The 108,517-nt window shown below is 44.9% G+C and overlaps 2 protein-coding genes across 2 annotated transcripts; both read left to right on the forward strand.

Moving 5' to 3' along the window:
* Nucleotides 1–12,520: 12,520 nt before the first annotated feature.
* LOC143933643 (uncharacterized) lies at nt 12,521–43,794 on the forward strand. The gene is made up of 7 exons (XM_077456595.1): nt 12,521–12,771; nt 17,571–17,924; nt 25,039–25,176; nt 29,724–29,803; nt 31,570–31,599; nt 34,019–34,083; nt 42,725–43,794. The coding sequence occupies exons 1-6, from the start codon at nt 12,726–12,728 to the stop codon at nt 34,076–34,078; spliced, it is 708 nt and encodes a 235-aa protein (XP_077312721.1). The 5' UTR covers nt 12,521–12,725; the 3' UTR covers nt 34,079–34,083; nt 42,725–43,794.
* A 6,230-nt stretch (nt 43,795–50,024) lies between these two features.
* LOC143933120 (cell adhesion molecule CEACAM6-like) lies at nt 50,025–97,047 on the forward strand. Its single transcript, XM_077456059.1, has 10 exons — nt 50,025–50,212; nt 52,599–52,934; nt 56,422–56,694; nt 58,896–59,150; nt 79,191–79,344; nt 83,543–83,577; nt 83,715–83,785; nt 89,492–89,521; nt 89,657–89,721; nt 95,959–97,047. The coding sequence occupies exons 1-9, from the start codon at nt 50,167–50,169 to the stop codon at nt 89,699–89,701; spliced, it is 1,245 nt and encodes a 414-aa protein (XP_077312185.1). The 5' UTR covers nt 50,025–50,166; the 3' UTR covers nt 89,702–89,721; nt 95,959–97,047.
* The last annotated feature ends 11,470 nt before the right edge of the window (nt 97,048–108,517 follow it).

A 108,517-nucleotide genomic window follows, 5' to 3' on the forward strand; every position in this document is an offset into this window, starting at 1 on the left:
CTCTCTCTCAGCACTGGTGTCAGCGTGCTCTGCCTCAGTGCTGGTGTCAGCGTGCTCTCAGTGCTGGTGTCAGCGTGCTCTCAGCGCTGGTGTCAGTGTGCTCTCAGCGCTGGTGTCAGTGTGCTCTCAGCGCTGGTGTCAGTGTGCTCTCAGCGCTGGTGTCAGTGTGCTCTCAGCGCTGGTGTCAGTGTGCTCTCAGCGCTGGTGTCAGTGTGCTCTCAGCGCTGGTGTCAGTGTGCTCTCAGCGCTGGTGCCAGTGTGCTCTCAGCGCTGGTGTCAGTGTGCTCTATCTCAGCACTGGTGTCAGTGTGCTCTATCTCAGCACTGGTGTCAGTGTGCTCTGTCTCAGCACTGGTGTCAGTGTGCTCTGTCTCAGCCCTGGTGTCAGTGTGCTCTGTCTCAGCCCTGGTGTCAGTGTGCTCTATCTCAGCCCTGGTGTCAGTGTGCTCTCAGCGCTGGTGTCAGTGTGCTCTCAGCGCTGGTGTCAGTGTGCTCTCAGCGCTGGTGTCAGTGTGCTCTCAGCGCTGGTGTCAGTGTGCTCAGCGTTGGTGTCAGTGTGCTCTCAGCGCTGGTGTCAGTGTGCTCAGCGTTGGTGTCAGTGTGCTCAGTGCTGGTGTCAGTGTGCTCTCTCTCAGCGCTGGTGTCAGCGTGCTCTCTCTCAGCACTGGTGTCAGTGTGCTCTCAGCGCTGGTGTCAGTGTGCTCTCAGCACTGGTGTCAGTGTGCTCTCAGCGCTGGTGTCAGTGTGCTCAGCGCTGGTGTCAGTGTGCTCAGCGTTGGTGTCAGTGTGCTCAGTACTGGTGTCAGTGTGCTCTCAGCGCTGGTGTCAGTGTGCTCTCAGCGCTGGTGTCAGTGTGCTCTCAGCGCTGGTGTCAGCGTGCTCTCTCTCAGCACTGGTGTCAGTGTGCTCTCAGCGCTGGTGTCAGTGTGCTCTCAGCACTGGTGTCAGTGTGCTCTCAGCGCTGGTGTCAGTGTGCTCAGCGTTGGTGTCAGTGTGCTCAGTACTGGTGTCAGTGTGCTCTCAGCGCTGGTGTCAGTGTGCTCTCAGCGCTGGTGTCAGTGTGCTCAGCGTTGGTGTCAGTGTGCTCAGTACTGGTGTCAGTGTGCTCTATCGCAGTACTGGTGTCAGCGTGCTCTCTCTCAGCGCTGGTGTCAGTGTGCTCTCAGCGCTGGTGTCAGTGTGCTCAGCGTTGGTGTCAGTGTGCTCAGTACTGGTGTCAGTGTGCTCTATCGCAGTACTGGTGTCAGCGTGCTCTCTCTCAGCACTGGTGTCAGTGTGCTCTCAGCACTGGTGTCAGTGTGCTCTCAGCGCTGGTGTCAGTGTGCTCAGCGTTGGTGTCAGTGTGCTCAGTGCTGGTGTCAGTGTGCTCTCTCTCAGCGCTGGTGTCAGTGTGCTCTGTCTCAGCCCTGGTGTCAGTGTGCTCTCAGCCCTGGTGTCAGTGTGCTCTCAGCGCTGGTGTCAGTGTGCTCTCAGCGCTGGTGTCAGTGTGCTCAGCGTTGGTGTCAGTGTGCTCAGTGCTGGTGTCAGTGTGCTCTATCGCAGTACTGGTGTCAGCGTGCTCTCTCTCAGCGCTGGTGTCAGTGTGCTCTCTCTCAGCGCTGGTGTCAGTGTGCTCTGAGCGCTGGTGTCAGTGTGCTCTCAGCGTTGGTGTCAGTGTACTCAGCGTTGGTGTCAGTGTGCTCTATCTCAGACCTGGTGTCAGTGTGCTCTATCTCAGCGCTGGTGTCAGTGTGCTCTGTGTCAGCCCTGGTGTCAGTGTGCTCTGTGTCAGAACTGGTGTCAGTGTGCTCTGTGTCAGAACTGGTGTCAGCGTACTCTACCTCAGCAATGGTGTCAGTGTGCTCTCTCAGCCCTGGTGTCAGTGTGCTCTCAGTGCTGGTGTCAGTGTGCTCTCAGCGCTGGTGTCAGTGTGCTCTCAGCGCTGGTGTCAGTGTGCTCTCAGCGCTGGTGTCAGTGTGCTCTCAGCGCTGGTGTCAGTGTGCTCTCAGCGCTGGTGCCAGTGTGCTCTCAGCGTTGGTGTCAGTGTGCTCTATCTCAGCACTGGTGTCAGTGTGCTCTATCTCAGCACTGGTGTCAGTGTGCTCTGTCTCAGCACTGGTGTCAGTGTGCTCTGTCTCAGCCCTGGTGTCAGTGTGCTCTGTCTCAGCCCTGGTGTCAGTGTGCTCTCAGCGCTGGTGTCAGTGTGCTCTCAGCGCTGGTGTCAGTGTGCTCTCAGCGCTGGTGTCAGTGTGCTCTCAGCGCTGGTGTCAGTGTGCTCTCAGCGCTGGTGTCAGTGTGCTCTCAGCGCTGGTGCCAGTGTGCTCTATCTCAGCACTGGTGTCAGTGTGCTCTGTCTCAGCACTGGTGTCAGTGTGCTCTGTCTCAGCACTGGTGTCAGTGTGCTCTGTCTCAGCCCTGGTGTCAGTGTGCTCTGTCTCAGCCCTGGTGTCAGTGTGCTCTGCCTCAGCCCTGGTGTCAGTGTGCTCTGCCTCAGTGCTGGTGTCAGTGTGCTCTCAGCGCTGGTGTCAGTGTGCTCTCAGCGCTGGTGTCAGTGTGCTCTCAGCGCTGGTGTCAGTGTGCTCTCAGCGCTGGTGTCAGTGTGCTCTCAGCGCTGGTGCCAGTGTGCTCTCAGCGCTGGTGTCAGTGTGCTCTCAGCGCTGGTGTCAGTGTGCTCTCAGCGCTGGTGCCAGTGTGCTCTCAGCGCTGGTGTCAGTGTGCTCTCAGCACTGGTGTCAGCGTGCTCTCTCTCAGCGCTGGTGTCAGCGTGCTCTCTCTCAGCACTGGTGTCAGTGTGCTCTCAGCACTGGTGTCAGTGTGCTCTCAGCGCTGGTGTCAGTGTGCTCAGCGTTGGTGTCAGTGTGCTCAGTACTGGTGTCAGTGTGCTCTCAGCGCTGGTGTCAGTGTGCTCTCAGCGCTGGTGTCAGTGTGCTCAGCGTTGGTGTCAGTGTGCTCAGTACTGGTGTCAGTGTGCTCTATCGCAGTACTGGTGTCAGCGTGCTCTCTCTCAGCGCTGGTGTCAGCGTGCTCTCTCTCAGCACTGGTGTCAGTGTGCTCTCAGCACTGGTGTCAGTGTGCTCTCAGCGCTGGTGTCAGTGTGCTCAGCGTTGGTGTCAGTGTGCTCAGTACTGGTGTCAGTGTGCTCTATCGCAGTACTGGTGTCAGCGTGCTCTCTCTCAGCGCTGGTGTCAGCGTGCTCTCTCTCAGCACTGGTGTCAGTGTGCTCTCAGCACTGGTGTCAGTGTGCTCTCAGCACTGGTGTCAGTGTGCTCAGCGTTGGTGTCAGTGTGCTCAGTACTGGTGTCAGTGTGCTCTATCGCAGTACTGGTGTCAGTGTGCTCTATCGCAGTACTGGTGTCAGCGTGCTCTCTCTCAGCGCTGGTGTCAGCGTGCTCTCTCTCAGCACTGGTGTCAGTGTGCTCTCAGCACTGGTGTCAGTGTGCTCTCAGCGCTGGTGTCAGTGTGCTCAGCGTTGGTGTCAGTGTGCTCAGTACTGGTGTCAGTGTGCTCTATCGCAGTACTGGTGTCAGCGTGCTCTCTCTCAGCGCTGGTGTCAGCGTGCTCTCTCTCAGCACTGGTGTCAGCGTGCTCTGCCTCAGTGCTGGTGTCAGTGTGCTCTCAGTGCTGGTGTCAGTGTGCTCTCAGCGCTGGTGTCAGTGTGCTCTCAGCGCTGGTGTCAGTGTGCTCTCAGCGCTGGTGTCAGTGTGCTCTCAGCGCTGGTGTCAGTGTGCTCTCAGCGCTGGTGTCAGTGTGCTCTCAGCGCTGGTGCCAGTGTGCTCTCAGCGTTGGTGTCAGTGTGCTCTATCTCAGCACTGGTGTCAGTGTGCTCTATCTCAGCACTGGTGTCAGTGTGCTCTGTCTCAGCACTGGTGTCAGTGTGCTCTGTCTCAGCCCTGGTGTCAGTGTGCTCTGTCTCAGCCCTGGTGTCAGTGTGCTCTATCTCAGCCCTGGTGTCAGTGTGCTCTCAGCGCTGGTGTCAGTGTGCTCTCAGCGCTGGTGTCAGTGTGCTCTCAGCGCTGGTGTCAGTGTGCTCAGCGTTGGTGTCAGTGTGCTCTCAGCGCTGGTGTCAGTGTGCTCAGCGTTGGTGTCAGTGTGCTCAGTGCTGGTGTCAGTGTGCTCTATCGCAGTACTGGTGTCAGCGTGCTCTCTCTCAGCGCTGGTGTCAGCGTGCTCTCTCTCAGCACTGGTGTCAGTGTGCTCTCAGCGCTGGTGTCAGTGTGCTCAGCGTTGGTGTCAGTGTGCTCAGCGTTGGTGTCAGTGTGCTCAGTACTGGTGTCAGTGTGCTCTCAGCGCTGGTGTCAGTGTGCTCTCAGCGCTGGTGTCAGTGTGCTCAGCGTTGGTGTCAGTGTGCTCAGTACTGGTGTCAGTGTGCTCTCAGCGCTGGTGTCAGTGTGCTCTCAGCGCTGGTGTCAGTGTGCTCAGCGCTGGTGTCAGTGTGCTCTCAGCACTGGTGTCAGTGTGCTCTCAGCGCTGGTGTCAGTGTGCTCAGCGTTGGTGTCAGTGTGCTCAGTACTGGTGTCAGTGTGCTCTCAGCGCTGGTGTCAGTGTGCTCTCAGCGCTGGTGTCAGTGTGCTCAGCGTTGGTGTCAGTGTGCTCTCAGCACTGGTGTCAGTGTGCTCTCAGCGCTGGTGTCAGTGTGCTCAGCGTTGGTGTCAGTGTGCTCAGTACTGGTGTCAGTGTGCTCTCAGCGCTGGTGTCAGTGTGCTCTCAGCGCTGGTGTCAGTGTGCTCAGCGTTGGTGTCAGTGTGCTCAGTACTGGTGTCAGTGTGCTCTATTGCAGTACTGGTGTCAGCGTGCTCTCTCTCAGCGCTGGTGTCAGCGTGCTCTCAGCACTGGTGTCAGTGTGCTCTCAGCACTGGTGTCAGTGTGCTCTCAGCGCTGGTGTCAGTGTGCTCAGCGTTGGTGTCAGTGTGCTCAGTACTGGTGTCAGTGTGCTCTATCGCAGTACTGGTGTCAGCGTGCTCTCTCTCAGCGCTGGTGTCAGCGTGCTCTCTCTCAGCACTGGTGTCAGTGTGCTCTCAGCACTGGTGTCAGTGTGCTCTCAGCGCTGGTGTCAGTGTGCTCAGCGTTGGTGTCAGTGTGCTCAGTACTGGTGTCAGTGTGCTCTATCGCAGTACTGGTGTCAGCGTGCTCTCTCTCAGCACTGGTGTCAGCGTGCTCTCTCTCAGCGCTGGTGTCAGTGTGCTCTCAGCACTGGTGTCAGTGTGCTCTCAGCGCTGGTGTCAGTGTGCTCAGCGTTGGTGTCAGTGTGCTCAGTACTGGTGTCAGTGTGCTCTATCGCAGTACTGGTGTCAGTGTGCTCTATCGCAGTACTGGTGTCAGTGTGCTCTCAGCGCTGGTGTCAGTGTGCTCAGCGTTGGTGTCAGTGTGCTCTCAGCGCTGGTGTCAGTGTGCTCAGCGTTGGTGTCAGTGTGCTCAGTGCTGGTGTCAGTGTGCTCTCTCGCAGCGCTGGTGTCAGCGTGCTCTCTCTCAGCGCTGGTGTCAGCGTGCTCTCTCTCAGCGCTGGTGTCAGCGTGCTCTCTCTCAGCACTGGTGTCAGTGTGCTCTCAGCGCTGGTGTCAGTGTGCTCAGCGTTGGTGTCAGTGTGCTCAGCGTTGGTGTCAGTGTGCTCAGTACTGGTGTCAGTGTGCTCTCAGCGCTGGTGTCAGTGTGCTCTCAGCGCTGGTGTCAGTGTGCTCAGCGTTGGTGTCAGTGTGCTCAGTACTGGTGTCAGTGTGCTCTCAGCGCTGGTGTCAGTGTGCTCTCAGCGCTGGTGTCAGTGTGCTCTCAGCGCTGGTGTCAGTGTGCTCTCAGCACTGGTGTCAGTGTGCTCTCAGCGCTGGTGTCAGTGTGCTCAGCGTTGGTGTCAGTGTGCTCAGTACTGGTGTCAGTGTGCTCTCAGCGCTGGTGTCAGTGTGCTCTCAGCGCTGGTGTCAGTGTGCTCAGTACTGGTGTCAGTGTGCTCTATCGCAGTACTGGTGTCAGCGTGCTCTCTCTCAGCGCTGGTGTCGGCGTGCTCTCTCTCAGCACTGGTGTCAGTGTGCTCTCAGCACTGGTGTCAGTGTGCTCTCAGCGCTGGTGTCAGTGTGCTCAGCGTTGGTGTCAGTGTGCTCAGTACTGGTGTCAGTGTGCTCTATCGCAGTACTGGTGTCAGTGTGCTCTATCGCAGTACTGGTGTCAGCGTGCTCTCTCTCAGCGCTGGTGTCAGTGTGCTCTCAGCGCTGGTGTCAGTGTGCTCAGCGCTGGTGTCAGTGTGCTCTCAGCACTGGTGTCAGTGTGCTCTCAGCGCTGGTGTCAGTGTGCTCAGCGTTGGTGTCAGTGTGCTCAGTACTGGTGTCAGTGTGCTCTCAGCGCTGGTGTCAGTGTGCTCTCAGCACTGGTGTCAGCGTGCTCTCTCTCAGCGCTGGTGTCAGCGTGCTCTCTCTCAGCACTGGTGTCAGTGTGCTCTCAGCGTTGGTGTCAGTGTACTCAGCGTTGGTGTCAGTGTGCTCTATCTCAGACCTGGTGTCAGTGTGCTCTATCTCAGCGCTGGTGTCAGTGTGCTCTGTGTCAGCCCTGGTGTCAGTGTGCTCTGTGTCAGAACTGGTGTCAGTGTGCTCTGTGTCAGAACTGGTGTCAGCGTACTCTACCTCAGCAATGGTGTCAGTGTGCTCTCTCAGCCCTGGTGTCAGTGTGCTCTCAGTGCTGGTGTCAGTGTGCTCTCAGCGCTGGTGTCAGTGTGCTCTCAGCGCTGGTGTCAGTGTGCTCTCAGCGCTGGTGTCAGTGTGCTCTCAGCGCTGGTGTCAGTGTGCTCTCAGCGCTGGTGCCAGTGTGCTCTCAGCGTTGGTGTCAGTGTGCTCTATCTCAGCACTGGTGTCAGTGTGCTCTGTCTCAGCACTGGTGTCAGTGTGCTCTGTCTCAGCACTGGTGTCAGTGTGCTCTGTCTCAGCCCTGGTGTCAGTGTGCTCTGTCTCAGCCCTGGTGTCAGTGTGCTCTCAGCGCTGGTGTCAGTGTGCTCTCAGCGCTGGTGTCAGTGTGCTCTCAGCGCTGGTGTCAGTGTGCTCTCAGCGCTGGTGTCAGTGTGCTCAGCGTTGGTGTCAGTGTGCTCTCAGCGCTGGTGTCAGTGTGCTCAGCGTTGGTGTCAGTGTGCTCAGTGCTGGTGTCAGTGTGCTCTATCGCAGTACTGGTGTCAGCGTGCTCTCTCTCAGCGCTGGTGTCAGCGTGCTCTCTCTCAGCGCTGGTGTCAGTGTGCTCTCAGCACTGGTGTCAGTGTGCTCTCAGCGCTGGTGTCAGTGTGCTCAGCGTTGGTGTCAGTGTGCTCAGTACTGGTGTCAGTGTGCTCTATCGCAGTACTGGTGTCAGTGTGCTCTATCGCAGTACTGGTGTCAGCGTGCTCTCTCTCAGCGCTGGTGTCAGCGTGCTCTCTCTCAGCCCTGGTGTCAGTGTGCTCTCTCTCAGCACTGGTGTCAGCGTGCTCTCTCTCAGCCCTGGTGTCAGTGTGCTCTGCCTCAGTGCTGGTGTCAGTGTGCTCTCAGTGCTGGTGTCAGTGTGCTCTCAGTGCTGGTGTCAGTGTGCTCTCAGCGCTGGTGTCAGTGTGCTCTCAGCGCTGGTGTCAGTGTGCTCTCAGCGCTGGTGTCAGTGTGCTCTCAGCGCTGGTGTCAGTGTGCTCTCAGCGCTGGTGTCAGTGTGCTCTCAGCGCTGGTGCCAGTGTGCTCTCAGCGTTGGTGTCAGTGTGCTCTATCTCAGCACTGGTGTCAGTGTGCTCTGTCTCAGCACTGGTGTCAGTGTGCTCTGTCTCAGCACTGGTGTCAGTGTGCTCTGTCTCAGCCCTGGTGTCAGTGTGCTCTGTCTCAGCCCTGGTGTCAGTGTGCTCTGCCTCAGCCCTGGTGTCAGTGTGCTCTGCCTCAGTGCTGGTGTCAGTGTGCTCTCAGCGCTGGTGTCAGTGTGCTCTCAGCGCTGGTGTCAGTGTGCTCTCAGCGCTGGTGTCAGTGTGCTCTCAGCGCTGGTGTCAGTGTGCTCTCAGCGCTGGTGCCAGTGTGCTCTCAGCGCTGGTGTCAGTGTGCTCTCAGCGCTGGTGTCAGTGTGCTCTCAGCGCTGGTGCCAGTGTGCTCTCAGCGCTGGTGTCAGTGTGCTCTCAGCACTGGTGTCAGCGTGCTCTCTCTCAGCGCTGGTGTCAGCGTGCTCTCTCTCAGCACTGGTGTCAGTGTGCTCTCAGCGCTGGTGTCAGTGTGCTCTCAGCACTGGTGTCAGTGTGCTCTCAGCGCTGGTGTCAGTGTGCTCAGCGTTGGTGTCAGTGTGCTCAGTACTGGTGTCAGTGTGCTCTCAGCGCTGGTGTCAGTGTGCTCTCAGCGCTGGTGTCAGTGTGCTCAGCGTTGGTGTCAGTGTGCTCAGTACTGGTGTCAGTGTGCTCTATCGCAGTACTGGTGTCAGCGTGCTCTCTCTCAGCGCTGGTGTCAGCGTGCTCTCTCTCAGCACTGGTGTCAGTGTGCTCTCAGCACTGGTGTCAGTGTGCTCTCAGCGCTGGTGTCAGTGTGCTCAGCGTTGGTGTCAGTGTGCTCAGTACTGGTGTCAGTGTGCTCTATCGCAGTACTGGTGTCAGCGTGCTCTCTCTCAGCGCTGGTGTCAGCGTGCTCTCTCTCAGCACTGGTGTCAGTGTGCTCTCAGCACTGGTGTCAGTGTGCTCTCAGCACTGGTGTCAGTGTGCTCAGCGTTGGTGTCAGTGTGCTCAGTACTGGTGTCAGTGTGCTCTATCGCAGTACTGGTGTCAGTGTGCTCTATCGCAGTACTGGTGTCAGCGTGCTCTCTCTCAGCGCTGGTGTCAGCGTGCTCTCTCTCAGCACTGGTGTCAGCGTGCTCTGCCTCAGTGCTGGTGTCAGTGTGCTCTCAGTGCTGGTGTCAGTGTGCTCTCAGCGCTGGTGTCAGTGTGCTCTCAGCGCTGGTGTCAGTGTGCTCTCAGCGCTGGTGTCAGTGTGCTCTCAGCGCTGGTGTCAGTGTGCTCTCAGCGCTGGTGTCAGTGTGCTCTCAGCGCTGGTGCCAGTGTGCTCTCAGCGTTGGTGTCAGTGTGCTCTATCTCAGCACTGGTGTCAGTGTGCTCTATCTCAGCACTGGTGTCAGTGTGCTCTGTCTCAGCACTGGTGTCAGTGTGCTCTGTCTCAGCCCTGGTGTCAGTGTGCTCTGTCTCAGCCCTGGTGTCAGTGTGCTCTATCTCAGCCCTGGTGTCAGTGTGCTCTCAGCGCTGGTGTCAGTGTGCTCTCAGCGCTGGTGTCAGTGTGCTCTCAGCGCTGGTGTCAGTGTGCTCAGCGTTGGTGTCAGTGTGCTCTCAGCGCTGGTGTCAGTGTGCTCAGCGTTGGTGTCAGTGTGCTCAGTGCTGGTGTCAGTGTGCTCTATCGCAGTACTGGTGTCAGCGTGCTCTCTCTCAGCGCTGGTGTCAGCGTGCTCTCTCTCAGCGCTGGTGTCAGCGTGCTCTCTCTCAGCACTGGTGTCAGTGTGCTCTCAGCGCTGGTGTCAGTGTGCTCAGCGTTGGTGTCTGTGTGCTCAGCGTTGGTGTCAGTGTGCTCAGTACTGGTGTCAGTGTGCTCTCAGCGCTGGTGTCAGTGTGCTCTCAGCGCTGGTGTCAGTGTGCTCAGCGTTGGTGTCAGTGTGCTCAGTACTGGTGTCAGTGTGCTCTCAGCGCTGGTGTCAGTGTGCTCTCAGCGCTGGTGTCAGTGTGCTCAGCGCTGGTGTCAGTGTGCTCTCAGCACTGGTGTCAGTGTGCTCTCAGCGCTGGTGTCAGTGTGCTCAGCGTTGGTGTCAGTGTGCTCAGTACTGGTGTCAGTGTGCTCTCAGCGCTGGTGTCAGTGTGCTCTCAGCGCTGGTGTCAGTGTGCTCAGCGTTGGTGTCAGTGTGCTCTCAGCACTGGTGTCAGTGTGCTCTCAGCGCTGGTGTCAGTGTGCTCAGCGTTGGTGTCAGTGTGCTCAGTACTGGTGTCAGTGTGCTCTATCGCAGTACTGGTGTCAGCGTGCTCTCTCTCAGCGCTGGTGTCAGCGTGCTCTCTCTCAGCACTGGTGTCAGTGTGCTCTCAGCACTGGTGTCAGTGTGCTCTCAGCGCTGGTGTCAGTGTGCTCAGCGTTGGTGTCAGTGTGCTCAGTACTGGTGTCAGTGTGCTCTATCGCAGTACTGGTGTCAGTGTGCTCTATCGCAGTACTGGTGTCAGTGTGCTCTCAGCGCTGGTGTCAGTGTGCTCAGCGTTGGTGTCAGTGTGCTCTCAGCGCTGGTGTCAGTGTGCTCAGCGTTGGTGTCAGTGTGCTCAGTGCTGGTGTCAGTGTGCTCTATCGCAGTACTGGTGTCAGCGTGCTCTCTCTCAGCGCTGGTGTCAGCGTGCTCTCTCTCAGCACTGGTGTCAGTGTGCTCTCAGCGCTGGTGTCAGTGTGCTCAGCGTTGGTGTCAGTGTGCTCAGCGTTGGTGTCAGTGTGCTCAGTACTGGTGTCAGTGTGCTCTATCGCAGTACTGGTGTCAGCGTGCTCTCTCTCAGCGCTGGTGTCAGCGTGCTCTCTCTCAGCACTGGTGTCAGTGTGCTCTCAGCACTGGTGTCAGTGTGCTCTCAGCGCTGGTGTCAGTGTGCTCAGCGTTGGTGTCAGTGTGCTCAGTACTGGTGTCAGTGTGCTCTATCGCAGTACTGGTGTCAGTGTGCTCTATCGCAGTACTGGTGTCAGTGTGCTCTCAGCGCTGGTGTCAGTGTGCTCAGCGTTGGTGTCAGTGTGCTCTCAGAGCTGGTGTCAGTGTGCTCAGCGTTGGTGTCAGTGTGCTCAGTGCTGGTGTCAGTGTGCTCTATCGCAGTACTGGTGTCAGCGTGCTCTCTCTCAGCGCTGGTGTCAGCGTGCTCTCTCTCAGCACTGGTGTCAGTGTGCTCTCAGCGCTGGTGTCAGTGTGCTCAGCGTTGGTGTCAGTGTGCTCAGCGTTGGTGTCAGTGTGCTCAGTACTGGTGTCAGTGTGCTCTCAGCGCTGGTGTCAGTGTGCTCTCAGCGCTGGTGTCAGTGTGCTCAGCGTTGGTGTCAGTGTGCTCAGTACTGGTGTCAGTGTGCTCTCAGCGCTGGTGTCAGTGTGCTCTCAGCGCTGGTGTCAGTGTGCTCTCAGCGCTGGTGTCAGTGTGCTCTCAGCACTGGTGTCAGTGTGCTCTCAGCGCTGGTGTCAGTGTGCTCAGCGTTGGTGTCAGTGTGCTCAGTACTGGTGTCAGTGTGCTCTCAGCGCTGGTGTCAGTGTGCTCTCAGCGCTGGTGTCAGTGTGCTCAGCGTTGGTGTCAGTGTGCTCAGTACTGGTGTCAGTGTGCTCTATCGCAGTACTGGTGTCAGCGTGCTCTCTCTCAGCGCTGGTGTCGGCGTGCTCTCTCTCAGCACTGGTGTCAGTGTGCTCTCAGCACTGGTGTCAGTGTGCTCTCAGCGCTGGTGTCAGTGTGCTCAGCGTTGGTGTCAGTGTGCTCAGTACTGGTGTCAGTGTGCTCTATCGCAGTACTGGTGTCAGTGTGCTCTATCGCAGTACTGGTGTCAGCGTGCTCTCTCTCAGCGCTGGTGTCAGTGTGCTCTCAGCGCTGGTGTCAGTGTGCTCAGCGCTGGTGTCAGTGTGCTCTCAGCACTGGTGTCAGTGTGCTCTCAGCGCTGGTGTCAGTGTGCTCAGCGTTGGTGTCAGTGTGCTCAGTACTGGTGTCAGTGTGCTCTCAGCGCTGGTGTCAGTGTGCTCTCAGCACTGGTGTCAGCGTGCTCTCTCTCAGCGCTGGTGTCAGCGTGCTCTCTCTCAGCACTGGTGTCAGCGTGCTCTCTCTCAGTACTGGTGTCAGCGTGCTCTCTCTCAGCACTGGTGTCAGCGTGCTCTCTCTCAGCGCTGGTGTCAGCGTGCTCTCTCTCAGCGCTGGTGTCAGCGTGCTCTCTCTCAGCGCTGGTGTCAGCGTGCTCTCTCTCAGCGCTGGTGTCAGCGTGCTCTCTCTCAGCACTGGTGTCAGCGTGCTCTCTCTCAGTACTGGTGTCAGCGTGCTCTCTCTCAGCACTGGTGTCAGCGTGCTCTCTCTCAGCGCTGGTGTCAGCGTGCTCTCTCTCAGCGCTGGTGTCAGCGTGCTCTCAGCGCTGGTGTGATTGAGCACATTGACACCAGTACTCTTAATATATGCAATTCATTTTTTTTCTTGAATAATTTTTTTCCCCCCATTATAGATGTGAATGGGGCCTCATGTCTAGGTTGTGCCTAAGGCCTCACAAAGCCTAGAGCCGTCTTTGCAGGGCGGTCCCTGCATAGTGTGCGGAGACCGCCCTGTCCGCCGCCGGCTCAGCGGGGACAACGGAGCGATCCCTGCTGAGCGAGCGGATCATCACGGGGCGGATCATTACTGATCCGCCCCGTGTGAAAGGGGCCTTTCTCTTATTGCTTAATTCATATATTGCTCTGCTCAGTACAAGGAGCCAGCGCTACAATAATAATAACTGAAACAGCTGAAGTTAGAAGCTGATTGGCTACCATATACAGCTGCACTTGATTTTGCAGTCTCCAGTTTTAGTAAATCAACTGGTGGAGGCGTCAGTTCCTCTTTTCTCTACATTAGAAGGCAGACATATATTGCTCTGCTCAGTACAAAGACAGCCACACAGACAGAAGAGCAAGACATAAAATAAATATACGTAATTGGAAATTTACAGATCCAGTAAACTCCAGGATTTCAAAAAAGAAATAACGGAGGTCTGAGAAATCTGAGAATCATTTAGATCAAGAAGGTGACAGGATCAGAGGGAAGGAAACGTTTATATATTAAAACTTGTGGACGGGAGAGAATGATCTTCAAACAACACCAGTTTGGCCCTTGGGTTGCTGTGTCAGGTAAGACAACCAATAGACACTGAGAATGGAAGGAGATGTGCACATTCTTCATTGCATTGCTGCAGTGCTGATACCACTTGTAATTGTCTTATTAAAGTAGTTGTAAACCACTTTGCACGGGAGTGACGTCATTGCGGCGAATGACAGCATGTGCATGTGCCGCCACTCTGATCTGAGGTACTGAATGGGGAGGGAGGTCTACACTGAAGGGGGTGTCTGCACTGATGGGGGGGTGTCTGCACTAATGGGGGGGTTGCACTGGGGGGGTGTCTGCACTAAAGGGAGTGTCTGCACTGAGGGGGGTCTGCACTGAAGGGGGGTTTGTACTGAGGGGGGAGTCTGCACTGAAGGGGTGTCTGCACTGAAGGGGTGTCTGCACTGAAGGGGGGATTGCATTGAAGGGGGTGTCTGCACTCATGGGGGGTTACACTGGGGGGGGGGGGTCTGCACGTGTCTGCACTGAAGGGAGTGTCTGCACTAAGGGGGGTTGCACTGAAGGGGGGGGTGCTGCACTGAAGAGGGGGTCTGCACTGAGGGGGGGTCTGCACTGAGGGGGGGTCTGCACTGAGGGGGGTCTGCACTAAAGGGGGTTTGCACTAAAGGGAGGGTTTGTACTGAGGGGGGGTTTGTACTGAGGGGAGAGTCTGCACTGAAGGGGGGGTGTCTGCACTGAGGGGGGATTGCACTGAGGGGGGTCGGCACTGAAGGAGGTGTCTGCACTGAAGGGGGTCTGCAACGTGAGGGGAGTGTCTGCACTGAGGGGGGGTCTGTGTAACATGCAGGGGGTCCAGTGCTGTGGGGGTCTGTATAATGTAAAGGGGTCCAGAGATGCAGGGGGCTATGTAATATAAAGGGGTCTAGAGGTGCAGGGGGATGTGTAATGTAAAGGGGTCAAGGGGTGAAGTTTAGGAGAGGGGGTACACAGTAGTAACAAAGAGATATTGGAGGATGCAGAGTTATACAAGGGGCACAGTGGTTTTATTTTAATTTTAACATGGGGAGGGGGTGCCAGATCTTGGATCCGCCCCGGGTGCCAAATGCTCTGGGTACGCCCCTGTATGGCAGCTAGCTGCTGCCATAACCCCGGTATTTAGCGTTAAACTACTGATTTACCGGAATGTAGTTTTGCATGAAGTGGTTAAACTGGCCGCTCTGTATGTAGCTTCTGAAAGGCTGTGCAAGGAGCCCCGTATCTCCGGAACCATAGGTCCTAGGAGCCCCAGTGACCAGTGGTGGGGTAGGACTTCGGCTACCTACCTCCCAATTATTTTTTCAAATTTTTTTTTATGTTCATAGCTCTGCCTCACCTGACTGCAGGTCCCTGGTAGTGCTGGATCACATATATAATAAGCGATCCAGTGCAAAAGAGCCGCTTTGCCGCTGTACTCCTGGTTGGCAAGCGGATATAAGAAAAGACTTGTGTCCAATTCACTGGAAAGCTATACCATCCGACTGTTCGACCTTATTGCTTTTAATCCATAAAATATTGTATGCCCATATTTGCAGATTTGGTTACGCAGATTTTGCTATGTAAGTAATGGGAACCATATTACTACTGCTGTTTTGTCCTATTGATCTGCATTACTTGTTTGTTTGCCTTTTTTTCCTCTAATACCCTGTCATTTGTGTCTTTCACTAGAACCCCGTTTCACATAATTTATACTTACCCCAGATGAAGGAGTGTATAATCCCTCCGAAACACGTAGGATAACGAGTATTGGGTCACACCTCTTTACGTATGGGTGCCAAACTCTGCAATATTAACATTGTTTTGTTATTTTTAATTGTTTTGCACTATTTTGTGTTTACTTTTTGTGATTATGTATATATAGATTTTGTATTCATAAAAATATAGTTTTGTACATCATCGTATAGTAGTATGTGCCTTTAACCAGTTGAGACCCGCGCTATAGCCGAATGACGGCTACAGCGCGGATCTCCTTTGCCGGGACGACGTCTATTGATGTCGTCCCGTGCACGAGCGGCCTGCGCGCCCCCTGAGGGGCGCGCACGGCGCGCTCTGTGATCGGCGAGTCTATGAGGCTCGCCTGATCACCAATCCGAGCAAGGGGTCGATCCCGACCCCTTATCACGTGATCAGCTGTCAGCCAATGACAGCTGATCATGTGATATATAACAGAGCCGGTAATCGGCTATTATTCCTCCTCCGCTGACAGCGCGAGGAGAAAAAAAAAGAGCCAATCACCGGCGGCCGTGATCGGGACATTAGTCCCGATCACGGCCAGCCCTGCCAGTGCCCACCTGCCCCCTCATCACTAAACATAATTAAAAAATAAGTGCCCCCCGTCAGTGCCACCCAGCAGTGCCCACAGTGCCACCCAGCAGTGCCCACAATCTGCCTCAACAAAGGTGCTGCACTCCAGTGCCACGTATCCGTGCCCAGCAGTGCCGCCCATCAGTGCCCATCAGTGCCCAGCAGTGCCGCCCATCAGTGCCCAGCAGTGCCACCTATCAGAGCCACCTATCAGTGCCACCTATCAGTGCCCATCAGTCCCATCTATCAGTGCCACCCATCTGTGCCACCTTATCTGTGCCCATCTTTGCCCATCAGTGCCGCCTTATCTGTGCCCATCGGTGCCGCCTTATCTGTGCCTATTAGTGCCGCCTTAACTATGCCCACCAGTGCCCACCAATGCAGCCTATCAGTGCCCACCAATGCAGCCTATCAGTGCCCACCAGTGCAGCCTATCAGTGCCGCTTCATCAGCGCACTTCAATGAAGGAGAAAAATGACCCGTTTGCAAAATTTTATAACAAACTATTAAACATGATTTTTTTTTTTTTTTTTTTTGCATCTTTTTTTGTTTGTTTAGCAAAAAATAAAACTCCGAGCTGTAACTAAATACCACCAAAAGAAAGCTCTATTTGTGGGAAAAAATGATAAAAATTTAATTTGGGTACAGTGTTGTATGCCCGCGCAATTGTCATTCAAAGTGCATCAGCGCTGAAAGCTGAAAATTGGTTTGGGACTGAGGGGGGTTTAAGTGCCCAGTAAGCAAGTGGTTAAAGTCCACCTATAGGGATTTCCTCTTTTTTGCAATTATACCCACTGTTATACCTACTGGGATAAAACTACATTATACCAGCTGTTATACCCACTGGGATTAAACTACACTATACCCGCTGTTATACCCACTGGGATTAAACTACATTATACCTGCTGTTATACCCACTGGGATAAAATGACATTATACCTGCTGTTATACCCACTGGGATTAAACTACATTATACCCGCTGTTATACCCACTGGGATAAAACGACATTATACCCACTGTTATACCCACTGAGTTAAAACTACATTATACCCACTGGGTTAAAACTATATGATACCCGTTGTTATACCCACTGGGATAAAACTACATTATACCAGCTGTTATACCCACTGGGATTAAACTACATTATACCCGCTGTTATACCCACTGGGATAAAACGACATTATACCAGTTGTTATACCCACTGTGTTAAAACTACATGATACCCGTTGTTATACCCACTGGGATAAAACTACATTATACCCGCTGTTATACCCACTGGGATAAAACGACATTATACCCACTGTTATACCCACTGAGTTAAAACTACATTATACCCACTGGGTTAAAACTATATGATACCCGTTGTTATACCCACTGGGATAAAATGGCATTATACCCGTTGTTATACCCACTGGGATAAAACAACATTTTACCCACTGTTATACCCACTTGGATTCAACTATATTATCCCTGCTGTTACACCCACTGGGATAAAACTACATTATACCAGTTGTTATACCCACTGTGTTAAAACTACATGATACCCGTTGTTATACCCACTGGGATAAAACTACATTATACCCGCTGTTATACCCACTGGGATTAAACAACATTATAGCCGCTGTTATACCCACTGAGATTAAACTACATTATACCCGCTGTTATACCCACTGGGATAAAACGACATTATACCAGTTGTTATACCCACTGTGTTAAAACTACATGATACCCGTTGTTATACCCACTGGGATTAAACAACATTATAGCCGCTGTTATACCCACTGAGATTAAACTACATTATACCTGCTGTTATACTCAATGGGATAAAAACCAATAGCGTGTACCAGGCTTTACATCTTAGATTTTCACACCACAATTTCTGCAGTGCAAATGTGTTTCTGCATGCATTTTTGATGCGTTCTGGTGCATTTTCCCTTTTTTTTCTTCATCTCAGTTGAAGACATGTAATTTCCAGTGCATTTTCCCCCATTCCAGATGAATTCCATACAGAAAAAAAATGCAACATGTTCTACTTTTGCTAACTGCACTGGAATGCACTGCGCTGATGTGAACTAGGGCCATTTGAATCCATGTTTAACACTGTCCATGCATTTTTTATGCAGAATAAAAACGCACTGCACTGCATCTGGTGTGAACCGGCCCTTAGCTCAGAAAATGGGTATTTTTATTTTTTCAGATTTGGCTCCCATTGATTTCAGTAGGGTTTGGGTTTTGCATCCAAAGTTGTTTGAACTTTTCTGAACTCGGCTCAAACCGAACCCAGGGCAGTGCAGCTCATTGCTACTGTTCACCAGGATCTTCATTTTTTTATTTTATTTTCACATGTTCACATTTCTATTTTCTAATGTGTTATAAATGACAGCTCAAGCTTGGTCGACCAATCAGAACAGTACAGATATAATCCTCTTTTTCCCATGTGAGCTGTGAATGAACTGATTACACTATAATTTTATATTGCTTTATATTTGAAACATACGATCGCTGATCTTTTTATCTCTTGCAGTTCTCCTCGGTGTGTTGGTGGATGTGTCCGGTGGAATGATGAGTATTCAGCTGATCCCTCAGATTCCAGTCTTCGGAGGATCTGTCACTATGAGTGTTACTGGGATTACTGGGAGACTTCGTTATTTTATTTGGTATAAAGGATTAAATGCAAGCAATGATAATACAATCCTTACATATATTCCTGGTGATAATCCCACACTGTCTCCTGGACCTCTGTACAATAGTAGGATGACACTTCTCCCCGATGGATCTCTACAGATCTCCAACCTAAATAGAACAGATGAGGGACATTACACAGTGAGGATACAAGCAGATCAGCAAAGTAATATAATGGTATACTTGAAAATCTATGGTGAGTAATGTATCTGAAAATTGTCAGAAAGATTTACCTGAAATGTATTTATTTATTTTTCACTGTATTTATATTAATGTAAAATGAGTACATGGTGGAGAACTAAAATGTAATTTAAGGGAAAAATGTGGATAGAGCGGTGAGGGGGTTAGAACCTCTGTCAGGATTTCATTGCAGTCTGCGTCCCCCACGCAGATTGTTTAAACCTGCAGTTGTGTTTGTGTGTGTGGGGGGCATTAAAAAAACATGGTTAAACCACCATTTTAGCACCCACCCCAACCACCCCCTCTTAGACCCCTTTCACACCACACCGCACCTTGCGTCGGCGGTAAAACGCCGCTATTTTTAGCGGTGTTTTACCGCCGGATTTGCGGCGGATTTCAGCCGCTAGCGGGGCGCTTTTACCCCCCGCTAGAAGCCGCGAAAGGGTTAAAACCGCCGGCACTACGCCGCAATAGCGGCGTTTTGCCGCCGGCATTACATCGCTGCCCCATTGATTTCAATGGGCAGCAGCGGTGGAGGAGCGGTAAACACACCGCTCCTTCACCGCTCCAAAGATGCTGCTGGCAGGACTTTTTTCTGACGTCCTGCCAGCGCACCGCTGTAGTGTGAAAGCCCTCGGGGTTTTCACACTACACACAATGGTGCAGCTTCTTTAGGGCGTTTTGCAGGCGCTATTTCTAACGCTATAGCGCCTGCAAAACGCCCTGGTGTGAAAGGGGTCTTAAAGCGGGACTGTACTGGGGAAAAAAATATTAAAAGCCAGCAGCTATAAATACTACAGCTGCTGACTTTTAATAAATGGACACTCACCTGTCCCGGGGTCCAGCGATGCCGAGGCCGATCGATCACTCGGCTCTCGGCTGCTGCCACCACCATTCTAGGTGAGGGAATCGGGAAGTGAAGCGAATCGGCTTCACTTCCCGGTTCCCTACTGCGCATGCGCGAGTCACGCAGCGCAATAGGAATTGTCCGCGCTGTCTCTGGGACCCGTGTGTGTCCCAGCAGACAGCGCGGCAGGACAGGAAGAGGCATAGACTCCCACGGGAGTCTATGCCCGGAAGTGGGTGTAAATACCTGTCTTTGACAGGTATCTCCACCCCCCTTCCCCCTGAAAGGTGCCAATTGTGACACCGGAGGGGGGAGGGATCCGATCAGCGGAGGTTCCACTTTAGGGTGGAACCCCGCTTTATTAAGTTGCAAAGGCAACAGACAGGAGTGTTCACGTGCTGTAATTATATTACTTTACTGCAGGGCTTTTTTTCAGCAGGAACGCGGGTTCCAGCACATCCAGCACTGAATGTATGTAATGCCATGGGGTCTAGGACAGCCCTCAAAAATTCCACTCGCCCCCCCCCCCCCCCGCAACTTGAGAGTGGATTGGGACTGGTGAGAGGAGCTGCCTGGGAGCAGGGGGGCGAGCACCGCCGATCACAGAGGGGAAGAGAGGAGAGCCGCCGGCTGGATGATCAGAGCAGGGAACATCACAGCTTTCATTTCAATAGCTATGTGTTCCCCCGCTGTGCCCCCTATCACTACAAACTGAGCTTTCAACTTTCTTTAAATTGAATGACACACAGGATGTCAGACCACTTTCAATTTGGGAAGCTCATAAATTCTATATCGGGGATCTCTGATCAGACTTGGGTGTAGGCTCAAAAAAAGGACACCTTGAAAAACTGAACCCATTACTAACGCATATACACCGTATCGAAACTCAACATAAGAAATCACAAGTAAAACAATCAATGATAGAACTGGCAAATTTATGGGAACAGGTCAACTCTCTGATATCAAAGTCAAAATGAAGATGCTATACAGTAGGCGTCTACATTATGAATTTGGTAATGAAGCAGGTAGACTTCTCGCACGTTCTATACAGGCCATATCCACACAGACCCTTATTCAAGTTATTGCGCATACAGAGAATCAAAAAGCTACTAAGGCTACATTCACACCTGAGCGTTTTGTAGCTTGAAGCCTGAAGCTACAAAATGCTAGAGGGGAAAAAATCCATTATTCTCAATGGAGATGGTTCACATCTCCACTCCATGTCGCCTGAAGCCGAACGCCTGAAGCTCAAACAAGTTGCGGACCCTTTAGAACTGGTAAATTTATGGGAACAGGTCAACTCTCTGATATCTAGTCAAAATGAAGATGCTATACAGTAGACCTCTGCATTATGAACTAAAATGGTGGGGAACTAAAACGTAACAGCCCTCAAAAATTCCACTCGCCCCCCCCCCCGTCGCATTTTGCGAGTAGATTGGGGCTGGCGAGAAGGGCTGCCTGGGAGCAGGGGGGGGGGGCGAGCCCCGCCGATCACAGAGGGGAAGAGAGGAGAGCCGCCGGCTGGATGATCAGAGCAGGGAACATCACAGCTTTCATTTCAATAGCTAGGTAATGAAGCAGGTAGACTTCTCGCACGTTCTATACAGGCCACATCCAGGCAGACCCTTATTCAGGTTATTGGGCATACAGAGAATCAAAAAGCTACTAAGGCTGCATTCACACCTGAGCGTTTTGTAGCCTGAAGCCTTAAGCTACAAAACGCTAGAGGGGAATAAATCCATTATTCTCAATGGAGATGGTCTACACTTACTCCCCTGGATATCCCCGAACCATTGGCTACAGGAGACCCTCACACACCCTCTCATTCACCTCTCCCTTGTGGCCTTTGGGAGAGCGACAAAAACCGGACTGTCTGTTTTGGTGCCGTGACCGCTGACTTCCTTAAGAGGAAACCCTGCCTTTCCCCCGGGGGAATCCCGCTCCTTTCTGCTTCAAGAATGTCCACATGAGGATGTCCTAGTTCTCCACTTCTTCTCAAAGGGAGCCCCTCTTACCTTCGAGACCCTGGTTAACACCTCTAAAACTGCCTCATTCCCCCCTTGGTCGTTCAGACAAATCCATCATTTTCTATTGACCCATGCTCACCAGTCCTGTTGGACCAGGCAACTCACCCAGTTTGAATCCCTTTGCCACTGTAAAACAACACAGAGACACTTGATATCCACCCTGTACGCGCTCCTTACATCGGCACCAGCTTCAGCTCCTGCCCCCTCACAGACGGCCTGGGATAGGGACATCTAAACGCCCTTCTCTACAGAACAATGGGACACGGTCTATGAATATGCCCATAAATGCTCCCTGAATGTTCCCATTCAGGAGAATGCCCACAAAATAGCCACTAGATGGTATAGAACCCCATAGCGGCTCCACACATTTTCCCCCTCCATTCCCAACACATGCTGGAGATGTGGAAATCATGAAGGCACCATGCTCCACATATGGTGGGACTGTGAGAGCATTCAACCCTTCTGGAGGGAAGTCAGAGAAATCATTTCACACATTACGACATATACCCTGGACTACACCCCCGAGCAATTTCTCTTACATCGCACATCCTTATCAAAGAAGGCCTACTACAAATCATTGGCTATGCATATGGTGAATGCTGCCAGACTATGCATCTCAATCCACTGGTGCTCCGCACACACCCCAACGATTGGAGAATGGTTCAGGAAAATTTCTAAAATCAAAGAAATGGAAGAGTTGATTCACATTTCGCAGGAAAGAACACCCAAATTCTCATTCACCTGGGCATGTTGGATTCACTTCACGACTACTGAACGATACCGTCAGCTTAAGGCTAGGTTCACACTATTGCGATGCGGGAACGCCGCGAATCCGCGGCGTTTTCCCGCATCGCTCACCTCCCGCCGGCAGTTCACACTGCCCTATGCGGACGGCTGGGGGTGTCAATGTTATGTTAATGACACCCCCAGATCCGTCGGCATATCGCAGTGCGATCTGCCGACTCGCACAGGAATCGGATCGCATGGTGTGAACCCCCATGCGATCCGATTCCGTTGCGGACCCAAAAAAGGGTCCTGTGCGAGTTTGCTGCGGGACAGCTGCGAGTTCAGCCATACTATCTGTATGGCTGAACTCGCAGTGCTACGGAGATCGGATGTGATTTGCTGTGCGAATCACATCCGGATCTCCCCCCGCAGCAGTGTGAACCCAGCCTTAGGCTAGGTTCACACTATTGCGATGCGGGAACGCCGCGAATCCGCGGCGTTTTCCCGCATCGCTCACCTCCCGCCGGCAGTTCACACTGCCCTATGCGGACGGCTGGGAGTGTCAATGATATGTTAATGACACCCCCAGATCCGTCGGCATATCGCAGTGCGATCTGCCGACTCGCACAGGAATCGGATCGCATGGTGTGAACCCCCATGCGATCCGATTCCGTTGCGGACCCAAAAAAGGGTCCTGTGCGAGTTTGCTGCGGGACAGCTGCGAGTTCAGCCATACTATCTGTATGGCTGAACTCGCAGTGCTACGGAGATCGGATGTGATTTGCTGTGCGAATCACATCCGGATCTCCCCCCGCAGCAGTGTGAACCCAGCCTAAAGGTGAAGCCTGACACTTGCATGCAGAACCTAACCGTAGAGTTACCCCGAATGGCGGAACCTGGTGGGGAGCGAGCCCAGCGGGGAGATGGCTTTCGAAAAGCCTCTCCGAACCCTCCTATTCTTGACCCCCCCCTCCTCCCTCCCTTCCTAAATACCTCTCTCTCTTCATCCTCCTCCTTCCTCATCCTGTTAGTTTACCCGACGATCTCCCGCAATAAACAGATCTCATGAAGGCCCTGCCCATTTTCCCTCGAGGATACCTCTTGTAAGATATCGGAACTGTTACCAACCGCTCCAACACCTTCTCTCCTAAGCCAGACCTCACGGCCTGGGGGGGGTAAAATGAACAATAAACCTCCACCCCAAATCTAGTATTTTATGTTTGCTTGGTTGTGTTGCTGGTTCTTGAATTTAATTTACTGTACATAAGATGTATCCTGTGTGTCTTTTGCATGTAAACCCTGCTTGTTGAGTAACCTACCATATATGTTGATGTAAAATGTTCTCCGCTTCTATATACTTAATATAATCTTAACTGCTAGAATAACCGTTGCACGTTGTTGGAATCAACCTGGCATGACACTTAAAGAGGAAGTAAACCCTGATGAGTTTACTCCCTCTTTCATTCCCTGCAAAGGCAAAGCATAATGGACTACTATGCATTGCATCATTGTTGGGGGAGCCCTTGGCTGCCCGCTGAAGTTCGGCCACCTTCGGTGCTGGTCGCATGCTGGCTGCTCGTTACTGCCACTTGAAAACACAGAAGCACTGCTACACTCTGCACCCACCTCAGCCTCTGCACTTACCTCACCCCTGCACTCTGCACCCGCCTCAACCCTGCACTCTGCACCCGCCTCAACCCTGCACTCTGCACCTACCTCACCCCTGCACTCTGCACCTACCTCACCCCTGCACTCTGCACCTACCTCACCCCTGTACTCTGCACTTACCTCACCCCTGCACCTACCTCACCCTTGCACTCTGCACCTACAGTACCTCGCCCCTGCACTCTGCATCTACCTCACCCCTGCACTCTGCATCTACCTCCCCCTGCTCTGTGCATCTAGCTCACCCCTGCACTGTGCACCTAGCACACCCCTATACTCTGCACCTAGCGCACCCCTGAACCTAGCGCACCCCTGCACTCTGCACTTAGTGCACCCCTGCACTTCAAACCTACCTCACCCCTGCACTATTCACCTAGCGCACCCCTGCACATAAGACACACCTTAACTCTGCACTCTGTACACAGCTCACCCCTGAACCCTGCACTTTGTTTGAAGCACACCCCTCAACCCTGCATGTAGCATACCCCTCGACCTCACACTCTGCACATAGCGCTCTACACATAGCGCACCCCTCAACCTTGCACTCTACACCTAGCAGCACCCCAACCCTGCACTCTGTAAATGGCTCACCCCTGCACTCTGTACCTAGCGTACCCCTGAACTCTACATTCTGTACATAGTACACCCTTCAACTCTGTATGTAGCACACCTTTTAATGGTGCACGCTCTATGTAGTGCACCCCTTAACCCTGCACTCTGTACATAGCGCACCCCTCAATGCTAGTGCAGTTTGGCCACACCCACAATTTGCAGAGGTTATGATGTGCAGTATCCTCTAGCAACCAATCAGTGAGCAATAATGATTTTCAGTAACCTCCCGAAAACCAATTAGTGAGCAGTAATGATGTTTTGTAACCTCTAGCGACCAATAGGCAAGTGGAAATGATGTGCTGTAACCTCTAGCAACTAATCAGTGAGCAGGAATGATGTGCTGTAACCTCTGCCAGCCAATCATAATCGCTGCCTGATCTGCTGCAGTAAACACATTTTTAGTCTAGCTGGGGGGGGGGGGGGGGGGGCAATGCAATGTTTGCCCAGGGTCCAATCAATATCGAAGACGTCCCTGAGCACCTGCATAGATAAAACCAAAAATAAATGTGCCATGCTTATATATTCTCCCAAAGTGTCAAACAAACTTAACAAAACTATGCATGCCATAAATAATATGAACCCAAATGCTTTTAAATATGTACTGTATATGACTATGAAGCAGATCATATGTGTTAATGTTCGTTGAAACATGAATCTTCTACTTGTGAATCTTAATCCATCTTCACTTTTAACCTGCTGTGCAAAATACAATGGTCATTGTGTGACCCTCACCAACCCCTGTGAGCACACTCTCATCTTAGTCAATGAACCTTTAAGTGATAATATGTATATACTATATATACTGTGTATACTGTGTGTGTGTGTGTGTGTGTATATATATATATATATATATAGTGGAAGACTATCTTTGTTGCAGATATTTTTTATCACTTCTTGCCTGGTAAAACCATTGTCAGCCAGACAGGAAGTGAGGTTAGATTTCTCTAACAAATTCCTAATTTGCGGTTAAAACTTTAAAGCCCCGTACACACTATCAGATTGTCCGCTGAGTTTTTCCTTCAGATTTACCAAAACCATGTAGTAGAAGGGCCTGCCTGATTGCATACACATTGAAACTCCTAAGGTTTGACCTCATATTATATGGTATTGGTAAATCTGAAGGAAAAACTCAGCAGACAATCTGATAGTGTGTATGGGGCTTTACACTAACAATTATGCAAAGTGGAATATTTAGCGCACAGGGTAAGATACTCATTTCATTTAAATGTTTGCGCTTCCTGTTTATCCCGCAGCTCCAATAGTGTATGAGACTACGTGTCCCTCTGGCAATGGACTTGATGGTGGGAAAATTGCTGTAATTGTCATTGGAACAGTTATCGGGATATTCATCCTTGAAGCCATTGTGTACTTTGTTATAAAGAAAATGAAAAGTATGTATTCACATATATTATAGTATTCTTGTTCCTATGTTAGCTAAAAGCTCCTCATAGTGTGTCAGTTAAGTGCAAATCTCTAGTTATGTCACCAATAACTGTGGCAAAGGAGCTGTTGAAGTTGTGACCTTAAATTTGGCCAAATACCAGTAGAATATTGTTTGAAAACATTTTGTTAATTTGATATTCTAATAGATCAAATTGACAATCGTAGTGACAAGAAAATTTGAAGAAGCAGGATGGCAATTTCTTTTCTTAACCACTAGAGATCCGCGCTATAGCCTAATGACGGCTACAGCCTGGACCTATTGACATCGTCCCGTGCGCGAGTGGCCTGCGCGCCCCCCGAGGGGCGCACGCGGCGCGCTCTGTGATCAGCGAGTCTATGAGACTCGCCTGATCATGGATCGGAGCAAGGGGTCGATCCCGACTCCTTACCACATGATCAGCTGTCAGCCAATGACAGCTGATCATGTGACACAACAGAGCCGGTCAAACGGCTATTTTTCCTCCTCGCGCTGACAGCGCGAGGAGAAAAAAAAAGCTGATCACTGGCGGCCGTGATCGGGACATCAGTCCCAATCACGGCCAGCTTATCAGTGCCCACCTGCCCCCTGCCAGTGCCACCCAAAAAATAAAAAAGTGCCCCCCATCAGTGCCACCCATCAGTGCCCATAGTGCCACCCATCAGTGCCCACAGTGCCACCCATCAGTGCCCACAATCTGCCTCAACAACAGTGCTGCACCCCAGTGCCACATATCCATGCCCATCAGTGTCATCTACCAGTGCCCAGCAGAGCCACCTATCAGAGCCACCTATCAGTGCCACCTATCAGTGCCCATCAGCCCCATCTATCAGTGGTACCTATCAGTGCTCCTTAGTGCCACCCATCCATGCCACCCATCCGTGCCACCCATCAGTGCCACCTATCAGTGCCATCTTATCTGTGCCCATCTTTGCCCATCAGTGCCACCTTATCTGTGCCCATCAGTACTGCCTTATCTGTGCCTATCCGTGCCACCTTAACTGTGCCTATTAGTGCCTACTTAACTGTGCCTATCAGTGCCCACCAGTGCAGCCTATCAGTGCCCACCAGTGCCGCCTCATCAGCGCATTTAAATGAAGGAGAAAAATTACCTGTTTGCAAAATTTTATAACAAACTAAGAAAAAAAAATTTTTTATTTTTTTTATTTTGCAACTTTTTTGTTTGTTTAGCAAAAAAATAAACTCCCAGCTGTAATTAAATACCACCAAAAGAAAGCTCTATTTGTGGGAAAAAAATAATAAAAATATAATTTGGGTACAGTGTTGTATGACCGCGCAATTGTCATTCAAAGTGCATCAGCGCTGAAAGCTGAAAATTGGTCTGGGCAGGAGGGGGGTTTAAGTGCCCAGTAAGCAAGTGGTTAAGCAACAAATTTCTAACAGTAAATGTAATTTTTCATTCAAGAAATTCAGTTAATTCCAAAACTGATGTTGAAAGCAAACTTAATTTTGAAGTACTTTTGCATGACCACTCTCTGATTGCTAAATGTACCGATGGGATTTTTCATGAAAAAGTTTACAGCTTAAACTTTGCAACCGTGGCTCTTTGGTCCCAAGTGTCAGGTTTTCCTTTATCCTGATACAAAGTATGAGCTTCCAGTAGAAATGACTGCAGATCCTAACCCATTCAAATCCAGAAGTAATCAAAATGTTGGTGACCAGATAAAATTGTATGATATGCAGCAGTTTTCTCAACAATAATTTTTAAAACCGCTTTGCATTCCATAATTATTTTCACACACATGGGATCAGTTTTAGTTTGCTTACTACATAACTTACTTCATATAATTAATACTAATAATACTATTCCAAATATTTTCATTGTTCTCTATTTTTTATTGATGTAAAAATACAGACAGAGGCCTCTTGGTTAAAACATTATCATTATCAGGTGCCATTGGATAATGTAATTATAGTAATTCACAACAATCACAAGTAAAATGTAATATGTCGGAAAAGTTGAATTTTTATCAAAATTTGGGGTATTTTTTTTGTTTATACAGCTAGAAATACACAAACCCAGTGGTGATTAAATATCGCCAAAAGAAAGCTCTATTTGTGTGAAAAAATTATATAAACTTCTTTTGGGTACAGGGTTGCATGACAGAGAGCACAGGAAGTTATCACCTATCAAACTCATACTTGCCAACTGTCCCGAATTTCCCGGGACATTCCCAGGGTTTAGACCTTTTTCCCGGTCTTACCGTTTCCCAGAAAATGTCCCAGGAAATTGCCGTGTTCCTGATTTTCGCTGCCGCTGCTAGAGGCTGCGACCGGTGTTCTGGCAGATAGTGTCCTGCCATCATATAGTGTCCGCCCCGTACTGTGCATGCACAGTACGGAGCAGACGAAACTTCAGAAAATCTCTGAAGTTGAACGGCGCCTGCGCCGCGAGTGGAGGTAGTAGCCCCACCATCCAAGCGGACATAGGGTTGTGAATATTAGAGGGTCCCTCGCGGGCGAGCTTCGCTCGCCACGCTTCGGGCTTGGCCTCGCTGCACTCGGCTCTTTTATATTCCTACTCTATGTCCACTTGGATGGTGGGGATGGAACCTGGACTAACGGCGCAGGCGCCGTTCATCCTCGGCAATTTTCGGAATCTGTGTTGCTGTGTACTGCGCATGCACAGTACACAGCGGACACTATCGGATGGGGGACCTTATATGATGGGACACCGGCACTGGCATGACAGAGAGCACAGGAAGTTATCACCTATCAAACACATACTTGCCAACTGTCCCGAATTTCCCTGGGACATTCCTGGGGTTTAGACCTTTGTCCAGGTCTTACCATTTCCCAGGAAATGTCCCAAGAAATTGCTGTGTTCCCGTTTTTTGCTGCCGCTGCTAGAGGCTGTGGCCGGCACTGGTAAAATGTCTCCCCCAACCGCCATTTTTACTGAAGACCAGCTATCGTGAGGAAGAAAGGAGAGGCAGAACGCAGGAACTATTGGTTCTTCCCTTCGGCTGGTCTTCTGCAATGGTGCGGAGGAAAAATCACCTGCACCCGAAGGGACACCTGATGAAAGGAGGGACTCCGCTGGCTGGGGACAACTGATGTAAGGAGGGACTCCACTGGCTGGGGACACCTGATTTAAAATTATTTGTCTACCTCTGGCATGCAAGGGGATATCTAAGATGAATTAGATGTTTACATAACCACACATGTGTGTGTTACGGGCAAAATGAAAATGGGTCCTTAAGATTTCTACCCAACCCTTGGGATGTGTCCATTAATATATCAAAGGTGTGGTTTCCACTTTTGGTTGACACTTAATGAAAAGCATGATAGCCAAAATGTGTGCTCTACCATTTATTGTGATGACTGCCAAATAAGTTGGATACTTAGAAAGTAGGCAAGACCGGAATTGCTGCTTCTTCTACTGTTGCAATAAAGCAAATATAAAATCTTTAGGGTTTTTTTTTTTTTTTTAGATATCTACAATTAATATCTCATAAAATGTGACCTAATCTTCATCTATGTCAGGGATCGTCAAACTACAGCCCTCCAGCCGTTGCGGAACTACACATCCCATGAGGCTTTGTAAAACTCTGACATCCACAGACATGACCAGGCATGATGGGAATTGTAGTTCCTGAACAACTGGAGGGCCAGAACTTGAAGACCCCTCTTGAAGATCTATGTCATAGAAATCACTGATCGGCCTTAAACTGGACTTCAGCCTGCCCCTTGTCAAACTAGTACCTTGATTGGGGTAGATTTGACCCAGTCACTAAAACCTCATAAAATATTGAATATGTCATACCAAATTTTATTTTCAATTATTTGAAATCTTTAGTAATCTTTAAAGAATTACCCAATGATCCTGCCATATATAGGGTGACAACTGTCTCCTAATTGTGCTCTCGCATTCTCACTTGATCACGATTCCCTGATGAAGACTATGTAGTCGGGGTATCTCATTGTACAGGCATGGTCCACTGCTGTCCCTATCAGGAAGCCAGTCCAGGGCAATGATTTGCGGTCAATACTAGAGCAAATGCATGTAGACAGGAAGTGGCTGAAAGAGACTGAAATAAATCACCAACACTAAGATGCAAAAAATGATAAAAATGTGAACAGAATATTTTATGACCAAAAAAAGGGCAATGTTGTTTATGATACACAGTTCTATGGCAAACTAAATCCCCAAAACCCTCAAATACCAGGAATTCCGTGAATGATCATTTTCACACTTGCTTGTGCTCTCCACCAAGCCATCAAATGGCCGGTATCATAATAGATGAATTGTGAAGCATCGTGGCAACTGGAGATCAAACCGTGGTTAAGATGGCAGCTTCCTTGGTTGTAAAAGGGAGGAGGGTTTAGTTCTGCTTTAAACTTTTGACTGTGCAGCATTCATATTTCCCTTGATGCGTGGCATTACCTACTGGAAGTATTTCTTCCATTTTATATTATTGCATTTTGAAAAATCTTTTATATTATTTATAGTGTATTTTCTATACAGGTAAACCAAGTGGTGTATTTTCTTTACAGGTAAACCAAGTGGTTCAGTATATGAGAATGTAAATGTTTCTCAACCACACAACAATGAAGTGACTTTTGCAGGATCTGGGGTAATATATTCCTTCTTCTTGTTATATATTTATCAAATATTTTATCAAATTAAATTCTAGTAAAGTATAGAAGATTCTTACATTGAATGCCATTTAGGATATAGCTTTTACAAAAGGTTCATCATGTTGTTTTTTATTATTATCTTTTTTTCAAATAGAAAAATATTCCCCTTGTAGAATTGATCCAACATATTGCCAAGCTGTTATGCCAACCGTTCTTTTTTTATTACGTTTAGTTTGAGATAGAGCAGGGAAAGGTTAGAACCCCTTTTGGGTTTTTACCGATATCCAGGGTGCTGTTAGCCCTTGTACACATGGTCAGAGAATCCGTCGGAATGTGTCCTATCGGACCGTGTTGTCGGATAATCCGACTGTGTGTGGTATGCATCAGACTGATTCCGTCGGAATATCCGTCGGACCCAATTTTCCAACTTGTTGGAAATATTTTCCGACCAACTGGTTCGATAGGACATACTCCGATCATGTGTAGAGAATTTTGATTGGACCAAGTGCCACGCATGCTCAGATCAAATTCCTACATCAAAGCTATTGGCTACTAGCCTGAACGTAGTCCCATCCTAACGAAATTACGTCATCACGTTCTGAATGATCGCATTTTTCGACAACTTAGTCCGACCGTGTGTATGCAACAGTTTCGGACAAGATCCGACGGACAAAATCCGACGGACAAAATCTGACGGATTTGGTTGGCAGAATGTCCGACCGTGTGTACAGGGGCTTAGAGGAATTTCCCATCACTTTTTGTCACAGGGACAACATTTTTATCAGATGGAGGTAAAAGAAAAAAAAATTTCAACAGGACACAGGCACTGCAGCATTTGCACTTATAGGTTTCCCTTAGCCCCCCAGCCAACTTCCACAATTATCTGTTGTTCCTGCCAATAAAATTGTCTCATGCAGCTTCTTGTAATAGTGGGGCAACAATGCTGCACTGCTCCTGAATATAAGCAGAGTTGTCACTCTCATCTAGGCTTGTACAAAAGCTGGATGAAAAAAAAAATGTTGCAGGGGACAAATCAGAATGGTCACTTCCCAAGCCTGTAGTGTTTTATTGGGCACCTGACCACACCTAGTGCAACCCACTGCTTTCTGGATTGGCAGCACTTCCTCTGTTATTGAAACCCTCCCACTTTGAGCTGCAGTGTCTTGGAGGGGGAGCAAATGAGACACATATGAAGGTGTTTTTGGCTCATTCAGGGAAGGTAAATTACATATTTGTATTACTTTTTGAGGCTTGTGCATGAAACCGACTTGTTTTAGGTTTTGTAGAGACTGTTAAACAGGAGACTTTAGTTGTACTTTCAGCTCCCCCTTCTGAGCCTATGAGATGGACTGTACTCTCTGGGTGCAATGTATTGTAGAGAACTCAGATTATGATAAACAGTGTTTTTTTTTCTAGCTTAGGAAACTAATTGTATCATAGTGAATAGGATAGGGGACATTCAAATGTCCCCTTTTTTTGGTCATTAGATATGGTACATGCATCCAATATGGTGCAAAACAGACCATGTCCATTAACATGAGGTTTGCGTTTGAAGAAAGTAGATTTTTTTAGGCCCCCCCCCTTCATGAACCACATTATTATTATTTTAGCAACGACAATTTACATGTTGTACATTCACATCAGACCCTGCATTCACGGAGCCTACAATCTAAGGTCCCTATACTAGGGCAAATCTAAGATTTGATCTTGGATTTGGAATACCTTTGTATGATGTAATATATGCATTTTCTTTTATACGTAGGTGAATCCAACACAAGAGTCTAACTATGCGGTAAATATAAATATGTATTCTGATTATAAATATAAATATAATGATTTTGTGGCTGATTTTGTGGCTGATGTCACCAGTGATGGGTGAATCAGCCGGGGTTCGTTTCACCAAAAGGTTCAGCAAATCTTGTTCATAAGTCAGTGAACCAGAATTTAGAGATGAATCCCATGGGGGGGAGGGGGGAATCCTTGTAGTTCTATTCCGACCTTTTGTAGGGTAAAAGGCAAACTACTGTAATAATAAAAAAAAAAAAAAGTACGAGAACATGTATCAATACAAATAAACAAATACAATTTAATATGTTCAATATGCAACACGTTTAACATGTAATGGTAGAGGAGCCCCAAACCTCCTGTTCTGGGTCCCTGGCTGGTGCTATAGGCTCCTCCTCTTCTCTATGTGCCCCCCATTGGAAACTTTTTCTTCTGCATGCTTGCTACTCAAGCTGGGCTGTGTGTGTGTCTATAGACACACACTGTGCAGCTTGGCCCCGCCCCTGCCTGCTGCTGCTGTTGCCTGCAAGAGAGGGTAGAGAGGAGGGAGCCACTGCAGATGGGCACAGCACTGTATCAAGTGAGGACTCAGGTAAGTATAAGGGGGAGGGGGGGTACTACTACTAGGACATTTTTTTTCCTTAATGCTTTGCCATTGTAACAGCTTTAAAGCTTTTCGTGGTGTTATGGAAAAATTCTATTTTTATGAACAATTTAAATGACAATAAATAATTATTTTTATAAATCAATTATTATTAAATTATTAAAAATTAAATGAGTACTGTACTTCAAAGAGCAGCAATCAAAATTAAAGTGCAGTCTTCCAACTGACCCCAATCTATATTATAACTATATATATATATATATATATATATATATATATATATATATATATATATATATATATATATATATATATATATATATATATATATATATATAATTAAAGTGCAGTTTCCCATATATAATTAAAGTGCAGTTTCCCAACTGACCCCAATCCATAATAAATATATATATGACCCCCTATACATTGTAAAGCGCTGCGTAAACTGTTGGCGCTATATAAATCGTGAATAATAATAATAATAATAATAATAATCTTTTCCTATGCATCAGCTTTTCCAGCAGTAGCATCCAAATCAATACACTATGGCTGCTCTGTGCCCCTTTTAAAGTGAGTGCACTGGCCTAGTCAAAAAAGAGAAATGTAGTTATAGAGCAAGTGTAAAAGAAAAACTAAATTTGAAAGCGCCCCATCCCTCTTAAAGTAGAAAAACACAGAAATATTTTTTTTTGGGGGACTTTTTAAGCGCATGCATATACAAAAGGAGAAATATATATAGAAAAATATACATTTTGTTCAATTAAAAAAAATACATAAACAAGGATAAATTGATCAGTAACACATACCACTATACGTGAACATTGTTATCTCTACATGTTTCGTCTGTTGAGGCTTCCTCAGGAAATTATTTTGCAATGAACACTGTAGGTGTGGACTGATCACTACAATAAAAAAAGAGATGTATATCAAAACAAACAATTATACAAAGTAAATACATGTAAAAAAACAACAACAACAAAAAAAAATGAATAGAGTACATAGTTTAATATAGGACGGTGTGCTAACAAACAAAATGCATGCTCTGATCTGGTACCAACCTTAAAAAGATCAGTGATCATTCAAAACTGTGGAAAAGCAAGGCAGGACCATTTAATAGCATCATACAAAGGGATAGCCTGTTTGGGAAGATCTAGGTCAGAAGGTATATGTATATAAAATCAATCAATGTTCAATAAGATCAAAAAACAAAAAATCTCAACTATAAAAAAGCCTACCTTAAAGAAATTTCAAAATGAAAAAATAGAAACACTTCCAAAAATGCAAGTTTGTAGACGCTATAACTTGTGCGCAAACCAATCATTATATGCTTTTTGGGATTTTTTTTTAACAAAATATGTAGCAGAATACATATTGGCTTAAATTGATGAAGAAATTTGATTCATTTACATTTCTTTATTGTATATGTTTTATAGCAAAAAGTAAAAAATTATGTTTTTTTTTTTTTTTTCAAAATTGTCAGTCTTTTTTTGTTTGTAGCACAAAAAATAAAAACTGCAGATATGATCAATTACTACTAAAAGAAAGCACTATTTGTATGAAAAAAGGACATCAATTTTATTTAAGGACAGCGTCACATGATGCGTAATTGTCACTCAAAAAATGACCTGGTCATTATGGGGGTAAAACCTTCCAGGGCTGAAGTGGTTAAAAAGGAATATATAACAACAGGATTTTTTTTTATTTTTTATTTTTTTTATTTTTAGCAACAGAATAGTCATATTGAAAGCTGAGGCTACAAGTAGTCCTATTCCTGTGATTATATCCCAAACCATGCTAACTTTTTTTTTTTTTCTACATACAGCAATTGTCACATAAGAACAGATATATATACAGCACCATAGAGCCTGCTACTGGAAAATAGGGAAGGTAACAACACATGTACTGTATGTATATCTTTTAATCTGTCAAATTATTGCATGTCAACCACTTCACCACTTCCTATGGTCTTTTTCCCATTTACAACATTAAAATGTTTGTTACCCCAACACTTCATATTCCTGATATATGCCTGCTGTGCCATGTACTTGTATGAGAAATTATCTCTTTGTATGCTTCCTTTGCATGAAATCCCTGCTGCTAGTCCCTCTGCTTTCCTATTAAAAACTGACCATGCTGGGAACTCAACCTACTCTCCTCCGATGATCAGGCTTGTCCTGACCCCCCCCCCCCCCCCCACACGCACATCCATTCACTGGGAAGCTCAGTGTGCTGCTAGTTTTCCTCCCACCAGCTTATATGCAGCTGAGAACAGAGGCAATGTGATCACTTATAAAAAAAAAAGGAAAAAAGGGTATGTATCATTTTTTTATATGTAATGTTTACACAAATGTTTTGCCTTTCATTTCAATTTCAAACGGAATGAGTTGTTATACAAGGTGGTTGTTTACAATTCCTTTTAAATCCCAAAGCATTCTTTTAATTTTGCATATGTTTCCTTGTGATGACTAGTTCTTGACATCTACCCTAATATATTATGTAGCAGGCATGTTGTAATGAAATTTCTCCTGTTGGCCACAATATGGAGCCTGAGAGATGCTGATTGGTCCTTCCAGAAAAACTCAGACACAGAGCATATTCGGAAAATAAGTTTCAGGAAGTGTTGAGGGGACAGAAGAGAGGGAAGTATTGAGGTAAAAGAGAGAGAGAGAGTGCTGACAGGAGACAGAGAAGAGGAGATTGCTTAAAAGAGAGGGAGATGCCAAGGCTAAAATAGCCCTCTGCTGGGACACAGTGACACTTAACAGTGAGGAGAGCTGGAGTGTGTGAGGGGAAGGAACTGAGGTGCCAGAGTGAGGGGAGAGACGCACGCTGACACCAGGAGTCTGTGAGGAGAATAAGGAGAGAGGTCTGAAGAGAAAAGGGAGGGAGGAGAAAGTGTGGTGAGGTGACAGGTGTGAGGAAAACCACTGAGAGAGAGAGAGACTCTGGCAACATCAGAGGGGGAGACTGCCAGGAGAGTGTTGCCTGGAAATGGAGGAGTGAGGACGCCTGAGGGGAGCCAGGAGCAGAGACAGCCACGTGATTCACTACTATTTAGTTCAGGGCCCCTACTTAGCAGCCCAGCACCACTTAGCTCAGCAGAGACGACTCACGCCTTTCAGGGATCGAGATACACATCCGGGTAATGGGTCCGCCGCTGCCTGGTCACCTTGCAAGTTTCGCTACCAGTCATCTCGATCGGCCATCAGCAAGAGATCCAATGCCTTACAACATCGCTAGGAGCATCAGGAGCCTAAACCAGCACCTGGGACCATTGTTGTGTCATTGCACAGAGGACTGGTGAGTGGGTGAAAACCCAGCATGCTTCTTGACACCATACTGACACTGCATGCAGACACCAATTTCCTATTTTTGGTGTCACGGGATGCTTGTTTGGAGCTGCCATCTCTATAGTTTGCCCTTTTAAATCTCTACCTAATGGAACATTCTAGAGGATTACTAATCCATGCAAGCTTGTTTAAACCTTCTTTTAAAACAAGGGCCCCACCGTTTGCTAGCAAAAGACACTAGTATTCTTCACCTCAGGACCTGCAACATTACAGAACTGTGATTACTGTACTTGTGTAACCCTTTTCTTTTCATTGTGTGTTTGCCTCTCAAATGTGTTTGCGGCCCAGAAGGAACTGAGAAGTTGACAAGTCTTCTCTCCTCTCTCTCAGCGCCTGTGTTAAGGGCATATAGATTACTGCCCTTTCTATACCTGCAGTTACTAAATATTGAAGGTTGTCTTTTCTAATGTATTAGTTATTTGTAGCAAGGTTTAACAGTGTTGTAAGTTTCCATATGCTTTAACCGTGCTAATAGATTCAACTTGTTGTGTGTCTATTTTTGGTGATAATCCACAGCCAGGATAATGGTATTTACCACATGTGTCCTTAAATGTGTTTGCAGTAATTTTATTTAACCAGGTGTGTCAGAGGGGCTGAGGTCATTCTTGGAGTTGAGGCGGAGATCAGAGAATCCAAATTCACCAAGAGGCTCCTACGAGGTAGCGCATGAAGATAAAAAAACTTCTTCCTTTAGAATCCCTTTAAAGCAGGCATGTCCAAAGTCCGGCCCGCGGGCCAATTGCGGCCCGCGGTCCGGTTTTGAACGGCCCGCCTGGTCTTTCTCAATTTATTGTGCTGCGGGATCAGGGCTGTCAGATCAGCCGATCCCCGGCACTGTGAGAAGCTCCGTGAGCTTCAAAAGTGAAAGTAAAGTGCAGAGGATTGTGCTGTGCTCTCTGCTTCCCCTTACAGTGCAGTACCCGGCTGAATGAGAAAGCTGAAAAGGTACTGTACTACAAGCTAGATTAGTGTTAAAAAGGCCTTTATTCGTGTGTGTATGTATGTGTATGCATGTGTCTGTATTTGTGTGCATGTATGTCTGTATGTGTGTGTGTATGTGCACATGTGTCTGTATGTATGTGTGTGTGCACATGTGTCTGTATGTATGTGTGTGTGCACATGTGTCTGTATGTGTGTGTGCACGTGTCTGTATGTATGTGTGTGTGCACATGTGTCTGTATGTATGTGTGTGTGCACATGTGTCTGTATGTATGTGTGTGTGCACATGTGTCTGTATGTATGTGTGTGTGCACATGTGTCTGTATGTATGTGTGTGTGCACATGTGTATGTATGTATGTGTGTGTGCACATGTGTCTGTATGTGTGTGTGCACGTGTCTGTATGTATGTGTGTGTGCACATGTGTCTGTATGTATGTGTGTGTGCACATGTGTCTGTATGTATGTGTGTGTGCACATGTGTGTGTGTGTGTGTGTGCACATGTGTCTGTGTGTGTGTGTGTGCACATGTGTCTGTATGTGTGTGTGCACATGTGTCTGTATGTGTGTGTGCACATGTGTCTGTATGTATGTGTGTGTGCACATGTGTCTGTATGTATGTGTGTGTGCACATGTGTCTGTATGTATGTGTGTGTGCACATGTGTCTGTATGTATGTCTGTATGTGTGTGCACATGTGTCTGTATGTATGTCTGTGTGTGTATGTGTGTGTCTGTATATATGTCTGTATGTACGTGTGTGTGCACATGTGTCTGTATGTCTGTATGTGTGTGCATGTGTGTCTGTATGTATTTCTGTATGTGTCTGTAAGTATGTGTATGTATGTCTGTATGTGTGTGTGTGCACATGTGTCTGTATGTATGTCTGTATGTGTGTGCATATATGTCTGTATGTGTGTGCGGCGTGCATTTGTCTGTATGTGTGCCTGCATTTGTGTGCTTGTGTCTGTGTGTATGTTACTTTTAATCCGGACCCCCCTCCCCCCATTCTTATACCATCAAAACTGCTTTTGTAGGGCTTGTGTGTGATATTAGCCAGGACTGCTGCTCCTCTGAAAAGCAATCCATGCACAGATCTCTTTTCAGAGGCATTTGAATGGCGGTAAAGAGGCATTATGTTGCCTCCTCACCACCTGTTTTAAGCCCGTAAATGCAACATCTGTGTGGCTGTGTACTGTGTGTAGGGCAGCCCATTAATTTCAATGGACTTCCCTACTCACAAAAATGCTGGGAAAGAAGTTCCCGAGCTTTTTTTTTTTTTTTTCTTTATTGCACTGCACCAAAAGCACCCTACATTTTCCAATGTGTGGGGTACCATTAAGAATTAACGGTGCCCCCTAAAGTGCAGAGCATTCGTCTGTGTGTTGGGAACGAGTGCGACAAAGGCAAGAGAATTCTTGTGGGGAAGTGTATTAGTGCTCGGATGGACACACTTAGACCGAATTTTCAATGGTTCAAAGAATGTCAGGCAAAATGGTCGGCCCTCACGCATGTTCACTTCATCAAATCCGGCCCACTTTGAAAAAAGTTTGGACACCCCTGCTTTAAAGGAAAAAAAGGCTTCAAAGCTACTTTGTTTTTTCTGATGTGTGATGTTAAATGTAGATCTTAAAACAAATAACAAACATGTTATACTTACCTGCTCTGTGCAGTGGTTTTGCACAGAGCAGCCCAGATCCTCCTCTTCTCCGGTCTCTCGCAGGCACTCCTGGCACCTCTCTCCTGCCGAGTGTCCCTATAGTAAGCAGCTTGTTATGGGGGCACCTGAGCAGGCTCACGCCAAAGCCACTACCCTGTGTGTCCACTCACAAGTGGAGCAAGGCTATGCCCCACCCCCACTCTCTCCTCTTTGCCTCACTTGCTGTGATTGATAGTAGCAGGCAGGGCTGCTGATATAAATCATCGGGCTCCTTCAGCCTACCTGATGGGGCCCCCATCAGCCCCACACCTGGTCCCTCCTTCAGCCCCACCCTGACCCCGCACCTGGCCCCTCCCCAGACCCCACCTTAAAACAAAGTGTATGTTTGTCTTCAAGTGATATCTATCTTTCTCCAGCCAGTTATAAGTTTGGTTATCCAAAAGAAATACTGTGATAATATAAGAGGTGGTCAGACACTGCAGACATGATACAAGAGCAATCAATGCAGCCTCACTGTGTCATCTGCAGCCTCACTGTGCCCAACTGCAGCCTCACTGTGCCCAACTGCAGTCTCACTGTGCCCAACTGCAGTCTCACTGTGCCCATCTGCAGCCACACTGTGCCCATCTGCAGCCTCACTGTGCCCATCTGCAGCCTCATCAGTGCCATCGGCACAGCCTCACTATGCCATCTGCAGTCTTACTGTGCCCATCTGCAGCCTCATCAATGCCTTCAATATAGCCTCACTGTGCCATCTGCAGCCTCACTGTGCCCAAATGAAACCTCACTGTGCCCATCTGCAGCCTCACTGTGCCCATCTGCAGCCTCATCAGTGCCATCAATAAAGCCTCACTGTGCCCAACTGCAGCCTCACTGTGGCCATCTGCAGCCTCACTGTGCCCATCTGCAGTCTCACTGTGCCCATCTGCAGCCTCATCAGTGCCATAAATACAGCCTCACTGTATCCATCTGCAACATCATCAGTACCATCAATACAGCCTCACTGTGCCATCTGCTGCATCACTGTGCCCATCTGCAGCCTCACTGTGCCCATCTGCAGCCTTATCAGTGCCATCAATACAGCCTCACTATTCCCATCTGCAGCCTCATCAGTGCCATCAATGCAGCCTCACTGTGCCCATCTGCAGCCTCACTATGCCCATCTGCAGCCTTGGGCCGCGTACACACGCGCGGACTGTTCGCCCAACCTTGTCCGCTGAACAGTGTTTGGGCGGACAGTCCGCTCGTGTGTGGGGCTTCAGCGGACAGTTTCAGCGGACAGTTGGCCGAACAAGGTCTTACGGAAATTCCGAAAAACTGTCCGCTGAAACAAGGTTTCAGCGGACTGTTCGCTCGTGTGTAGGCTTGTTCGGCCAACTAAGTCTCGCGCATGCTCAGAAAGGATTTCCACGTCGGAAGGTTGCATTGCAGTGTATAGGACGTCGTATTTTTCGTCCCGTCGTACGTGCCGTTCACGTCATCGCGCACGGTTTCAGCAAACTGTTCGTCCGTCGTGTGTGGCCATGTCCGTCCATGCTAAGTTTGAGCGGACTGTTCGCTCAAACTGTTGGACGGACAAAGTTGGGCCAACAGTCCGCGCGTGTGTACGCGGCCTTGCTGTGTCCATCTGTAGCATCAATGTGCCCATCTACAGCCTCATAGGTGCCATCAATACAGCCTCACTGTGCCCATCTGCAGCCTCATCAGTGCCATCAATAAAGCCTCACTGTGCCCAACTGCAGCCTCACTGTGCCCAACTGCAGCCTCACTGTGCCCAACTGCAGCCTCACTGTGTCCATCTGCAGCCTCATCAGTGCCATAAATACAGCCTCACTGTACCCATCTGCAACCTCATCAGTACCATCAATACAGCCTCACTGTGCCATCTGCCACCTCACTGTGCCCATCTGCAGCCTTATCAGTGCCATCAATACAGCCTCACTATGCCCATCTGCAGCCTCATTAGTGCCAGCAATAAAGTCTCACTGTGCCCATCTGCAGCCTCACTGTGCCCATCTGCAGCTTTGCTGTGTACATCTGTAGCATCAATGTGCCTATCTGCAGCCTCATCGGTGCCATCAATACAGCCTCACTGCACCCATCTGCAGCCTCATCAGTGCCATCAATACAGCCTCACTGTGCCACCTGCAGCTTCACTGTGACCAACTTCAGCCTCACTGTGCCCAACTGCAGCCTCATTGTGCCCATCTGTAGCCTCACTGTGCCCATCTGCAGCCTCATCAGTGCCATCAATACAGCCTCACTGTGCCACCTGCAGCTTCACTGTGACCAACTTCAGCCTCACTGTGCCCAACTGCAGCCTCATTGTGCCCATCTGTAGCCTCACTGTGCCCATCTGCAGCCTCATCAGTGCCATCAATACAGCCTCACTGTTCCATCTGCAGCCACACTATGTCATCTGCAGCCTCGCCAGCATCCTGAATACACAGAGCGGGAATCTCCCACTGTGTCATGGAGCTGGGGTCTGAACTGTTCAGCCGTCCACTCACTGTAACAAAGGCCCGCCTTCTAGACCGTGATAGACAGAACACTGGTCCAATTTCCCGACAATGGACCAGTGTTCTGTCTATCATGATTTAGCAGGCGGGGCTTTGTTACAGTGAGTGGACGGCCACCGAACAGTTTAGCCCCAGATGCATAACACAGCAGGAGATTCCCCATGAATGAGTGGAGAGATAAATCACTCTGTCAGGGAACGCCGGCCAGGACTTGAGCTCTGCAAAGCATGCATTTAATACCTACCAGTCCCACTGCTTGTGTTGCTGAACCCTGCTGCTTTGAATGGATAATCTTCCTGTAACATCTTCTGTATTCTACACTTGCCGGATATCCAGCATTCCCCTCTGCTGTCTATGGTTCCTTATTCCAAACCCCAGACACTAGTGATGTAGGAACCACAGAGTGTAGAGGGGGACCAAGCATTTCTGCAGCTTGGGTGGTGGGACAGGTTAGGGGAATTGCTTGCTTTGCATTGGGCTCTTTTAAAATAAGCAACGGAGTTACTTCAAATTCAAGGTAAAGTTTCATTTCCAATTTAGGATAGCTTTTAAAGTATTCAAAGCCACATCTCAACACAATGAGGAAATAAAAAATTGTATGTGTAAATTGTTAATATAGCATTAAAGTAAGATCAAATTGGGGTAGTGCAGACAAAAATAAGCAAAAATTACAGTAACATGGAATTGTGTGATTACTTATAGTGGTATTAAACCACTATAAGTGGGTGCATTTGTTTTCTTTTTTAGTCTTGTTTCCTCTTATTTTCACCTGGTAAGTAAATCAGTTTTTTGTTTTTTTTTCCAACTTCTTTTTACAAACCAAGCTGTCCAGCAAAAATGGCAGTTAGAGGGTCGGGACAAACCCTTTATCACTGACAGGCGTGGTTACCAAGGTCAGCTTTTATTCATTTATGTAAAACATTTATCCCAAAAAAACAAACAAAAAAAAACAGTGCTGTAAATGCTTAAAGTGGTTGTAAAGTCAGAAGGTTTTTTATCTTAATGTATTCTATGCATTAGGATAAAAAAACCTTCTGTGTGCAGCAGCTGCCCTTAGCTCTCCTAATACTTATCTGAGCCTCCTCTAGATCGGGCGATTTCCATGGCAGGATCAGCTTGGTCTTTCAATCCTAGGTGTCCAGAATTGGGTGAAGACCTGATTAAGCACCCAGTGCTCCACTAAAGCTGGCCATACACCTATAGATAATCTGCGGATTTTCTATGGTTAGATGGAAAAAGTGCAACAGATTTCTCCATTTTCGCTAAACTGTGTGGATGGAGGAATCTCCCACTTTTTCCATCTGGCTTCTGGCCATCCGGGACTCTCCTCCTGATTGACTGAGGCATAGCAGTGGCACCATTGGCTTCCGCTGCTGTCAATAAAAGTAAGCCAATCAGTAGATAGAGGGGGCGGGGCTCCGTGTCTGAATGGACACAGGGAGCTGTGACTATGCTTGCTTACTGTGGGGGCACTAAACAGGAGGGAGGGGCCAGGAGAGTCAAAGAGGGACCCGAGAAGAAGAGGATCCGCGCTGCCTGGGCAAAACCACTGTATAGGGCAGGTAAGTATAATATGTTTGTTATTTTTAGAGAAAAAAAAAAAACAAGACTTTACAATCACTTTTAAAAAATGTTAGCTGAAGTTTAGCTTTATTTGTTAGTTAAGTCATTCTAAATGTGCTAATGTATCTAACTCCCTTCCTCCCAGATTGACAATGCTGCTGTCCAAAGTTATCTCCTTTGCTTTTCCATCCTGGAACATGGAGCCACCCTAAGAGAAGTGTTATTGACAGGATCACCAAAAAAGCCTAAAAATATAACTGATATCTACTGTTTTATATTCCATGTGGCATTGCACACAATTATTTGATTGTCACTGAATCCACACAAATATCATCCTGAGCATCCTATGTCACCTTTTTATTGTGGAGATTAGTGAAGAGAAAGGATTCTTTTTTTTTTTCTATATTTTTCATCATTTTTTAATTGATTTAATTATTTATCTTATTTTACTTCTTTGTACTTTTTCTTTATTGTTTACATATTCTTATTATTTGTCTTTAGATTTCCCTCCAGCATTTCACTGATGTAACTTACCTGGAGGTAATGTCAGATCTGCCGTATGTATCCTCATCCATCATGAGAGAGGACAGTGTGTCTATCATGGATCTCTCCAGTCCTCAGACTTTCCTCAGCCTGCAAGATCTCTAACCAAACCTTCCACTAGAGTTGCCACCTTTTCTTCAAGTCAAACCCGGACACTTTAGGGGCGCACAGCATTTTTATTTTTTTATAGTATAAACTACACATATATTTTGCTATTAAATAACATTTCTAATCATAGGAAGTTAATAACAAGAGTCCCCCTTCACATCAGAGTCCACAGAGTTCCCCTTTTACATCTGAACTTGCAGAGTTCCTTTACACTGTAAGGGGGACTCTGCAGACTCTGATGTAAAGGGGGACTCTGGGAACTCTAACATAAGGGATGCTCTGGGAACCCAGATTTAAGGGGGGACATTGAGAACTCTGATGCATGGAGAGGACTCTGATGTAAGGGGAAACACCGTGGCCTCTGGTGTAAAGGGAAACTCTGATGTAAGGGGTGCTCTGAGAACCCTGATTTGCCTTAGTTTATTCACTCAGATGCGGGAGAGAGAAGGGAGAATACTTCAGTCACAGACAGGGATGGATGGTGGGCTCACTCACCCCTTGGCACCTCTCATGGGGGTAAGAGGTACAGATCGAGCCCTCTCTCCTCTCCTGTCTGTGTTTGTGTGTGTGTTTGGGGGGGGGGGGGGGGGTTGTTAGTGCTGGCTTTGGGCAGTGTGAAAGAGTGTAACAAACATTCTAAGCTTAGACAACTGCAGCCAGCAACCCTGCTGGGAGGCCATAGTCCAAACCCAAACTGTCCGGGTGAAACCTGGACAGGTGGCAACCCTACCTTCCACACACTATTCATTGCTCTCTAATCTAACCACCCATGATACTGTATAGGGGTCAATAAACAATGCAGCAAGTGCCCTACTCTGATTAAAATGCTTGTTGTTATATGTTGAAAATGTCAGAGAACAATTAATGATCATTCTATTTTTCTTGTAAAAAATAAAAATAAAAAAAAGAGCCTGATCAATTATTTTTCTTTTTATTGCTCAAGACAAACATAAATGGTGCAGGGTGATTGCTATTGAAGCTGTCCATGACATGGTGGTCATGGTGGTAGGAGTCACTATGTGCAGTGTTTCTGCTTAAAACAGGTAGGGGGGGGGCTGAGAGAGAGAGAGAGAACAGTGAGGCTGAGAGAGAGAGAATAGTGGGGCTGAGAAAGAGGGCACTGAGGGGGGGCCGGGGGCGGCTGACAAAGAGATGGGGCAGAGAGAGAGGGGGACTGAGAGAGAGGGGGACTGAGAGAAAGGGAGGGAGGCTAAGAGAGAGGAAGGCTGAGAGATTGTGTTTGAGAGAGAGGGGGCTCAGAGAGACAGGGGGAGCTGAGAGAGAGAAAGAAGTGGGGCTGAGAGAGGGGGGCAATTGACAGAAATATGGGGCACTGAGAGAGAGGGGGCTCAGAGAGAGCGCTGTGGACAGAGAGGGGAGCTGAGAGGGATATAGAGAGGGAGGGGGCTGAGAGAGGGTGGTTGATAGAGGGAGAGGGATGGCTGACAGAGAGAGGGGGGCTGAGAGACAGAGAGCAGGCTCAGAGAGAGTATGGCTCAGAGAGAGAGGAGTGGGGTTGAGAGAGGGGAAGGGGCTGAGAGATGAGGGACTGAGAGAGAGGGGGCTGAGAGAGAGAGGGTGGAAGAAATTGGGGCCGACAGAGAGGGTGTCAGAGAGAGAGGGTGGCTGAGAGAGAAAGAGGGACTGAGGGAGAAGGGGGTTTAGAGAGGGGGGACTGACAGAAGGGTGGCTGAGGGAGAGAGGGGGAGATAAGAGAGAGGGGGCTGATAGAGAGAGAGGGGGGAGATTAGAGAGAGGGGGAGATGAGAGAGGGGGGGCTGACAGAGAGAGGGTAAGATGAGAGAGGGGGGCTACAGAGAGAGGAGGAGATGAGAGAGAGAGGGGGGAGATGAGATAGAGGGGGCTGACAGAGAGAGAGGGGGAGATGAGAGAGAGGGGGCTACAGAGAGAGGGGGAGATGAGAGAGGGTGTCTGAGAGAGAGGGGGGGGCTGAGAGAGGGTGGTTGAGAGAGAGAGAGGGGGGAGGCTAAGAGAGGGTGGCTGAGAGAGAAAGAGGGACTGCGAGATAAGGGGGCTCAGAGAGGGGGGACTGACAGTCAATGGTGGCTGAGGGAGAGAAGGGGAGATAAGAGAGAGGGGGCTGACAGAGAAAGAGGGGGAGATGAGAGAGAGGGGGACTGACAGAGAAAGGAGGCTGAGAGAGAGGGGGAAGATGAGAGAGAGGGGGCTGACAGAGAGAGAGGGGGAGATGAGAGAGAGGGGGACTGACAGAGAGAGGGGGAGATGAGAGAGAGGGGGGCTACAGAGAGAGGAGGAGAGGAGAGAAAGAGGGTGTCTGAGAGAGAGAGGGTCTCTGAGAGAGGGTGGTTGAGAGAGAGAGAGGGACTGAGAGAGAAGGGGCTCAGAGAGGGGGGGACTGACAGAGAATGGCGGCTGAGGGAGAGAGGGGGGAGATAAGAGGAAGGGGGCTGACAGAGAGAGAGGGTGAGATGAGAGAGGGGGAGATGAGAGAGAGGGGGACTGGCAGAGGAATGGGGCTGAGAGAGAGAGAGGGGGGTTGAGAGAGGGTGGTTGAGAGAGAGAGGGACTGAGAGAGAAGGGGGCTCAGAGAGGGGGGACTGACAGAGAATGGTGGCTGAGAGAGAGAGAGAGAGGGGGGAGATAAGAGAGAGGGGGCTGACAGAGAGAGAGGGTGAGATGAGAGAGGGGGAGATGAGAGAGGGGGAGATGAGAGAGAGGGGGACTGACAGAGAAATGGGGCTGAGAGAGAGAGGGGGTTGAGAGAGGGTGGTTGAGAGAGAGAGAGGGACTGAGAGAGAAGGGGGCTCAGAGGGGGGACTGACAGAGAATGGTGGCTGAGGGAGAGAGGGGGAGATAAGAGAGAGGGGGCTGACAGAGAGAGAGGGTGAGATGAGAGAGAGGGGGACTGACAGAGAAATGGGGCTGAGAGAGAGAGGGGCTGACAGAGAGAGAGGGGGGATGATAGAGAGGGGGAAATGAAATGTTCATGTTTTTGTTATTACTTTGTTTAATTTTCATGTTCTCACTGTACCCACAAACCTCAAAGTTCTTTTTCAAAATATTTTATTTGTAAAACAATTAAATTAAACAGTTTACGTTGACACTTAGGTGGTTACTTTAAATGTAGCATACAGGAAAAGATCCCAAACGGGAGGATGCAATTGGAATATTAGAACCATCACCAGAACACTGTAAGGTTAGTTAAAATCTACTAAAGCTGGCCATACACCTATAGATTATCTGCAGATTTTCTATGGTTAGATGGAAAAAGTGGGAGATTCCTCCATCCACACAGTTTAGCAAACATGGAGAAATCTGTTGCACTTTTTCCATCAAACCATAGAAAATCTGAAGATAATCTATAGGTGTATGGCCACTGGGTGCTTAATCACGTCTTCACCCAATTCTGGACATCTAGGATTGAAAGACCAAGCTGATCCTGTCGCCCATCTCTGCTCTAACAGCACCACCTACAGGTAAAAAAATGGCATTGCACCCATTTCTAAATGACTTTACTGCCACTACAGGCATCCCATTTAAGAAGGTCCCATGACATTATCCATTGTCTCTTTAAATGTACATGGCTTGAACAGGCCATTTAAAAAAGCCCTGTGTGGAGAAAAATGGACAAATTGAAAGGAGAAGTGCTCTGTGTACAGGAGACACACTTTATGTCCAATAAAAAACCTATATGCTCACACTTAGCTTTTCACACATCTTTACTGCTTCAGCCCCCTCCATCCCCTGCGGCGACTGGGTGCAGTGCCCCCTGCGCACCTGCCCATGATCGGCCCTGCAGCCGGGATCTTGGACAGCACTTGCGGGTGTCGGGAGCCGCAGGCAAAATGTGGGTGACTCTCACACCTCGCTTGAGACTTGGGATGTCTGCCTACATGGAGTGAGTCTGACCGTCTTATAGCATTTGGGCACTCCCAGTTTTCTCCTATACAGCTGAAAAATACAGTCAAAAATATAGAAAATATACAGCGCTGTCTCTTTAAATGTTAAGCAACAGCCAGCACAGCAAAAGAACAATTGCAAACAATGTGAAAAATAAATAAAAGTGCAGCGCCAATGTACAATATTAGAATGAACTGAAAAAAAAAAGACAATGCTAATAAAAAAAAAAACCGTAAAGGTACAAGGCACACAGTACATAAAATAATAGTGCAAAAAACCAACCTTGGCCAACCTCCTCTCTCCTTGTGGGGTTTGTGGTCCGGGAGATAGGGGATCACAATAAATATTTAGTGTCAGGGGTGTATTATTATTGACGGCCTCTGCCTTCCTCATTTTCAGCTTCCCTGTTGATACGGTCCCGGTTTGCCTGCAGGTGTTTTGTTGGCGTCCACTTTTCCCCATTAACCAGGGAGCTGCATTTGTATTTTTTAACCGCTGTGCCATATATCTGTGTCTCTTGGCCTTTGTTGGCCTCTTTCTTTCTAGTCTGAACTTCTTCATTGGACATGTGAGTGGTGATGCACATATATTATATATTTTTTTTCTGTAAATACCGATCCAATGTTGTTTAAAATATATATATGTTTTTACATTCTATATTTAGAATTGATTATACATTTTCGATCACCCCTGAAGAAGGAGTGGAGGACACTTCGTAACGCTTAGGATTTATTGAATGTATATGACCAATTGTCACTTGTTCATATCCTGAGTGTATTTATTCTCTGTGACATATCGGCGGTATTATACACCCGAAAGCTATTGTGCACAGATATATTTATTCTTTCTATATATGTATGAATTTTGATTTGTTTCACAGTATTTTTTTATATATTGTCTAAATAAAATTATTTTATTTTTATTATACCATATGTCTGATAATCCATGCCTTTAAAGTTCCACCCTTATGGGGAAAACTGTGTTTTTTAAGAATTTACAGGGGGGCTTAGGGGCGGCCGAGGTCATCTGTGGTGATGATCGGTTGTCCAATATTGGTGTACAAATCAAAAATGGATCAGCGGGGCAAGGGTAAGAAAGTGCAGGTATTTTCAATACCGGGTTCACCCTTGTGCCCAGTGGGGTTGGTTAAGGGATTCCTCGCGGTACATCCAGACGTGGCAGGCTCCTTCTTAGTACACCGAGATGGCAACTCATTATCAAAATTTCAGTTCATTGCAGTTTTTCAAAAATGTTTGGTGGCCCTGTGGTTTGGAGATCAGAAATTTTCATCCTATTCGTTCTGCATTGGAGCTGCTACGGAGGTGGTCAGTTGGAGGTTGGATGAGGAAGCAGTGAAACGCATTGGAAGATGGGAGTCGCGGCGGTTCAAGGCATATGTGAGACCCCACCTGTTGGCAGTTTAGCTGGGTAGTAGGATGCATAGAATATGTGGTCTTTGATATACCTGCTCGGGTGAGCAATTATTGTTATGTGGGTTGTTTTCTTCTCTTTCAGGAGGAACCCAAGGATTAGTCTGATTACTAGGCCACTCATATGCCTTTTGGGGGAAAAGAGGGCAGATGTGCGGCTCAAGGGTAGACAATTGAGCATTTCAAGAAGTGAGGCTTGTATTAGGTGGCTGGGGGTACCCAGGATGCTATGGAGCAGAACTATTCCAGAAGTGCACAGATTTGCGTGTTTGGATAGGCTGCCTGACATTCTAGTTTTTCATGTGGAATGCAATGACTTGGGGCTCAGGTCTATGTTGGATATTGTACGAGATTTCAAGTTTGATTTCTTGCAGCTCCGCATCGCCTTTCCAGATAATAGTGTGGTCATACAATGTAGCACGGGTGACTTGGCGATTAGCTAGGTCAGTGGAGCTGATTAACAAGGCCAGGAAGAGGTCAGTAGATTTGTTGTCTGGAATGGGGGGTTGACAATCAGACATTTGGAGCTTAAAGTTGATACATGGTGTTACCTTCGTGGTGACAAAGTGCACCTCAATGCTGTGGGGGATTGAGATGTGGGCTCTAGGTTTACAGGATGGGATCCAGAGAGCGTCGAGGGTGCGGCGGGGCCCACAAGGGGAAAGGTTTTCCCCTTGTGTGCTGTGGTGGGTTGTTGGTCTTTGCGGGTGAGGGAAGAAACCTCGGAAGAGTTCGGGACTCATCGGTGGTATGGGTCCCATTGGTTGTATTCCAGCTAATGGTGGTTTAGCAGGAATTTGGTTAACGGGTGCACTGCGGTCAGTGTTTGGTTGTCTCCGAGCTAGTATGTCAGCTGGAGGCCTATTTAAGTTAAAGGTACAGCAGTGCCTGATTGGATCATGTGGCAAGCTTGGGGTTTTCCTGCAAAGACCAACGCACGTATGTAACTGATGGGTGGTGGTTTAACGGTTGTTTTTATAAAGTTATGTAAATTTACTTGAGTTGTTAATAAAAAAATGGCTACTACGGACAATATGTACTCCAGCTTGGTGTGGTCTCCATTCATGGGTAAGGCAGGGCCGTCTTTAAGACAGGGCAAAAGGGGCAGCTGCCCTGGGCCCTGTCATTGTTGTGGGGCCCAAAGAAGCTGCCTCATACTTGCCAACTATCCTGGTGTAAATTCCCTTGTCCCGCAAGGTTTTAGTCCTGTGCTGTGTCCCGATATCTGTGTGAAGTTCTGCTACTAATGCTGCCCAGCTCTGCCCTATTGTTGTGTACAGCTGACTCACCTGCCAGACCCTGTGTTTACATGTAAATACAGGCATTCATATGTAAATAGCAGCGTGGCTGGCAGCATTGATATGTATATCATGCCTCCCTGAGGTCATATCCACAATAATCTCTAGCAACCAATCAACAAGCAGAAATCATGTGCTGTAATCTCTAACAACTAATCAGTGAGCTATAATGCGTGCTGTAACTTCTAGCAACCAGTCAGTGAGCGGTAATAATACTGTAACCTCTGGCAACCAATGGCAATAGCTGCCTGATCTGATTCAGTAAACAGATTTTGAGTCTAGCTGCTATTTATTGTATGTCTCAGAGCAGGTAGATAGCAAAACTGCATGGGGGGGGGGGGGCAATAAAACTTTTGCCCAGGATCCAATCAATATTAAAGACAGCCCTGGGGTAAGGGTAAGGTAAAAGCATAGCTGGGGATTGGTCTGGTAGAGAGATGGTTATTATGTAGTATCTGTTATACAATGTCATGTAAAGGACTTCCCATATTGCATCAATCATGTATTGCGATGCCCAGTACACAGAGAGGGACACTGACACTGAAGATCGTATGTTAAACACAACTGGATATTTACAGATCTAGTTAAAATTAAAGGAGTCCAGGGAGCTTAAGGAATCTGAGAATCAGAGCAAGGAGGTGCTGGGATCCGCGTGTTATATAACAACTGTCAACGGGAGAAAATGATCTTCAAACAACACAATTTGGGCTCCTGGACTGCTGTGTCAGGTAAGTCTAGCAACAGACACTCACTGCTGAGAATGTTCTAAGTCTTGATTATTGCTGACATGCTGTTTATTACAATTTACACAGCACTGTACATATATTGCATATTTAAACCAGTCCCCGACCTAAAGCTGACCATACATAGTTCATTTTTCTTTTTTCTTTTTTCGTTAAGCCACATTGTAGTGTTAGGCCGCGTACACACGCGGGGACTGTTCGCCCAACTTTGTCCGCTGAACAGTGTTTCAGCGGACAGTCCGCTCGTGTGTGGGCTTTCAGCGGACAGTTTCAGCGAACAGTCTGCTGAACAAAGTTTTTCGGAAATTCCGAAAAACTGTCCGCTGAAACTTGGTTTCAGCGAACAGTCCCCTCGTGTGTAGGCTTGTTCGTCAAACTAAGTTCCGCGCATGCTCAGAAAGGATTTACACGCCGAAAGTTGTAATGCAGTGTATAGGACGTCGTATTTTCCGTCCCGTCGTACGTGCCGTTCACGTCATCGCGCACGGTTTCAGCAAACTGTTCGTTCGTCGTGTGTGGGCAAGTCCGTACATGCTAATTTTGAGCGGACTGTCCGCTGAAACTGTTTGACGGACAAAGTTGAGCGAACAGTCCCCGCGTGTGTACGCGGCCTTAGGGTGACAGTATGTAAAAAAAAAATGTAAATGTAATATTTTTAACAATGATGTATTTTTTTTCTTTTTTTACTTTTATTTTTAAATTTAACATTTATTTTAACAATACAGTATAATATGTATTTATACTGAGATTAAATTACACAAAGGCGGATTCTGTTTACTAATTAGGTGACTTCTAAGGGCAATTGGCTCCACTGGATTTTAGTTAGGGGTATCGGAGTAAAGGAGGGCTGAATACAAATGCACGCCACATTTTTCACATATTTATTTGTAAAAAAAAAGTTTGAAAACCATTTATCATTTTCCCCCCGCTTCACAATTATGTGCCACTTTGTGTTGGTCTATCACATAAAATCCCAATAAAATACATTTACGTTTGTGGTTGTAACATGACAACATCTGGAAAATTCCAAGTGGTATGAATACTTTTTCAAGGCACTGTACTAGGAGAACAAACCTGAACAATACAATCAACTAGTATCAAATTAGGCAGGCCTTTGTACTATATAGTCTATTGGCTGAGATTGTACAATCAAATTATCTTTTATATTGTTGTCTTATTTTATCTGCTTGAAAGCAAAATAGTATGTGCCCATAGGCGTGCACACAGGGTGTGACAGTTGTGCCTGTGCACACCCTAATCACCCTGTGCTGGGCACATTTCCCCTGCTGCTTGGCTGCAGAGAAAGGGACTGGGAAATATCTATCTTTAGTCCCTTTCTCTGTCTCAAAAGTGAGACATCAGGGGTCTGTTTAGACCCATGATATTTCATCAAAGCCCCCCCCCCAATGGAGCTCCTAAAAAAACTGTAAAAAAAATAAGTACCGTATTTATCGGCGTATAACACGCACATTCATTTTAAGAGGGAGGTTTCAGGAAAAAAAATTATAAATTATATTTTAAATAAGGAACTTTGAAGCAATATAAGGGTCAGTGCCCATCTGCAGCCTCACATGTGCCATCAATGCAGCCTCATCAGTCCACATCAATGCAGCCTCATCAGTCCACATCAATGCAGCCTCACCATTGCCATCAATGCAGCAGCCTCACCATTGCCATCAATGCAGCAGCCTCACCATCCCCATTAATGCAGAAGCCCCACCATTGCCTTCAATGCAGCAGCCTCACCATTGCCATTCGTGCAGCCTGATCGATGCCCATCTGCAGCCTAGAGGGGACAGGGAGGGGAGCAGGACAAGCGCCAACAGATTCCATACTGTGTGAATCTCCTATGTTAGACAGAACAGTCGCCCCACTACCCTGTCCCCTCTGAGGCAGCTAAAAGTGAAGTATTGGCGTATAACACGCACCCTCTATTTGCACCTGATTTTCATGGTGAAAAGTGAGTGTTATACGCCAATAAATACAGTAATACAAAATTGTAAAAAAAAAAACAATTTGTAAATAATTATAAAATTGTAAAAAAGTAATAATAAACAAATATATAAAAAATAAACTACTGACGCCAATCTCTGCCCTTCTGACACCGTCCACTGCTCTACCGACACTGTCCATTGCCCTACTGCCCTATAAATACAGTATATGCACCCATATGAGCTTTGGGGTGAACACTCTAATGCAATAGGCTGCGCACACCTATGTATGTGCCATTCTAACCTACAAATAAATGACAGCTGAAAAATGTTTAGTTCTTTTATGCAGCTCCAGCACTATTTTATTTTGCATTTTAGCATGGGAACAAAGTGGCTTTAAACCAGGATTTTGTTATGATCATTTTTCATTTCTCTTGCAGTTCTCCTCGGTGTGATGGTGGATGTGTCCGGTGGAATTATGAGTATTCAGCTGATCCCTCGGTATTCGGCCATTGGGAGATCTGTCACTCTGAGTGTTACTGGGATTACTGGAACAATTCAGTCTTTTACTTGGTATAAAGCACCAAAAGCGGAAATCTTTACATATTTCCATGATGTGGATATTATTGTACCTCTGCACAATAGTAGGATAACACCTTTCCCCAATGGATCACTACAGATCTCCAATCTAAGTAGAACTGATGAGGGAAATTACACAGTGATGATACAAACAGATACAAATCAAGAAAATATGACTGTATACTTGAAAATCTATGGTGAGTAATACATCAGAACATTTTCAGATTTATCCTAAATGCGCTTTTATTTTCATTTTAATTGGTTCAGGGGACTAGAGCAGATATTGCCTTATTCCCGCATCAGCTCTTCCCTGCTGTTCACGACCTTCAACGTCTGGCCAATCAGAGCGCTCCAGCCAGTCCACCGCCAGGTGATTTTTTTTTTTTTTAAAAGGCCAGTGCATATGTTGCTCGGCATTAAAGAGGAAGTAAACCCTGATGGGTTTACTTCCTCTTTCATTCCCTGAAAAGGTAAAGCATAATGGGCTACTATGCATCGCATAGTAGTCCATTATGTGTCACTTACCTGACACAGGAGCCAGCGAAGTCACCGCTGTCCCCTGTAGTCCGGTGCATCCATCTTCTTGGTGGGTCTCGCTGCTCCGCCGCTGTCATTCAGCGAAGCCGCGATGACGTCACTCCCGCGCATGCGCATGGGAGCCGCCACGTGCGGCATATTCGCCGTTGATGGTGCCATACTCAGTGCGCCTGCACGTCGCTGTCTACAGCGCATGCGCCGTAGACAGCGCCGCGCTCAGTGCGCCTGCACGTCGCTGTCTACAGCGCATGCGCTGTAGACAGCGGTGCCTGTCTTTCGGCAAATATCTCCTAAACCGTGTAGGTTTAGGAGATATTTCTTGGACCTACAGGTAAGCCTTAATCTAGGCTTACCTGTAGGTCAAAGTGTGTTGTAAGGGTTTACAACCACTTTAAGGGGTAAAGTTAGCCATAGACAGATACAAATGTGTCTGGTTTAGCAGAAATAGGACAAATTTTGACCCATCTATGGGCAGGTTGGTTGTACTGAGATAGTTCTATCATTTGACTTCAGCACAACCAGCCAGTTGAAATTTTTTGTATGACTGCTGCCACTGGCTATAGCCAGCAGCAATAATCATTGTATTCTGATGAAGGGGAAACCTCCTGCTGTCAGAATACAACAGCTCAGCCGAAGGGATACCCCCCCCCCCCCCATCAACACTAATGCCCCGTACACACAATCGCACGCAGCAAAAGTCGAATGTGAGCTTTTGGTCCAAAATTCCGACCGTATGTATGCTCCATCGGACTTTTGCTGGCAGAATTTCCGCCAGCAAAAGATTGAGAGCGGGTTCTCTATTTTTCCGACGGAAAAAGTTCAGGCGGGAAATTCCGATCGTCTGCGGCAATTCCAACACGCAAAATTCCTACGCATGTTTGGAAACAATTTGACGCATGCTCGGAAGCATTGAACTTCATTTTCTGCATTTTCTCAACTCGTCGTAGTGTTGTACGTCAACGTGTTCTTGACGGTTGATAGTTCTGTCGGAAAAACCATCCAAGATTTTTCCCATGGAAATTCCGCTGGTGTGTACGGGGCATAACTGTGTTAATGGGAGAATCAAACGGTTTTCTTTCCATGGTGGAAGGAAAGAAAATTGCATTATGTATGGCCATCTTAACTTCATCCTTTCACCAAAAATTAAGAGGTGAACTAACTCCAAATATCCTGGCCACCCCTTCGGACCCTGCTCTACATAGTGGCATTGCTTCCCCTTCCATTAGCAATTGTTTTGAATTAATAACATCCAAGCTGTAGAGGAAATAGCCAGAGAACATTTCATTTTGTCACATTCGCACAGAGTGAATGTACCCACAGTACATTCAACACATTTTAAATACACAGCTTTAAAATATAGTTAATGTAATGCCGCATACACACAACCAGACTGAAAAGAAAAAAATTCCGATCGTGTGTGGGCTTCAGCGGATTTTTTTTTTCAAAAATTCAGACGGACCTAGTAATAGAACATGTTTTAAATCTTTTTGACTGAATCAATTTCTTTCGGGAAAACCGTTCGTCTGTATGCTATTCCGACGGACCAAAAATGACGCAAGGGCAGCTATTGGCTACTGGCTATTGAACTTCCTTTTTTAGTCCCGTCGTACATCATCGCGTTCTAAACTAACGGGCTTTGGTGTGATTGTGTATAGGCAAGTCCGTTTCAGTGGAACTCCGTCGGAACTCGGTCGGAAAGACCGACAGAGTTTATTCTGATGGAAAGTCTGGTGTGTACGCGCCATTAGTTTAATATATTTGCAGATCTATGTGGAAGCCACATTTTTGTGTCAAGTATCGGCACACACACACACCTACACAGGTTGAACTGGATGTGTCTTTATTCAACCTTTACCAACTATATAAGCCCGTTCGTCTGTATGCTGGTACAATGGACCAAACACCACGCAAGGGCAGCTACAGCACCCGCCCGTGAGAATGTTATCGGCTGCTGCATACTGTACGAGAGATAGGCGGCAATGTCCCTTAAGTCTAGTATCGTTTTTAAGGGGAACCCCCCAACGTTGTAAAAACGGTGCGGGGGTCCTCCCAAAGTCTATACCAGACCCTTACCCGAACACAGCCTGGCTGGTTGGGAAAGGGGGTGGGGATGAGCGAGCGCCCCCCCCCCCCCCCCCTGAACCGTACCAGGCCGCATGCCCTAAATATGAGGGGGTGGGTGCTTTGGGGAAGAGGGGCGCCCTGCTGCGATGGCGACAACGAAGGAGAAAGCTGGGCCACTGCTAGCAAAAGAGCAGAAGATAGCTGAGGAGCCCAGCAGAAGAACCGAAAAGTGGGAGAAGAGGCCAGAGAGCGGGAGAAGAAATGGAAAGCGCAGAGAAGTCGGAAGAGACCCCCGAAGTCGGAAGAAGACCCCCGGAGCTGCCTAATAAACGACTTAAAAAACCTGTGTAGTGTGTTTTTTTATTGGCACTTTTTCTTCCAGGTGAATGGGTAGGGGTACGATGTACCCTATACTTATTCACATAGGGTGGGGGGCCGGGATATGGGGGCCCCCTTATTAAGGGGGGCTCCTGGATTCCGATAAGCCCCCCGCCCGCAGACCCCGACAACCAACGGCCCTTGTCCTCATTAACATGGGGACAAGGTGCTTTGGGGTGGGGGGGCCGCAGTCTCGCAGTGCCCACCCCCCATGTTGAGGGTATGCGGCCTGGTACCATTCAGGAGGGGGGGGGCGCTCACTCGTCCCCACCCCCTTTCCTGACCGGCTAAGGGTCTGGTATGGACTTTGGGGGAACACCCACGCCATTTTTTCGGCATAGGGGGTTCCCCTTAAAATCCATACCAGGCGACAGGGCTTGCAAGGTGTCAATCTTGCCGATGAAATCGGCGAGATTGACTTCCCTTTCTAGTCCCGTTGTACCTGAAGTCATGTTCAAAATGAACGGACTTTAGTCCGTGTGTGAGCAAGTCCGTTCATTCTGAAAGTCTGTTGGAACTCCACCGAAAGTCCATCGGGAAGTCCGATTGTGTGTACGGGGCATAAGAGTTGTTAGAAGTCAGAGAGCTGACCATCTTTTAGCCAAAACTTTGAATTTATTTATTTGTTTTTGGTCAACATACCATTTAGTTTGGCTAGAAAGGCCTTCACGTGGTCTAACTGTTCACATTTTCTTCTCTCTACAGACCCAGTTGGTAAACCTACAATCAAAACCTCTACCTCACTTCCGAAAGAAAATATTACAGTCACCCTCACCTGTACCTCTACTAATGCGGAGCACATAGTATGGAGCAGGGACCCTTCTGGGGCCACTCTCCCTTCTAGGGCCACTCTATCTCCAGATAACAGGACTGCCTCCTTCTCCAGGATTAAACGTTGGGACTCAGGAGATTATAAGTGCCAGGCTAGAAACCCTGTCAGTAATAAGTACAGTTATCCCATCAAAATAACCGTAGCGTGTAAGTAGCCAAGACTGTTGTACTAACCCTAAAACAAAAATGTCACTGACTTTAATTAAGCTGGCCTATGAATAGTATAATTCTGGGCCAAAAAGCTGCTTGGGTTTCTTACTGCTATCCATGGCTCTGTTTGAGAGGTTTACCCTCACTTCCTGTACTGCTGACATCATTTTACAAGACAGGAAGTGATGGCAGGTCTTTAAAAGTATAAAATTGTGTGAAACTCGCGCCTTGGTACCGAGGGATAGTACAAGAGGTGCTTAATGCTAGCCGCTTGCTGACCAGCCACCGCAGTTGTACTGCGGCAAGATGGCTTGGCTGCACGAATCGCCGTTATGTTACGTTGCTTCCTTTTTTTGTCCACTAGGGGTGCACGCGTGCCCGCTGCTCGCCCCTGGAGCCGATGCGAGTGCCGGGCTCCCGTGATTGCTCATGACACATCGAGAACCGGGATCTCTATGTGTAAACACAGAGATCCCGGTTCTCTGAGGGGAGAGGAGACTGAACACCGATCTATCTCTTCCCCTAGCAAGTCCCATCCCTGCTTCAGTTAGAACACACACTTGGGAACACAGTTAACCACTTGATTGCCCCCTCGTATTAACCCCTTCACTGCCAGTCACATTCTCTGAGGGGAGAAGAGACTGATCGTGTGTTCATACAAAGTCTGAACACCAATCTATTTCTTCCCCTAGCAAGTCCCATCCTCCCTTTCAGTTAGAACACAAACAAGGGAACAGTTAACCTCTTGATTGCCCCCTAGTATTAACCCCTTCACTGCCAGTGACATTTTTACAGTAATCAGTGCATTTTTATAGCACTGATTGCTGTATAAATGCCAATGGTTCCAAAAATGTGTCAAAATTGTCTGATGCGTCCGCCATAATGTCGCAGTCATGATAAAAATCGCTGATCGCTGCCATTACTAGTAAAAATTTTTTTTATAAAAATGCTATAAATCTATCCCCTATTTTGTAGACGCTATAATGTTTGCGTGAACCAATCAATATACGCTTATTGCAATTTGTATTACCAAAAAATATGTAGAAGAATACATATCAGCCTAAACTGAGAAAAAGTTTGCTTTTTAAAAAAAAAAAATGGGGATTTTTATTATAGCAAAAAATAAAAAGAGAGACGATCAAATGCGATCAAACGCTCATTGCAATTTTTATTACCAAAAAATACATAGAAGAATACATATCAGCCTAAACTGAGAAAAAGTTTGCTTAAAAAAAAAAAAATGGGGATATTTATTATAGCAAAAAATAAAAAGAGAGACGATTAAATGCGATCAAACGCTCATTGCAATTTTTATTACCAAAAAATATGTAGAAGAATACATATCAGCCTAAACTGAAAAAAAGTTTGCTTTTAAAAAAAAAAAAATGGGGATATTTATTATAGCAAAAAATAGAAAGAGAGACGATCAAATGCGATCAAACGCTTTTTTGCAATTTTTATTACCAAATAATATGTAGAAGAATACATATCAGCCTAAACTGAGAAAAAGTTTTCTTTTTTAAAAAAAAAATGGGGATATTTATTATAGCAAAAAATAAAAAGAGAGACGATCAAATGCGATCAAACGCTTTTTGCAATTTTTATTACCAAATAATATGTAGAATAATACATATCAGCCTAAACTGAGAAAAAGTTTGCTTTAAAAAAAAAAAAATGGGGATTTTTATTATAGCAAAAAATAAAAAGAGAGACGATCAAATGCGATCAAATGCGATCAAACGCTCATTGCAATTTTTATTACCAAAAAATATGTAGAAGAATACATATCAGCCTAAACTGAGAAAAAGTTTGCTTTTAAAAAAAAAAAAAAAAAATGAGTATATTTATTATAGCAAAAAATAAAAAGAGAGACGATTAATAATGTAAATGCCTCATTGGGGTCCAATGGTGACATTAGGGGGGCTCAATAGACCCTTGATGTATAAGTAACGGCAACATTTATTTTTATTTATGGATAGAGCGGTCCAGGCTTTTATTGCTGTCAGTGCCCTCGTTAGGGAGATTCACCTCCTCCTGTTCACCATGATCACCAAGAGCGAAATAAAATCCAAAATTTAGAGTTGTCACCAGAACAGTGATAGAGAGGAAATCTTCTAAATATTTTTTGTATCATTTAATCAAAACTATTGTTTGTCTTCAGCTCTTTTATATTAACACTGAATTTTTTGATATTGCAGATGGCCCAGAAAACGTGAAAATAAAAGTCAAGCGGTCATCTTCAAAATCTTTAATTTTATTAGAATGTTCTGCTGATTCTGTCCCACCAGCCACTTACCATTGGAGACTAAACGGGATAGATATAAACGTCCAGCAGAATTCGTTCCAGGAAAATCTAAGCAAAGCCGAGGAAGAGGGGACTTACACATGTGTGGCCAGTAATACAGTGACACAGCTTACTGCCACGCATTCTATATATGTGAATGCAACGTTCGGTAAGTAAGTATAAGAATCATCGGCAACCAGAGCATAATTCTATTGCTAAAGCCTGTAGGCAGTGACGGCCCAACCATTGGGGCACAAAAGAGCTACTCCCCCAACCATGCGCCCGGCTCTCTAATCTATGTGTGAGACGCCAGACGAATGGATTCCAATTGGGGTTTTTGTTTTGTGAAGCACGTGATTACAGCCATAATAGGCTTCAAAAAAGGAGAGCACTGCACCCCGAGGCCCACCCAGTTGTGTAACACTAGTGAATGAATATTTTCTATTGTCACACTGATTCTCCTCCCGGCCAACCAGGAAGTGGGTCCTGAGACCTGTGTCCCGATTAGCCGAAAGGAGAAGCGAGCCCATTGGCCTAGGAGTAGGGTGTGGACAGTATGGCAGCGGGCTCTGGAGCTGCTGGAGTTTATGGCCATGGAGTTGTATGGAGGAAGAGCTGCTGATCAGAGCCAAGCAGGGGCGGACTGACCATTGGACCACTCGGGCCACTGCCCGAGGGCCCCATGCCACTAGGGGGCTCCATCAGGGTTGCCAGCCTCAGTATAACCAGGGACAGTATGTAAAAATTTGTGTTTTATTTTACATTTCTCTCTGTAATGTCCCTTACCGACATCCCTTTGGTCCAAAAATCCAGAGATTATAGCTGCCCCACCTCTCCAGTACCTTCTTAGCCAATAGAAACATGTCTGTGTATACTGTGTGATTGTATACTGTGTGTGTGTGTGTTTGTATATACTGTGTGGCCCCATAATCTCTGATTGCCTGGGGGCCCCATAATCTCCTATTGCCCGGGGGCCCCATGAGTTGTCAGTCCACCCCTGGAGCCAAGTATGAGTAGAGAGGAGCGACGGTCCTCAGTGTGAGTACTGTACTGAGCCTAACCTGACAGCTGTGTGATCTACCGACCCATGGGTGGGTGACCAGCCGACCGACTGGGGGCAGGGTGGTAGGGGGCGCGGGTGTGCAGTCGACCAACCGGAGGGGAGGTGGCTGTGGGTGCATTGTTTGCCAGCCCCCCAAAATATACCACCAGCTGCCACAGCCTGTAAGTACAATATATTTGGTGCCCAAAGCAACACCCATGTTCTCTAATTATTTTTTAGTCTATATTTTATATAAATAGTCTTAACCTAGCTTTAATGTGTATGTAAAGCCAAAGCTTTATATTTGTATTTTGGATAAAGCTTTACAACGTCTGTAATGCCGTGTACACACGACCGGACTTTTCGACAGCAAAGGTCCAACGGAACAAATCCGCCGGACAATTCGATCGTGTGTGGGCTTCATCGGACCTTTTATTTAGAAATAAAACATGTTTCAAATTTTTCCGCGGTACCTGTTCCTATCTAAAATCCGTTCCTGTGTTTGCTGGTCCGACGCACAAAAACCAATGCTAGGGCAGCTATTGGCTACTGGCTATGAACTTCCTTATTTTAGTCCGGTCGTACGTCATCACGTTCAAGTCTGTCGGACTTTGGTGTGATTGTGTGTGTCCAAGTCCGTTCTTCCAGAAAGTCCGTCGGACCTAGTCTGCCGGAAAATCCGGTCATGTGTACGCATTAGTGTTTTATTGCCGTCTGTGTCCTCCATTAGGGAGATTAGTCCTCTCTATTTGATCTGGTGAACATTGTTACTGAAAGTAAAAGGCACTCTCGCCCCCCCCCTTTTCCTGCAGCCTGCCAGGTTGCGTACTAGGATAAGGGTCTGGATTTTTGGGGGACCCCCACGCCATTATTTTTTAACATTTTGGCATGGGGTTCCCCCTAAAATACAAACCAGACCTGAAGGATCTGATATGGATTTTGAGGGGGACCCCCACCCCATTTTTTTTTTTAATTTGGCACGGGGTTCCCCTTAATATCCATACCAGACCTGAAGGGCCTGGTATGAAAATTGGGGGGACCCCCACGTAATTTTTTTTTTACATTTTGGTTCAGGGGTTCCCCTTAAAATTGATACCAGACCCAAAGGGCCTGGTAATGTATTGTGGAGTAATCCCATGCCGTTTTTTTTATCAATGAACTTTTATGTGTATTGCCGGGACCGAATATTCATTATAGCCGAGAGTACTTTTAAATGACTTATTTTCCTTTAGAAATGTAATTTTGTGCAGGGACTGTTTTAAACACGGGAGACATGTGCCACTTTACAGGCATACTATAGACACCCCCCAGGCACGAAATTTAAAGGAATATTTCACTTTTATTGGTTCACTTTAATAATTATTAAAATCACTGCTCCCAAAAAAAAAAATGGCTGTTTTTAACAGTTTTTTTTGCATTGATACATGCCCCCTGGGGGCAGGACCCAGGTCCCCAAACACTTTTTATGAAAATACCTTGCATATAAGCCTTAAAAATTAGCACTTTTAATTCCTCCCATAGATTTTAAAGGGTGTTCGAATTTGTTGTGAACACCCCAAATTGTTTGCTATTCTGCGAACAGGCGAACACCCGATGTTCGAGTTGAACTTCTGTTCGACTCGAACATCTGGCTCATCCCTACTGAAGACTGCTGATGAGGTCAAGATGCAACTAGTCTACTGCAGTACTGGATCAATATGTTGTGGCTCCCAAAAAAACAGCACTGATGAGGGTGATTAGGGGACAAGAGGGAGGGGTAGTAGGGTATATGGGCTTTAAGACACCTTACACAATGCCCACCAATTATGCCAACATAGCAGCACACCTTATGTGGTACACTTTCTTTATCCTGCAGTAAACTATCCTTGCCATGAACGGGCCAAATAGTCAAATATGCCCATGAGCCAAAAGTTCCTAATATTCTATTACTTTTAGTGTTAGGTCTTTTGTTATTGTGGTAAACAATATATATAGAACTTGGAAGTTGTCATGTTAGTCTCAATGGGAAGTCACTTGTTTAAGAAGGTATTGCTGTAAAGACAGTGTTGCTAAATGCTGTATTACACCACCAAGATTTGCACAACATAGTTTTGTCTAAATGTCACTTAAATGTCATTTTACCTAAAAAAAATTTTTTTTATGTTTTTGAAGAGTGTATTTGAAAAACATTACCATCTCTCCATTACCGAAATGTCAACTCTGGGTAGGCTAAGCCTTTAGCCCTTTGGTGAACAGAGGTGCCTAAATGCTCAGTTCTACTTTAGCTGCATCAGAATGTGTTAGAATACAAATAACTCTATAACCAGTTTGCATTAAAACTAATTTGCATTCACATACATATACGGCTTTTATGTGGTATACTGTATAAAAAAAAATGTTCTAGGCTTAGGAATGTGCAAAATGGTAAAGAAAAAAGTTATACATTTCTAATGCCGTAATTGTATCTGACAATTACAATATTAAAGAGGAAGTAAAGCCTTAATAAAAATAAAAATATAAAATAGACCCTGCAAGGCAAAGGTATAATGAGCTAGTATGCATAGCATACTAGTTCATTATGAATAACTAACCCTATGGTCTGTAAGGGTTTACAACCACTTTAAACAATGCACTATGTTACCTTTAGGCAGCTGTGGCATCTGAAATTTTTTTTGCTTTGGTGTCTGAAAAGGTAACGTTGCAATGAAGCAAGGAAGCTTAAACCTTGCAGTGTAATAATGTGCTTAAACTACACAAAAATTCTGCACATGCAAACTGCTACAATTATAGGACTACAATATAAGACTAACAGATATACAGGACCTATAACAAGATAAAAATCAGAATTGTGCGAGGTATAAATTAAGATCCGCTTAATAATAGCCAACATCCCAACATGAAATACTATAGAAGTTTTCCCCTTAAAAAAGGCGGGACTTTTTAGGCATAGACTGTGACACCAATTAATTTGGTAAAAATATCTAAAAAAATAATTTTATTTCAACATAGAAAGAAGAAACAAAGAATAATATATTAACATACATTTCCAAACAGGAGAAAGGGACACATTACTTCCTCCATGTGCATTTTTTTATAGAACCAGAAAACATTTGCTTCCTACATCTTATTCCGAAGGAACAGACTTCTATGACATTGTATATAGGCGTATTCAAAGCATTCTACAAACAAGGTCAAATTGCGTTAATACTGTGCATCCAATGTAACCTACGCGTTACGGAGTTATCTTACTCCTTCTTCAGGGATGATCCATTTTAGCACACTTAAATTTACAAAATAGTAGAATCAGCTATATATACGATCTTCACCCCAAGATGCAGGTTTAGGCTCATAATAAGGGGGAGATGTTTGACCACCTTCTTGGATGGGAACCGGGACCGCAGTGATAGGCGGGCCAAAAGCGTTTCATAGAGTAGTTTGCTGTGTCCCGAAGAGAAAACACCTGAGATTCCTATGTTAGAATTGTTAAAATGAGATGCCCAAATGTTGCAACTCTTTTAGATGTTTAAGGCAATCTATTTGGCTTAAAGTCGCCACAATCTCTCTGTAGTCCAAGGATTTTGGTGCTATGGGAGAAAAAGATTCCCCCCAGAGATAGACGTGTCAGGTCCAGCCTTCAATTGTATCTCTCAGCAAGTCACCTCCTCCATGGCCATTGCAGACTGGACCTATAACAAGCAAAATGCTACCTACTTCCTAGTAAATAAGCAGAAACTATGGTCTGTAAACAGAAGAAATCTGCTGACAAGTTACTTAAATAAGGTTAGAGTGGGTTCATAAACTCCATAGACAACGAGGATCATAGGCTTAATTTATAAGCAGTTGCTGGAGATCAGTCAAAACCATCTTCAGGTATAGCTTCTTCTGGCTGTACAGACCTTCTTTGGTGTTAAGTCATTATAGAGTTCCCCCTTCAGTCTCTGTTATTGGCTTTTTATTTGAACAGTTTTACCATTCCCACATTGGTGTGACCCCGTTCACAATACTGTTTCAATGGAAGAAACATTCTCCCATTGAACCTCTAGATTGCACTCTTGTATCATACATGCCATAGGTTATATATGTCAGAAGGTCAAGCTATTGTTAACCATTGATTAACGTGACTTGTTAATGTCAGTTACATAGTCCAACATTCAACAATGTTACAGTATCTAAGTTCCAATTGCTTGAGGACAGCTTGTGTAATTATTACCAAGGCATTTGTTTGAGAAGTCCACTCAAGCATTCAAAAGTAACTCTGATATTTGCTTCTAAACCACACTAGTAAACAAACAGATTCTTCCATGTACAGTAAAGCCTGACAATAAAAATCATAAAACAGACATATATTTATATCAAACGCAATACAGAAGGCAGGAGGCTTATTTTATCATTGTAGCCTCCAGCATGTGATCAGTGTCAGAGCTGATAGTCATCACATGATCTGAAAACTCGCTGATTGGCTCACAATAGTTCCTGAGGGCCTGGGCTGTTAGTTACAAGGTTTGAGAGAAAGCCGAGGCACTGCTAGCCCTTGAAGGGAGGACATTTATTAATTTATTAATGTATCTTGCTAAGGTTCATTGACATATTGATTATGAGTAGGAATGGTTAAAAGAACCAGTAACCAAAATGCAAACCTGTACCCTGCATTCAGTAAATAGGCTAACAATATAACTGATCAAGCAAACACCATTTCAATTCTACAAATAATGTTGGGGCATTTGGGATCACATGATTGCATGTCCACTGCCGACATATTGCGCCTCTCCACTTACTTGTGGACTTACTTATTTTAATACCTCTATCCCCAAGCAACACATAATAATCTTTCCTTTACTCCTCAATGCCCAGTTTCTTTACCCTGCCTGGCAAAGCTCAGCTTGACTTTAAATGTGACCATTCCCAATAGTGGATGACTCTACCCCAAGAAATTCTGCCTGAAAAAAATGAAGAGAGCAGCTGGTAGGGTTAATCAATAAAGCACCACAAGAAAATTCTCTCTTCAGTCCCAGGAGCAGATATAAAGTTCAATAACATAGAACTAAAATACTGTAAACCTCAACAATCTTAATGATACATATAATGTACATTTAAGTTTCACCTTGGTAGTAGCATTTCATGTTTTTGTATTGTGGCCTGTATCTTTGAAAGGCTTCTTCTTGCTACCATCTTTTAGCTGCAAAAAAATTATCCTCCTCAACTAATATACTGACTGCTCATTATAAACTTAGTACTGACATGGCCATCCACCAGTGGTTTCTTTCTGTGGTCCATGTGACCGAAAAAGATCTCTCACTCACTTGTCTCCTGACTCGATAAAAAGACACCTTACATTTCCTGAATGAAAGAATTTTGTGGACACATCTACCCACTTAGTGTCAAATTCAAACATTTCTAAAATGGTGGAAGCACTAAAGGCCAGTAACATACGGTGACCTAAGTAAAAAAAAACAACGGAAAAATGGTAAAGACAAGACAAATATGTTGGACTGGTGGCCCAAAATGGAGAAACCATTCAGATGTCAATTTAATCATAGCAAGGACTGCAATCAATGACAGTTTATTTGTGATCATGGCATGGAATGTTATTTAACTGCTTCCGACCCGCCGTACTGTAAAAGATGGGTTCCTCCCGATCTTGATGCACAGAGTGGCGATCGGTGGTGAGCTGTGTCCCTCAGACTGCAGAAAAGAGCCGATGCCGGTTATCTTTTTTTTTTTATTTTCTTCATCCCTAACACTGTCTGAGGAAAGGAAAGCCGATAACCGACAACAGGGGCATTTACACTGATAATCAGGGCACTAATCATCAGTGCCCTGATTATCAGTGCAGCACCATCAGTGTGCATCAGTGTTGTACATCAGGGCCTGTCAGTGCCCATAAGCTCTTGTACACACGGTCGGACATTCCGATGGACAATGTCCGATAGGACTGTGTTGTCGGATAATCTGACAGTGTGTGGGCTCCATCGGACTGTTTCCGTTGGAGTATCTGACGGACCAAGTTTTCCAGCTGGGTTATAAAATTTTCTGACAGCATGCTCCGAACGGACTTCGTCTGATCATGTGTAGAGAATTCCGATCGGACAAAGTGCCACGCAATGCTCATATGAAATTCCTAGACCAGAGCTATTGGTTACTAGCCTGAATGTAGTCCCGTCCTAACGAAATAACGTCATCACGTTAAGTACGATCGGATTTTAAGACAACTTTGTCAGACTGTGTGTATGCAACAGTTTCGCACAAAATCCGTCAGACAAAATCCGATGGATTTGGTTGTCGGAATGTCTGACCGTGTGTATAAGGGCTTAGTGTCACCTATCATTGCCCATCAGTGTCACCTATCATTGCCCATCAATGCTGCCTTTACATTAAGCCTCATCAGTGCCTCTTCATCAGTGCCTATCAGTGCAGCCTTATCAGTGCCCATCAGTGCAGCCTCATCAGTGCCCATCAGTGCACCCTCATCAGTGCCCATCAGTGCAGCATCATCAGTGCCTACCAGTGCAACCTCATCAGTGCCTACCAGTGCAACCTCATCAGTGCCCATCAGTGCAACCTCATCAGTGAAGCCTCATCAGTGACCATCAGTTCAGCCTATCAGTATCCATTAGTGCATCCTCTCAGTACCCATCAGTGCACACCAGTGCAGAAGAAAAATTACTTGCATAATTTTGCAACAGAAATTACACATTTTTTTAATTTTCGTTTTTTTTTAGTTTGTTTTCTTGTTCCAATCTTTTAAGGTAATATGCAGATTATAGTACAAATTGAATTTCAATATAATTTGCAATAGAGAGATGGTTACAAAAACAGTCTACTATCTTCCTCATATGTAAAACAACTAGCATTGTACAACCTTCAGGATTGCATAGTAATACAAAATATATCTTAAGAGGCAAGCCTTAGGTAGATAAGGTTGTAATAGTTACATAGTTAGGTTGAATAAAGTTCAATATAGTTAAATTTCAAGTAAATTGTACAGACTACTGTACTGTAGTCCATAACTAAAACGGGTCAGAAAAGGAGCTCGGTTTTGCATATAAAGGGTATTGTATTATATGATCTTTTCCCCAGTGTTAAGTCCAAGTAATGTCAGATGGAAAAACCTTTTTTAGTTTGTTTAGCAAAAAAATAAAAACCACAGTAGTGATTAAATACCACCAGAAAAAAAGCTCCATCTGTCTCACAAAAAAATGCTATAAAACGTATTTGTGTGCAGTGTTGCATGACCGTGCAATTTATCCTCTACAATCCCCCTCATTAGCATATACATCATGTTTATGTAAACAAATATGTCCCAATAAACTTTCCAATGCCCTTTAATGTTCTTTAAAGCTGAAATCCAAGCATAGCCTCCCCACCATACTTCTTACACCTCACCCCACCATCTAATAGCTAGGTCAGTTTAAAAAAGCTACGTTTAAAAGCCCAAAATATTGACCCGAATGACAGTACATGCCAGATCCCGATTCTAGTGTCTCCTTCATTAGGAGAGAAGGGCCCTTCTTTGGGAATCCTCTTCACTGCTAGGGTGACATAAACATTTCCTATTGATTGTCCGGTAGTGGAGCTTTTTGAAGACTGTACACTGAAGGGGTCAAGATGCAACTAGTCTACTGCAGCACTGGATCAATAGGTTGTGGCTCCTAAAAGCAGCACTAATGAGGGTGATTTGGGGACAAGAGGGAGGGTATATGGGCTTTAAAGAGGAAGTAAACCCTGATGGGTTTACTTCCTCTTTCATTCCCTGCAAAGGTAAAGCATAAAGGACTACTATGCATCGCATCGCATAGTAGCTCATTACCTGACACAGGAGCCAGCGATGTCACCGCTGTCCCCTGTAGTCCGGTGCATCCATCTTCTCGGTGGGTCTCGCTGCTCTGCACGGGAGCCGCCACTCGCGGCATATCGCCGTTGACTGCGGCGTGCTCAGTGCGCCTGCGTGCCGATGTCTTTCGGGAAATATATCCTAAACCGTGTAGGTTTAGGAGATATTTCTTGGACCTACAGGTAAGCCTTAATCTAGGCTTACCTGTAGGTCAAAGTTGGTTGTAAGGGTTTACTTTACACTGCTATGGTGATTTTTACCTACCTCACTTATACGCTTAATGATACATAAGATAAGTAAGTGAAACCTTTTATCTATATATGAATCAACCCATGCAGTTACAGATATAACCCATTAAATTAATAATAAAGGATAATGGTGGTAAAATACAGAGATCTAATAACTTTATTTATACAGAGAAGAAACATTAGAACAATTGGATATTACCAAATATAGCATAGTGATGTTACAAATACAGTGTCGCCAGTCTACAAAGTTAATTAATGCAGAAAGGAGATATGGTTACAATTGACATACACATGCTATCAAGGTATTACCTAGGATAGAAAAAAGTTAAGAGAAGAAAAGAGATGTGAGACATAATACAGATACATTACCCTTATGTTACCATTCTTGAAGGGGGGGACACCGAGAGGAAGAGAGAGTGTGTAGCTCTCTGTACTGTCTTTTATACCCACCCCCCCGCCCCTATTCCCACCAATCCATGTTCTAACCCCCCCCCCCCCTCCCCCGGGACCTTGTCATTGGTCCAGAGTTGCATCAAATTCTGATTGGCTGTACTTTCAAGTCCAGGTAAACATCATGCTTAAACATTAGATTTTCTCTGGTGCCTCTTTGCCTGCCTTAAAACAGTTAACCCTCTTTGATCTTAATATAACTAGTTTCGAAATTAGCATATCAAGCCTCCAAGACCAAGTGGAGACACAGCGTCTGATAGGGCCATCTCTACAATCAATAGGGTAACTTAGTTATTAACTGACCATTGAAGACATCAAACAGCTTTTGAGAGGCAGTGAAAAGAAGTAAGCTATATATATATATATATATATATATATATATATATATATATATATATATATATATATATACACATATATATATATATATATATATATATATATATATATATATATATATATATATATATATATATATACACATATATATATATATGAAAACCGATAGGACTCATGCTTCAATGCCAATTCTTATTTAATCCAATAAAGGAACAGTTACATAATTATGCATAGCAGCAGCTGCTATGTATAATTATGTAACTGTTCCTTTATTGGATTAAAGAAGAATTTGCATTGAAGCACGAGTCCCGCTATTTTTTCTGAATGTTTGATTGGTGGTGGATGGATTGGAAGTTCCACCACTTTGATGGTGCTTTTAATATTATCAAGTAATAAGAGAAGGAAGTTACCTGTCTCCTTTATGTATATATATTTATGTGTATATATATATATATATATATATATATATATATATATATATATATATATATATATATATATATATATATATATATATACATAAGACGGGGCATGGTAATTTAATTATAGAGTCCTCACAATGGTTCCCTTGAAGCTCCTTGATATAAATATTAATTTCAAAATTTCCACATCAACACCATGCCCACCAATTATGCCAACATAGCAGCACACCTTATGTGGTACACTTTCTTTGTCCTGCAGTAAACTATCCTTGCCATGAAAGGGCCAAATAGTCAAATATGCCCAGGAGCCAAAAGTTCGCAATATTCTATTACTTTCAGTGTTAGGTGTTTTGTTATTGTGGTAAACAATATATATAAAACTTTGAAGTTCTGATGTTAGTTTCAATGGGAAGTCGCTTGGTTACGATGGCATTGCTGTAAAGACAGTTGCTAAATGCTGTATTACACCACCAAGATTTGCACAACATGGTTTTGTCTAAATGTCACTTAAGTGTGATTTCACATAAAAATGTATTTGTTTTTGAAGAGTGTATTTGAAAAACATAACCAAGACTTTGTTTTTGTAGAGCTCAGATCAGACAATTTGGTGATTCAAACCCCCACCATCTCTCCATTACTAAAATGTCAACTCAGGGTAGGCTAAGGCTTTTATGTGGTACACTGTATAAAACAAATGTTCTAGCCTTAGAAATTTGCAAAAATGTTTTAAAAAAATATACATTTTGAATGCTGTAATTGTATCTGACAATTACAATATTAAACAATGCACTATGTCAACTTTAGGCACCAGTGGCATCTGAAAATGTTTTGCTTTGGTGTCTGAAAAGGTAATGGAAGCTTAAACCTTTGCAGTGCAATAATGTGCTTAAACTACACAAAAATTCTGCACATACAAACTTCTAAAATTATAGGACTACAATATAAGCAAATATAAGATATGCAGGACCTATAACAAGCAAACTGCTACCTACTTCCTAGTAAATAAGCAGAAACTATGGTCTGTAAACAGAAGAAATATGCTGACAAATTACTTAAATCGGGCTAGAGTGGGTTCATGATCTCTATAGGCAACGAGGATCCCAGGCTTAATCTATAAGCAGTTACTGGAGATCAGGGGAAAGCATCTTCAGGTATAGCTTCTTCTGGTTGTACAGACCTTCTTTGGTGTTAAGTCATTATAGAGTCCCCCCTTCAGTCTCTGTTGTTGGCTTTTTATTTGAACAGTTTTACCATTCTCACATGGGTGTGACCCCGTTCACAATACTGTTTCAATGGAAGAAACATTCTCCCATTGAACCTCTAGATGGCACTCTTGTATCATACATGCCATAGGTTATATATGTCAGAAGGTCAAGCTATTATTAATCATTGATTAACGTGACTTGCTGATGTCAGTTACATAGTCCAACATACAACAATGGTACAGTATCTAAATTCTAATTGCTTGAGGACAGCTTGTATATCTATTACCAAGGTATTTGTTTGAAACGTCCACTCAAACATTCAAAAGTAACCTGATTTCGGTTTCTAAAACACACTAGTAAACAGATTATTCCATGTACAGTAAAGTCTGACAATAAAAATCATAAAGCAGACATATATTTATATCAAACACAATACAGAAGGCAAGAGGCTTATTTGATCATTGTAGCCTCCAGCATGTGATCAGTGTCAGAGCTGATAGTCATCACGTGATCTGAAAACTCGTTGATTGGTTCACAATCGTTCCTGAGGGCCTGGGCTGTTAGTTAAAAGGTTTGAGAGAAAGCCGAGGCACTGCTAGCCCTTTAAGGAAGGACATTTATTAATGTATCTTGCTAAGGAACATTGACATAGGGATTATAAGTAGGAATGGTTAAAAGAACCAGTAATGGAAATGCAAACCTGTACCCTGTATTCAGTACATAGGCTAACAATATAACAGATCAAGCAAACACCATTTCAGTTCTACAAACAATGTTGTTGCATTTGGGAACACGATTGCATGTCCGCTGCTGACATATTGCACCTCTCCACTTACTTGGACTTAGATCTAAGTACTCCTTTTCATCAAATCCATGATTTAACCGCTTGCCAACCAGCCGCCGTCATTATACTGTGGCAGGTCGGCACGTTCCCACGAGCCGTCGTAGCCATAAATCTTTCCCATAGTTTGTAGACGCTATAACGTTTGCACAAACCAATCAATATATGCTTACCGTATATACTCGAGTATAGGCCGACCCGAATATAAGCCGAGGCCCCCAATTTACCCCCAAAAAACTGGAAAACTTATTGACTCGTGTATAAGCCGAGGGTGAGACATGGCTGTCCATCCCTGTGTGTCCGTCCATCCCTGTGTGTGTGTCCGTCCATCCATCCCTGTGTGTGTGTCCATCCATCCATCCATCCATCCATCCCTGTGTGTCCGTCCATCCATCCCTGTGTGTGTATCCATCCATCCCTGTGTGTGTGTGTGTGTGTGTGTGTGTGTGTGTGTGTGTATTCATCCATCCATCCATCCCTGTGTGTGTGTGTGTGTGTGTGTGTGTATCCATCCATCCATCCATCCATCCCTGTGTGTGTGTGTGTGTGTGTGTGTGTGTGTGTGTGTGTGTGTGTGTGTGTGTGTGTCCGTGCAGCCTTGTGTGTGTGTCCAGCCTACCTGTGTCCCAAGCCTCCGTCCCGAGCCGCCGTCGTCCCGAGCCTCCTCTGTCCCGTGCCTCCTCTGTCCCGTGCCTTCCGGTGTCCCGTGCCTCCTCTGTCCCGTGCCTCCTCCGTCCCATGTCGTGCCGATGGATCGCCGCTCTTCTCGGCGGCCATTCTACGATTCAAAAGCTGCGCCTCCGTCCTCCGCCTGTGATAGGCGGAACACTCAATTTCCCAGCAGCCTGTGTTCCGCCTATCACGGACATCCTCTCATACTCGTCCGTAGTATGAGAATGAACGGATGTCCGTGATAGGCGGAACACTGACTGCTGGGAAATTCAGTGTTCCGCCTATCACAGGTGGAGGCGGAGAAGGAGGCGCGGCTTTTGAATTTTAATGTCCGCCGTCTGTCTGCTCGATACGCTGATCGAGCAGTCAGACAGCGGTGACTCGAGTATAAGCCGAGGGGGCACTTTCAGCCTCAAAAAAGAGGCTGAAAATCTCGGCTTATACTCGAGTATATACGGTATTTTGATTTTTATTACCAAAAATATGTAGAAGAATACATATCGGCATAAACTGAGGAAAAATGTGCTTTTAAAAAATAAATAAAAATGATGATATTTATTATAGCAAAAAGTACAAGATATATTGTGTTTTTTTTTTCAAAATTGTCGCTCTTTTTTTGTTTATAGCGCAAAAAAAACCCCACAGAGGTGATCAAATACCACCAAAAGAAAGCTCTATTTGTGGGGGAAAAAAATACGTAAATCTGGTTCAGGTACAGCGTTGCCTGAGAGCGCAATTGTCAGTTAAATTGACGCAGTGCCGTAAGCAAAAAATGGCCCGGTCATTCAGCAGCCAAATCTTCCAGGACCGAAGTGGCTAAATCCAGCACCTAAACAGGCAATAGAGGATCAAGTGCTGAATCCAGTGCTCAATTGTTTTATTTGCAGGTTGCCATCTAGCATTGGTGGGTGTTGCTTTTAGAGAAACACAGACACAAGGATTTTACTAGTAGTAGATAAATAGAACTTTTTTTTTTTTTTTTTGGTGGTATTTGATCACCTCTGCGGTTTTTATTTTTTGTGCTATAAACAAAAAAAAAGCGACAATTTTGAAAGAAACATTTTTTTTTTTACTTTTTGCTATAATACATATCCAAAACAATATATATATATATATATATATATATATATATATATATATAAACTAATTTATTCATCAGTTTAGGCTGATATATTTTCTTCTACAAATTTCTAATCAAATAGGTGCAAAAAATGTAGCTCTAATGAAATGTGTACATCAATAAAAAATGGACAAAAATCCAAAGTCCAACATATTAAAGTGAACAAATATGTGAAAAAAAGGTCTCAAAACAAATCTCTTAATGTGAGTCCCAATATAAAAAACATTAATGGAGATCCTCAATGAAGTAGCAATCTTCAAACGTGCTGAGTAAATGCAAGAAGTGAATAAGGTGAAATACCCTTACCAAAACAGTTGGATCCAGATGTCAGCGACACCGAATCGTATGAGCTTGGATACACAAATGGATGGTTCTCTTTGTTGGATGCAGGAACACAGATGGATGGTTCTCTCCACTGGATACAGGAACCCAGAAACCTCCAAGGTGTCCTTCAACAACTTCTGGGATCCCAACTGGCTTGGAAAGATATTTTTTTCAAAAAGAACACCTCCGCCATTCTCATCAAAATACGATATATGTAAATAAAAAAGAGGGGCGCTCCAAATGGTTAAGGTCAAAAAGAGTAGGTTTATTAGACCAACATAAAAAATATATGATACAAATGAGAATAAAAGTGATCACAACGCGTTTCATCCAAATGGGACATCTACAGGGGCATCAAAGTTACATTATTGTGCATGTTCCAGTGTGTCTATCAACTCTTTTTTTTCAGAATTAATAGACACTCTTAACAGTGATCTGGCATCCAACATTGGAATTATCTTTGGAATTGGAATTGGAAATGCAGTTGTGTTACTTGTGTTTTTTGTCGCTGCGATAGTTTACTTTTTTGCCAGACACAGACAACACAAAAGTAAGTGTAGTACACAGGATAAAGTTACAATTTTATCCTACAACTTTCCGGTTCTAGCTAAATGAAAGTCTTAGATGTGTACAAAGGAGTTCCTGGTACAAAAGTTAATTTCACTTAACGCCTTCCTGGCCAGTCTATAGTACAATGACGGCCGGGCGGGCCCACTGTTGTTCTGGGAGGACATCATATAATGTCATTGTACGGCGCGATCACTGTACCGGTGTTCTGCCAAAAACTGTCCCCCCATTGGATAGTGTCCTCCCCGTACTGTGCAGGCACAGCGCTTGCGCAGTACGAAGGACAGGGAGACTCCGAAAGTCGTCGATGATGAACAGTGCCTGCACACTTGCTAGTACCTTCTGTCCTGAGTCCAGGTTCAAGCCCCACCATGCAAGTGGACATACGGTATGCACTTAGTAACAGGGCCCCTCACGGGCTCGCTTTGCTCGCCACGCTTCGCTCTGCAATTTTTTATTCTAACTCTATGTCCACTTGGATGGTGGGGCTTGAACCTGGACTCAGTGCGCACCATCTTCGGAGACCTTCGGCGTCCACTTGTCCTCCATACTGCGCAAGCGCAGTACAGGGCGGGCACTATCCGGCGGGGGACACTATTCGACACAACACCAGCCTGCTCCCAGCACCATGTGATTGCTGTGACCAATCACAGCAGATCACATGACAGTTGTAAACAATGAATGCCTTCCTTTAATGCCATCCATTGTATACAATTGTGTTGCTCGCTGTGAGTGGTCATAGTGATCACATGGTACAGACAGAGCCAATCACAGCCCATCTGTACTATGTGATTAGCTCTGGCCAATCACAGCTAATCGCAAGAGACACTGAATGAACCAATTTCATTCAATAAAATGGTTGTTTACATTGTATTTGTAATTCTATTCAGACTGTTTTCTGATGCACAATAATGTAGATATTTAATAGAAATTAAAAAAAGATGCGCTGTAAAGAGTCTCAATCAATGAATCCAATCGAAACCATATAAAAAAAAAAGTCCATATAAAACACTTGGAATTCTTGATGTCACCACAGTGTGTAAACACGGACAGGAGAGTGCCTGACCACCGTAATTTAAATCTGCTTACCAGCCAAATCCAAACAGCCTTTTTCCCCATCTGATTCAGCATCCTTGTGGAATCTCACGTGGAAACGATTTTTCTTTGTGGCAATGGCATCGGGCTGGGGAGTATCAGAGCTTCAGGCTCTGAGACCAGAAGAAAAATAATATTATTTTTTGTACTCGGAGTGGAACTTAGAACAGCACATGGATTTATTGATAAGTTCTCCTCTTCCTCTACTATCTCTGAGCCTTGGGCCCTACCAATATTTTCAGATCCAATTTTTACCTTCTTCACAAAGACGATATTCCTTCGGTCCTAAGACACTATCTTCAAGCCACAACTCCCTTTCATCTAACCTATTTGTAATACTTAAAAAAAAAAAAAAAAAAAAGACAAGTGCAAAGAAACATCACCTGGGGCCCTCCGGCCATTCCAGGACCGCAGTATCTATCATGCCTAGTCATGTCTGTTAATATTAGAGCTTTACAATGTCTCATGGGACACGTGGTTCTGTGGCAGCTGGGGAGCTATAGTTTTCAGATCCCTGCTCTAGTACAATAGTTTCATGGATAATCAAGCTGGTTAAGAAGGTGTAAAGGGATAGGGGACTGGAACCCCCTCTTCAGTTGGGCAGCATGCCACCCAGTTGTTTTCTGCTTCTTGGATGGCCAGAGCAGACGTATCCATCGAAACGATCTAAAGGGTAGCATCATGGTCATCCCAATATGCATTTACGAGATGTTACAGAGTAGACCCGGCAGCTTTCTCATCTGTAGAAACTGGCAGACAGGCTATCAGGCCGGCATTTGCCTATTTTTCAAATAAAATTTTTACTATGCATCATCCCACCCATTTCAACTAGTTATTTAGACACAAAGAGGGGGGAAGGGGAAATTGGGACTTTATATGAGGCAAAGAATGTATAGATTCAGCTACCTCCATCCCTGATCAAGTATTGTAGGAAAAATAGGATGGGACTTTGAATGAAGCATAGCTGTAAGCCCTTGTACACACGGTCGGAGAATCCGTCGGAATGTGTCCTATCGGACCGTATTGTCGGATAATCCGACTGTGTGTGGTATGCATCGGACTGATTCCATCCGGATATCCATCGGACCCAATTTTCCAACATGTTGGAAATATTTCCCGACCAACTGGTTTGATCGGACATACTCCGATCATGTGTAGCGAATTTTGACCGGACCAAGTGCCACGCATGCTCAGATCACATTCCTACATCAAAGCTATTGGCTATTAGCCTGAATGTAGTCCCATCGTAACGAAATTACGTCATCACGTTCTGAAAGATCGGATTTTTCGACACCTTAGTCCGACGGTGTGTATGCAACAGTTTCGGACAAGATCTGACGGACTAAATCCGACGGACAAAATCAGACGGATTTGGTTGGCAGAATCTCCGACCGTGTGTACAGGGGCTAAGGTAGGTATGCAAGGACATATCTGAAATTCATTGGCTAGGTATAAGATTTAAGGGTAAACAATAATAACATGAGTAGCAATAATATGAATTAATTATATTCCATATATGTGTATATACAAGCAAATATTATAACAAGGTTTACAATGATAATCAACATTTCATAAAAAAATGCATGATTAAAAAAGACAGAAATCATCTTCAATTGATTGAAGAATGAGACATTATAGATAAAGTCAGGGAGAATTTCAGACGCATGCTTGCAAATGGTAGCATAAAAACGCTCTACGCGTTTCGTGGAGTTCATCCGCTCATCAGGAGCAGTTCCAAGGTTAAAATTATCTACAAAGAGATAAGTGAATGCATGAAGATCAGACAAAATCAACACAAAGGGCAAAGGAATAGAGGGAGGAAGGGAGACTCAGCTCCCCCAAACACTCTTACTTACAATAAGATTATTTCTTAGAAAATAAACTGTTGACAGATAGAGGCGCTGTGAAAAACAAATCTCCTCCGGAGCTGAGGCAAAAATCTCAACGACCACAGCACACCACAGTTGATTGGGAGTGACACATCTAGGGCCCTGTAATCCCATAATAACCATATATAAAAAGTTTTTTTTCCAAAGGACCTCTGTAGAGGAATAGATTAAATAAGTATATAATTATAACTGTGCAGGGACAAGTGAAATGAAGTTACAGTCCAAAAGGTAGTGAAGCCAATGATTAAAATCATTAGGATGAAAGGAGACATATACCGTATATACTCGAGTATAGGCCGACCCGAATATAAGCCGAGGCCCCCAATTTACCCCCAAAAAAACTGGCAAACTTATTGACTCGTGTATAAGCCGAGGGTGAGACATGCCTGTCCATCCCTGTGTGTGTGTCCGTCCATCCCTGTGTGTCCGTCCATCCCTGTGTGTCCGTCCATCCCTGTGTGTCCGTCCATCCCTGTGTGTCCGTCCATCCATCCCTGTGTGTGTGTGTGTCCATCCATCCATCCATCCCTGTGTGTGTGTGTCTCCATCCATCCATCCATCCATCCCTGTGTGTGTGTGTCTCCATCCATCCATCCCTGTGTGTGTGTGTCTCCATCCATCCATCCATCCCTGTGTGTGTGTGTATCCATCCATCCCTGTGTGTGTGTGTGTCTCCATCCATCCGTGTGTGTGTCTCCATCCGTGTGTGTGTGTGTGTGTGTGTGTGTGTGTGTGTGTCCAGCCTACCTGTGTCCCGAGCCTTTGTCCCGAGCCTCCGTCCCGTGCCTTGCCTCCTTGCCTCCGTCCCGTGCCGTGCCTTGCCTCCGTCCCGTCCCGTCCCGTCCCGTGCCGTGCCTTGCCTCCGTCCCGTGCCCTCTTCGTCGGCGCCTCGGCGGCCATTGTAAAATTCAAAAGCTGCGCCGCCGCCTTCGTCTGTGATAGGCGGAACACTGAATTTCCCAGCAGCCTGTGTTCCGCCTATCACGGACATCGTATCATCCTCGTCCGTAGTACGAGGATGATACGATGTCCGTGATAGGCGGAACACAGGCTGCTGGGAAATTCAGTGTTCCGCCTATCACAGGCGAAGGCGGAGCCGGAGGCGCGGCTTTTGAATTATAGAATGGCCGCTGTCTGTCTGCTCGACACGCTGATCGAGCGGGCAGACAGCGATGACTCGAGTATAAGCCGAGGGGGGCACTTTCAGCCTCAAAAAAGAGGCTGAAAATCTCGGCTTATACTCGAGTATATACGGTAGCTAAGCCAAATAGGTTGGATATAATTAGTGTGAATGAATAAAAAACATATAATGTGAACAGTGAAAAGCAAAAGATAGTCCAAAGAACCTATAGTTACCATTACTGAGGTGAGTGAGTGTCAAACAGGATACATTGAAGTTGTGAGGAAATATAGTTCAACCGGCGTGTATCAACTAGTGCAGAGGTGCTCAACCTGCGGCTCTCCAGCTGTTGTGAAACTACAAGTCCCATGAGGCATAGCAAGACTCCGACAGCCACAAGCATGACACCCAGAGGCAGAGGCATGATGGGACTTGCAGTTTTGCAACAGCTGGAGAGCCACAGGTTGAGCACCCCTTAACTAGTGGTACGGTATAGCCGCAGAGACCACCTACGTCACGCTGCAAGATCTAGTTATTTGTCACAGGTATGCTGCCATGGAGGCACCAAGAAAACATAAAATAGTTTCATACTTATGTAATTTTCTTTTCCTGGTGCCTATCCATGGCAGCATACAATCCCAACCTCGGTATGCTATATTACATAGAATGCTGGGAGTGCACTAATCCTTTTCTTAATAATAATAATAATAATAATAATTAATAATAATATTCACTGGTCCTGAGGGAGGAGCCAAGGCGGAGCTTGTCACAGGTATGCTACTATGGATAGGCCCCAGGAAAAGAAAAATTACGGTAAGTATGAAAAAAAATTCTTTTTTTTAGGCTCTCTCTTCACTTTCTGTACTGGAGACAATAGACATCAGGACCAATATCAAGAGGGAATCTCCCAAACAGGGATAGCAATAAAAACCCGACAGAGGTTCTAATCATTCTGTTTTCTATCCAAAAACAATAAAAAGGGTTTTGGCTTTGCATAAACTTTCATCATTTTTTTACCTAACAAAACGAATATTGTGTCACTGTTCTTTTTTTCAAAATTTACAGGCACTCATGAGACATCCAACATTGGAACTATCTTTGGAATTGGAATTGGAATTGCAGTTATGTTACTGTTGGTTCTTGTCGCTGTGTTAGCTTACTTTTTTGCAAGACACAGACAACACAAAAATACGTGTAGTACACAGGATATAGTTACAATGTAAGTAGATTACCCTACAACTTTCCAGTTCTAGCTAAATTAAAGTCTTGGATGTGTACAAAGAGGTACAAAAGTTAATTTCACTCAACACCTTCCCGCTCAGTCTATAGTACAATGATGGCCAATAGGGATGGGCTGAACACCCCCCCCCGTTCAGTTAGCACCAGAACATGCGAACAGGCAAAACATTTATTCGAACACCATTAAAGTCTATGGGACACGAACATGAAAAATCAAAAGTGCTAATTTTAAAGGCTTATATGCATGATATTGTCTGAAAAAGTGTTTGGGGACCTTGGTCCGGTCCCAGGGTACCTGTATCAATGCAAAAAAAAGTTTTAAAAACAGCGTTTTTTTCGGGAGCAGTGATTTTAATAATGCTTAAAGTGAAACAATAAAAGTGTAATGTTCATTTAAATTTTGTACCTGGGGGGTGTCTATAGTATGCCTGTAAAGTGGCGCATGTTTCCCATATTTAGAACAGTCAGACAGCAAAATTGCATTTCTAAAGGAAAAAAAGTAATTTAAAACTACTCGCAAGAATAATGAATTGTCGGCCCGGCAATACACATAAAAGTTCATTGATAAAAAAAAAATGCCATGAGATTCCCCCACAGGGGAACCCTGAACCAAAATTAACAAAAAAAAATGTGTGGGGGTCTCCCCAAATTCCATACCAGGCCCTTATCCGAGCATGCAACCTGGCAGTCCGCAGGAAAAGAGGGGGGGGTAAGAGAGCGCCGCCCCCTCCTGAACCATACCAGGCCACATGCCCTCAACATTGGGATGGTGCTTTGGGGTAGCAGCCCCCCCAAAGCACCTTGTCCCCATGTTGCCCGGTGGTTGTGGGGGTATGCAGGTGGGGGGCTTATCGGAATCTGGAAGCCCCCTTTAACAAGGGGACCCCCAGATCCCAGCCCCCCCCTGTATGAAATGGTAATGGGGTACAAATGTACCCCTACCATTTCACAAAAAAAGTGTCAAAAATGTTAAAAAAGACAAGAGACGGTTTTTGACAATTCCTTTATTAATGTTTTCTTCTTTCCCCGCTTCTTCTTCCATCTTCTTCTGGTCTTCATTCAGCCTTTTATTGTTTCACTTTAAGCTTTATTAAAATCACTGCTCCCAAAAAAAACTGCAGTTTTTAAAACTTTTTTTGCATTGATACATGTCCCCTGGGGGAGGACCCAGACAATAACTTGCATATAAGCTTTTAAAATTAGTACTCTTTCATGTTAATGTCCCATAGACTTTAACGATGTTCCGGCAGCTTTCGGATTTTCCCCGAACACAGCATATTGTTCGGTGTTCTGCAGAACATCCGAACAACCAAAGTTTGGCCTGACCCTAATGGCCGAGCGGGAGCACTATTGTTCTGGGAGGACGTCATAGGATGTCATTGCATTGCGCCTCACACGATGCGATCTGTCACCTGCTGTGTCCCCCAGACACAGGCGATGACTGATTACTGTACCAGCCCGCTGCCAGTACCATGTGATCACTGTGACCAATAACAGCAGATCACATGACAGTTGTAAACAATGGATGGCTTCCTTTCATGCCATCCCTTGTATACAATTATGTTGTTTCCTGTAATTGGTTAAAGTGATCACATGGTACAGACAGGACCAATCACAAACCATCTGTACAATGTGATTAGCTTTGGCCAATCACAGCTAATCACAACAAAAAAAACTGAATGAATCAGTTTCATTCAGTAAAAATAGTTGCTTAAATTCACTGGTATAAGCAATCATATGTAAAAAAAAACAAAAAAACATGATCACTTCTGCAGAGTAGTACAGTGTTACTCTGGTAACATCGTATTGCTCTGGTCACGGTGAGCTAGAAAACAAAAGAAAAAAATGTGATTAAAAAAACAAAATCACCACCACACCTGTTATACGATAATGCTGTACTGTACTGGTGACAGTATATATTTTTAAAAAACTATTGAGAAAAAATGTTTATTTTTTTAAAATTTTTTAATTTTCCAAAAAATTGTGACAAAATATTACAACTTCAAAAAACTTGCCATGCCTCTTACTAAATACCCTGGACTGTCTACTTTCCAAAAAGGGGTAATTTGGGGGACATTTATACTGTCCTGGCATCTTAGGGTCTCAAGAAATTAGATAGGCCATCTGTACATCAGGATTGATCAATTTTCATATATATATATATATATATATATATATATATATATATATATACCATAGTTTGTGGACTCTATAACATAAGAAAACAAGAAAATTTGTTTTTTTTTTTAAAAACATTCTGTCTTTTTTCTTTTATTTAGCAGTATTGAAGTGGTTAAAGGACTTTTTGAAACATTTAACATTTAAACATTCAAATACAGCCAACGCATTTCAGGATAAAAAGCCTCCCCCTTCTTCCAGGCTTGAGGGGGAGATTTTAATAGAAACACAACAGGATGCACTAAGTGACCCGTGTTAAGGTTTGATGAAGATTATCATCTCCTATGAAATAGATGCATGAGTGCTGCCAGCATTGCTGCAGAGGTTGAAGGGTGAGGGGTCAGCTTTCAGACCATACACCACACACTGCATCAAATTGGTCTGCATGGCTGTCGGCCCAAAAGGAAGCCTCTTCTAAAGATGATGCACAAGAAAGCCTGCAAACAGTTTGCTGAAGACATGAAGGTTAAGGACATGGATAACTGGAACCATGTCCTGTGGTCTGATGAGACCAAGATAAACTTATTTGGTTCAGATGGTGTCAGCCAGGTGAGGAGTACAAAGACAAGTGTGTCTTGCCTACAGCCAAGTATGGTGTTGACCTACAGTTCATTGAGGGTACCATGAATACCAACATGTACTGAAGCAGAGAATGATCTTATCCCATCGGTGACTGGGCCTCAGGGCAGTATTCCAACATGATAACAACCCCAAACACACCCCTGACCATTGCCTTGCTAAAGAAGCTGAGGGTAAAGGTAAAGGACTGGCCAAGCATGTCTCCAGACCTAAACCCTATTGAGCATCTGTGGGGAATCCTCAAATGGAAGGTGGAGGAGTGCAAGGTCTCTAACATCCACCAGCTCTGTGATGTCATCATAGAGGAGTGGAAGAGGACTCCAGTGGCAACCTGTGAATCTCTGGTGACCTCCATGCCCAAGAGGGTTAAGGCAGTGCTGAAAAATAATGGTGGCCACACAAAATATTGACACTTTGGGCCCAATTTGGACATTTTCACTTAAGGGTGTACTCACTTTTGTTGCCAGCAGTTTAGACATTAATGGCTGTGTGTTGTTATTTTGAGGGGACAGAAAATTGACACTGTTATACAAGCTGTACACTCACTACTTTACATTGTAGACAAGTGTCAACAAAATATTTACAAAAATGTGAAGGGTATACTCACTTTTGTGAGATACTGTATATTGCGGAGACCCAACAATTCATTACAGCCACGATCGATTTAAATTACTTTTTTCCTTTAGAAATGTCATTTTGCTGTGGTACTGTTCTAAACATGGGAAAATTGCGCCACTTTACAGGCATACTATAGAAACTCCCCAGGCACGATATTTAACCACTTAAGCCCCGGACCATTTTGCTGGCCAAAGACCGAATCACTTTTTGCAATTCGGCACTACGTCGCTTTTACTGACAATTGCGCAGTCGGAATTTCCATCGGAAAAATCTTGGGTGATTTTTCCAACGGAATTCCACTCAAGCTTGGCTTGCATACACACGGTCACACAAAAGTTCTCAGAATTTTCGATCCTCAAGAACGCGGTGAGGTACAACACTACAAGGAGCCGAGAAGATTAAGTTCAATGCTTCCGAGCATGCGTCAAATGGTTTCCGAGCATGCATAGGAATTTTGCGTGTCGGAATTGGTACAGATGATCGGAATTTCCTATCTGAACTTTTTCCAACCGAAAAATTGAGAACCTGCTCTCAATATTTTGCTGGTGGGAATTCCGCCAGCAAAAGTCCGATGGAGCATACACACGGTTTTGCTGGCGGAATTTCCGATTGTGTGTGTGGGGCATTATCCATCTTTATGAGTTTCACAGAACGATCGCTCATCCACTGATATTCTCAGATGGCTGTCCTGTCACTGTACCATTCTAGAGGTTCATTCTGAACACCTTTGCAAAGCATGCCTATATATGCCGCTACTAATGCATTTTACCATATTAGAAACTCACAACCTCTTTTCTTTGCAGGCAACCAAACGGTGCAAACAACAGTGCAAACAATGGTAAGTTCCTACAAACCTAAAATAATGTCTGTGCTCTTACCAATCAGTAAATATACTGTATACATAAATGAATAATTGTTTATTTTACTATTTTTTTAATGATTTGTATCACAATTTAAATTGTTCTTCTTCTCCAGAAGGCCCAGTTTATGAAAATGTAAATGCTCCTCAATCACACACCTCTGAAACTGCCCTGCCTGGAACTCCGGTAATAACTCTGCACTTACCATTTATGTATTGGTTTATGAAAAATAATATATTCAAGATACATTTTAGCTGAATGACTTAGGATTCTTACTTTATAGGCGTCATACATTACAGTTTAAAATATAGTTTGGCATTTATAAGGCTTCTATAATGACTTGTCGTGCCAAAATGCAAGATAGGGCAACATGATTAGACAAGCATGCTGGAAAACCAGCAGCTGATCAACTCCCGGTCAGCGCTCTCAGCCAATGGTTCTGGGGGGGTGGCCCTGTTGTTATGTGGCCCCTTCCTTTCCACGGCTCCTGACGTCACTTTGCTCGCTACTGCTCCTGGGAGATGTGTGTTATCATTTCCCAGGAGTCATTGGGCAGGGCCGGGAGCTTCGTTGCCATCCCAATGGGACGGGCACTTCCAAAGACGATGGTCGTTGTGATGGCAACGTGAGAATTTTACGGCACCGTGAGCCTGTCATACTGCACGTGCACGAGAATGGGCGGTGCATGCTGGTCAGTCAGTTGCACCATATCCCGGAACATTATGCTTGTGGGCTTCATGTGCCCACAAGCAATATGGAAAATGCCAGGACAGCATAATCTAAGTTTCTTTTTGATATAAAAGCAACATTTTTTATAAACAAGTGAGTGGTATATGTCTATGTCATGACCTTAAAGAGGAAGTAAACTCTCCCACTCTGTAATCAAGCCCAAATTGCATATTACTTACTGTTTAAAGAAACTTTAAAAAACTTGTTTCCAGGGGTTAGGCAGCGCCATCTTAACCACTTTCAGACCGGACCATTTTGCTGGTCAAAGACCAGACCACTTTTTGCGATTCGGCACTGCGTCGCTTTAACTGACAATTGCGCGGTCGTGCGGCGTGGCTCCCAAACAAAATTGACGTCCTTTTTTTCCCACAAATAGAGCTTTCTTTTGGTCGTATTTGATCACCCCTGCGGTTTTTATTTTTTGCGCTATAAACAAAAATAGAGCGCCAATTTTGAAAAAAACGCATAATTTTTTTACTTTTTGTTATAATAAATATCCCCCAAAAATATATAAAAAAAACATTTTTTCCCTCAGTTTAGGCCGATACGTATTCTTCTACATATTTTTGGTAAAAAAAATCGCAATAAGCGATTATTGATTGGTTTGCGCAAAAGTTATAGCGTTTACAAAATAGGGATAGTTTTATAGCATTTTTATTAATAATTTTTTATTATTTTTTTTTTACTAGTAATGGCGGCGATCAGCGATTTTTATTGTGACTGTGACATTGTGGGGGACCCATCGGACATTTTTGACACATTTTTGGGACCATTGTCATTTATACAGTAATCACTGCTATATAAATGCACTGATTCCTGTGTAAAGGACACTGGCAGTGAAGGGGTTAACCAGTGGGTGGCAGTGTAGGGGTTAAGTGTTCCTAAGGGTGTGTTACTAACTGTGGGGGGGCTGGGCTTTCATTTAGTGAACACTGATCTCTGCTCCAATCACATGGAGCAGAGATCAGCGTCACTAGTTGCTAGGCAGAATGGAGAAATGCTGTTTACACGGCATTTCCTCCATTCTGACGTCCCGTGAGACGATCGCGGGGATGCCCGCGGCGATTGAGTCTGCAGGTCCCATGACCGGACTCACGGGGGTCCTGACCAGCGCGGGAGCAGGGCGGCATTGAAGATTGGACGTACATGTACGCCAATATGCCTGCCCGTGCCATTCTGCCGATGTACATCGCCGTGCGCTGGTCGGGAAGTGGTTAAGTATTGTTTTCTGAGTCCACAGTGGAGTGTAATTTTGTCCTTACATTGAGCACTTCCTGTACTGTTAACCAAGCCTCCTTCTCAATCCAACATTTCTATGGCAACCCTGCTTCCCTGTTCATAGCTTACTTGTTTATTTCATAGTATTTACTTGTGCCGATTGTCTAATGTTTCCCTTTGTCAGACTTATCAGCTTCAGCTGATAAGACTGCAGTAATGGCCAAGTTTAGACTGTATGTGAGGTCACGTGGTGTGTAGATGGAAGCTCTGAGTGATTAGCAGAGTTCAGTGTCGTGTGCCATAGGAAGTCCTGATAACAGATAGATAAGACATAAGTGTGTCTTAAATCAGGGGAGATCTGGGCATGCTCAGTGACTTCATTCTACAGAACCACAAGAATTACAATACTAAGCAAGTAAGGAGATATCTACAAGCAGTGTTCATTAGGGTTTTTTATGCTGATCTACATGGGACAAAGTTGTGGGGGAGGGTTTACAACCACTTGTGTGTATTATGTGTAATAAAAAAAAAATTATAACATGTCGTGGGAACTCTACTTTAAGTCTTGGGTGTCACCCAAACCCAGTAGGTGCATAGTAGGCAAGTACTGATTTAGGCTAAGGCAGTGTCCCCCTCCCCCCACCCCAATCACACACACAATACCAGACTCCTCTTAGGTAGGTTGTTGAGGTACCCACACTGCATTGCAGGGAAGTGGACTTAAGAACCAAACTATACAAACATTTGTATTTCAGCACAAAATGTGCTTAGAAAAAAAAATATGTTGTGTTTTTCTTTTATTAAGAGAGTGGGTAATCTAATTTATTTCTTATAGTATCGCTAGTCTTTTTTTTTTGTGGGGGGTGGGAGCATTTGAAGTTTATTTGGGTACTGTCACTCTATATATCTTATTTTACTTTTATGTTTGCTTTCTGTTTAGTTAAGTGAGAACTAAATGTTATTAATGAGTGGCATTTTTGCAAAAGAATACGTTCAAGGTAGTAAAAAGGAGCTTCCATAACCCTCAGGAGCCATTAATAGGCCTTTACTCACTTTAAAACCATTGAAAACCATATGTATTTCCCATTGACCTATTGGTTAGACTTTCACTAAAATGGCAAAATGTTTTCGGAAATCGCCATTTTTTTCACTCAAGTTTTGAGGACATGGAAACTCTAGGATCCATTAACAATTCATGTTAGTTTAGCTTGAATTTTGAAAAAAAACAGGTTTACTTTAATAAGGGAGGAAATCCATAAAAAAAAATTTCATGGGATATTTTGTACAGGCATACCCCACTTTTAAGTACACAATGGGGTTTATTTACTAAAGCTAGAAAATCAGGCTCACTTCCACATAGAAACCAATGAGCTTCTAACTTTAGCTTGTTCATTTAAGCTTTGGTAATAAAACCTGGAAGCTCATTGGTTTCTATGCAGAAGTGAGCCTAATTTTGCACTTTCTAGCTTTAGTAAATAAACCCCCATTGTGTACTTAAAAGTGGGGTATGCCTGTATACTTGTTTCACTTCTTAACCACTTAACCTATTTTTCAAACTTGTTTACATGTTACAATCATAATTTTTTTGCTAGAAAATGACTTAGAACCCCCCATTGTATATTTTTTTCAAATACCCTAGAAAATAAAATGGCGGATGTTATAATACTTTTTGTCACACCGTATTTGTACAGCAGTCTTTCAAGTGCATTTTTTTTGGAAAAATAAACTTTTTTAAATTAAAAACAAGACAACAGTAAAGTTAGCCCAATTATTTTAATACTATGAAAGATGATGTTTCGCTGAGTAAATTGATACCCAACATGTCATGCTTCAAAGTTGCGCCCGCTCGTGGAATGGCAACAAACGTTTTCCCTTAAAAATCTCCATATGCAACGTTTAAAAAATTCTACAGGTTGGATGTTTTGAGTTACAGAGGAAGTAGAATTATTGCTCCCGCTCCATTGATTGTGCGGCGATACCTCACATGTGTGGTTTGAACGCGGTTTTCATATGCGACCGCTTCTTACGTATGCGTTTGCTTCTGCGCATGAGTTTGGCGGGATGGGGCAGGTTTACATTTTTATTTTTTTTTCTAATTTATTTTACATTTTATTTTTTATTTTTACACTGTTCTTCTGAATGTAAACATCCCTTGTAATAGACAAAAAGCATGACAGGACCCTTTTAAATATGAGATCTGGGGTCAAAAAGACCTCAAATCTCATATTTACACTAAAATGCAATAATAAAAAAGGAAAAAGATTTCCCTTTTAAGACCTATGGGCGGAAGTGGTTAAAGTGTAAATAAACCTACAACAGTAAAAATCAGTCTGTATATGCAGTAAAGCATGCCTGTTTTACTCTTTTGTTTATCTTGGGAGGGTGCCTGTGATCAGCACAGGGCCAATCGGCACTGTCCAAATAGAGGGTCAGAATGAAAACTCCTCCTACAAACTTTTACCAGACACAAATAAGTCACAATACTGCTCCCCAGATGATGCCTGTTTAGGAGAAACGCGTCGGGAAGGGCTCGTTGATGCCACTGCGTTGCCAGATTTTATTTCCATGCTTGTATTTGCCTGTAATATGTGAGTACCCATTTATGCTTTTAATGTTAATAAAAGTTTTAAATGGTATTTCACTATGAGGCTGTATTTTCTTTTTGGCCTATAATATACGTGGAAGAATCTCTGTCCTCAGTCACCCCAAAAGGTGGATATCCATTTCATCTATTTTTGCATCTCTCTGTCTACTCTGGTACCCATGAGAAGTTACAAGTTTTGCCAGCTGTTTTTTCGTGTGGATTTACATTGATAAACTTGTGTGACTCACTAGGTATATACCTAACTGGGTCCATTACATCTGGTAAGCCTCCGCTCAAGTGGTGGTGGATTTCTGCAAAGCATTCACTGAAGTCACTATAACTTCTCAAGATATTGCACTTTTCCACCATATTGTTTCACTTATGGACTCTTAACACGTTCACCTTGGTGGATATACGTATATCAATTTTTATTATTTTTTTTATTTTTATTTTTTAGTATATTTGGATATAGTGTTGTCTAAAACATAGAATCATTAATAGTGTTAATTTATGCGGATACTTTTTTTTTTTTCACTATTAAAGTTGATTATATTATTTACATTGGTAAAAGATTATATAGATATAGTCATATATATAATCTAAGCGCTGCACCTTTTTTATTATTTCACCATTTTGTTTGTTGCAGTAAGTCTGCGGTGCTGGCAGCTATTATTTATTTGTTGTTTGTGGATAGCGCGTTTTTTTTCTCACTTTAAATACTGCTGATGAGAAGAGGTATTTAGCTGTATATTTTTACTAACATAATTTAATTTCCATGTTCCTTGTACTGTGCGAGACCAGATATAGTGAATGCAGGGTCCTGGGTTTAGTAACACTGTAAAGTTCCAATTTTGTAAAGTTTATATGTATTTATTTTTTATTTTATTTTTTTATTTTTATTTCACAAATACACATTGAATACAGCATGCACGCATCAGCACGTTTGACAGAACATTACGGGTTTTCTTAATAGAGACAACAAATCAGAAGCTGTTTACTTTCAGACTCTGATTTAAAGCTTGTACAGCTCATCCAAACCAGCAGACAGGGAAAGCGAGAGAAAAGGAAGGGATTAGTTACTGTTTCAAAATATCAATTTCTCTTTATTTATAAATTTTATAAAACAATTAAATATAAAAAATGCAAGCAAATGAATGTAAGATGTCTGATCGCACATTTTCTGTCGGAAATTCCGACCGTGTGTACAGGGCATAATGCTTGAGGAGGAAATATAATTTGTTAAAAAATCACCTACTGCAAAAAATGCTAACATAATATTAAAATAAATTCTGTAAATTTTGACATTTGTTATTTGTTTTTCCAATGTATTATTCATTTTGGATGCTTTATTTTAAATGCAGGTGCAAGCAACCCAAGAATCTCACTATGAGGTAAGTATTGTTATCACTAATATTATTTTTGTTTTGTTTTTTGGTATTTCCAATATAATTTTAAATCAGACATTTGCTCTGAGATTTTGCACATATGCAGTCCAAGTAAACTCATCAATTTTTTTCTTTAAACAGCAATTAACTCATAGGGACAGAGCCATATACAGCACCCTTGTATGAAAGGCTGGGAAGCACTAATGGTAAGACGTTAGAACATGTTTAATGAATATATATTAAAGTCTATCTCAAGGCATTTTTTTTATTTTAGTCCCTGTGAAGTCCATTTAAGAAATGCCACAGATGGCAAAAAAATATTTAATGGGCCGCTAACCAATCCCCACTCTACCAAAAAGAAATTTAAAGTTTTATCTAGTTTTAGGGTCGGTTCACACAGGGGCAACCCGTCAGGTGACTTAGCCGCCTGACAAGTCGCGTCCCGCTCTATGCAATGGAACCGTTCTAATCGGAGCGACTCAAGTCGCTCCGACTTAGAAAAAGGTTCCTGTACGACTTTTGGGGCGACTTGCATTGACTTCTATACAGAAGTCATTTCACAAGCCGCCGCTAAAGTCGGATCCCGGTCGCCTGAGGCAGTCGCGCTGCAAGTCGTGCTGGCTCAGTGTGAACGGGCTCTTAGGCTTTACACATTTGTCTAATGGTTGCGTGACAATACTAATTGGTTCTTTTTCTCTATAAAAATAAATGATTTAAAGCCTAGTTAAAGAGTTTTTTTTTTGTTTGTCTTTTAAACACCCCCTTGTTGTTTGCACATAATCCTATATCAATCGGCATTATTGTTAATGTAGGTTTTGTAAAGGTTATTTATTTTAAAAACATACTTTGCAATCCCCCCTGACCGCACTCCTATCTTCAGTGTGGGCAGCTGAAGCCCAATGGTATCTCGTAAAGGGGATACGGTGTTGCTGTATACCCAGCATGATCTCCTGATCTTGCGTATGCGCATAAACGACGGATACCATGATGCTACAAGTGGCAAAGGTGCCTTGACTCCTGGGATTGATGACACTTATTTCCCAGGAACCAATCGGTGGGTGGATATGATGTACCTTGTAGCGGCAAGGGACTGCGGAAGCAGAGGTTTATAACAAAGAAAAGGTTATTTGCACTGCTGAAAAAAAAAAAAGCAATGAGAATATAGGAAGTGATTACGAATGCCGGGGGGTTGATAAAATGTCTGGAACTCTGCTTTAAGTATGAAGTGTGTCCTAATTTTAGGCAGCTTCTCAATGACCTTACAGATCAGGAGAAAGGGTTTGAGCTGACATTCCTTCCTTTAGAAGAGAACAACAATTTTTCATACCAGGCCAACGTCTATGATCAGCCCCCTCTTTGCCTATTCCCTCTTCACCCTCTGGTCTATGATCAGTTCTTTTTCTACATCTTCTACCAGTGGACCATAATACTTTGTCAGTCTTCTCTCCTCCAACCCCTCAGATACAATTGGTTCTACTCTCCTCCTTGTCCATGATCACCTCTACCTCATTCCCACCAGCTACCATCATGCTCAACCTCACCTATTCTTCCAATGGTCCATGGTCAGGTGAGGTCACACGTTGTCTTCTCTATCCCCTGCCTCGAGCATATCCAAAGGTCTCCTCTCTCTCTCTCTCTCTCTCTCTCTCTCTCTCTCTCTCTCTCTCTCCCTGGCCCATGGTTTCTGCATTCTCTTTCTTGCTTTTGCTTTGCCTCTTTCCTCCATGGTCAGTTATAGACATGTGCAGAGTAAAATATTTTGTTTCGGAATTTCGTTTTCGTCCGAAAACTTAATTTATTTAGTTACTCCCGAAATTCGTTTTTATTTATTTCGTTTTTCGTTCAAAAATTGCATTCGTCCGAAAATCCACATGAATTACGGTCGAATCTGTCTTGGAAGGCTTATGGTGTCTGTCGAATGTATAAAGAAGATTCGACGGAGCTAACTATATAGCATACTTTAGAACCCTATTAAAGTGTATGGGACTCCAACGTTCAAAATCTAAAGTGCTAATTTTAAAGGCTAATTTGCAAGTTACTGTCCTAAAAAGTGTTTGGGGACCCGGGTCCTGCCCCAGGGGACATGTATCAATGCAAAAAAAAGTTTTAAAAACGGCCGTTTTTTCGGGAGCAGTTATTTTATTAATGATTAAAGTGAAACAATAAAAGTGTAATATTCCTTTAAATTTCGTAGGGGGGGGGGGGGGGGTTGTCTATAGTATGCCTGTGAAGGGGCTCATGTTTCTGGTGCTTAGAACTGTCCCAGCACAAAGTGTCATTTATGCAGGAAAAAAATTCCTTTAAAATCACTTGCAGCTATTATGAATTGTCGGCTCCGTAATACAGAGAACACTCATTGAAAGTCATTGATAAAAAAATAAATAAATAAATAAATAAAAAAGCGTGGGGGTCCCCCAAATTCAATTACCAGGCCCTTCAGGTCTGGTATGGATATTAAGGGGAACCCCACGTCAAATTTAAAAAAAAATTGACGTGGGGTTCCCCCTAAAAATCCATACCAGACCCTTTATCCGAGCACGCAACCTGGCAGGCCGCAGGAAAAGAGGGGGGGACGAGAGAGCGCCCCCCCCTCCCTCCTGAACCGTACCAGGCCACATGCCCTCAACATTGGGAGGATGCTTTGGGGGTCTGTGACCCCTCAAAGCACCTTGTCCCCATGTTGATGAGGACAAGGGCCTCATCCCCACAATCCTGGCTGGTGGTTGTGGAGGTCTGCGGGCGGGGGGCTTATCAGAATCTGGAAGCCCCCTTTAACAAGGGGACCCCCAGATGCCGGCCCCCCCCCTGTTTGAAATGGTAAGGGGGTACAAAAGTACCCCTACCATTTCACAAAGAAAGTGTAAAAAATGGTTAAATAAAACAAACACACTTTTGAAAAATTCCTTTATTAAAAATAAAAAAATAAAAAAAAGATTCCAGCGGCGGTAATCCACTCTTGCTATCCAGCGACGGACGGTCAGCTCTCCAGCGATGGCTCATCTCATCCAGCGCAGCGAATCCATCCTTCTTCTGTCTCCGTGGAGGAGACACTGCAGGCATTCCGGCGGCTGACGTTTCTTATATACGGAGGGCGGGGCCACCCGTCACCTGACCCCGCCCCCCTCTGACGCAAGGGGAAACCCGGGGTTCCCCGTGACGTATGAGTGACCCCGCCCCCCCTCTGATGTAACGGAAACCTGCCTGTGTTAGAGGGGGGCGGGGTCAGGTGACGGGTGGCCCCGCCCTCCGTATATAAGAAACGTCAGCCGCCGGAATGCCTGCAGTGTCTCCTCCACGGAGACAGAAGAAGGATGGAGGATTCGCTGCGCTGGATGAGATCAGGGGCCAGGATCTGGGGGTCCCCTTGTTAAAGGGGGCTTCCAGATTCTGATAAGCCCCCCGCCCACAGACCTCCACAACCACCGGCCAGGGTTGTGGGGATGAGGCCCTTGTCCTCATCAACATGGGGACAAGGTGCTTTGAGGGGTCACAGACCCCCAAAGCATCCTCCCAATGTTGAGGGCATGTGGCCTGGTACGGTTCAGGAGGGAGGGGGGGCCGCTCTCTCGTCCCCCCTCTTTTCCTGCGGCCTGCCAGGTTGCGTGCTCGGATAAAGGGTCTGGTATGGATTTTTAGGGGGAACCCCACGTCAATTTTTTTTTTTTTTTTGATGCGGGGTTCCCCTTAATATCCATACCAGACCTGAAGGGTCTGGTTATGGATATTTAGGGGGAACCCCACGTCAAATTTTTTCTTAAATTTGAGGCAGGGTTCCCCTTAATATCCATACCAGACCTGAAGGGCCTGGTAATTGAATTAGGGGGACCCCCACGCTTTTTTTTAAATTTATTTATTTATTTTTCTATCAATGACTTTCAATGAGTGTTCTCTGTATTACGGAGCCGACAATTCATAATAGCTGCGAGTGGTTTTAAAGGACTTTTTTTCCTGCATAAATGACACTTTGTGCAGGGACAGTTCTAAGCACCAGAAACATGCGCCCCTTCACAGGCATACTATAGACAACCCCCCCCCCCCCCTACGAAATTTAAAGGAATATTACACTTTTATTGTTTCACTTTAATCATTATTAAAATCACTGCTCCCGAAAAAACGGCCGTTTTTAAAACTTTTTTTTGCATTGATACATGTCCCCTGGGGTAGGACCCGGGTCCCCAAACACTTTTTAGGACAGTAACTTGCAGAATCTTTTCTCTCTGTCAAATCTTTTTTCTCTGTCGAATATTTTCTCTATATAATCTTGGACTAATAGAGGTAAGGTTAGGCACATTCGACCACAGGTTCTATAGACACAGATTGTTGTCAGAGTCATGTCGAATCTCCTATTCTATATCGAACTGTTGTAACAATAAAAACGAAAATAAAGCATTTATTTATGTCGGATCTTTCGTTTTTCGGATTTTGTGCTTTCGTTATCGTTTGTCAAAACGAAAACGAAAATAGCTGAAATTCGGACGAAAACGAATGCACATGTCTAGTCAGTTACTATTTCGCCTTGTCAACCTCTCCCAGTGTTATATAATTAGGTGCTGTCACTCTGTCCTCTATACTCCCTTCCATTAATGACCTGTCATACACTGTTCAAATTTCAAATCTTGGCCGGTTCCTACTGAGCCAGCCTACATTCAAACCATTAATGGGCAGGCTGAATGTACCAAATTTATCGATCAATCAATCAACTTTGGTACAATCAGCCTGCCGAATTCTCTTATAACTATTGCTAGTGGCTACTATACCCACTAGCGGGAGTAAACAATTGCTTGGCAGGAGGTATTCCCCTGTCAGCACTGTCTGTATTCATGGTTGCAGGAAAGAAATGTGCACCATGTATGGCCTGCCTAACAGCTCACCTCATTTATGCCCCCCTGGTTCACAACCGGTTGCTGTTTTGCCTTCTTTATTTGTATTTCTGTCCATCTTCAGCCCCTTTCTGTTTCCTGTTTTATTCTTCATGGTCCACACTCTGCTTCTACTCTATCTGCCTTATATTGCTTCACTCTTATCCATGGTCAGGCAATGCTGCACCCCCCCCCCCCCCCCCCATAATAAATGTAGTGCTTAAGTCGGAACTTCACTCTCTCAATGAACAGTGACTATTTTTAATCCTTATGCTGCTAGCTTTAGTAAATAGATAGGAAAGTATATCATGTTTACTTGTTTTACATTTCTTCAGTTACTTCCTGGTTTCCAGGTCTAGGCAAAAGATGTGATACATCCCAGGAGTCTTCAGGAGGGGAGGAGGAGTTTTCTCAGCTAAAACACATCCTCCTGCCTGCATGCCTGAGCTAAGGACATATGGATTCCAGGAAGTAAATGCTACAGGAATCTGCCCTTACTCAAGATAACCACGCTCCAGAAATGCTAGGGGGTATTTTTTTTCAAAGTGATTTCTCAGCAGAATAAAGCATGGAGACATGGATGAATTGGGGGGGGGGGGGGTGCTTTGAATAATAAAAACATATTAAATAGCGTTTTTGGTTTGTGGTGTTCAGATGCGGTGTAGTTCTGCCTTAAGCATTTAATATGTATTCATCTTAACACTGTCAGATTGGGTAGTAACAGTGGTGGCCCATCCATTAAGGCCACTGCTCCCTCTATCACGCCACCCCAGTGGCGGAGATGTTTTTTTGAAGCACCCAGAGGCTCTAATAGGCTTAAAAATAGGGTGGATTAGGAGCGCAGAGCATTGCGCTCGTAGCCCAGCCAAATGTGTTTAAAAAGCAAATGAATATTCGCTTTTCTAACACTGAACCATCTCTCCATCAATCAGGAAGTGCGGTTCTAATACTCGTCACCTGATTGACTGAAAGGACAGACGCTCCTATTGGACGCCTAGCAGGAAGAAAGACGAGATGCATGGAGGACACAGCCCACCGCTGCCTGACCTGCTGCCTGTCCCACAGCTCGCCGCCATCACCTGCTGCCAGACCGACCACCGAGATGGGGTAAGTGCTGGTCAGACAACAAGCAGGTGGGGGAGTCACAGTGGCTGCATTTGATGGGCACAGTGGCTGCAATTGATGAGCACAGTGGCTGCAACTGATGGGCACAGTGGCTGCAATTGATGAGCACAGTGGCTGCAATTGATGGGCACAGTGGCTGCAATTGATGAGCACAATGGCTGCATTTGATGGGCACAGTGGCTGCAATTGATGAGCACAATGGCTGCATTTGATGGGCACAGTGGCTGCATTTGATGGCACAGCGAGGCTGCAATTCATGGGGGGTTTTTCAGTATTTTTCTGAATTTTTCAGTTTGTTTGCATCCCCCCCCAAAAACAGTGTGCTGAATTACCACAGAACAAAAAATATTCATCCTAAACTAACCATTTCACAAGTAGGCATATGCTTGCGAATATACAGTATATAGTGTGTGCGTGTTTTGTGTATTTAACTGTTTGTATTTTTCTATTTGTCTATAGGTTTTCCTTTGGGATTATTCTCAACTAAACAACTTGAAGATAAGATTTATCATATGTCACAGGATATACTGTATGAAACAGAAGGCATTCACCCAGATCATTGTACCCCTTTTCAACTAGCAATACTTACCAGCTTTGAATATCCAGAAGTAAGATATGATACATCAACTGAAACATAACAACCAAAGTGCACTCGATCGTAATAACAATTATAGTGGTAATGCACCAACAAGTGGCACACTTGCATCAAGCCCATCATGTATCCATATGGCTGTAATCAGATCACCAGTTTTCAATTCACTCCAAATTCAATTCTCTGGCCTAAGGGAGGTAGGAGAAGTGGAAACGTGGAACTGTACAAAAGGGATATATCGAAGAAAGGCCATATCCAGGTGGAGTCACATAAGTTTCATGTATTCCAGCTCATGCAGCTATAATGGAAAATATAATGGAAGCTATAATGGAAAATCCAGGTTTATTTCCCTGCCCAGAGCCACAGGTGCTGTGTAGAGACACCCACAGAAACCAATGTCTGTACATTGGTATACGGCTGTACTTCATTAACATGTTCATGCATACAGATGTATACCACTGGGGGAGCAAACAGTCACCCAAAACTACAATTCCATATTGAAGGATAGTGCATATATATGGTGTATGAAATCATTATCTATACAAATGCTGCCAGTGCTGACCACCTTCTGGAAAATTAACAAAGTCCAAAAACTTGGGGAGCTGCATTTGTCTTACTATAAGGAGCAACAAAGTGCAGAACTTTTTTTTTTAGCATCCCAAATGGCCCCTTGGGGTCAGGGACCCTGGGCAGATGCCCATTTTGATTATATTAAAACATGCTACTGTGTAGAGTAATGTTAAAGGGTGGAGTTTTAGTATTACACTGCAGGCAAGGGTTAGTTAGTTAGCAGGGTCAGGTTGTTGCCAGTTAGTTATGGGATAAATGTTGGGGTATATTGCTAGGCAAAACTGTTTACATTATATGTGTGCAGATAAAGTGTTAACGTGTATATAAACCCTAGCGATGAACCTATTCTCCTCCCCTTTGGTCTGTCAAATATACATTTGAAAGCATTTTGTCATATCTGTTCATTAATTGCAAAACATTACCTAATGATCATGTCTAAAATTCATACAGTATCTGCCCTGTATACACTTCCTGTGTTATCTCAAGGAGTCTAATTAGCCTTCCTAGTTCATATTTTGGAGTACAGAATAATTAATGTCTAATGTTGTTGAGATAAAGATAGTGTGAGGGTTTGACCAGTTTAGCAAAAGACAACTGGGCAAAGCTTCTGCCACACAGTCCACCAATATGTTATGTTAACAATATATTTAACCACTTTCAGACCGGACCATTTTGCAGGCCAATGACCGGACCACTTTTTACGATTCGGCACTGCGTCGCTTTAACCACTTGAGATCCGCGCTATAGTCAATTGACGGCTACAGCGCGGATCTCCTTTTCCGGGACTACGTCTATTGACGTCATCCCGCGTACGAGCGGCCTGCGCGCGCCCTGTGATCGGCGAGTCCATGAGACTCGCCTGATCACCGATCCGTGCAAGGGGTCGATCCCAACCCCTTATCACGTGATCAGCTGTCAGCCAATGACAGCTGATCAGGTGACATACCGTATATACTCGAGTATAAGCCGAGATTTTCAGCCTCTTTTTTGAGGCTGAAAGTGCCCCCTCGGCTTATACTCGAGTCGCCGCTGTCTGACTGCTCGATCAGCGTATCGAGCAGACAGACGGCGGACATTAATTTTCAAAAGCCGCGCCTCCTTCTCCGCCTCCGCCTGTGATAGGCGGAACACTGAATTTCCCAGCAGTCAGTGTTCCGCCTATCACGGACATCCGCTCATTCTCATACTACGGACGAGTATGAGAGGATGTCCGTGATAGGCGGAACACAGGCTGCTGGGAAATTGAGTGTTCCGCCTATCACAGGCGGAGGCGGAATTTTGAATTGTAGAATGGCCGCCGAGAAGAGCGGCGATCCATCGGCACGGGACGGAGGAGGCACGGCACGGCACGGGACGGAGGAGACACGGGACGGAGGAGGCACGGCACGGGACGGAGGAGGCACGGGACGGAGGAGGCACGGCACGGGACGGAGGAGGCTCGGGACGACGGCGGCTCGGGACGGAGGCTTGGGACACAGGTAGGCTGGACACACACACAAGGCTGCACGGACACACACACACACACACACACACACACACACACACACACACACACACACACACACACACACACACACACAGGGATGGATGGATGGATGGATGGATACACACACACACACACACACACACACACAGGGATGGATGGATGGATGGATGGATACACACACACACACACACAGGGATGGATGGATGGATGGATGGATGGATACACACACACACACACACACACACACACAGGGATGGATGGATGGATGGATACACACACAGGGATGGATGGATGGATGGACACACACACAGGGATGGATGGACGGACACACACACAGGGATGGACGGACACACAGGGATGGACAGCCATGTCTCACCCTCGGCTTATACACGAGTCAATAAGTTTTCCAGTTTTTTGGGGGTAAATTGGGGGCCTCGGCTTATACTCGGGTCGGCCTATACTCGAGTATATACGGTAACGGAGCCGGTAATCGGCTAGTATTCCTCCTCGCGCTGACAGCGCGAGGAGAAAAAAAAAGCCGTTCACCGGCGGCACATCAGTCCCGATCACGGCCAGCAATGCAAGCGCCCACCTGCCCCCTGCCAGTGCCCACCTGCCCCCTGCAGTGACACCCTAATAAAAAGTAAGTGCCCCCATCAGTGCCACCCAGCAGTGCCCATAGTGCCACCCAGCAGTGCCCACAGTGCCACCCAGCAGTGCCACCCACATTGCCACCCACAGTGCCCACAATCTGCCTCAAAGGTGCTGCACCCCAGTGCCGCCCATCAGTGCCCAGCAGTGCCGCCCATCAGTGCCCAGCAGTGCCACCTATCAGAGCCACCTATCAGTGCCACCTATCAGTGCCCATCAGTCCCATCTATCAGTGGTACCTATCAGTGCCCATCCGTGCCACCCATCCGTGCCACCCATCCGTGCCATCTTATCTGTGCCCATCTTTGCCCATCAGTGCCGCCTTATCTGTGCCCATCGGTGCCGCCTTATCTGTGCCTATTAGTGCCGCCTTAACTATGCCTATCAGTGCCCACCAGTGCAGCCTATCAGTGCCCACCAATGCAGCCCATCAGTGCCCACCAATGCAGCCTATCAGTGCCGCCTAATCAGCGCACTTCAATGAAGGAGAAAAATGACCCGTTTGCAAAATTTTATAACAAACTATTAAAACATGATTTTTTTTTTTTTTTGCATCTTTTTTTGTTTGTTTAGCAAAAAATAAAACTCCGAGCTGTAACTAAATACCACCAAAAGAAAGCTCTATTTGTGGGAAAAAAATGATAAAAATTTCATTTGGGTACAGTGTTGTATGACCGCGCAATTGTCATTCAAAGTGCATCAGCGCTGAAAGCTGAAAATTGGTCTGGGACTGAGGGGGGTTTAAGTGCCCAGTAAGCAAGTGGTTAACTAACAATTGTGCGGTCATGTGAGGTGGCTCCCAAACAAAATTGACGTCCTTTTTTTCTCAGAAATAGAGCTTTCTTTTGGTGGTATTTGATCGCCTCTGCGGTTTTTATTTTTTGCACTATAAACAAAAAAAGAGCAACAATTTAGAAAAAAACGCATTGTTTATTATTTTTTGCTATAATAAATATCCCCCAAAAATATAAAATAAAACATTTTTTTTCTTCAGTTTAGGCCGATATGTATTCTTCTACATATTTTTGGTAGAAAAAATTGCAATAAGCGATTATTGATTGGTTTGCGCAAAATTTATAGCGCTTACAAAATAGGGGATAGTTTTATGGAATTTTTATTAATCTTTTTTTTTTTTTTTACTAGTAATGGCGACAAACAGCGATTTTTATTGTGACTGCGAAATAATGGCAGACACATCGGACATTTTTGACACATTTTTGAGACCATTGTCATTTATACAGCAATCAGTGCTATACAAATGCACTGATTCCTGTGTAAATAGCACTGGCAGTGAAGGGGTTAACCATGGGATGGCAGTGTAGGAGTTGAGTGTGTCCTAGGGGAGTGTTGCTAACTGTGGGGGGCTGGGCTGTGTGTTAGTGAACACTGATCTCTGCTCCAATCACTGGAAGCAGAGATCAGTGTCACCTGTTGCTAGGCAGAATGGGGAGATGCTGTTTACAACGGCATCTCCCCGTTCTCCTTCCCCGTGAGACGATCACAGGTATCCCCGCGGCGATCGAGTCCGTGGGACCTGCGACTGGACTCACGGGGTCCCGACCCGCATGCGCCGCCGGCGTCGCGTACGCGATGGCAGGGGAGGCAAATTCAACTGGACGTATCTGTAGGTCAGTTTGCCTGCCCGTGCCATTGTGCCGACGTACATCGTCGTGCGGCGGTCGGGATCTGGTTAAAGGAATGAAACATGTAAAAGGTACATGTAGTGCAGAGGTATACTGCATATGTTTTTTTCCCCTTCTGCCTTGGCATACATTTTAAGACATTATATTATCGATAGTTAAAAGAAACCTCTACTGAGAAAAATATGTGACAGTCAGAGTTCCTTATCTGCATACCAGTTCTGGGTAAGTGACCTGGATATTTTATAGATAGGCAATTCCTATCCTCATATTGATTAGTGGTTCCAAATTAATAATATTTACTGCAGTAGGGAACAGACACAAAAGATACACTCCACGTCTTTCCAAATAACTGTTCCGCTTTCTTATGACACCATACACATGATTACGTAGGTATCACATTAATATTACAATTGTATGTTTATGGTAACAAGGGGCGTAACATAGGCAGACTAATTCTAATCAGGACTCGAAAGAATACAAACATGTAATAAAAACATTATTAGTGCCGTGTGCACAGTGAGGGCAGTGTGCAATACATACAAAATAGAATACATTTATATATAGAACTTACAAATTTCCTTTATAAACTCAGAACATTTTTAAAGTTTTTGCACCAATAATCAGGGGTATAGGGTGAGAGAGAGCAGGTATCATCCCAATAAAAATCCCTAGTGTTCTTTGCAGAAATTCTGATATACCCTACGGAATTTGTTACCAAATAAGGATCATTCTATTTTCCTGTTATACAGTATAGTGAGCTAATCCTTTCACTTTTGTCTGAAATACGGTAGAAGTAAAAGTTCTCCATGCACAGAGATTGTTATCAAAAGAGGTAACACAGTGATCTATTGGCTTTGAATACAGGACCGCAGTACAGCAGGGCATCAATCACTGACACCGACAAGATTCACATAAAGTAATTACTGCTTGCATTGATTCTATGAATGTCTTTTGAGGGCAGGGGATGATCTGACATATTCCACATAATTCTGAAAGGTGCTGCATAAAGGGTTCAGCATTATACTGAATGGTCTTTATTGAGGGTACTGTATATATTATATTCTATATGACAGCTATTTTAAAAATTTCCTAGTTCCAAATTTTTAGGGGAAACCTGTCATTACAGAAAATACAGGATTCTGATGCTGATCTCTCCTTCTTAAAATGCTAATTGCCCTAATGAAATGCTCCAGTTTATACATTGCTTATAAATGAATAAAAAAGAAAAAACTTGTTGTGCTATAGAGCTGGAAATATAGATAGTAGCTGCTAACACAATATTGTTGGATACAATAAAAAATATTCAGAAGGTTCGGTGTAGCGCTTGAAAAGCAATAATTAATACAAACAAAAGTTCATATATAGTGCCTTAACCTCCCTGGCGGTATAATTTTTTCTTATTTTAAGTGCTGAAAGCGGTACAATTATTTTGCATGGAAATTTGGCATTTTATATTATAGGCCTGCCATTCTTAGGAATAACTCTCTTAAATCTGTTCAAACAAGAGTCTAGTAGACATTGATAAAGTTTATAATATAATAAATAACTATAAATAATGATAACAAATAATAATAAAAATTATTCAATAATGTAATCAAATCCAAAAAAACACTGAAATTTGCTCATTTGCAGAATTGTTGCTGTCATTAGATTTAGTATTTGATGACGGATCTCCCCACAAATCGCTGTCGCTCAATTCTGCAAGTGATTCTAATTTATTATCGCTGTTTTGACATAAAGGGACACTTTTTAGTTGCTATGGACAATCTCCAAATTCCAGGCAGAAAAAAAAACAGTATTTATAATATAAAAGTGCATGCAGGACACTGGACAGACCACTACGGACAAAGGAGGTGTGTATTTTTTTTATACAGTACTGTAATCTGTAAGATTACAGTACTGTATATGTATTGTGTGTTTTTACTTTTTTGAATTTGGCGCCGATCTCCACTCCCCTGCGTCGTAACATCACAGGGAACGGAGCTCGGCAGCACTCGGGCACTGTGTGAATTGAGCGGAGGACGGCTCGCACACATAGTGGGGGGACATCGCTGGATCCAGGGAACAAGGTAAATAAGTCTTCCTGTATCCAGCGATGCCATCCCGAGTCTGGCTCTGGGTTACCGCTCATGGTACTGAAATCCCAACCCAAGCCAGACTCGGGAATACCCCCAGGGAGGTTAAAGAGATGTCCTTATGATTGAAAAAGTCCATCTGTGCTCTTCAGAGAGCTAAAAGAAGGAGACCATCACCAGCACCCAATCACACTGACTCTTACCATCAGTACATAAACTGTGTACAGAAAGCAAAACCACGTATGGTCAGGTCCCGGGGTTCCTCCCTCTCCTTAGACTGATTCACCAATCCAACAGAAGATCTCTCAGCCCAACATTGACATTTCCGCAATTGGAACGCATGCGGGGTCCGGGGGATGCGGCTCATGCGGACGTTGGTTTGCGCTGTGTGGACGGCTCTCCTAACTTCTGGCAATTTACTTGATTTCACTCCCTATATAAAGTTAGCGCTGTACATCATGGCCACGCCCCTGAAGATGCATAATAGTGCTGAAACGTTGGGCTGACTGAGGGACCAAGGATGTGCTAGGAGGGAATCGAGGAGTGGCCTCTATCTTGTCGGTAGGAAGCGCTGGACGCTTTCTTTTCTATATGCCTATATTGTATTAAACAAATGTGAGTTTATATTTATTGGGTTTTATGGAATAAAATGTTCTTGATTTTCATAATATCTGTGCAATGAGAATATCTCTTTCGTTTTCATATATGATATATGATTAGCAAAATGTCCTTGCATCTTATCGGTGCACACAAAAACTTAAAACAATATTTCATGTGAAGTCAAGTGTGTTTTTTTGGTTGGGAATCAGTACAACTGTGTTGTTGTTATTAATATTATTTCAGGTACTTGTATAGCACCGTCAATTTTACGCAGTGCTTTACATATACATTGTACATTCACATCAGTCCCTGCCCTCAAGGAGCTTACAACCTAAGATCCCTAAGCCCTTGCACACACGGTCAGACATTCCGACGGAAAATGTCCGATCGGACCGTGTTGTTGGATAATCAGACTGTGTGTGGGCTCCATCGGACTGTTTCCGTCGGAATATCCGACGGACATAGTTTTAGAGCTGAGCTATAAAACTTTCCGACAACATGATCCGATCGGACTTTGTCTGATTGTGTGTAGAGAATTTCGATGGGACAAACTGCCACGCATGCTCAGATCAAATTCCTAGACCAAAGCTATTGGCTACTAGCCTGAACGTAGTCCCGTCATAACGAAATAACATCATCACGTTACGTACGATCGGATTTTCCGACAACTTTGTCCGACCGTGTGTATGCAACACCAGTTTCGGACAAAATCCGACGGATTTTGTTGTCAGAATGTCCGACCGTGTGTACAAGGGCTAACACACATTCATACATATACTAGGGCCTTTTTAAACAGGATCTGATTAACCTACCAGCATGTCTTTGGAGTGTGGGAGCAAGCTGGAGTACCCGGAGGAAACCCACGCAGGCACAGGGAAAACATGCAAAATCCAGGCAGATGGTGTCATGATCAGGATTTGAACCAGCGACCTAGGTGAACCTAGGTGAAAGTGCTAACCACTACCGCACTGTGCTACCCCCAATTTTATTATATACGGTAAAAAAAAAACAAGAAAAGAAAGACAAAATATACAAATTTCCCATTGAGGAAATTGAAGGTGCCAGTTCCTCTTTTCTTTAAAAAACAGTCTGGTGAGGGATTGTAAGGGATTTTAAAGGATTACATGACTTCCCCAATTGCATGGTTTATTTATTGTGCTGTCCAGTACACAGACGGGCACACAAACGGGCACACAGACGGGCACACAGACACAGAAGACTGAAATGTTAAAGATGCAGTAAATTCCTGGATTAAAAAAAAAAAAGGAATCTAGGAAGTCTGAAGAATTGAGGATCATTTAGATCAAGGTGGTGCCAAGATTACAAAGAAGGAAAAGTTTTCATATAACAACTGCTTGTCAACAGGAGAAAATGGTCTTCAAGCAACAACAGTTGGGCCCCTGGGTTGCTGTATCAGGTATGACTAGCATCACACACTCACTGAGAATTGCTGGAGATGTGTTCATTCTTTAGTGTGAGAGGAAATCAGAGTACCCAGAGGTAGTCCCCTAAAGCCTTGTACACACGATCGGAGAATCCGTTGGAATGTGTCCTATCGGACCGTGTTGTCGGATAATCCGACTGTGTGTGGTATGCATCGGAATGTTTCTGTCGAAATATCCGTTGGACCCAAATTTCCAACTTGTTGGAAATATTTCCCGACCAACTGGTTCGATCGGACATACTCTGATCATGTGTAGAGAATTTTGATCGGACCAAGTGCCACGCATGCTCAGATCAAATTCCTACATCAAAGCTATTGGCTACTAGCCTGAATGTAGTCCCATCGTAACGAAATTACGTCATCACGTTCTGAAAGATCGAATTTTTCGACAACTTAGTCCGACCGTGTGTATGCAACAGTTTTGGACAAGATCCGACGGGCAAAATCCGACTGATTTGGTTGTTGAAATCTCTGACCGTGTGTACAGGGGCTAAGAACATCCAAAACTGCATGCAATCAGTGTCTTAGTTGGGATTCAGACTGATGGCCCTAGTGCTCCATGTGTTAACCACTAGGGTTTAATTGTCTTCTTAAATAAAGCTCAGGCACTGTGGTATACTTACTATCCTCCATTAAAATTAACGATTAGCACCCTTCTACGCTAATTTTTTAAACAACTGTCCAAAGGAGTCATTCTCACCCCCTTGAAAACCCCTACATGGTCTGATCCACCACCATTCCTTGCATAGGATGATCCTATTCTCACATTTGGCTACGGCTGGCCTCCTTTAGACTGGATTCTTACCATTGAGCTGCATTAAATGCATGTTTTGCATCTTGTATACTGGGTTGCCATTTATTGTTAAAGGCACACCAATGCACCATGGTAATAAATATGCATTGGTGTGCATCAAAACACATGGTAACACATCCCCACAGCACTTGCCCATTTTATATTTTTTGGTGTATTTTGGTGCATTAGGTAGCCAATTTGAATGAATAATATGTCTAGCAGAATGTCTATGTCAGTCACCCCAGAAGGCAGCTTGCAAGACTGCATGTGCAAGAGATCTGCAGCTTGTCTGCACATACATTGGGCCCAGAAATGTCATTCTGGCCTAGACCAAGATTTAGCAAGGAAATAAAAACCTTTTTACTTTTTCAAATATTTTTTTTTTTTTGGCCAAATGTGTAAAGAGAAGGAAGACTGGAGAGAGAGACTTCCCAAAAATAGGTAAAGTTCTGCTTACATTTTGGGAAACCTTGGTACAGTATGGAACAACTCTGTGAAGGAGCTTCCTGGGATAAAGACCTGTCACTGTAGCTCTTTCTCCTCGTTCAAAGTGACTGGTATAGTATCCACCTCCTCTTGTACTGTGAAGATCTCTTTGGTCCTTCCAACAGCTCTGTTCAGGTGTGATGACTCTGTTACTTTTACAAGATAAAATCTGCTTTTGCCAAATGCATTTGGTATGCAAAATTTGAGTGTTATCTTGTTGTCAAAGACTTGCATGAAAGAAAAATGGTACGTGTCATCCTAACCTACAATTAGGACACTGAGTCATCTGTGACTGATTTTTGCTTAGTTTTTGAGTCTAGACCTGGCTCCGGCAGACTCTTGTAGTTGAGTTGGGCTAAGCATGGGCAGGGTAGGCACGGCTGCACATGCCCCTTTGTAATTGTGATATTAACATTGTGATTCCAACGCTATGTTATCGCAGGTGTTTACATACCTCCTCTGTGAAAAGTGAAACTCATATATTTTATATAGATGCGTTACACACAGAGTGATATACGGTATTTGAATTATTGATTTATTTACAGCTAGTGAAGACCCAAAATTCAGTATCTCAGAAAACTAGAATATTACATAAGACCAATAAAAAAAGATTTTTAATACAGCAATGTTGGCTTACTGAAAAGTATGCCCATGTACAGTATAATATGCACTCAATACTTGGTTGGGGCTCCTTTTGCACAAATGACTGCATCAATGCGGAGTGGCATGGGGGAGATCAGCCTGTGGCACTGCTGAGGTGTTATGGAAGCCCAGGTTGCTGTAAAAGTGACAATCAGCTCCTCTGCATTGTTGGGTCTGGTGTCTTTCATCTTCCTCTTGACAATACCCCACATATTTTCTATGGGGTTTGGCTCAGGTGAGTTTGCTGGCGAATCAAGCACAGTAATACCATGATCATTAAATCTGGTATTGGTACTTTTGGAAGTGGGGGCAGTTGCCAAGTCCTGCTGGAAAATGAAATCAGCATCTCCATAAAGCTGGTCAGCAGAGGGAAGCATGAAGTGCTCTAGAATGTCCTCCTGGTAGAGGGCTCCTGAAATTATTCTTAAGGAAACTCAGGAACTATTATAGCCACATATTTTCCTCTCCCTTGCCTCATGATTATAAGCCAGCTGCTCTATAGCTTTGGGCTGGATTTTGGATAAAGAGAGAGAATTTTTGGTACAACCCATTACATCTGAGGAGGTTGAAATTCTACAAGAAGTATGGCAAAAAATTAGCTCAGACATTGGCCACACTTTTTCACATTGTCTGGCTGATGACGCCCACCTTCTATGAGTAAAGCCCATATTGTTTTGATTTATAGAAGCCCTAAAGATCCACCTCTTTTCCAGAAAAAGCTAATTTCACATTTAGTGGATCGAGATAAATTACTTTCATCCCCTGCTATTTGTACGAGTTGTAATGTTCTGGCCTCTTACTTTTTCAGATACTGGCAGCTATCCCATGCTTTTAGTAGCCAATGTTCTTGCTTCCCAGTGATTCTTTCTATGTCAGTCCTAAACCCTTCGGACAGAATGTTCGGCCAACCTTCTCTATAACCACCAATGCATTGTCACACTCACGGCCCTAACCCCTTTTTGAAACAGATTTTTGACTGACATCCCGGACCTTAATGGTGATGACTGGTGGGATATTTGGGACCTTCCCTTTAAACAACTTGTCTCTCTCGGGGACAGACTCAACCAATTTCAAATAGTGCTCAGAGTCTATTTCACTCCATACAGAGTTCATAAAATGGTCCCGAACATCCCACCAGATTGTTGGAGACATTACATCTTTTGGTCATGCCCTATTATCACACAATATTAGGTCTGCATTAGCCATACGGTCTTCTAAGTATTTTTTTCCCCCTCCATAGCGTGTCTGCATGCTGGGCTTGGTCAAAGATATAGCCCTTACGGTGGCTGAGAAGACATTGCTGGGGCTCCTCTGATTCTACACCAGGAAGGCTATTACTCTCTCATGGAAGAAGCCTACTCCTTCGGTCACATTCTGGTAGAAGCTGGTCAATACCGCTCTGCCCCTTGCATAAGGACACTTACTACAACAGGGGGTGCCCCACAAAATTCATTCAAGTGTGGTCTAAATGGTTTCAGGATGATTCCATGGCACAAATGTCAGATATGTCTCATAAAGTGATAACCCCCTATGTTCCTCATATTTAGCACTGGTGGGTTAGTGGTTGAGGCCCTTTTTTGGCCCCATACCGAGGGTGATTTCTTCTCCTGTTCTATTCCTAAGATTGAGCTTGAGACACACACACAGATTGTTTTGAATACCAGCAGGACATGCAGAAGTTGTCCAGTGGTCTGCTTAAGTTCTGACCCTTGCATGGGTTTCCTTTTCTGTATAATACAAAGATTTGTAAAAAATGTCATCTGAAAATTATTGGTTATTTTGCTTTAAGTATGGCCATAGATATTTTGGCCATTCTGTTCATTCTGCACTCTTGTGAATACTTTTCAGTCAGCAGCAGGCTTTAGACATCACCCAGTCAGTCCACCCATGTGGTCGGGATCTGCCCAGAAACCTGGACCTTGCTCAGCCTCTCAGCAATCTGCTCAGAGCCTGAGCCAGCCCCTCCTGCCCCCTCCACAGCCCAGCACTCCAGTGAGAATTGAAGGGGAGAGCAGACAGCCACTGACTGGCAGTCC

This window comes from Lithobates pipiens, unplaced genomic scaffold, assembly GCF_037356315.1.
Source record: "Lithobates pipiens isolate NorthernLeopardFrog02 unplaced genomic scaffold, aLitPip1_a1.2 Scaffold_27, whole genome shotgun sequence".
In the NCBI taxonomy this organism is placed as follows: Eukaryota; Metazoa; Chordata; class Amphibia; order Anura; family Ranidae; genus Lithobates; species Lithobates pipiens.

Coding starts and splice junctions, on each gene's coding strand:
- LOC143933643 (XM_077456595.1), top strand. CDS start 12,726: ATGATCTTCAAACAACACCAGTTTGGCCCTTGGGTTGCTGTGTCAG. Junction 17,925..25,038: donor GGTATACTTGAAAATCTATG/GTGAGTAATGTA, acceptor TTTATCCCGCAG/CTCCAATAGTGTATGAGACT. Junction 31,600..34,018: donor CACAAGAGTCTAACTATGCG/GTAAATATAAAT, acceptor TTCTACATACAG/CAATTGTCACATAAGAACAG.
- LOC143933120 (XM_077456059.1), top strand. CDS start 50,167: ATGATCTTCAAACAACACAATTTGGGCTCCTGGACTGCTGTGTCAG. Junction 52,935..56,421: donor TGTATACTTGAAAATCTATG/GTGAGTAATACA, acceptor TTCTCTCTACAG/ACCCAGTTGGTAAACCTACA. Junction 89,522..89,656: donor CCCAAGAATCTCACTATGAG/GTAAGTATTGTT, acceptor TTCTTTAAACAG/CAATTAACTCATAGGGACAG.